Source organism: Eublepharis macularius, chromosome 9 (genome assembly GCF_028583425.1).
Source record: "Eublepharis macularius isolate TG4126 chromosome 9, MPM_Emac_v1.0, whole genome shotgun sequence".
Classification (NCBI taxonomy): Eukaryota; Metazoa; Chordata; class Lepidosauria; order Squamata; family Eublepharidae; genus Eublepharis; species Eublepharis macularius.
The window spans coordinates 54261952-54406130 of NC_072798.1; positions in this window are offsets into that span (position 1 = coordinate 54261952).

Sequence of the window (144179 nt, forward strand, 5' to 3'; positions counted from 1 at the left end):
GCTATATTTCCCTGCAGTATCGTATTCCAACTGACAATTCTGTGTGTGTGTGTGTGTGTGTGTGTGTGTGTGTGCGTGTGTGTTTCATATGAAAGCTTTACTCCAAAGAGCTGCTGAAATCTAATAGTGCCAATCCTTTCCCTCTTTGATTTGGAACATTATAAGTTCTTTCCCGAGATGACAATTTTTCGATCATCTTCCTTTTTCTTCTCTCACCTTTGCAACCATGAGCCAAGGAAGTCATTTTCAACCACCAAAGCCATAATAATGATAATAAAGTTGCCACGGTTACCTCTCTGTTTTCTAATGACACTGACCCAGTTTTCATTTCTTGAGCAGGAATTGCCTTAAGCCTTTGGAAAGCTTACTCTCTGATACAGGAATTTGACAGAGCAACTGATTCTCTGTGTTAAGTTAACTTCAGCTTTCAAACTTTCCCACCCCCATCTGAAAGAAAATGATAGTTATTATCCTTTTTAACTGAATGACGTTGAGGAGCTTATGGCTGTTCTCGGTTATATGGCCCTCCCAGCCAGCAGCTTCCACTGATAAGGCTGGGGGCCACTCTTTGGCTCCCTGGAAGGAGAAGGAGACAGAGCATTTCCATGGTATCTGGGTCTCAGGCCGGAGGGGCGGAGAAAGGAGTCTTATGAGGCAACTGCGCCCAGCCAGCTGGCAGTTGCTCTGCATGCTTGGCCACCCACCTCACTCTGTAGTAGTGCAGGACTAGCCAGCTGCTGTTGCCAGAGCCAGGTAGGAATTCCCCCCCCCCTTTTCCCTAATTGGCATGGGGGTGGTTTTTTGCCTACCTTGTACTGCTTGCAGAGGTTTGAGGTAATTGGCAAGGTGGAGCCACCTTAGGATGGTCACTGGCAGGAGACAGTTTGGGAATAGGGAGCGGGCCGGTGAGTACCCTAGGCGCTTCTCCACTGATGGGGAAGAGGGGTCTGCCAGGAGAGGCTGGTACTGCTTGTGATGGCTGCCATGCTGTGTGGGCAGATTGCCTTGGGGAACCCCATGTGCAAGTCCTTCCTTCACTGCTGTACGGCTGAGGCTTAGGAGCTTGAGCTGGGGGGATCCATTTTGCTGGCTGGCTGGGTCTTAGCCATCCATAGGATGGCTCGCACCTGGGGCTTCGGGGCTCTCCCAGACAGGTCAAGGCGGAGGTCCAGGGGTGACCCCATGGCTTGACCTGTACCGCTAGTTGGCCCTTGCCGTATTAATGGTTGATGTTATGTTTAATAAAGTGGCCCTTTAGTTCCAAGCCTTGGGTCTGTCTCATTATTCCGACTAGGGTAGCAATACTAAACTTATAAAACAAAGGTGAAATATTTTGTTTGTTTATATCCCTGCCTTTCTGTTCAAAGAACACTCAAGGAAGCTACCAAATACAATTATCCTATTATAGTACAAGTACAAAATAACCAGCCATTAATAAATAGAACAGTACTAGTTTAAGGGTTTTTTCCCCTACAGGCAGAGGCTAGGAATGGGGCTGATCTGGTGGAAAAGCTCAGCCTCAATGGCAAGTTCTCCCCAGGCAGGTGGGACAGAATCAGTCAGGTATCAATGCCAAGTAATCTTATTAAACATCCCAGACAACCCCTAATATGAGAGTCACAAGAGTAAACCAGAAGACCAATGTAGCCACGTAGTGGGGAATTTCCTATCTCTGTACATTATCCTCTGCTCTCAGGAACATAACAAAAGGCTCTCATTGGAGTTGGATTGCCATTTGGAAGGCAGTTATACATGGGGAGGTTCAAAGAATTCTGGGAAGCCTTTGCATTTCTCTGCTATTCAACCACAGCTCTATTATATATTGTTCAAAGCCCAATTCAGCACAGTGAAAGGTCTCACCAGCACATTCTTTCTATCCTCCTATTAGACCTGTCTTTTGTAGTTCATGCTTACTGTTATCCCAGCAAGTGTTATTTGGCTTATTTCTGAAGGAGGGAAGTGGCAAAATGATCCCACTGATTTGACAACAAAATGGCAGAAAAGGCAGTATTTGCATTCTGGGCAACACATAATTGAAGAGATGAATCAAAACAGACCATGACTGCTGGCATTTAGAAAGATTGCAGGGCAATTTGTAAACTAGCATTTGGGGAGAGCTGACAGGTGCTGAGGAATATACAGCTTGGATGACTCTCTTCTTTTTGAAAATAATTACATTTTTACTAAAACTTGTTACCTAATTATATTTTGCAGAGCTATCAATGTAAGCTAAATTTATAGCCAACATTCATACATCAAAAATTACCTAGATTCCAGCTGATATCACTAATTTCTAAGGGTGCTGTTCTAAATACTTAGAAAACTGATGACATGCTTACAAACACCCAGCTGACCAAGGCTGCTCTCCAATCCACTTTATATATGTGCATATTTTATTCAAAGGTCCCCAAGCATATTAACTTGTTAAAGTCTTTGACCTAAGGTTGACCTGATTTAAGTATAGGTCAAATTGAAGGTAACAAGGTCCTCATTATGGCTTTCCCATGTGCCTATTTTTTAGAAGCTTGGATCATTATGATCACTGTCTAAAATGGTCCCGGTAGGATGCTGAACTCTAGTTTTCTCTGATTCATAAAACTTTTTATTTGCTTTTCCGTTGACTCCAAACTTCTTTTGTGGTATTAGTCTTACTGGCTTCCAGCTCTGCAATAGAAGATCACTGCCTATAGAAAGTGCCGCTGGTCAAGCTGCCATAAATAAATGCATACAGATAGAATTGAATGTTGTATTTACCCAGAAGTAAAATGGTTTTATGCCAAAGGTTTTTTGAGGGGGATTGGGGGTGGGACTGGAAATCAATGTAACTTGTATATACATCTAAGACACCCCCCTTTTCCTTGATGATGTATGTGGGGGGGAAATCTAGTCTTCCTTTCATGTAAATAGGACATATAATTTATCCAGGAAAACATAAAGACATGGAAATGATGACACAAAAATGTTTCCATGACAGGTCTGATATTTTATAAGGCAGACAGTGATAGGGACAGATAGGTCAAAGCTAGCTTGATTCTCACTTCTATCTAAAAGATGCGTATGAGTAGTCAATCAGCTGTACTACAGCATATATAGTTGGGAGGCAAAAGGGTGAGCAAATTGTCTAAGGTCCATCAAATCTATAATCCTGTAGCTAATAATGAACAGCTAGAGGTGCCTGAGAATCATTATGGAGATGAACATCCCCAGATCCTGCACTTAGTAATCAGTGGGAGTACTGCTTCTGAATGTGGCATTATATCAATACCTTAAAATTGGCATTATGTCTCCAAATAATTCTGCTTATCATTGCTTATGCTTATTACAGCATTTTGTGTTACTTAGGTTCATCATGATAGGACACCTGCTTAAATTCTTCTTTCTTCCCTTTGGTTTTCTCCCCTTGACTCTTAAAAACAATCAACAGGAGCATCCATCTTCGTTAAATCAATTTTGGAATACTTTACTTATTCTTTTTCTTTCTTGATTCTTATTTTTGAACATACCAGTAACTCAATTCACAGATTTATTGTGAAGATGAACAGTATATCATTGTGCCCAGAAAACATCTGGAACATTATTTCAAGAGTTAGCCCTGCAGCTGAGCCCAAAGCTCAGTTCCCAAGACACTTCTCAAGAACAGAGATAAGAAAGAGTGACACTAGCACAATCATACTGGCAGTTCTTCCTCTAGGAACTCAAGAAGCTCCTTGTACACAAACAATACTGAGAATGTCTACAAGCTTTGAACACAATGAACTTCTGAGTATAGTTAATGTGATGTACACCTTTGAAATTCTCATATTAGTCTCTAATTACAATTGATAAGTACACTCTCTCCTAGTCTGGTTGCAGTATTTAAAATGCATATTAGCTGATGGGTGTGTAATTTGGGTTCAGTATTCCTTTTAAAATATTGAATTTTACCTGATTTGGTAAAATTTGGTATTACCGAGCTCAAAAAGGGAATACTGAATCAGTTTTGGTATTCCCAAACTCAAGTTTAAAAAATTAATTTGGGTTAATTTGATAAACTTTGCTAATAGCAGCAGGGCTGTTCCTTTGCTGTTTTATTGCTAAGGAACAGCAAAGAAACACTGTTTCCTGCCTTTTTTACCAGATAGGAGGGGGGAGAAAGAAGGTGGGAATGAGGCAAAGTCAGAAGGGAGAGGGAAGGAGGAAGGAATGAGTGACCAATCCCTGCAGGAGCTCTCCTTCTCTGGCCTGTGGGATTCTCTAGAAGGAGAGTGCGTTTTTAAAACCACCCTGCAAGGACTTAAATAGGCAGACATGCCTCACAGCAGCCTCCATTTTGTGTAGTTTGTGTGTTTTGCCTGCGTGAAGAAATCTGAGACCCTGCCTTCTGGCTGTGGACTCTCTCTGTATGTTCTGGCTTGGACCTGGCCTGCTTTGGACTCAACATGGAAGATGGCCCTCAGCCATCTTCTTCTGCCCACCCTAGACATGGTATGTCTGGCCCAAACACCTCACAGGAGGTGCCTCCTGGGGTGCCTGCAGTTGCAGGGCAGTGTGGGCCCTCCTTGTCCTTCAGCATCTGAGTGAATTTCCAGAAGACAAGATCTTTGGTATCAGTCAAAGGGAGGCTGGGAATCATTTCTTGATGACCAGCCTCAGGAAGCCTCAGGAAGCACTACCAGGCGATTCTTCTTTGGGGGAGAGACTGGCACCATACGGCTGCCATCAAGCCAGCAGGAGGGTCATTCCATGACCTCCTCTGGCATCCCCCCCCCCCATGTTTCCTGTAGGGAAGAAATGCCAAGCATCTCTGCTTGAGATATTTGGTGTGCATAGCAGTAGTGTGCCAAGAGGAGGGAGCCTTCTAGGTTTGTTACTCAGAAGATCGTGGAGATGATTGCCATAGATGGGCAGCCTTTCTATGTAGTAGAGGACTTTGGCTTCCAGGGGCTGCTCCAGCTAGTCTGTCCTTGACATGCCCCCTACTCACACTAAGCTGAGCAGGACTGTTATGTCCTCCATTTACAGGGATGCCAAGGAGCACGTAAAGGCACAGTTGTCTCACGCCACTGGTAGAACTATACATTTCACATCAGACATCTGGACCTGTCCTCAGTCTCAGCATGTATATCTCTTGCTTACTCTGCACTTGTGGCAGCCCAATAACCTCAGGGTGGGGGTGGGAAAGCTAGTGTCAGGTAGCGCCAGATGGCTGGCTACTGCAAGGCTTTGCTCTACACTAAGGTTCCTGACATGGTAGCATGGTGAACAATGTTGCTGTCACCATTGAGAGGGATTTACTGGACTGAGTAGGTGAGGGCAGCATCACCATGGGATACATGGTGATGGTGACACAAACAAGAATGTAACAGTGGTGTGGGTGGGCTCAGGCTCATTTAGTGTATGGCCCACAAATTTCACCTACTGGTGAAGGTTGTGATTGGTCTGGGTTCCTCCAAGGGAAATACAGAGGATGCCACTATTCATGAGTTCCAGTGTCTCTTTAAGAAACAACAGCAACTCACAAATTGTGCCAGAAGCAGGCCAGAACAGGCATGACAGAGCATCGCCTTATCTATGATGTTTTTTGTTGGAACTCCACCTATGCCATACTTCAGCATTTGGTGGAGCAGCAAGTCGCCCTCATGTTGTGGTTCTCAGAAAGCAACACCTGAAGCGGGAGGTGAGTTCAGCCCAGAGGATTGGCTCACCATCTCCCAGACAGTGGATGTTCTGAGACACTTGAAGGAATTCTCTGTCATGATCTCATCTGACATAGCAACCCTGGGTCTAGTGATTTCTCTGGTGCATACACTTCAGAGTGTTATGGTCTCTTTCCTGGACCCAGATGCAGGATGTACAGACCTCATTCCAAGAGTGCACAAGCTCATTAGAAGGTTGCAACAGGGCACCATGTCCTGGCTGTAGCCTTTCACTGAGAAGGAGTATATGTTGGTGACCATGTGTTACTCATGCATCAAGGGCACTTTCACTGAGTAGGTCAGGAATTTCACCAGTGTGAGAGATGACCTCACTTTGCAGGTGTGGCATAGGCAGGCCAAGAGGGACTTACTGCCAGCAGAGGGGCACGTGACAGGACCGGCTCTGCTGGTCCCCCCTTCACCCCTTCTCAGCAGACTTTCTCTATGAACAGCACCCGAATGTCCATTGAGATATATTCTGGGGTGCGCTTGACCCCTTTGGGAACATGGGGTGCATGATCCAGGAGTCAGTGGAGGCAATAGCCAGGGACTATCTTACAGAGCCCTGCATGTTGCTGAGTAGAGATGGGCACAAACAGCAATACGAACAAAAAAAAAGCCACAAACAGCCCAATCTGCTGTTCGAGAACAAGCTGTTTGTGAGGCCCCATTCTAAATGAACAGGTGGTCGTTGCAAGCATCATTCATTGCAGTTCATCAAGCCAGACAGGCTGGCACCTGCAATCAGTTCCTTTGGCAATGTAGGCAGGGATTGTCTGAACTCTGTCTGAACTCCTGCTGATGCCCTGGAAACCCCAATCTAAGCCCCATTTAGCTTGATAGGCAGGTCTTCCTTCCATGTGTGGAACTCCAAATTTGTTACAAGAGAGCAAAGACCATGGAGGAGGGCTCCCAGTTCTGGCTTGTCTTTGCAGACAGTGGAGAGAGATAGGTGCTGTTGGCATTTTGATACAGAGACAGGAAGAGTACATTGGAGCTGAATTTTCTTTGTGTGTGGTGGGATATGGATTTACCCTTTCAGGTTCCAGGGCTGCTGCCAGGCTCTGGGGCCAAGCTATTATTTATTATTGGTACCTTTCCTGCTGCCTGCTCAGGTAGGTTTCTGGGAGTGGTGCGGTAGGGATCTACCCCTTCAAGTTCCAGGGCTGCTGCCAGGCTGCACAGGGAAGCCATTGAAATTCACAAGCATAAGCAAAACTTCAACAGGAAAGAAGAAACCTTAAGAATGAACAGAGCATGGTTTCCAGTTCTGAAAAACACCAGGCTAACAAAACACTCTATACTCAACAATAGCCCTGCAGAGAAGATTAGCACATCAAGCCCCAATCCATATGCAAAAGAACCTCCTCAGGATACAGTGAAGCCTCCCACCATTAGCATTCCACACCCTGGGAAACTCTTACAGGATGACTCAGCTCAACCCCACCCCTCCTGAGTAGATACAAATGACCTGCCAACATCTTTTCCATACTGTGACACTGAGAGATCTCTGTCTTTTGGTGCTACACCTCTGAAGATGCCAGCCACAGCTGCTGGCAAAACGTCAGGAACTACAATGCCAAGACCACGGCAATACAGCCCGGAAAACCCACAACAACCATCGTTCTCCGGCCATGAAAGCCTTCGGCAATACATCGAACAAACACCATGTTCATTTTTTTCTGTTTGTGCCCATCTCTATTGCTGAGCTACTGGGCCAAGAAAGAGACAGTCTGGCTGGACCTCTCTCTTGAGTTTCAGAAGCTCCTCTCATGCCCTTCAATGAGTGTGGAGAGTAAGAGTGTCTTCCCATCATGCAGCATTGTCAGATCCCATTGCACTTGCCTGCTCCCGTGGAGAGTTGAACAGTTCTTCTTCCTGAGCATCAGCCTGCTCAGGAGGTGCTGGGGTTTGGAGAGGGAATAAGTTTGGTTTGGTTGGACTGTCTGGTGTGGAGCTTGCCTTTGGGAATGTGCGTCTGGCCGTGGCAGCTTTGGTCCATATGTTTCTGCAGTGAGAGTCAGCTTGGACTTTTCTCCCACAGTAGGAACAAATGGAACGGCTAGAGGCACCTTGTTCAGGGGCCCACAGAATTGGACCTTGAGGTCCAATCTTTCTGAAACTTGGATAGTCTTTAGAAGACAGCTGGGAATATTTGGTACAAATTTGGTGAATTTTACTTTCAAAATGCTGCCTCAAGCCTTCAGGATAGCCCCCAGATAGTTTTTCTCTTAGGAAATAATGGAAATTGAAGATGGCTGGGGGCACCTTCTTTGCTCTCTGAAACATAGGGTGTCTTTAGAGGACAGTCAGGAGTAGATTCCCTGAGAATTTGATAAAATGTGGTTAAAAATTTACCTCCCCCATGCCATTGGAAAAAAAAACCAAATTGAGCTTCCCTTAGGAAACAATGGCCGAATTTTACTGAACTTGCTCTGTAATACCAAGCCAAAGTAGAGAATCAATTCAGTATTTAGAGAATACCATTTTTTCCAGTTCAGTATTACTGACCTGAATTTACCAAATTTCTTTCCTGTGCTGACCCCTACATTACCAAGTGTTTGCTTGCCCCACAGAAACACAGTATTCATGCCTTTCCATGGCATTCTAATTCTTCCTGCATTAGGTAGATGATGTGGTATCTATAAAATTGCAAAAAAAAATTACCAAAAATTTGTGAGCTTGATTAATATAGTTAATTGCAACATTAACTACTAAGGGCACAAGTAATTCAAATGGATTGGATCCTATGAATAAGAAGAGGTGGCAGAATGGGCATCTCTTCTTTCCTCCTGCAGCTGCCTAAAGTCTCTAGTGACCATGCCCCAGCTTTTCTAGATGAGAATAGAGGGGCATAGATTGGAGTGAAAGAACAGTGAAATCAGCAGAAATCACCCACTTATGCTTGTTTGAACATTTGACCCATTCAAAGAGCAGTTTGTGCAACATTGTTGTGTGGATTATTTCTGCAGCCCCCCACCCTTGTTGCATCCCATTCTGTTCCTGAGAGTTTCTTGGTCTTACAAGTAACTTTGGGAGGGCTTCAGGGGATTGGAAAGGAATCCCCTGGAAGAGAAAGGAAGAGAGATCTGATCCATGACTTTCTTCTATTTATATATCTCTTGTAAAAACACCCTGTTTCCAATGTGAGTGTGTGGGTCAGGAAAGAAAAATTATAAATTTCTCTCAGGTCCATGAATTTGGTCTCAGAACTGAGATACCAAAGGAAGCTGCAGGCTACTTATTCATAATTAATAATTAAGAATGCAGTTCAATACATAGAAATATTTGCTTAACAGAGTGAAGGCAGGTTTTCTTTTTTAGATATGGAGAATATTTAGGTTTCATAGGGAAAAGAAATCAGTTCATATGGAGTGAAATGCATGCAGTCTGTAAAACAGGCTCTTGTCTGCCAAATTTCCCCTCCACTCCTCTGTATTCCCAACTGGGGGCCAGATTGTTCCTCCAGAATCTATGTATGAACATAGTGGGAAATGCGTGAGATTTCACATAGAAGCCCTGAGGGATTGCTTAGAATAGAGAAGAACATAAGGAAATCTTTAAATGAAAACCTGCCTATTTTGAAAGTTAAAGCTCTCCCATGGCAATGAACTTCTCCATCCCCCTGCAGCTCTTGTTAATGATAGAATAATGATGGTGTATTATTTAAATTTCAGCCTTGTACTTTTCTTACTTACACAGGAAGAGAAATTATGTATTGTGCAAAAATCCACCAGGAACAGTTTTCTCAGCTGCTTTCTATACTATTAACTTCTGAGCCACCAGACTTGGTAAAAGATTGGCAGAACTAACTTCTTGTTTCATTCTCATGTGTTGGAAGATCACAGAAGGTAGTGCTGCTATTTCTCCATCATATAAATATGTACTCTGAACTGCCTCAGGCTTCCATTTTGTTCACCAGGGCAATGTTCTGCCATGTAAATATTTTTGTGTATTTTATTTCAACTAATTAATGCTGGGCTTCAGATGTATGCTTACTGTGGTTTAAAATGCTGAAGAAAGAAGGAGGGTGGATGGGTGAATTACATGTTATGATTGGATGGTATCTGTACCTTAGGGGCTGAGTGAACTGCAGTTTGGCTAGAGTTGTTCTGAGGGAAAGAGGGAGGAGAGAAGTGCTGTAATCAGAGAGAACTCTGTATGTTTTGTTCTTTGTGAATATTAACCAAAGTGGCAACTGGGGAAAAATAAATGTGACTGAGTCAATTTAGAAACATTTGAAGATCTAGACCTATCTTGAAACCATTAAACATATGTATTACTCTGGAAAAAATGTATGAATTACTCTGAAACCATTATGCATAAATGAACTCTATTTCTGTTTATGTAAAATGTCTGTTTTCACTAGAATAAAAGTGCTGACCCAAACATGGTTGACCACTAACTGCATTACTCCGTATCATTAACCTTTGGATTATAACAAAATAACAATCAGACATTTGACTACAAAAGGCTTAATACATGAAAAAGCACAGTTGGAAAAGAACTCCAACTTGCAAATTCCATGATATGAATATATGCTAGTAAAGTACCTTACAGAAAGCCAACGGGTTAAGGAAATCCTTAAAAAAAAAAACAGATTTTGAAAGATTGATAAACTGGGACATGGGTGGCCATAAAGTTCTGATAGCTAAAATATACCACATTCTATTAGAAGTGAAACAGGAGAATAAAATCCTTTCTTATAAAAGAATTTGATGGAAAAATTGCAACAGTGACCTTTCAGAGGATAACTGGAACAAGATCTGGCACTCACATAACTTTACATCCAAGATTGTTAACATTAAAATGCAAACAGTTAATATTCTTACACACTGGTAATTGACACATGTTAAACTACATCATATACGCAAAACAAGCTCTCCTAAATGTTAGAAGCAATGTGGTGAAGTAGGAACCTTCATACACTGCTGGTGGTATTGTAAACATATAATACAATTCTGGGATAATATAATTAAAATAATAGAAGCTATTACTGGTTTTGTGGTACCTAAAACACCAGAGGTTATATTGTTGAATCTTTGGTCAGATCCTTCAAGACAAAGGATCAGAATCAACCTCATCTTAACCCTTCTATCAATAGCTAAATCAGTTATTGCTTTTAAATGGAAACAAAAAAAATTGTCAACAGTTACAAATTGGAAAGATCAATTAAGGTACTACTTCATAATGGAAAAGCTTGAAGATAAAATAGCTCAAATGGAACAGCAAAAACACAATTCCCATTTGCCACCCTAGTAGGAATAACAAGAAAGACACAAGGCTTGGAACTAAAGGGCCACTTTATTAAACATAACATAAACCATTAATATGGCAAGGGCCAACTAGCAGTACAGGTCAAGCCACGGGGTCACCCTGTACCTCTGCCTTGACCTGTCTGGGAAAGACCCGAAGCCCCAGGTGTGAGCAATCCTATGGATGGCTAAGACACTTTCTTAAGGGATTGGGTCATCACTGCACTAACACTCAGGATCTAACTCTCGTGCCCACCATTAATGTTGTGTGACCCCAGAAACTTCCCGAACTTACATCAAACTGGGAGGTTTACTGTTGAACTTAAATGCACCTAAGCTTCCTGATGGCTGCCACTGGATATGAGACAAGCCCCCTAACAGTCCACTCCCCCATAACTGGGAGAGATCCACCAGCTCAGCCATAACTTCTACAGACCAACTGGTACCGCAGCTTAGAGACTGCCGGCCACTTGGTCATAGGTTCACCACATGCTGGGGGTGATGCCACCGGGTTGCCAAGAAGCAACAGCCCTCCCTGGAAGCATAGCTCAGAGGAAATCCAAGGGACAAGCTGCACCATTCCATTTGCAGTCAAGACCAGGAGCTGCCTTAAAACATAAGCATCAGGATCAGTCTCCAGAACTATCCTCAAAATCCTTGCCACTTGGATGAACGAGGGTTAGGTATGGGCACCACTGCCTAATTGTCCACATGAAGTGGGCTGAGGGGTATCTAGTTCCCTCCCCCACAATCCAACTGCCATGAGGATTGGAAAATTCCAATCATATACGGTTCATAGTAAGACTCCCGTACTGACTGGTCAAAGGGCCGCTGCTCAGCCCACCAGTGCCCCTGCATTAAACCCAGAAGCCATTGGGCCTCAAGGCAGCGGAAACCCCAAGGAAACTCCACTGCTCAGCCCACCAGTGCCCCTGAACTAAACCCAGAAGCCATTGGGCCCCAAGGCAGTGGAAACTCCAAGGAAACTCCACTTCTAGGTGCCAACATCCTGGAGATAAGGCTCGGTGCCCTGCCAGCTGCTGGAGCTCCCATAAAGAAAGGCTGGCTAGCAGCTGACTGGCCCAGGTGCAGTAAATTTCCTTAAGTCTCATTTACTTGTCCCCTCCTCAGGTCCACCTCATCCTTCTTCTCCACTTCCTGAAGAGGAAAGTTAACCCCCAACATGCTGCTCCCTTTAGGAATGAGTCAAGTAACAACCCAGTGGCAAAACTGCGAAACCCAAAGGCAAGACCTAAGGCAATACAACTCAGAAGCCTAAACATGGGAGTCGAGAGACTGTCACCTGACCCCTTGGAGCCCCCACAGCCAGGCACTAGAGGCCAGTGGACTTACCTACCTTGTCAGTCAGGTCCACTGCCACCTCAATATGACTGGATTACAGCAGCCTAGGCCAGATCCGCTACTGGTCATCAATTGTGATAATCCGGTAGAAAAATCACATCTTAGACTTCAGTGCCCCGTGTGACAGCTTTGCCGATTTCAGCAGATGCAGTAACACAGCATACCATTAGGTGGCCTTAGTGACAAAACCTAAAAAACAGCTCTTTAGGCCCACAAAGGCTGCAAATTGAGCAGGGAAAAGGGGGAGGGGTTTAACCAACCACCACCCTGGGACTGTAGATCCTTGCTAAGCCAGTAGAAATAATTTGTGTAACAAACCACCCTGCAGATTACTGCAAGCCCCCCCAACCCGAGCCTCAGCCAGGCCTTCACTGCTGCTGCTGATGTAAGTACTCTCTCCAAATAAAGTGAAAACAGTGAGGGAGCCTAGATAGACTGGAGGCCTGCAGGAGCCTGGCCTAACCCTGCTTCAGCCTTCCTGACTGAGAGACACTGATAGCAGTATTTCCCTCCTGTCCTTGGCCACTTCATCATCCTCAAAGGAAGAGTCTTCAGGGCCGCTTTGCAGGAGGCCTCTCCGCTGGCTGCTGGCCCTTAGCAGGGCTACTACTCTTTCTGGGTGGCATGCTGGAAATGTACAGTAAAGTAATGTAATATACTTTAAAATGACTGCTTTTAGAACTTCAAAGCCCAATAGGAACACAGCATCCCCAAAATGGCAGCCCAAACACTGTGTAGGATGCAGAGGCCTCTATAAAATGGCTGCCAATGCAAGGAGGCTAAGCAGGGCACCATGAGACACGCTCAAAATGGTCACTCCCAGCACAGGATAAACTGCAAAAAACCCACAAAAATGACCACTACTGCCAGTAAGCAGAAGGCAAATCAGGCCACACAAAGACCACACTCAAAATGGCCACCCCTGGTGCTATGCATATTGCAGATGCCTTCACAACATGGCCACCATTTCCAGGAAGCTAAGCAGACCACTGGGTGCCATTCTCAAAATGGCCACCCTAGCACATGATAAGCTTTATAAGCCCCACCAAAATGACTGCTACTGCTAGTAAGCAGGAGGCAAATCAGGCCACACAAATGCCACACTCAAAATGGCCACTCTTGGAACTGTGCATATTGTAGATGCCTTCATAACATGGCTGCACTGCTAGGAGGCTAAGAAGGTCACTGGGTGCCACTCTCAAAATGGCTGCACCCGAATAAACTTCCAAGCCATTCTGCAAAATAGCCCCTGTTGCCTGAAGGCCTTAGGCTGAGCTATTGCTGATGGAAATACTCCCTCTCAATTAAGTGTAAATTGTGAGGGAAGGAAAAGCCGGGGGTGGGGGGGCGGCTACCAGCATCCACCCTGCTAGGCCAGTAGTAATAAAGTATGAATTAATCCAGCCCTCAGATGGCTGGAATTCACCCTTGTGGTCTACAGCAAAGCCTATTGCTGCTGCTGCTACTGCTGCTGGAAGAACTCTCTCCCAATAAAGTAAAATGGGGGGGGGGCTAGGTAGGCCAGAGGCCTGCACGGGCTGGGTGTAATCCTGCTTTAGCCCTTCTGACTGATAGACAACAGGTCCCAAATGCAAACTCCTCCTGGTAGCAAGCAGGGGAATATCACAGCTTCTCCCAGGCAGCTATCCCTGCATAAGCATGAGGGCTTTTGGAAAACAGCCTCAGAGGAGTTTGGCTGAGAGAGCTTGAGATGAGCTCTGCTCAGGCCAAGCACGCAGAGCAACTGCCAGCTGGCTGGGTGGAGTTGCCTCATAAGGCTCCTTTCTCCCCCCCCCCCGGCCTGAGACCCAGATACCATGGAAATGCTCTGTCTCCTCCTCCTTCCGGGGAGACAAAGAGCAGCCCCCGGCCTTATCAGTGGAAGCTGCTGGCTGGGAGGGCCGTATTCTTGGAACAATGGCTTCCAGTTTTGGAATATCTAATCAACAATAAATCTACAAATCAAATGTCCCCCAAAATGGAATACTATCTCCCAAAATGGAATACTATCAAAGGCTGGCATATCTTTGACTACAATGTTAGAAATAACCTATTTTCTTTTAGAATATTGTATAGCTGTATATCTATAAATAGTAAGAACTGTATATTACTTTGTATGCATATTTACAAGTCTATTAAAGAGACAGGAAGTACATCTTTAAGCACTTTAAACCTGTTTAATGTTTTCATTTGTTAATGTTTGTAAAACTGAAAAATTATTGAATAAAATATAAATTTTAAAAAACCTTTCGAATGTATGGTGTTTTTATTATGAGGTAGCATAAATGGTAACTTTGTATTTTAATCTTTTCTATTAATATTCCTTTTTTAAAAAAATGATGTAGATGAACATTTGATTTTATCTTTTGTTGTTGCTATAACTTTCAGCTAATGCAATAAAGATTGATTGCTAGATCTAGAATAAAAAATCCCCCTTTATCTCACAGCCACCTCCATGATCTGACTGTTCTGTCAAATTTAATAAAACCTTCCTGTACTACAAATGAAACAGAGAAAGTTAAGGCAAGATCTTTTTCAGTCAGTGAAAACACTAAGGAAGACAGTGGAGAAGCAATATACAGGTCACACAAAGGGGGAAAAACACCACATTTAGGTTCTCTACCTTAACATAGTATTCTGCTATGAATTTCAAGAAATATGAGTTCAGATGGCAACAGAATACTCAACTTTATTTCACCTTTTCACTGGAATTAGGATAGACAGTAGAAGCCTTAAGTGGATGTCTAAGGTTCATAGTTAATCAGCTACTGGATATTTAGACAGACTAATTGATGTAGGAATTGGTGGGTTGTCTTAATACCGATGGGGGTCAACCTTCCCTCCAAAGACCATGTGAACTTCCCATATGAGCTTCCTTTGCACTTCTATCATCAGATGGAGTTTTGGTCTGGGCTCCAGCATTGTTTGATGTTAGGTTGGCTGTCACAAGAGCCAGGCGCTTTCAGTAGTGGTATGTTTGTTCTGGAATCCTTCCCTAGAGAAATGCAACAAGCCAACTAAATTTTGTCTTTTATGAGTAAGTCCTTAACTCATTTTTGGGGTAAGTCCTTACGATTTTGATAGGTATTTGGTGACAAACGAGTTCATCTATGTGATTGTTATTGTGCTGTTTATTTTTAACTAAATTTATAGTTTGTAATTGTCAAATGCCCTGATGTGTTCTAAACCATGTGTCATACATTCAATGAACTGATGGATGGAACAAAGAAATGAACTTTTGTGTATCATTAAAATGAGTTGACCTCGAGTGCATCCATTTTTTGAGATATATTTGTGAGAAAATTCCGTATATTTTATAACATTCAATTTACTATCTAATTTAGAATCTGTATAACGTTTATATTATGCACTTACTTTATTTTAATTTCTTTGCTTTAATAAAATTCTTAATTTAAAAAAAAAAAGTATTTGAAGCTTGTAGCAGGAAAAAAAATCCTTTTTTTTTTAGAAAAGTTTTTTATTGGGTTAGAATATTATTATTTTTACATTACATTCGATTTTCCCCAAATTTTTCATTTCTAACCCCCTCCCTTTCCCCCCCTTTTGTTGACTTCCAACAGCTTTCCCCCCCTCTGTCCCTTTTCCCTTACTTCTATTAAATTCCTCTGTCTAAAACAGATATACATTCTCCATTATATTAAGCAGTACATCTTTAACTCCTTTACTTATTATACACCCAAACTGTACGTCTTTGGATAAACAATTTATCCCATTTTCCAATTTTGAATATTTCTATATATCATAAACCTATATATCATAAACCATAAAAATTTCCCACATTTAAATCAAACAAATCAAACAATTTGATTTGTTCTCTATATATTACTCATTTCATCTTTTTATGGTAATTCTATATAGCTCATCACATAATCAATCAATTTAACTCTTCTGTACATTCAGTTTGGTGCATATAAATCTTATCAAAGAAAGAAAATATTGTTAGTTACTCAATCCTCATGTTTAAACCTTATCATTAATTATTCTCTATCAATATTCTATCAGTTAACCTATACATATCTATATATGTATCAATCTATTAATCTAACTGCTTATAAATTCACATTTCTCTTCCTCCCCCGGTAAAGTCACCCCTCTCTTTCATACTTTTATTATACTTCAGTAGCTCTCAAACTGCCACAGTTTTCCTCCCACCTCCCATTTCTTCTCCAGATATTGTTTCAGCTTCTCCCAGTCCGTGTTAAACTGCCCTGAGTCCAGATCTCTCAGTTTTCTTGTCATCTTGTCCATTTCAGCCATATACAGCAATTTGTAGATCCAATCTTCAATAGTTGGCACTTCTTGTACTTTCCATTTTTGCGCATACAAAAGTCTAGCTGCTGCTGTCATATAAAATATCAACGTCCTATGATGGGCTGGAATTCCCTCCATTCCCAAGTTTAGTAGCAGGAGTTCTGGGTTCTTATTTATTTGAAACTGTAAAATTTCACTCATTTCTCTTATTATTTCCCCCCAGTACTGCCTAGCTACCTCACACGACCACCACATGTGGTAGAGGGAGCCCTCATGTTTCTTACATTTCCAGCATTTATTAGAAGTATTCGAATTCCCTTGCGCAATCTTCTTTGGTGTCATGTACCAACGATAAATCATTTTGTAAATGTTCTCTTTAATATTAGTACATGTCGTTATCTTCATTGTAGTTTTCCACAAGTATTCCCATGCCTCCATTGTTATTTCTTTATTGAAATTTATAGTCCATTTCACCATCTGTGTTTTAACTATCTCATCCTCAGTATACCATTTCAACAGTACTTGGTATACCTTAGATATTCTTTTCTTGTCTTCTTTAAGAAGGGTCTGCTCTAGTTCCGAGTTCTCTGTTCGTATGCCCCCTTTTGCAGAGTCCGAATTGTATAAGTCTCTAATCTGTCTATACTGGAACCAATCATAGTTAGGTGATAGTTCCTCTTGCGTCTTTATTCTAAGTTTAGATACTTCAATTTTAGTTATTTCTTTGTACGTTAAGCATTGTTGTTCATTATCAACAGCTCTCGGGTCTATCACCTCATATGGAACCACCCACAAGGGGGTTCCTTCTTGTAGGTAAATTCTATACTTCTTCCAGATTGTATATAAACTTCTCCTTACAAAATGATGCAGGAACATCGAGTTGACCTTCACTTTGTCATGCCATAGGTATGCGTGCCATCCAAAAAATTTTTTATATCCCTCTAGGGCTAATAGTTTCTTATTCTTTAATGTCATCCACTCTTTTAGCCAAACTAGGCAGATTGCATCATGATAAAGTCTCAGGTTGGGCAGTTGCATTCCGCCTCTTTCCTTTGCATCTTGTAAAACTTTTACTTTCACTCGAGGCTTCTTGCCTGCCCAAACAAAATCTGATATTTTCCTCTGCCATTTTTCAAATTGTTTAGAGTCTCTGATGATTGGTATTGTCTGTAGCAAAAACATTACTCTTGGTAACACATTCATCTTAGCTGCTGCAATCCTGCCCAACCATGACAAGTTCAATCTATTCCATTTGATCAAGTCTCTCTCTATCTGAGTCCATAATTTTTCATAATTATTCTTGAACAAATCTATATTTTTTGCAGTCAGCTCAACTCCCAAGTATTTCACCTTACTGGTTACTTCACAGTCCGTTGTTTCCATTAACAATTGTTGTTTCTGCTTATGTTTTTGCATAATATCTTTGACTTCTTTTTGTTAATGAAGAAACCTGCCAAGTCTCCAAACTCCTTGATCTTATCTATCACTTTTGGCATGTTCTCCAGTGGGTCTTCTACAATTAACATTATGTCATCTGCAAATGCTCTGACCTTATATGAATAGTCCTTTATTTTTATTCCTCGTATTTCCTCATCTTGTCGTATTTGTATCATCAGAATCTCCAATACTAAAATGAACAACAATGGAGATAACGGGCAACCTTGTCTTGTTCCTTTACTAATCGTCAATTTCTTGGTCAGTTCATCATTCACTACAATTGCTGCAGTCTGGTCTCTATACATTTCCTTAATTGCTTTGACGAATCTTTCTCCCAGTTGTAGCTTTTCCATAGTGGCAAACATGAAGTCCCAGTTTAAATTGTCAAATGCTTTTTCAGCGTCTACAAAGAAGAAACCAACCTCTTTGTCACAACGCTTGTCATAATATTCAATAGCATTGATCACTGTCCTTAAATTGTCTCTTATTTGTCTGTCTGGCAAAAAGCCTGCTTGTTCCTCCTCTATAACTTCCGAGAGTCACCCCTTCAATCTCTCCGCCAATATCTTCGCAAAAATTTTATAGTCATTGTTAAGTAGTGATATAGGTCTGTAATTTTTCACGTTGGTCAGGTCTTGGCCCTCTTTTGGGATCAATGATATATTCGCTTCACTCCAAGTATCTGGAATCCTTTGATCCCTAAAAACTCCATTCATCACCTCTTTTAGGAATGGTGCCAGTTCATTGGCCATTGTCTTATAAAATTTAGCCGTAAGTCCATCTGGCCCTGGCGCCTTTCCTAGATTTGCGGATTGTATTGCCTTACTTATTTCCTCATCAGTTACTTCACTGTTCAACTTATTTCTCCAAGCTTCCGAGATTTCTGGAAGTTTGGTTTTCTCCAGATATGATGCTATTGATTCTTTGTTTACTTCTTTTTTATTATATAGCTTAGCATAGAATTTATAAAAGGCTCTACTAATGGTAGTCTGCTCCAAGTACGTTTTATTTTCTTCACAGATTTTATTTATTATTTTCTTTTCCCTTTTCTTCTTCAATTGCCATGCCAAATATTTCCCAGGTTTATTAGCACCCTCAAACGCTTTTTGATTCAGTCTTTTAAGGTTCCACTCCAATTCTTTATTACTCATTGCTGTTAGCTGTTCTTGAAGAATTTTAATTTCCTGGTGTATTTTCTTTTTTCCTGGTCTCTTTTTTAACTGTGCTTCTTTGGCTTTTATTTTCTCCTCAATCTCTTGTCTTTTCTCCTCTTTCTTTTTCCTTGCTCTGCCATTTAAGTCCATTAGTATGCCCCTTACAACCGCCTTGTACGCATCCCAAACTTTATTGGTTGGTACTTCTTTATTCACATTGTATTGTATGAAAAACTTTGTCTCTGTTCTCAATATTTCCATATTCTCTCTTTCCTGTAACAAGTCCTCATTTATTCTCCAGGCTTTCCTTTTTCTCCTTTTTCCAAATTTCCACATAATTGGGTTGTGATCTGAGCCTACCATCGGCATTATTTCTACCTCCTTAGTCCATAACGCTAAGTCTTTTGAGGCCCAGATCATATCAATTCTTGATAATGTAAGATGCCTTGCAGAATAAAAAGTAAACTGTCTGGTTTTAGGATATTGTCTCCTCCATACATCTTCGAGAGTCTCTTGTTGAATCAACTCAAAAAAAAGCTTTGGCAATAGTCCTCTTTTCTTTTGTGCTGTTGTAGTCTTTTTGTCTAGTTCCAAATCTGTCACTCCATTGAAGTCTCCAGCAAGAATTATCTGGTCATATGCAAGATCGTCTAAATGCTTCCTTAAATCCTCAAAGAAGCTTTCCTTTGCACCGTTAGGTGCATAAAGTCCGACTACCAACACTCTCTTTAAATTCCAATTACATTCCACTGCTACAAATCTAGCTTCCACATCTCTCATAACAAATTTTGGCTGCAGCTCCTCTTTTATGTACAACACCACTCCTCTTTTTTTCTTGTTGGAGGCCGCTACAAATTCTTTGCCCAATTTTCCAGATTTTAAGTATTTTACATCCTGTTTTCTAATATGGGTCTCCTGCAAACAAACAATATCACATTTTTGTTTTAGTAGCCAATGAAAAATATTTTTCCTCTTATTCGGTGAGTTTAGTCCATTTACATTCCAAGATAATACTTTACACTCCATATTCATAGTTTTGTTGGTAAGTCTTTTTCATTGTCCTTAATAAATCGCTCCATCTCCCGCTCAGATCTGATGCGTTTTTTTGCCCCTCCAAACTCAAAGGACACTCCTTCCGGTAGCTCCCATCTGTACCTGATATTCATGTCCTTCAAAGTCTGAATTAGCACTTTATATTTTTTCCGGTCCAATAACACTGATCTGGGCAGTTCCTTCATTATGATGATCGTCTTGCCATCAATCTCCAATGGATCTTGAAACTGTTTTGTCACAATCCTCTCTTTCATGTTTCTAGTTGTAAACTGCACAATCACATCCCTTGGTAATTTCCTCTGGGTTGCAATTCTCGAGTTCACACGGTACGCCACATCTAGGATAGCCACAACTTCCTCCTCCTCCTTCCCCAGGTATTCAGCCAACACCTCAGTCATCTGTTCTTGCGCTGACTTCCCTTCCACTTCTGGCAGACCACGAAAACGAAGCTGCTTCTCCATGTGTTTAGTTTCTGCAACTGACATCCTCCCCTTCACCAGTCTCATCTCCGTTTGTTGCGTGTCTATTAAATTCTCCATCGCGTCTTCTACTGTTTTAACTCTCTGCTGCGTTCCTTGTAATTCACTGCTAATCGTTTCCATACCTTTTTTCACTTCTGACAGCTCCGACTTTACTGTCTGTGTAACCTCTTTAACCTCCTTAATAAGCTCCAATTTCGTGTCCTTAAGTTCTTTAATCATGTCTACAAGTTTTTTATCCAGATTTTTGTCCAGATTTTCTATTGCCGATTGCCACTCTTTTTTCGACATCGTGGGGCTTGCTTTAGCTCGCTCCCACGAATCTGCTCTCTTCCTTAACTCCGTGGCGTATAATTAAACGTTTTTCTTTTTTCAAATGTCCCGATCTTTGCCAAAATTAAATTTTAAAGTGTCCAAAATGTCGGGCGTCTTTTCTCTATGGTTTCTCTATGTTGTTGTAATCCAAAATGGCCTACTTCCTCTTCCGTTGAAGCCGCGACCCTTCCCCTTTCAAAAATGGCGATTCCCTACTTCCTGTCCTTCGGCAAGGGCCGCTTCTCTCCAGACACTCTATTGTTGTTACGCACTTCCTGTCTCCCGTCTTCCCACAGCAGGTCTCGCGATGGTGTCTTTTTCCCACAGCTCCAAAACCACAGGTATTCAAAACAATAGTCCGATTTCTGTAATAACTTCTTTAAACTTAGTCTCTTTTAAAATACAACTCCTGCCGAGTCTTCACCTCCTTTTCACTAGTCTGTTGCAGTTTAAAAATCTACTTTCTTTCCTCTCTGTTTTTGTCAATCTGTCCCGTTTCAAAAGATAGCGATCTTTACCTTCTCTTCACCTTTCTCGGGTTGTAATCGCTGTTTCGATCTTTAAATTCTCCTCTCAGCTTCCTTCCCCAATCGATGCTTGGGTATGTAGGTCTTATGCCAGCCGAATTGGCCCCAAAACTGCCGCAGAGATTATAGCCGACCCGTCGCAAGGTGGGACCTCAAGGATCGGGGGGAGACTCGTTGGGTAGAGCCCCCCCTCGTCCAAGATCTAACTCACCCTAGGGTCTTGAGCGTTCTTTGCCTGCTCCCCGCCTGAGAGCAGTCGGCCGCGGGCTATTTTCACCCCTCCGGCCGGTTAAAACGGCAGTCCGGTCAGCTCCGCGAATGGAGCTGCGTTAGACCTCCATGAATCCCAAACCGGAAGTCAGCAGGAAAAAAAATCCTAATGGATCATGTCCAAATTTATTGCTGTTTACCTAACAGTCTTAAACTAGATAGGCAAAGGATTCGAGATCTGTAATGATAACTAAAAACACATGACAGGTACAGTAGGGTTTTTTCCTTGTTTTTAAACTTCAAAAATATTCATAGTTTACTTTATTATTTGTACAGCAAATAGCTAGTTCCCCTTTCCAATGAAGAGATTTTTAACCTATATAGTAGTGAATCACAAATATTGGTACTATAAACAAGCACAACAATGAAAAATAGTTCAGCATCAGTGCAATGAAATAAATTATGCACATTATGTTTAAATGAAAAACAAACTTCAAGTGGCTTCCAAGGATTTGGACCTCCTTCCCATTTCCTCATTAAGGGGACTAGTAAGGGGGCCTCTATTTAATGCCAGGTGGGAGAAGACTCATTAAGCTCTGTTTAAGAATTAGAGGAGTTTGGCTCAAGTGTATCCAAACATCTTACAGCTGGGCTATGAAAAAGAGTATTGGAAGGGAACCAACTCTATTGGAATGGTGCTTGCTGGGGGATCCTGAGGGCTTCATTCTGGCAGTGTCTTCCTGCCTGAGGCAGTGAGAAGTAGCTTCATAAAGATTTCATATCTGAATCTAAACTTATCTTTGACACAGTACCTCTGTTTCCAGTCATAAACTTAATGCAAACACATTCACTTCAGTATGAACAGTTGGCTTTTTGGTCACTTGTAATTAGTCAGGTAGACAACATGGAAGTGTGCTGGATTTGGCTTCTTTTGTTCATTAAAAAAAATCTATTTTTTTAATATCACTGTGTCATGTGTATTTTGGTAATGTGTACATTTGTTCTGGTGGGAAACATCCAGGTAAGCCTTTTCTCAGATTTCAGGCAGACAAGAGAAAGCATCTCCATTCTACTGGCCACGACATGCCAAACTATGGATGCATACTGATTTGGCTTATGATATGTAGACTGGTCACCAACAGGATTTTGGTTTTTTGCCAGTTAGTGTGGCTGTGTGAACAGTTGGAACTTGTTGTCAGATTACTTTTCATGTTTTTTGAACTGTACAGTTCAGTGCAATAGTACAGTTCCAAGCATAGATCTCACAGAGTTCTATTTTTCTCTGCTCCCCCTCCCAAGACCTGCTGCTATAGTATGCTGCTCAGAAGCCATTCCTACTATATAAAAGGCAAGCTGTATGGGCGATGACTCACTTTTTATCCTCATGCAGCTGCATTGCTGACAACTCTGGCCTTGAGGCTGCTGTGAAGTACCCACTTGCTGCTGGGAGGGGGCCTTCTGAATCGACAGCCTAAGCACTCTTCCCCATGCCTCCCCTCGGTGCTCTTCTACTCTAGCCTCCAAGCTGCTGTGAAGTGTTTGCTTGCTGCTGGGAGGGGGGGCACTGAATCAGTTTGTTAGAGCCTGCTGTATTTTTTTTCACAAAACAGGCATTGTTGCTAGTCATATAAATAATAGCCAGCTATCCAGTGATTTAAAGAATGTATGTTTTAAAAAGTCTTACTCTTTGGTAATTCTTCAAGTCCATGTTGTTATGTTCATTCATGCATTCACATTTTCATGTGGCCTAGTTTCATGTGGCATAGTTTCCGCTTCACATCATTTAATTACCTGTCCTGACCATTCATGATCTTAGGTAGAATATTCTCTCCTACTGGACAGATTTTTTTAAAAAAATGTAAGGCAAGAAGATGAAATCCCATCCTGACAGCACCTGTACAGCTGCAAAGTTGTTGGGGCAGCCACTGGCCAGAGAACAGGAAAAAGGATCCAATGTTCAGTTCACAGGTGACTGACACTGTCAAACATGGTATGTTAGCCTGTCATGTTTGCCTTAATGTTCATAGCATCCCTATGCAGAGCCCATTTTCAGACATAAGGCCTCCCCAAAGAGCTGGAATAAAAAATCTTAGCAAGTTTAGCCCTCATGCAAGGAATCCTCCCTGTCAAATTGTAGATGAAGGAAATTTCTGTTGCAGATCAGGCACAGTGATAAGTCTTTATTCCATCTTTTCCTTTCCCCAGGATTCTTGTGAGGGCAGAGATGATTGTCAAGTATAAATGGAAAAGGAAGAAAAACCTTGAAAAAATGGGTATAAATCCTAAGGCATATTTGCTTCAGCGTTTTTCTTCCAAGCACTACCTACTGAAAAGCCAGTGGGCTTTTGGGGAGAAAAATTAAATGCATCACACAATGAGATAATGTACTGAAGAGCATTATCATTCACATACTCCATTTTTGCAAAATATATATCTATCCCTTCTCTACCTGTGCAGTGATTATGAGCCATAATCAGCTCCACCATCCTGAACTTCTTTTAGTGAGGAAAGAGATCCTATCACATAAAGACCTTTGATCCTTCTCTTGTGTCATTCTCACATCTCTAGGTGACATTATACACAAGATAGAGAAATCCCAGAAACAGAAAATGAGTGTCAGTTAAATACCTCACAGTTTTTGATCATACAAACAGGTAATTATACAACCACAATAACCTCTGAGAAGAACGAACAAATCTGGCATTCATGTAGACAGTCTGATGTAGTGAAATAGCCCAGGTCTACAGGGGCTCTGGTATTCTTTTCACTTAAATTAAAGATACGATCTCTGATATCACGAGATTCAAATGCTTCTTTTCCATACACTGCTGCTCTAGTCCATCCATTGAGCCATGCTCCTCCACTGCCTACTATATCACAACTAGAGATGGGCACGAACCGAAATATGAACCAAAATTAAGCACAAACCAGGCCAGTTCGTGGTTCGCAAACCACGGTTTGTCAGATCCCATTTCTGATGAACCACCACAAACTTTTAGGCTGGTTCATTTGATTCATTTTTTGGTTCGTCACTGCAGACAGTCTGGTGCCAATCAATCAGTTTCCTAGGCAACAGGGGATGGACTTCCTGCAGACCTTCTGCTGACCTGGAAGTTAACTTCTGCTGGCCCAGAAGTGACCTTCTGCTGACCCAGGAGTGATGATTTTCTGACATAGATGTGACATTTTCATGAACCAAACAAACTGGTTTGCGAACCAGGGGCAGGTTCGTGAAAGTTTGTGCTTCGTGAAATTTGACAAACCATGAACCGCATGGTTCAGTTTTTTTCCGGTTCGTGCCCATCTCTATTCACAACTCTACCCACAAGAGAAACAGAACAAACAAATGAACTTAATATCACTGGGCAAAGGGTAAATAAAGCAAATTAACATATAGCTGCTTTACATACTTTCTCTTCAGATAGAAAACCTGTAACGTATGGAATTGCTTTTAGTGTAAGAGATTCTCTTCCAGTTTCTGCCATGTAGACCAAGGTATCCATGTCAGATCTGGCTGGTGGGCAAGTGGCTGGTGGGAGACTGGGGGCAATGAATGGATATGGTTTTATTTTTGCAAAAGAATTATTATGAGCCATTTTTAATTGCTGCAAGGTTCAAGAAAATAGCAAGTACATAAAGGTGATAATGTACATCACTCATGTTGTGAGTTAATAAACACTCAAACTTCTCATTGTAATGGTTGTTGTGGATTTTCCGGGCTGTATTGCCGTGGTCTTGGCATTGTAGTTCCTGACGTTTTGCCAGCAGCTGTGGCTGGCATCTTCAGAGGTGTAGCACCAAAAGACAGAGATCTCTCAGTGTCACAGTGTGGAAAAGATGTTGGCAGGTCATTTATATCTACTCAGGAGGGGTGGGGTTGAGCTGAGTCATCCTGTAAGAGTTTCCCAGAGTGTGGAATGCTAATGGCGGGAGGCTTCACTGTATCCTGAGGAGGTTCTTTTGCATATGGATTGGTGTTTGATGTGCTAATCTTCTCTGCAGGGCTATTGTCAGGTATAGAGTGTTTTGTTAGCCTGGTGTTTTTCAGAACTGGAAACCATGCTCTGTTCATTCTTAAGGTTTCTTCTTTCCTGTTGAAGTTTTGCTTATGCTGGTGAATTTCAATGGCTTCCCTGTGCAGTCTGACAAAGTAGTTGGAAGTGTTGTCCAGTATTTTGGTGTCCTGGAATAAGATACTGTGCCCTGTTTGAGTTAGGCTATGTTCAGCCACTGCTGATTGTACATTCATTGTACAATGATTCTCATTGTAATTGTTACAAAAATCCAGAATCTACTGTGCCTGCAATCAGCATAGGATTATGTTTAAATTAGTTTGAAACCAATTAGTTTAATGAGTGTTTAATTTTGTCCCTGCTGCCAAACAGTCTAATCTTCAGAACATTAGTGCTAAGGATAGTCCCACATAAGAAAGCAGGGATTGTCTTCATCACAAACTTTGAGTACTGGAGCCAGAATCTCCCATGAAGCATTATTTTTGATCCTACAGTGGTACTAGCTGAGCTTTCCTTGAAACAGTCTTAAGCGTTTGAAGCTAGGAATGTATTTTTTAAAAACTTTACAGAAACTGTTGAGGGGAAAAATACTACTGAACAGCACTAGACTAGAATATTTAGCTCAGATGTGGGCAGAAACAATAACAACAGATGGTACAATAAGCTACTTTGAAGTGCATTAAATATGAGTCTTCCAGCACCACTTTTGTGCATGCCTTACACCATGACCAGCATACTGTGCAGCTTGTTAATGTTAATTAAACACCTTATTAGCAATCAAAGAATAGCTAAACTATAGTGGGGAAGGAGTCGCTGAAGCTGACATTTCTAAATTCCATTTGAGGAAAGAGGAACCTGGAATTCCATCTTCTCTCCTAAGCTGTTAACGTTTACATGTAACAGTGAGAGAGATTGTCCAGGGATTTGGAGTGCTGTGTCACCAGTATGTAGATGACACACAGACATTTTTGTCATCAGTGGCATCATGTAGGTCTGTGGAAGTCCTGAATAGGTGCCTGGGGAAGGTAATGGGATGTATAAGGGCCCATGAACTGAAACTCAGTGCAGACAAGACTGAACTGCTGTTGATCAATGACAAAGCTGCCCGAATATTAAGGAGCCAGCCTGTCCTGGAGGGGGTTGCAATTTCTCTGAAGGAGCAGGTCCATAGATAGGGGTGTGGATTTGAATCTTTATGGTCCAAATATATATCGGAAAAATGCTTTATTGGTGTTTTTGGATATATTTGGGAATCCAGAGTGATATTTAGGTTTTTCCAGAATACTGGAAATATTTGGGAATATATTGGAATATATTTGGGGCTGGCATTTTAGAAGTCCCAGGCTTGGTTTTCTTCAATTTTACAGGATTCCCAGGCAACAGGAAGGAGGGGAGGAAGGAGGCAGCTCTCCCAGGCAATGTGATCAGTCTTTAAGGGGCACTAGGATTTTCTGCCCAATCATAACAATTTTATGTCCAATTTTATGCCCAATCTTAACAATTGGATTCTCTTATATGGCAGTGGGGAAATCCAAGGGTTACAATTAAGGTATTGCAGGATGCAAAGGAAATAGGAGGATTGGGCTTACCTGATTTGAAATTATATTTTCAGCCAGCTATATGGATGAAAGAATGGATCTGGCTAAAAACAGAAAATTATTGGATTTAGAATGACATGAACTAAGATTTGGATGGCACGGTTACTTATGGGTTGATAAAACTAAGTTTAATGCATAATTTAATAACCATTATATTAGGTGTGCCGTTTTGAGAGTATGGAATAAATATAAACTGAGGATTTGCCTGAAAATACCCCCATGGCTATTGCTGTAAGAAGCCCACTGTAGAAGGGAAATGATGAGTACATTTAGATGGTTAACATATCAAAATATGTTGGAATTTTCACAAGGTGACGTTAAAATAAAATCAAGGAAGATTTATCAACGGAGAGAAATATCTGTCAGAGTTTTTCTTATATGCAAGTTTTGGAAAGGTTTAAACTAAACAAGAGGCTTTATTACTTTGAGCAATCTAAGATTGAATTTGAGAGAAATCTATGTAAAAATGATGAACGTGTTATTGCCAAAATGTATAAACTCTTGTAGAAATTTGAGACAGGGGAAGAACATGTGAAAGAATGTATGATTAAATGAGCAAAAAATGGTATAATATATTAATGGAACAATGGAAAATATGTGTTTAAATGGGTTAGAATTTACATTAAGCTCCAGTCTTAAGGAGAATTTTTATAAGACGATGTAGAAGTAAGGTAGTTAGGGAAGGTCTCCAGTTTCTCATTGTGTTTTCATTTGTGATTAGAACATATACACATAGGTTCTTTGAAACAAGCAGCTTGGATTGCAGACAATTTCCAGAATCGGTCAGGTAGGAATGACTTTCAATTAATACTAACCTAGGCCTATTTCAAACTGCTGCCCTAAAGGCAAACAGCTCAAAGCCCATTAACTGATCTCATGGGGCTGAAACTGAATATTTATGAAATACATAGTTTTTGACTATGTTGTTAAAGATCAAGGTTGTCATTTGATTTCCTGAGAAAGGGTGAATGTGATTTCCTATTTAAATACATCCACTGTGAATTTCAGCACACTATTATTAATTCTATTCCCAGGATTGTTTTTAAACAGCATCTTTCTTCTCAGAGGGTCTGTCATATCATAAATCACACAATAAAAGTAATGTGTCTGATGAACATACTAATGATGTTTTTCAATTTTGTTGGGTGCTCACTATAACTAGGTACAATGCAATGTGCTTTTTGATTAGTTAACTATGGTCTTGTTTCCAAGACAAATATATTATTGATTAAAAAGCATGTTCCTATCTGTCTTTATTATATGCACATAACCTTCCCCCGCACCCTTTGTCTCTTTTAATTTATGTGTATGTGCAACTACAGAGTTAAGTATCAGAACAGACAGCAAAATATCTGAAGCACTCACATAATCAGAAGTTGACAAAAGTTACAAAGCTTACAATAAATAGTGACCAGGCCCCTCCCACTCACTCTACCATGGGCCAGTTATCCTGCAGAAGGGGAAGGGAGGAATTGCATTGAGCAATAGTAGAACAACAGTTCTACTGTTGAGCCTATTCATTTTATCTTTTTAGATCTTAATATTACTTGTAGTTGTGAGCTGTGAGGTTTTTTTTAAATGAATTGCGGTATATATCTTAAATAAATAAATAAATAAATACCAAGTGCCAGTGCAGTACTTAAGAGGTGACCACCTTAGAGAGTCACTGTAAAAATAAAATGGAAGAGGGGAAGACAATGTAAACTACTATGAGCAACTTTGAGAAAGGGTGGGATGAAATATAATACATATTGCCATTGAGTGGAATTAAGGGGTACACATTCCAAAATTCCTAAACCAAAAATGTACATGAAAATCTCTGTTTTGAGTCATAATTGTGATCCTCCAGAATGGTAACACAAATCTGGGATCCTTAGGTATTACAAAAAAATCCCTCGAAAAATCTGTGCTGTTTTCCATGTTCAGGTGCTTATAGAATACCATCAGTGGCCCCAGGTGTTTCATTTTTCTTTTATTTTCTTTGTTTCCTAAGCAATGCCATTTCTCCCTTCAAACTGGATCCTTGCAAGGTCAAGAGGTCAGTGTTCCTCAGACCTTATCAACAAGGCAGCAAAGGGTTGGGGGCAGGGCGGTTTGAATCAACACTTGAAACAGTGAATTTTTTCCAGGCTGGAAATGTAGTCCTTAAGGTGACTGTCATTATGACAAGGTGTTCCTCGGAAAAGGAGGGGGAAGTTATTCTATGGCTCAAATTGTATAGTGAAGCTAGAGAAGAAGTCAGGACTTTAATTTAGGGCCTTTACACTTAAGATGAACATTAAATGCTGCCATATTTCATATGCATTGCTGTATTGCAGCCAACTCTCTAGAACAAAATGGAAGATCTTTGCTGAATGTGGCCAGCACAGGGTACACATTTTTTATGTTGTAGTTGTATGCTTTGTTGCATTTTTTTCAAGCTTCTATAAATTATATAACCTGTATTTAGTGACTGATGTTAGCCCTGAATCAGAAAATAGCACTTTTAAAATCAGAATTGGCTGGTCATCCTTAAATGTGTAGCTTTTACAGCCAGAATCATTAAAAAAAAAACAAATGAACTACTGAAGCTTTAATTTATGGGAATATGCTATGGAGTGTTACATAATTTTTGACATGACTCTGCATAAGTCTAACCAAACTCAGTCCCCGTGAAGCTACTTTTCAATAAGACAAATGTTTAATTTAGAGCTTGGTGCTGAGCTTCCTATGAATGTATTTTTGGTAAATGGTTAAAGTGGATTGGGTATCACTACTGGGAAAAATTGACAGCTATTGCAATGTAATGGTAACATATTGTCAGAATCAGTCATTAATCTACTTCAGTGCTGACTATGCTATCCTTTAGATTGTCTGTAATCTGTCTAAACCCAAAGTCTTGCCAGTTCTCCAACTTTGAATAGGACTCATGGGATACTTAATTTATTGGCTGATCTCTCTCTCTCTCTCTCTCTCTCTCTCTCTCTCTCTCTCTCTCTCTGTGGTGTGAATGTGGGCTTCCTAACTTTGGTTCTCTGAAATTCCTAAACAACGTCATTGGCAATTTTCCCCCCTTCCTGCCAGGGCATGACCTGTTCTGTCAGCCTTTGCAGCAAGGATATATGGAACTAGACATAGGCACGATCCAAAAAAAAAAATACCGATCAAGCTAATCATAGATCTACTCTGGTGATGACCCCAGATCTCCAATTCACTCTGATCAAGTCCCATTTCCGATCTGGGATCAGGGAGGCCTTTGTGGAGGGGCGCCCCCCACAAACACACTTAGAGAAGAGGGGAAAAAGTTTTTAACCTGGCGCCTCCCCTCAGGGAGGCAGGGCTGGATCTACAGTTGCCAGCACCCACAGCAACCGTAGTCAGGCTCTTGCACGCACACGCGCTCCTGGGTCACCCCTCCCCACCCATGCAGCAAGCCAGCTGTCCCGGCGCACTGTGGAGCTGGCGGCGCGAGTGGCTCGGAGGCTGCCCATGCCATTCACCTGCCCCGCAAGACAAGGGCGGCCGGCATGCCCATGCACCCCTTGTCCTGGGGAAAGGCAAACGGCGCGGGCGGCCTCCCAGCCACCCGTGCTGCCTTTTGCCTTTCCCCAGAACAAGGGGTTGCCAGCTTGCCTGTGAACCCCTTGTCCTGAGGAAAGACAAATGGCGTGGGCAGCCTCCCAGCCACCCGCACTGCCTTTTGCCTTTCCCCAGGACAAGGGGCAGCTGGCCTGCTCATGTGACCCTTGTCCTAGGGAAAGATGAACGGCGCGGGAAGCCTCCCAGCCACCCATGCTGCCTTTTGCTTTTCCTGCAAGCCGGCCACCCCTTGTCCTGCAGGAAAGGCAAAAGGCAGCGCGGGTGGCTGGGAGGCCATCCGCGCAGTTCGACTTTCCCCAGGCGCACTCCTGGAGCTGGCAACTGCGCCCGGCACCCCCTCTTTGGTGGCGCTGGGGGCAGACTATCCTCCCTGCCCCCCTGTCGATCTGGCCCTGCAGGGAGGGGACATTTTCACACACACACACACTTAGAGCAGAGAGGGAAAAAGTTTTTAACCCATCCCTGCCTCTCCAAATAGAGAGAGACACCCCGTCAACAAGTTTCAGCCAGCTTTTAAAAAAAAGCAGGGATAGAATCCTCCCCACCCGATTTTAAAAGCAAGCAGCCAGTCTTCCAAAACGCACTTAATGAACTCAGTCAGGAGGAGAGATCTCTTCTCAGTGTTGTTAACTCTTTTCAACGCACTGAATGAACTCAGGAGAGGAGCGCAAAACAGCTTCTGCTGATAGCTGCGCTCAAAGCGGCTCTCTTGCTTTCTCTCTCTCTTAAGTCTTAACCCCTTCCTCTCCAAATCACTTTGCTTATATTTTTCTCAGGAAGCCACCTTTTCACTCACAACTGTTTTCTTTTCCTCGCTAGGGGAAGTATTATCAAGTTTCAAACAGAGCTCAGGCATTCCCCTGCCTCCGTTGCCAGGGGGACAGATTGTTGGTGCCTGAATATCTAGCTTCCCAATCCTATCATGATCACCCTGTCCAGCCCCGGTCCAGCCCCATCCCGACTGCTGGATTGTTTGCTGTGGAAGACAACGATCCACTAGGTCCCGATTGCGCGAACACCATTATTGTGGTTTTTTTTTAAATCGTAATCCAGATCGTGCCCATCTCTATATGGAACTACTTTCCATTGCAGCTGACCCTACAGATTTCTGGTATTTTTCTATACAACTGTAGCTCCATGTCATCCATGTGTGACTTAACAGGGGCTGGATCATGTTCAAATTATTTACCACCATTGCATTATATAAATATTCAAACTAAGAAGTTACTTAGGAAAACCAGACTATAAAAAAAAATCTACCAAATAACAAAAATAAAATATACAGAATGGCTGGGCCCCAAAGGATTACATAGAAGTCTTCTGTATATGTGAAGGAACTGTTCAACCTCACCATCCTAGTAGTAATCTCAAATGTCCAAGACAGGCAATCTCAAATGTCCAAGACAGGCAAACCAAAGAGAAATACAGTGTGAGATCTAAATAAAATACAATGAGGGTTTTGAAAAACCCACAAAATGATGAATGGAGATCCTGTAGCTTTAATCAGATGCCCTCAGTGGCTCTTGCTAGGCAAGCAACAGTTAAGTTAGTATTCTAGGCTTGGTTTGAAACAGTAAAAGGTAGAGGAAGGGAGCAGGGCCCTTTCCAGGCTGTTTGGGCCTTTGAGGGAGGACTCAAAGGATGTGGGAGCCCCAAGTTCAAATCACCAGTCTGCTGTGAAAGCTCACTGGAATGGGGGGAGGACTTTGATCCAGTCACACACTCTCAACCTGACTACTGACACTTTAATTTATGGGAAAATGCTATGGAGTGTTACATAATTTTTGACATGACTCTGCATAAGTCTAACCAAACTGAGTACCCGTGAAACTACTTTTCAATAAGACAAGTGTTTACTTTAGAGCTTAGTGCTGAGCTTCCTATAAATGTATTTTTGGTAAAGTGGATTGGGCTGTCTCAGGGTTGTTGTGAAGATAATATGGAGATGCATGATGTAAGCTGCTTTGAGTCCCCACAGTGGAGAAAGGTAGTACATAAATGAAGTACATTAATAAATTTAGATGAAGATGGGAAACAGATAAAAGGTAAATTGTTTAATGGGTTTGAACAAGAGAAGGATGAGGGGAAAGGTGAGCATATGGAGTCTGCCAGGAGGAAGGAAGGAAATAGTATAGGGAAGAGGATACAGTGTAAAGTGACCCCCCCCCCCAATCCTTACAGGTTCCCCACCATGCAACTGGGCCTGGCTCAGTTGGCACCATGCAAATGAGCCATAGAGGAGAGTCTGCGTGGGCAGAAGGGGGAAATGTGAAAACAGTGGGGACAAACAAAGGCGGGTGGGAAGGAAAAAAGGAAGCAGGAAAGGAGGGAGTGACTATGAGGGGTAGGAAAGAGAAAGAGGACATAGTGCAGGAGGGAAACAAGTCCTTGAGGGGTCCCTCTTGTCATATATACTAATAGCCAAGTCTCCTCCAAGCGGATACTTAAATGCATGGATTGGGGCCACTAGGCTAGAAACTGGATGCTTTTGCAACATTGAGGAATCCCCTGGGGTAGCAGAAAAATCTGAAACATTAAAAAAAAACACAATTGAAAGTTTTAATTCCCCCAACTACTTACCTGACTGCTACACATGCACAGTGGTATGCCACTGCCAGAGAAGTGGGAACCACCCCTCACACTGGCCCTCTCCTTTCCTAGGCCTGGATGCAGTGTCAGTGAGCTGCTGGGAGCCAAGGAGTATTTGCCAAGAGGGGATAGTTAGGGTGTTTGCTGGGGTGGGGGGCAGGGAGGAAGGGGGTAAGGGTATTTGCCTCGGAGGCAGGTAGAAAGTAACAGGGAAAGAAAATTTCATGGATCCTTGGAAAGGAGGGAACAAGGAAGGATCTTTGCGAAAGGGAGGAGAAAAGGGAAGGATCTTTGAGGAAGAGGGAGAAGAAAAAGGGAAGAGTCCTCGGTGGCTCTGGGAACAGCCAGGTGGCTCTCATTCAACCATTCTGCCACAGCATCTGATTAAAGCTCTTTTGATCAAAAATCTTAAGCAGTCACTCACAACCCATTATCAAATAAATAACATCATCTAGATTTAATGGCAAAACAGTAAAAAAAACCGCCACAGCGAAAGAAATATTAGGAGACATATCACATAAGAGGAGTGAGATTATTTTATATTGCGGCACAAAGGAGATATCCAAGTCACGTGTGAAAATCAATTTCTAAAAGTGATATACAATAAAATATGCATGAACATACCAACCTTCTCTAAAGAACAATCACACAAATACTCTGAAAAAAAGATCTTCATTAACTTACCACACATGAGTAACTATGCAGCAAGGAACCCACACGAGCACATTACTAAGTATCTCTTTAAATGATAACAGTAAGTACAGATGTTATAACAATTACTAAGTATTTTACTAGCAACAGTGTGCAACTCAAACACTTCTGTTATAGCTCATACAAACACAGCTATATTTCAAAGTTTACTCTCTTTACTAGTAGGAGAACCCACTCTTAAGTGCTTCATATTGAACAAACCATCTTACACGAGGTATGCATTAAAAAAATCAACATAGTGCTCGTGCTAAAGTGCTAGTCCCAAACAAAATTTGTATATACCGTATTGCACAAAAGTTCTTAAAGTGCAAATGCATAAATAGACCCTTCAACTGTAAATATCCCTAAGTCAATGGCCAGTTTTTTCATAAATATCCAAAGTTCATAAGCACTGTATCTCAATAATAACAGAAAGTTCATAAATAAATCTTTTTTTTTTTTTTGAAAAATTTTTATTGGGTTAGAATCCATTATTTCCACATTTACATTCAATTTTCCCCAATTTTTTCATCTCTAACCCCCTCCCTTTCCCCCCCCTTTTTGTTGACTTCCAACAGCTTTCCAACCCTTTGTCCCCTTTCCCTTACTTTTATTAGCTTCCTCTATCTAAAACAAATATATATTCTCCATTATTCTAAGCAGTACATCCTTAACTATTTTTAACATTATATGCCCAAACTGTAAGCCTTTGTTTCCATCTTAGATAAACAATTTATCCCAATTTTTCAATTTCAGGTATTTCTATATATCATAAACCATATAGATCATACGTTCGTTTATATCAAACAATTTGACTTATTCTCTCTATATATTACTCATTCTATCTTTTTATAATAGTTCTATATATCTCTCCTCACGTAGTCAATCAATTTGACCTATCTATATCTTCAGACATTCAGTTTGGTACAAAACTTGTCAGAAAAAAAAGAAAATATTGTTAGTTAATCGCTCCTTATATTTAGTCCTTATAATTAATTATTTTCTCTATGTTCTGTTTGTTAACCTATATATATCTATATATATGTCAATCTATTAATCTGACTGCTTATTAATTCACATTTATCTCTTCTCCCCCCGGTAAAGTCTCCCCCCTCTACTTCAATACTTCAGTAGTTCTCAAACTGCCACAGTTTTCCTCCCACCTCCCATTTCTTCTCCAGGTATTGTTTCAGCTTCTCCCAGTCTGTGTTGAACTGCCCTGAGTCCAGATCTCTCAATTTTCTTGTCATCTTGTCCATTTCAGCCATATACAGCAATTTGTAAGTCCAATCTTCAATAGTTGGCACTTCTTGTACTTTCCATTTTTGCGCATACAAAAGTCTAGCTGCTGCTGTCATATAAAATATCAACGTCCTGTGTTGGGCTGGAATTCCCTCCATTCCCAAGTTCAGTAGCAGGAGTTCTGGGTTCTTATTAATTTGAAATTGTAAAATTTCACTCATTTCTCTTATTATTTCCCCCCAGTACTGCCTGGCTACCTCACACGACCACCACATATGATAGAGGGAGCCCTCATGCTTCTTACATTTCCAGCATTTATTAGAAGTATTCAAATTCCCTAGCGCAATCTTCTTTGGTGTCATGTACCAACGATAGATCATTTTATAAATGTTCTCTTTGATATTAATACATGTCGTTGTCTTCATTGTAGTTTTCCACAAGTATTCCCATGCCTCCATTGTTATTTCTTTATTAAAGTTTATAGCCCATTTCACCATTTGTGTTTTAACTATCTCATCCTCGGTATACCACTTCAACAGTACTTGGTATACCTTGGATATTCTTTTCTTATCTTCTTTAAGAAGGGTCTGCTCTAGTTCCGAATTCTCTATTCGTATACCTCCCTTTACAGAGTCCGAATTATATAAGTCTCTGATCTGTCTATACTGGAACCAATCGTAGTTAGGTGATAGTTCCTCTTGTGTCTTTATTCTAAGTTTGGATGCTTCAGTTTTAGTTATTTCTTTATACGTTAAACATTGTTGTTCATTATCAACAGCTCTCGGGTCTATCACCTCATATGGAACCACCCACAAAGGGGTTCCTTCTTGTAGATAAATTCTGTACTTCTTCCAGATTATGTATAGACTTCTCCGAACAAAGTGATGCAGGAACATCGAGTTGACCTTTACTTTGTCATGCCATAAATATGCATGCCATCCAAATATTTTTTTTATATCCCTCTAGGGCTAATAGTTTCTTGTTCTTTAATGTCATCCATTCTTTCAACCAAACTAGGCAGATTGCATCATGATAAAGTCTCAGATTGGGCAGTTGCATTCCGCCTCTTTCCTTTGCATCTTGTAAAACTTTCACTTTCACTCGAGGCTTCTTGCCTGCCCAAACAAAATCTGATATTTTCCTCTGCCATTTTTCAAATTGTTTGGAGTCTCTGATGATTGGTATTGTCTGTAGCAAAAACATTACTCTTGGTAACACATTCATCTTAACTGCTGCAATCCTGCCCAACCATGACAAATTCAATCTATTCCATTTAATCAAGTCTCTCTCTATCTGAGTCCATAGTTTTTCATAATTGTTTTTGAATAGATCTATGTTCTTTGCAGTTAATTCGACTCCCAAATATTTCACTTTACTTGTTACTTCACAATCCGTTGTTTCCATTAACAATTGTTGTTTCTGCTTAGTCATATTTTTGCATAATATCTTTGACTTCTTTTTGTTAATGAAGAAACCTGCCAAGTCTCCAAACTCCTTGATCTTATCTATCACTCTTGGCATGTTCTCCAATGGGTCCTCTACAATTAACATTATGTCATCCGCAAATGCTCTGACCTTATATGAATAGTCCTTTATTTTTATTCCACGAATTTCATCATCTTGACGTATTTGTATCATCAGAATCTCCAATACTAAAATGAACAACAATGGAGATAACGGGCAACCTTGTCTTGTTCCTTTACTTATCGTCAATTTCTTGGTCAATTCATCATTCACCACAATTGCTGCAGTCTGGTCTCTATAAATTTCCTTAATTGCTCTGATGAATCTTTCTCCCAATTGTAGCTTTTCCATAGTGGCAAACATAAAGTCCCAGTTTAAATTGTCAAACGCTTTTTCAGCGTCAACAAAGAAGAAACCAACCTCTTTGTCACAACGCTTGTCATAATATTCAATAGCATTGATCACTGTCCTTAAGTTGTCTCTTATTTGTCTGTCTGGCAAAAAGCCTGCTTGTTCCTCCTCTATGACTTCCGAGAGCCACCCCTTCAATCTCTCCGCCAATATCTTCGCAAAAATTTTATAGTCATTGTTGAGTAGCGATATAGGTCTATAATTTTTCACATTAGTCAGGTCTTGGCCCTCTTTTGGGATCAATGATATATTCGCTTCACTCCAAGTTTCTGGAATCCTTTGATCCCTTAAAACCCCATTCATCACCTCTTTTAGGAATGGTGCCAGTTCATTAGCCATTGTCTTATAGAATTTAGCCGTAAGTCCATCTGGCCCTGGCGCCTTTCCTAGATTTGCAGATTGTATTGCCTTACTTATTTCCTCGTCAGTTACTTCACTATTCAACTTATTTCTCCAAGCTTCCGAGATTTCTGGAAGTTTGGTTTTCTCCAAATATGACGCTATTGATTCTTTGTTTACTTCTTTTTTATTATACAGCTTAGCGTAAAATTTATAAAAGGCTCTACTAATGGTAGCCTGCTCCAAATACGTTTTGTTATCTTCGCAAATTTTATTTATTATCTTCTTTTCCCTTTTCTTCTTCAATTGCCATGCCAGGTACTTCCCAGGTTTATTAGCACCCTCAAACGCTTTTTGATTCAGTCTTTTGAGATTCCACTCCAATTCTTTATTGCTCATTGCTGTTAGCTGTTCTTGAAGTATTTTAATTTCCTGGTATACCTTCTTTTTCCCTGGTCTCTTTTTTAGCTGTATTTCTTTGGCTTTTATTTTCTCCTCAATCTCTTGTCTTTTCTCCTCTTTCTTCTTTCTTGCTCTACCATTTAAGTCCATTAGTATGCCCCTTACAACCGCCTTGTAAGCATCCCAAACTTTATTGGTTGGTACTTCTTTATTCACGTTGTATTGTATAAAAAACTTTGTCTCTCTTCTCAGTATTTCCATATTCTCTCTTTCCTGTAACAAGTCCTCATTTATTCTCCATGCTTTCCTTTTTCTCTTTTTTCCAAATTTCCACATAATCGGGTTGTGATCTGAGCCTACCATAGGCATTATTTCTACCTCCTTAGTCCATAATGCTAAGTCTTTTGAGGCCCAGATCATATCAATTCTTGATAATGTAGAATGCCTTGCAGAATAAAAAGTAAACTGTCTGCTTTTAGGATATTCTCTCCTCCATACATCTTCAAGAGTCTCTTGTTGAATCAACTCAAAAAAAAGCTTTGGTAATAGTCCTCTTTTCTTTTGTGCCGTTGTAGTCTTTTTGTCTAGTTCCACGTCTGTCACTCCATTGAAGTCTCCAGCAAGAATTATCTGGTCGTATGCAAGATCGTCTAAATGCTTCCTTAAATCCTCAAAGAAGCTTTCTTTTGCACCGTTAGGTGCATAAAGTCCGACTACCAACACTCTCTTTAAATTCCAAATACATTCCACTGCTACAAATCTAGCTTCCACATCTCTCATAACAAATTTTGGCTGTAGCTCCTCTTTTATGTACAACACCACTCCTCTTTTTTTCTTGTTGGAGGCCGCTACATATTCTTTGCCCAATTTTCCAGATTTTAAATATTTTACATCCTGCTTTCTGATATGGGTCTCTTGCAAACAAACAATGTCACATTTTTGTTTTAGTAGCCAGTGAAAAGTATTTTTCCTCTTATTCGGTGAGTTTAGTCCATTTACATTCCAAGATAATACTTTACACTCCATACTCATGATCTTGTTGGTAAGTCTTTTTCATTGTCCTTAATAAATCGCTCCATCTCTCGCTCAGATCTGATGCGTTTTTTGGCCCCTCCAAACTCAAAGGACACTCCTTCCGGTAACTCCCATCTGTACCTGATATTCATGTCCTTCAAAATCTGAATTAGCACTTTATATTTTTTCCGGTCCAGTAACACTGATCTGGGCAGTTCCTTCATTATAATAATCGTCTTGCCATCAATCTCCAATGGATCTTGAAACTGTTTTGTCACAATCCTCTCTTTCATATTTCGTGTTGTAAACTGCACAATCACATCTCTTGGTAGTTTCCTCTGGGTTGCTATTCTCGAATTCACACGGTATGCCACATCTAGGATAGCCACAACTTCCTCCTCCTCCTTCCCCAGGTACTCAGCCAACACCTCAGTCATCTGTTCTTGCGCTGACTTTCCTTCCACTTCTGGCAAGCCACGAAAACGTAGCTGCTTCTCCATATGTTTAGTTTCTGCAACTGACATTCTCCCCTTCACCAATCTCATCTCTGTTTGTTGCGTGTCTGCTAAATTCTCCATCGCGTCTTCTACTGTTTTAACTCTCTGCTGCGTTCCTTGTAATTCACTTCGTATTGTTTCCATACCTTTTTTCACTTCTGACAGCTCCGATTTTACTGTCTGTGTAACCTCTTTAACCTCTTTTATCAGCTCCAATTTCGTGTCCTTAAGTTCTTTAATCATATCTAAAAGTTTTTTGTCCAGGTTTTTATCCAGGTTTTCTATTGCCGATTGCCACTCTTTTTTTGACATCGTGGGGCTTGCTTTAGCTCGCTCCCACGAATCCGCTCTCTTCCTTAACTCCGTGGCGTAAAATTTAACGTTTTTCTATTTTAAATGTCCCGGTCTTCTTATAGAAATTAAATTTTAAAGAGTCCAAAATGTCGGGCGTCTTTTCTCTATGGTTTCTCTATGATTTTGTAATCCAAGATGGCCTACTTCCTCTTCCGCTGAAGCCGCGACCCTTCCCCTTTCAAAAATGGCGATTCCCTACTTCCTGCCCTCCAGCAAGGGCCGCTTCTCTCCAGCCACTCTATTGTTATTACGCACTTCCTGTCTCCCGTCTTCCCACAGCAGATCTCGCGATGGTGTCTTTTTCTCACAGCTCCAAAGCCACAGGTATTCAAAACAATAGTCCCATTTCTTTAATAACTTCTTTAAACTTAGTCTCTTTTTAAATTCAATTCCTGCCGAGTCTTCCCCTCCTTTTCACTAGTCTGTTGCAGTTTAAAAATCTACTTTTTTTCCTCTCTGTTTTTATCAATCTGTCCCGTCTCAGAAGATAATGATCTTTACCTTCTCTTCACTTTTCTCGGGTTGTAATCGCTGTTTCGATTTTAAGTTCTCCTCTCAGCTTCTTCCCCCAATCGATGCTTGGGTATGTAGGTCTTATGCCAGCCGAATTGGCCCCAAAACTGCCGCAGAGATTATAGCCGACCCGTCGCAAGGTGGGACCTCAAGGATCGGGGGGAGACTCGTTGTATAGAGCCCCCCCTCGTCCGAGATCTAGCTCACCCTAGGGTCTTGAGCGTTCTTTGCCTGCTCCCCGCCTGAGAGCAGTCGGCTGCGGGCTATTTTCACCCAGCCGGCCGGTTAAAACGGCAGTCCGGTCAGCTCCGCAAGTGGAGCTGCGTTAGACCTCCATGGATCCCAAACAGGAAGTCAGGAATAGGTTCATAAATAAATCTTGATGATTCTCATGAAGTGGCTGTGATTAGTCCTATATCCAGGACAATAAGGATCTAGACAACTCATTAGAGGATATAAGTCAAGAGGATACAAGTACAAGCACTTTAGCACTAGCACTTTGATGGTTCAGACTTCAGTGGGTGCCTGAGCCTAAAGAAGACAGCATCACTGCCCCCTTATTTTACTTTTCACATTGCCCTGTTGCAATGTTTTTAAAGGAGTTTATTATTTTAGAATTTCACTTGGCATGGAGGATATGTTGCAAAATGGCAATCATGAAAAAAGAAGTAACCACTAGAGATGGTCATGAGCCAAAAAAAATTAACGATCCAGCTGATCGTGGATCGGTGCCAGCAACGATCCCGAATTAACGACCCGCATCGAGCATCTCCCGTTACCGATCCGTGGATCATGGATCGTGGATCGTGGAGGCAAAAGCGGAGGGGCGCCCCGCTGTTCCCAGCGATACAGGAACAGTGGGTGATGCCGGCGGCATCTGTGTTTGTGTTTGGCCGTCTGTGTTTGGCCGTCAGAGCTGCCTATCAGGGTTTGCAGGGATGAGATTGGAGTGCCCATGGCTACAGAAAACCCCCTTCCCCCTCCCTCCCCTGGGTGTCTTCTCCCAGCTTGTGACTGCTTTGCTGCTCCGTGGTTGGAAGGAAGCCCTGCTGATCAAGGAAAGCTGGGCTTCCATTCGTGTTTCCAGGGCGACAGAAGGAGGGCAAACAGAGCTCAGGCATTCCCCTGGCTCCATTGCCAGGGGAATAGATTGCTTGCGCCTGAGTGTCTGGATCCCCGATCCGAGCCCAGACGCCCCAATCCAGGCCTCTCCCGATCGCTGGATCGTTGGCCGTGGACGATCACTATCCACCAGGTCACGATCGCACAATCGCCATTATCGTGGGTTTTTTTCGATCGTAATGCAGATTGTGCCCATCTCTAGTAACCACCTTGAAGGCAAACAGCTGTTAAGAACACATCCATTTACTTACAAAATTAATTGGCAGACTTAAGAATGGGGATGAATGATTAAAGGATCTGCATTATTATACTTTCCACCTTATATCCTGATTTGATATGCATGTATAGATGCAACAGGAAGTATACTGGATCATGACCAAACACTCCTTTATCAGAACTTGCAGGTGTCACTATGGATTTAACCTCCATCACCTGTGTCACTGTATATGTTGAGATAAAAATCCTAAACAGAGGCTGCATAGTACCTATTTTACTTTCAATAGTGCAGGTTAATTTTTTACTATATGAAAACTGAAAAGGAACAAGAAAACTTAATATAAATCTAGAAGACTTATATCCACCACTTTTATCAGCAGATAAAAAGAAGACCTTTTGTATGTGGTTTTTAAAAGAGCCCTTTTAAAATATAATTCATATTGTAAGCAAAACTAAAACTTGTGGGATTCAGCATCAGAGAGCTAACTCCAGAAAGAATAAAGTCCTCTTGCTGTGATACAGTTTCATGAGCCGATTTAAGACTCTCGTGATCAGCTGAAGTAAAAGGCAAGAAAGAGGCCTAGTGTGGGAGGGAAAGATGACTGAAGGCAAACAAGGAGATGGAGGAAGGTCACTTGCAGCACCTCTGAGAATTGCTTTCAGAAATGCAAATGGGTTTATTTCCATCTATTTGTGCAGTCCCTTCATGTTGCAAATTGAACTTTTATTTAATGACAGTATTTGTGTTTCACTTTCAGATAATGAAAAGTATTACTCAAACCAAATATTTATTTTTCCTTAGATTTCCAAATCACAAAGGCATTGCTAGGACTGCCAGGTGTTATTGATATGGTTATTCTTTTCTTTTGTGTGCGGCTTAACTGTAGACCCCTGCAGAGCTGAATAATGAATGAATCTCTGATTTCTCCTTTGCTCAAGAAAAATTTAAGTAACTCTTCTGCCCATGAAGCTAAATTTCTCCAGGTCTTTCTTTCTTTCTTTCTTTCTTTCTTTCTTTCTTTCTTTCTTTCTTTCTTTCTTTCTTTCTTTCTTTCTTTCTTTCTTTCTTCCTTCCTTCCTTCCTTCCTTCCTTCCTTCCTTCCTTCCTTCCTTCCTTCCTTCCTTCCTTCCCTCCTTCCTTCCTTTATATTACATGATTCTGAACTTGGCCACAGAGTTAGAACTGAAATATGTACATGTTTGGTTGAAAGGTGGAAATGTTTCTACAAATATGGGATAAGCTTCATATATAGATATAACCAAATCATAAAAGCAATGCCTGCATTTAAAAAAAAAAGAATGCCAAATGAAATTTTGTGAGACTATCTATTCTGTTTTCATGAGAAGGAAGGAAGGAAGGAAGGAAGGAAGGAAGATGGGGGGGGGAGATGAAGCTGGAATGAGGGAAGAGCAAGAAAAAATGGGATGGGTGGTTGAAAAGTAGAGTGAATAGGCTGCAGGAGTTGTCAGAAAAAAGGAAGGAGAAATTGAAGGAAATATGGGTAAGAGTTCCCCATGAGTCAACATGGGCCTCTTGCTTGTTCCAGTCGAGTTTCATGCAGAGTTGTGAGTGACACAATTAAAATACTAAATAAAGACAGTTATTATTAGAGATGGGCACGAACAGAAAAAAAATGAACATGATGTTCGTTGTTCGTCGCCATCCATGAATAGGGACTCATGAACAACCATGAACATGGCCCTGTTCACGAACATGTTTGTGGTTGGCTGTTCGTGGGGGCCAGCAGGCTCTCCTCCAGCCAACATCCAAGTCAAGATCCCTACTGCACCAGTCCCAGAAACCTGACCTGAGCAGGCACCAGGAAAGGTACCAATGATAAATAATAGCTTGGCCCCAGAGCCTGGCAGCAGCCCTGGAACTTGAAGGGGTAGATCCCTACCGCACCACTTCCAGAAACCTGACCTGAGCAGGTAGCAGGAAAGGTACCAATAATAAGTAATAGCTTGGCCCAGAGCCTGGCAACAGCCCTTCAGGTAGATCCTTATCCCACCACATACAAAGAAAATTCAAGCTCCAATGCACTCTCTCTATCAAAATGCCAACAGCAACTGTCTCTCCACTGTCTGCAAAGTCAGAGCCGGGAGCCCCCCCTCCCCCCTGGTCTTTGCTTCCTTGTAACAAATTTGGAGCAACACACTTGAAAAGAAGACCTGCCTATCAAGCTAAATTGGGCTTAAATTAGGGTTTCCAGGGCAACAGCAGGAGTTCAGACAGAGTTCAGACAATCCCTGCCTAAGTTGCCAAGGGAATTGATTGCAGGTGTCTGACTGTCTGGCTTGACAAACAGCAACGAACAGCAACGAACGAGACTTGCAACGACCACCTGTTCGCTTAGAATGGGGCCTCACAGCTTGTTTGCAAACAGCAGATTGGGCTGTTCATGGCTTTTTTTGGTTTGTATTCCTGTTCGTGCCCATCTCTAGTTATTATACATTTATATCAAATAAGTTTTCCATTACATATATTATGGATGGTTTTCATACAATGATATCAAATACGTTTTCTTTCAAATGAATGTTTCCATCTTTAGGTTTTGAATAAGATTAATAGCTCTCAACTATTGAGAATATATTTTTGCTTGAATAATATCTTAAGATCTAACAATGCTATTGAAAATTCTTTATGTACTTTAATATACGATTGTATTTCTTCTTAAATGATATTCAGGTTGTTAATATAGATAGTATTTAGAATTATATTCTTTAGTATTTAGAATTAGAATTAGTATTTACAATTAGATTCTTTAGTATTTAGATTAGATTCGGTCATAATAATGACCGAATAAGTATTGCTATAATGTCAAATCTTTAGTAGCTTGATTACTGATAGTAATAAAAAACAAACAACAACAATGATTTGTAACCATGATTGGAACCCTTATAAACCTTGCTAGAATAACCCCTCCTTCCCTTCCTCCACTCTCTCCTAACTCTATACCCTCTTCTTTCCCTGTTACTGATGTCTAGGTCAATTGATTAATAAGTATTTTTATTTACTGATTAATAAACTATAATCTAAATTAAATTAACTTTGCATGTGAAAACAGTTCTCTATAGCCTAAGAGTAACACCTTATATTGATATTTCTTATACCAAACTTGGAGAACTGTAGAAAATAACTGGGGGCTCTAACTGTGAGCTCCGCTCCCCCTCCCATACCTCTATTCTTATATATGATTTAAATATTATACAGTCATAACATTTTTGCATGTTATTATCATTTTGATCTGGTCTCAGCTTTGATTTTTACATCTTGTTTTGTTTTTTCTTAGCTTACTAGTTGTGTCTCATTGGTATCTTGCTTCCCTGGTATGGTGATACGGGATTGGTCATTTTTCTTTTCTGTGAGGTTCTATCACTGATCATGAGAGTCTCAATGCCAAGGTCCTGCAAGAGTAGCTATCCAGATTCTTGATCTGAAGCTTGGTAGATGTTGTCTTGTATTTTAACTTTTTGTGTAGTTAGTCCATTTATTTTTTTATTTGAGCTTTTGCAACCCCAGCTGGAAGGAAGAGACAGACACAGGCTTGGAATAAAGTGCTGTTTATTAAAATGACCATAAAGGTAATGCACGGCAAGAGCTAACTAAGCGGTACAGGTCAAGCCACGGGATCAGCCCACTGACCACTGCCTTGCCTGCCTGGGCGAGAACCAATGCCCCGGGTGTAGGCCATCTCAAGAATGGCTGCAACCCAGACAGCAAGGCCATGGATCCCCCCTCAAACACCCGTTATGCCCCAGCCGACTAGCATGAGGTTCCTGGGGATCCCCTCAGGCGCCTGCCCACCCAATGGTAGCCGTCACAAGCATACTGCCCTAATGGCAGGCCCTGTTCCCCACCCTTGGGGAATTGCCACAGGGGCTCACCGGCCCACACCCTATTCCCAAAAACTCCTGCCACCACAAGGGTCAAGCTTCTGCTTAGACCCTCGCACCCCACAGGTGGCCTAGAGCCACCCGAAGCCCTTGCCGCAGGTCATCTAGGAATATATCATTGCCCTCAGGTGCCAGGTGGACACCGTCTCCTCTGTAGAGGCGGGCAAATTCGGCCCTAATCTTGGGGTGTGGCAAATAAATGCCCAAGCCTTGCCCCAAAGACCTCTTAATGGGGTGGTTAGCCTTGCGTCGGGCCCTCTCTATTGCCCTGGGATCTAAGGCCTCCCGCCAAACCCGTTGTTGTAGCATCTCTGACCACACTATAAGCATGCCCGGCCATCAGCTGCTTACATAACTCAGGTCCTCAGCTACTTGCATCAACAGGGCCTTGCCCCGTACCAGCCCAAGGTCATTACCCCCCAGGTGAATATCCAAAACATGTGGGGGAGGACCCGTCCATCCCCTAAACAGGAGGGGCAGCAGGCTGGGCCATCTGAGGCCCTGCCGGCCCTGCCACTCCACAGTGGCCACAGCGCTCAAACCCAGCTGGGATCCAATCAGCATTCTCCTGGCTTGATTGGCCGCCCAGAACACCATGCTGTGGCCACAAATCAGGATACTCCTCGCATGGCCCGACACGGCACCTGAGGAAAGAGCAATTAGTTTGCCATTTAAAACTGAGGCAGGGGCTGGATATAGGACCGAAACGTCCTTGACCGCCACCTGCCCACTCTCTGGATCGCCTGCTGAGGGTACCCCATAGCAGCTGCTGTCAAGGCCACCCCAATCCGGAAGGAATGGGTCCCAAATCTGACCCCCAACAAGCCCATTTCCTTAAGCGCCCTCTCTGTCACAGCCCAAAACTGATATTTAGTCAAAGGGGCTTGATCTTCATGGCGGAATAAGACCCCTTGGTCATCCCCGTGAAGCGTGACATACTCCCTGAGAGCCTTAACAGGGCACAGCTCCTGCTCAGTGCAGGGGCCCAAAAGCTCCCCCGCTGCCACTGATCTGTCTTGGACCATCTAATCCCAATGGAGACTTTGTCTCTGACAAATTTAATGTCTTGGGTGGTCAAGACCCGGACAGAAGTGTCCGTACGCAATGAGGCCATCAGCTCGCTGACTCGCAGGGCCCCAAAGAATGCTGTTAAGAAAGCCGTGTGAAAAAGCTTCCGTTCAAACACCGAAGAGCACACTTGCGCCCACGCAGTCCCCAACTCCTTCAACACTGATGGGGAGATGGGCTGCCTAGGGTCACTTGGCGTTTTTATCTCCCTGGCCTAGTCTTCCAGCATCTTTCTAATCCTGAAAACACCCGTGAATTCAGGTAAGCCACGTGCTTTGCTGGCAAAGGCCAAAGCGGCCAGCTGTCCCTTGATAGACTTCACAGCAAGACTCCTCCCTCGCTGCACAACACAAAAGTGCATCAGGTGCTCAGGCGGGATGGGCCACAACTGCTGGAGCCCCGCCGACTCCCTAAACTGATAAAGCTGCCCTACTGCATGGTTGTAGGCCTGACGTGTACTGGGGGCAATGGACAGCTGGATCGCTCTATCTACTTCCGCCGTCCAAGCTCCCATAGCTCCTGGGGCATCCTCACTGGTTGCCTGTCGGCCAAGGGGACAAGGCGCCAGAATTGTTCCATCTGTTGGCGAGACAAAGCGTCTGCCACACCATTGTTAACACCTGGAACGTGTCTGGCCCTAAACAAAATGTTCATCTGCAAACATTTCAGTGTAAAGGCCCTTACCAGCCTCATTACCCTGGGGGATCTAGATGCCATGGTGTTGACCACATGCACAACAGCCAAGTTGTCACACCAAAAGTGGACAGCTTGGTTCGCCAATTGTGTTCCCCAAAGCCACACGGCCACTAACAAGGGAAAGAACTCCAAAAACGTAAGGTCTTTGGAGAATCCCTGGGCTACCCAATCTGCGGGCCATTGGTCAGCACACCAATGCCCCCTGAAAAAGACTCCAAAGCCTGTAGACCCGGAGGCATCCGAGGTGACCTGGAGTTATACTTCTAACAACAGATCCTCCCTCCAGAAGGTCACCCCATTAATGGTGGCAAGGAATTCCTTCCACACCAATAAATCCTCCCACATACCTTTGGTAATTCACAAGCAATGGTGGGGCAACCGCAAGTTCCCCATAGCATCACACAGCCTCCTGAGGAAAGCCCTCCCAGGCGCAACTGCCTTACAGGCAAAGTTTAAATGGCCAACTAATTGCTGCAGCTCAAGGAGAGATACCTTGTTTCTATTCAAGCAGTCCTCTAGCCTGGCTCTAAGGTCTACCACCTTCTCCAATGGCAACCTCAAGGTCTGGTGAACCGTGTCAAGTTCAATGCCTAAAAAAGTCAGGACAACCGCTGGTCCCTCCGTTTTCTCATGAGCCAGAGGAACCCCTAGTTCCTCAGCGAGCTCCACGAACCCTGCCAGTAGCCTGGCACACTGCCCCATGCCAGCAGGCCCAGACACCATAAAGTCATCTAAATAATGGACGGTGTCTGGGCAGGCACAGCGGTGACGCAACTCCCATTCCAAAAAGGAACTGAAGCGCTCAAAAGCAGAGCAAGATATGGAACACCCCATAGGAAGGGCTCTGTCCATATAAAACTTGCCCTCAAATGCAAAACCCAAAAGATCAAAGTCTTCTGGGTGAACTGGAAGCAGGCGAAAGGCGGACTTGATATTGCACTTTGCCATTTCAGCTCCCATCCCACACCGGCGCACAACCTTGACCACTTGGTCAAAGGAAGTGTAGTGCACCGTGCAGAGTTCATCAGGAATGCCATCATTCACTGAGCCCCCTCTGGGGAAAGACAGGTGGTGAATGAGGCGAAACTCCCCTGGTGTCTTTTTTGGCACCACCCCCAAAGGAGAGACCCTCAGGGGGCGTCAAAAGGCCCTAAGGGGCGTCAAAAGGCCCTAAGACCCTGCCCTCAGCACACTCCTTCAGTATTTTGTGGTGGACCACATCTTCCATGCCAGCCACTGACCTAAGGTTGGCTGCCATGAAAGGTCCTGGGACCCTGGAAGGGTATCCTAAACTGGAACTTAAAACCTAAACACAAATAATCAGCGTCCACGCGCCTTGGGTATTCTTGAAGCAACCGCTCAAGTACCCTCCGCCTTACTGGACTGGGCCCCTTTACCAGGCCCTTGCTGACCACTGCCGCCCCCAAAGGGTTTCCTCCCTGTCCCCCCTGTCGTCCCAGGGGACAGGTGGAATGTGCATGTGGTCCAGCGCACGTAGGGCACTCGTGCCTATATTTGCACACCCTTCTATGGCACACCCCCTTGGACGTAAAGTCCCAGCAGAGCAGCCATGATTGAACCTGCTGCCCCGCGGGGGTGCGGGAACCTGAACCCTGAGCGAGCCAAATAATCATATGACTGCTGTCAGTCCTATCCCCAATGGTAGACTTAGAGGGGGCCATAATCTGCACCCAAAGCTGGATAAGTATTTGATCCCAGGGGAGGCCCGGGGTCATAGCCGCATGCATGTGGAACTCTTCGTCATAATGAAGCCAAGCCGCTCCCTCAAAATCGGTGTGCCCCCTGTATATTATATTCATGTATTGAAAGAGGGGGAGTGCCCTGTGTGGCTGTGCCCTGGCCAAAACCCCGGCATAAACCAGGAACCTGGGCAACCAATGAGCCCAGGTCCTGTCAATCTGCCGTTGGCAGATCTTTCCCTTGTCCCTGTCATCAAGATCATCCTTATCCTTCTTCTCCAGTTCCCTGAAGAGAAGGGTAAAGACGTCCACATATTCGACCCTTATAATTTTCTCACGGGTGGTCTGTGTCAAATGATCTCCTAACGGCAAAGCAGTATCCCCTGGGGGCAATGCCCTATAAGGGACCATGCCGTATCCCTGGGCTGCGTAAGGGGCTAAGCCCATCTGATTGACATATCTGTAAGGCCACCTGGCTGCAGAGAGTGGAAAGGATTGTCCCTCACACCTGGCTGCACTGCCTGAGGTAGGCAAGACTGAAGCCTGTTGCTGGTGCAAGGAGCCACCAGCATAATTAGGCCACACCGATGGGCCCACAGCAGGCCAACCCTGCTAGGGATAAGTGCTCGCAATGGAAGAGGCAGAAACACCAGAGGCAGCTGCTTGCCCCCAGGGCCCCCAGGGCCAAGCAGTGCTCTGTTGGGGCAGGGGATCCTTACCCTCGGGTATAGGTGGTTCCACCACAATGGCGACTTGCTCACTGTCAGCCTGCCATTCCTGGCCGCCGTCATCTGCACCCTCCAGTGAGGTTGGATGTTCCAGGGCTCCACCACCATCGCTTGCCGCCACACCTGATATTTGCTCAAGGGCAGAAAGGCGAGAAGCAAAAATTTTGTTAAAACCCACCTTAGCAACCCTTTTGGCACCCCTGCGTGGCTGAGTGGGCACCACAGCAGATGCCATGCCCCCCTTTTCCATCTCGAGAGCCATAAGGCGCTCCATAAGTTCATGCCTACTTGGGCCTTCATCCTCGTCCGAGGAAGACAAAGCCGGAGGTGGGTTCCTTGGTGCAGGCCGTTTAGCAGGCTGCTTTCCTTCAGACGGACCCCCTCCCTTCTTGGGTGGCATAATTAATATCCAAGCCTAGCCCACTGTTAATACATAATAATATAGTAGACTGTTCACAGCCCAACCACTCAATCAGGAACAACACCCACCCTGCAAGGTAGGACAGCCCAATTAAAATGTGAAATAGCCTGAGCAGGAACAGCAATTCAATCCACCCCTAGGTGGCACCCTGGTCCCTCACTAACAAGGCCCCGCAGGAATAATAACAGGATGCCACCACTAGGTGGCAGTAGGCACCCCCAGTAAGCCACAAGGCAGCACAAAATGGCCACCAGGCTACCAAAATGGCCCAAGCACAGGCAACAAGTTGGCCCCCAAAGCAAGCACAAGGCAAGCTCTTGGCCCCGGCCCTTCTTTATTTACTTTATTTCATTTCATTTTATTTTATTTTATTACTAACCAAACGGCCTAAGGCCTATGGGCCTAAGAAGCAGGGCTGAGAAGCCAACGCCTGGCTGCTGTATAAACGTGGGAGGAATGGGGGGGGTGGAGCAATATGACCAAATTGGGGGGGGGGGTTAAGGAGCAGTCACCCCACCCTTCCTGGGCTACCCCCAGCAACCCCCAACCCCCCAGGAACAGAACAGTGTAATTTGCACAGCCACCGTTACTACAGCGCTGGACGAAGTGCGGACACCCGCCTCTGTAAAGCGGCCCACGCGGCCGTCACCCACTGTAGCGGCCCCAGCAAGGGCTGGGGATCCGCTTCTACGCAAAGCGCCGATGACAGACCGCGTCAGCCGCCACCGCAAAAAAGGCCCCACCGTTGTCTGTGGGCCGTTCGCCGCTCCCCGACACTGCAGCTGCGGCCTAGGCTGAGTGCTCCCTTCGACGCTTGGAAGAGGCTCAGGAAAAGCCTCCACCCTCTCCAAGTGATCTAAGAGACTGAAGCCGGAGAAAGCAGAGCCGCCGGTAAATGGCTCTTGGCTCCGCCCCCCCCCGACTATGCCCCAGATGCCCAGGAAGGGAGTCTGTCTCCTTTCCACCAGGCGGGGCCGCAAAGGACGGCTCCCAGCTCGAGCGGCTTTATGCCGCGCTGGGAGAGCCGCATTCTCACTGCTTCTGTCGTAGATCTAAGTTCTCTTCTTTTAAAAAAACCTGTGGATGGCAGGTTTGTAAGTATTTGTCGTGGCCTCTGAGTCCTCAGAGGATGAAGACCTCAGGGAGGACGACAGGAGTGGGACTATTCCAAGCCCCTCCAGAGGCAGCTGCTTGGAAGACCAGCAGGGAATGGAACAGCAGGAACCCTTGCCAGAGCAGGCTGAGGAATCCAGGGCAGACTCAGGGACAGAGGCTGCTCCCTTACCTGCACCAGCTCCTAAGACCAGGGCAGCATCTCCACCCAGCTCCCCTGAGCCTGATAGGCAGCGCAGAGGGAGGCAGCGTCTTGCTGCACGGGAAAGGAGGCAAAGTGCAAGGCTTCAGGCACTCAAACAGTGGCGTAATGACCTTGAGTCTTAACAGGATGCAGCACTGCCCTGAAAGTGAGAGCTCTTAAGCCAGGACGCCCTTTCCCTCATTGCAGAAGCATCTGTGCACAGACCCGCTCAGCTCTACTGTGACTCAGTTCTGCTCTGACTGCTCTTTTGGCTCTGACCCTTGCATTCGGCTCCCTGGACTACGCTCCCTGCTTGCTTCCCGGTCGGCTTGGTTGAACTCTGGACGTTTAGAGAGGCTCGTGGCAGACTCCCCGCCTGCATTCCAGCACAGTATTAGGATATGTGAAACTTTGTAAGGGATTGAGCCTTTATTTCTTGCTATTTCCAGGATTTTACTCCTTGTCTTTCAGTCTGGAAGTGTAGCTAGGAAGTTTCTGGTTTTTTTAGATTTTAGATTTTTTGTGATCCCACACGGAAACCCTTGGTGATCAATGGGGCTGCTCCCTTTTCGAGTTGCAAGTGCTGTACCAGCCATGATTCCAAAAAATAGGGTAGACCTACATTTAAAGTTGTGTGCTCTTCAAAGTTTCTAAATTTAATATTTGATTGTTTTGTCAAGATCTCCATGTGTGAAATTTTCTTGAAGTTGTTTGTTCTCCTTTTATAACTTGGATTGTTCAGACTGCGGTGATATGCTTAATTCCAGAGCTTGATTAGTATTTTGTACTGCTTTGCCTAAATCCATTTTTATATCTTCTAGTTCTTTTAACGGTTGGAGTAAGATTGACAGTTTGTCTATTATTTTTTGTTCCATATGGGCTAATACTTTGATAAGCATCAGATTGGCAAAGATAGGTAAGTTAATCTTAGCCCTGCTGTTCTCTTCCACCATTTTAATTGCCACGTTTTCTTCCTCCGCTGCTTGCTGCGAGATTGGGAAGAAGTCCTGAAACCTTTTAGAGACGTTTAACTTTGTTTTCTTCTCCCCTGGGTTTTGTTTGCTCATGTTTTTTCCCTTTTTTGATTCAAATTCTGTTATGATGATTTATATTGAGAAAACAGGGTGGGAAGGGACGGAGCTCTCTTCCCAAGCATCCTTCTCCCTTGGAGCTGGCATCATGCCCCCCCCCCCAATGGAGGCTAAATTAAGAATTAAACTGTAACAAAAAATAAAACACAGATATGCTTTGGCAATGTTACTTGCACCCTTGCTTGCCTTATTAGTAATAATTGTGTGCTGTCAAGTTGTAGCCAACTCATGGCTCCAACTTGCAGAGGTGGTTTGCCATTGCCTTCCTATGCATAGTGAAACCCCAGTCTTCCTTAGTGGTCTTCCATCCAATACTAATCGTGGCTGATCTGCTAAACTTACAAGCTCCGATGAGATCAGGCTAGTCTGAGCTAATAGGCTGCTTCTGCTTGCTCTACTTCAGGCAAATTAAAAACAGGATTATATAGAATAATAATATTGCTGAGTTTACTATAGCACAACAAAATATTATTCTCCTATTTGATGTAATCAATGTTTCAGCTGGTATGATTACACCCAGATTTAAGTAGTGAGAATGGAATTCTGAAAAGAACAATGCTAATTTGCATTCGAGAAACTGACAAGCAGTTTGCACCAAATGAAATTCCATCCTAAACTTTCAGTCTTCTCCTGAAGTTTCTGAAAAATCCACTTTGAAATGTCAGTGCACAGATACATATTTTGAAGGGAACTTTTTGTTTGGTTATTTGTGCAAACTGCATAGAAAGTCCATTCCTGGAATATAAAATGGGGGTACACGTAGGCAGGACTTATTTATATGAAAATTTATGTCCCATTATACAGCTCAGGGCTGTACTATAATTACTGATATTTTCAGTCTATAATAAGAAAATTAATCATCCTCAGTCTTGGCATTTTAGTTGAACAAAAATGTTATTTGAAAGAGTGCTGGGGAAAGAATGTTTCCACCATTCTAGGAAACATAAGAAATACTAATCCATATGTCATCTGCTTCACAGCTGTAATATTAACTTCAATAGAGCTATCTTGGAGTGTGTGGTTGCCACTCTTCTTCCATCTGTTCAGTACGCTCTAGTCACTTTCTACATTCTTTAGTATGTCCTATAGGAAATATAGGACGGACACACAGACAGATAGACACTAGATTTTAATGGAATGTTCCAGGCAACATTCTTTGCCACCTCTTGGATCTTCTGCTCAAAGTGTGACTGTCACTAGATTTTACTGACTTTATCTTTCTGAGCAGGTTGCCCTGTAAAGCATTATTTCTAAAACAAAATCTGAAATTTTCCACTTTCAATGCTGCAGTTATTATCTGTTATATATTATTATTTCTCAGCTCTTTCAGTGCAACAGTATAGGAATATAGAAGATTTATTTTTCTTGGCACAGGATAGAAACATTTTTGTTAAAAAAATAAATCCAATGGTAATATAAATAGGCGTATCAACCATGAGCAGCCTTTGAAATACAGTATTGCAGCTATGGGATGACAGCTTTATTTTTATTGGGCTTACTGCCACAATTCAACTAATTATTTTAAGACAATTATCATTATACATTGCTATAACACAGTAAAAAAGAAACACCTGCACACAGCATCATTTAAGTTTTTAACAGAATACGAATTAATACAACAAATAAAAACAGGAAATGTGATTTTTCAAAGAAAATGACCAAAAGGACATTCATCACTGTTTGATGTAGAATGTAGTATTTTCCTAATTGCCACAAAAATCTGTTAAAAATAACATGGTAGCTCCGCTTTTGCTTGGTTGTGATTACCCACTGTTACTAGACATAATTCATGGGCACAGATAGCACATCACTGTTATTTCAGTGTTATTTGCTAATCAATAGTTGCTTCCAGAAATTCTATAGTTCCATATAGGCCCTTTGCAAAATTACCAAGAAACCATTTCCTCAAACTTCACCTTGTGCTCTGATCATACAGGATATCGCTGATTATATGTCATCTCACCTCTATATACTCTCTCCTATAGTATTACATGTTGATGGGGAAAATAAATGTTATCTAGTTAACTTCATATCATTGATGCTTCTGTGGATTGGACTCCATTGTAAATCTCCACTGATAGAAGAGATAGCCATCAGCTGAGTAGGAGTTTCTTGCTTCTCTTTTCAATTGTTTTTATATGCAGAACTTTTCTGCAGCAGATCATCTCCTTAAAGTTGACAGATCATTCAGTTCCTATTCTTTTATATGCAGATCATTCATGACGCCATCCTTCTGTTGCTTTCTGAAGTTGGTATGTGCTGTATTTTAAAAATATTCTCTGATTACTGTAAATGAAAATCTTTGTGTATTAATTATTGTAAGTCAAAGATAAAGATTTAATCCAAATTGGTGCAACCATTTACTTGAATTTTAGAGTCCCGTCATCTGGTATAAGTCTCTTCAATCAAGTATTTTGACTTTCAATTTCATTCATCTCTCTCTTAGAACTTGCTCTATAAGAGACCTCCCTCTATGGGCAGAGTAAGACTGCAGTGATCAAAAGATTATTTTTTTTCCTTTGGTGGAAATATATATTCTCCTAGCCATTCAAGTATTTGAATCAAGAGTGATAACTCAGTGACTATATGGAACTGCACTTTGAATCCAAACATGCAGGCCCCAAATAAAGTATATTCAGCCATTTTCTTGTGGGTTCTACTTGAAGTACCCAGATAGGTAACTCTCTGATTGGAGGCTGGGATGAAACAAATTTCCACATTAGCATGGCCAGCAGCAATTAAATTTAGGTCAGTCCTTCTTGTGGACTCTCAGCAGTACTGCTGTGACTTAACTTAGATACTTTTAGTAGTGTTTGAAGTCAAAGTGTAGACAGAAAGATTATTGAAATATGTTTCTCCTTTACTAACCTAGCAGTCCTGGGCCTAAACAAAGCCTGCTCCTCTGTGACTGACAAATGTGAAGAACTTGACTGGCAGCTTTTATTGGCTGATTCCAAGCACGTCTGTTTCCCAGTGTTTGGGGGCTTTTTGCCTTCATCCCCATTTATTTAGCAAATACTTATTCCATCTCATGGTTCCATCTTACTGTAGGTTATTCTCACTGGTGTACTTTAATATGTTCCCTTTGGCAAAACTTCATGACAGATTTGCAGGGATTCCATGGAAGCAGAAACAGTGCTTATGTGTAGCCCAGATATTAGAATCTATCACCCATTTTATGTTGCTTTATGAGCTTTATGTCAAAACAAGAGCCTCTGTCCTAGACCCTGTCAGTCCCTGGCAGGTAAACCCCTCAACCCCATCCACAGTGAACACACATTGGTTCCAGCAGAAGTAGCTTTATCAGAATCTGTGCAGTTCAGGTCTGTACTCCATTATGGAGTTTGGCAGAAGTGGCCATTCAAATCAAGCAGTCTCTGTTATAGTTAATTTCCCTGTGCTACAAATGACAGTTAAGGTTTTGGCTCGCAAGCCTACAAGAGTCTTGTGAGAATCTATTATGACTGTATCTCAGGTATACAATAGAATGTTCCCAGCATCTGGGAATAGCAGTGAAAGCTGGCATCTAGACACCCTAAGGTCACGGCTAGCCAAGACTGGCATATTTCTCTATTGAAGAGGCCTGTTCTAGGTAGTAAGGAAGCAACATCTGCAATAAGGTTATGAAGGAGCAGAAAGAGTACACACAGCACTAGTAATTAGTAATCAATCAATATAGCTTCAGCATATTGTGGCACAAGCAATACAACAAACAAACAACTATGGAATGGAAATACATAGACATGACAGCTACTTTCCCTATTCATTCTGCAGATTATCACCTTCTAAATATTCCTGTGGTTGATGACCAGAGTCACTGGTTGCTGTATTTCAGCAGATTTGAAAATTCATGCTACAGTTCTGACACCTCTTGTTGAGTTTTTTATTTTGAATTTTAATTAGAAAAAAATTAAAGTCACTGCATGAAATGTTTTTATCTAATACTTGTTTGGATTGTATGTTCTATTTCCACTCATGTTATTTATATGACAAGTACTTAATATGACTTATTTTAGGGTGAAGCTTCAAGTGACGAATGACACTTGAACGGCAAGTGTATTTCTCCCTGTTCACTTGCGCTCCACTCAATCCACTTGCTGTTCAAGTGTCATTCGTCACTTGTAGCTTGGCCCTGTGTTGCTAAACTTTTTTTTATTTTCGTGTTACAGAGACTGATTACCTGTAATGATAAAGTCAAATAGCCTATGGGCTTTTTGGACAGGTCCTGATGAAAGTATTTGAGAATGCATGCCCCTCACTTCCCACTGCATCTGAAAATGCCCACCTGAAATACCACTCCAGGAGGACAAGGGATCTCAGGAACAGATTAAGGGGTGAGCTGTGGTGGGAGATCAAATTTGATGAAAGCAACCCTCTCTTTCTGTCTGTGGAAGTTTTCCTCTAGATCCAACTGCAGATGTTCCTGAAATAAAAAGTGAACATAATGAAGCAGTTAGGTAAAGGTAAAGGTAGTCCCCTGTGCAAGCACTGAGTCATTACTAACCCATGGGGGGACTTTTTATGGGGTGGTTTGCCATTGCCTTCCTCAGTCATCTACACTTTACCCCCAATAAACTGGGTACTCATTTTACCAACCTTGGAAGGATGGAAGGCTGAGTCAACCTTGAGCTGGCTACTTGAACTGGGCTTCTGCCAGGATCGAACCCAAGTTGGACTCAAGAGCAGAGCTTGGACTGCAGTACTGCATCTTACCACTCTGTGTCATGGGGCAGTTATCATGACCAAAATGCCTAAAGATAACCTTCATGAGAGCATGGTCTGTCTCAGATACAGTTCCACTGACAAGAAAGTTCTGTCATCTCATACACAGCATTCAGAAGAATCAGTACAGTCATCTGACTGTTATCAAGTGTATTTAAATGCATATAAATCAAACAGGGACGTTAAAAGAGTTCAGGGTTAAGCCAAGACAAATTTCTCCTGCAGTGCTATAAGCCAGGACTATCAGTTCATATCACTTGGAGAAGACAACAAGGGAGATGGCATTCATTGTGGCGCTGCTAGCCTGATCTGAGTTGGATTGCCTCCTAGTAGTCAGAGAGAATTCCCTTTGAAGTTATGTTGCTAACACAGTGTAACATGCAAAGGTATCTCTTGAATTTCTAATAATCAAAGATCTCTTGCTTTCTCTCTCTCTTTTTTCTTTACTACATATACTTCAGTGTTTAAAACAACAGAATGACAAATGGAACCTGAATTTGTTATGTTATAAAAAATATAATAAGCATTGAACAAAAAGAAAGGAAATCGATTGCAAGTCTGGAAACTAAAGAAACAAATCTAGCAGAAGATTGATTACTTTTGAGGATATATACATGATTCCAAAATGATGATAAAGCCTGTGAACTCATCAAGTGACATATTTTTGCGTATTGATTATCAGATAACTCTTGCCAACCTTAGAAATAAGTATGAAAAGCTTTCAGGGTCATTTTTCATTTTCAGAGGTCATTTTAATCTCATTTTTATATCACTCTTCACACAATATGTTCAAGTTTTTCAGGGCTTTGCCCTCTCTATTTTATTCTCATAACAAGTCTACCAGGTAGATTAGTCTCAGATCACCTAGCAAGATCATGCCAGAGTAGGAATTTGAACTTAAGTCTTAGTTTGACGCTAACTACTACACCATTGGTTGTTGAATTGTTAACAACCTTGCCTCTGAAGAGATAAGGTGGGATAGAAATGTTTTAAATGATATGAGATATGATATGATATGATATACTGTTAATTCATGTGTACCTTATTTGTACCTTCTCAGAGGATCTGGAAGAATTTCATGTGTATTAATTGAAACAATATTCTCACTTTCAATTATTTGACTGCCATTTTCAGTGGCTAATGCCCCAGGATTTTTTCCATATATGTTTATTGACTGGCTGACTGTCAGTCTGGTTAAGTGGTATTTTTAAGAGGCTTCTGTAGCATAGTGGTTAAGTGTCTGGGCTCTGTGCCAGCACTCTGCTGGTTCAACTCTCACTACTGCCATGAACTTTGCAGGTAGCCTTGGGTGAGCCACTCCTTTCAGCCCCAGCTCCCCGCCTGTATTGTGGGGGTAATATAATACTTAGTTCATTGCTCTGAGTGTGGCACTAATTTGTCTAGAAGAGCAGCATATAAACTTACAATTATCATCATCATTTTAAATTTCCCATGCATTAAGAAACTGTCTAAAAATATCAAGATCCTTACAGCAGTAAGTAATGTTGATCTCACTGTACTCCCTGCTGTTTTGTTTACTTTCAGGAAGATTTTCTTAAAATAGAACATTTGAAACATCCCTCTGTGGCAGTGGTACAGGCCATGCTACCATGTCAGGATCCTACCAGCTTCTTTCTGCAGCATGTGTAGTTTGCTAGACTTGTTATGGCCAGCAAAAGTATCCATCACCCATTCAAGGAGAATATGATGGTGACAATCATCCTTTAATAATCATCAGACTCTAGATACATTTATAGATGACTCTCCTGGGCATCCTTCCTGGAGCTCAGTATACAGCTTTCCTTTCTCCCCCTTCCCATTTCAACCTCACAATAACAGAGAGTGATTTTTCCTAGGTTAGTTTCACCACTGAGTGGTGAGCTGAACCCAGATCCTAATTCTGCAGTTTAATAGCCCTTCTTCTAGTAGTATAACATACTGGATTAGAGACATGGAATTGAAAATGGGGGAGCTGGAATAATGATTACCTAAAATTATCAGGGCACCAGGAAGTCAGTAGGATGGGCTTCATAAACCATATGCATACAGTGATTGTTAAGTATACTGTGGCTCTGGGCCAGGATCCGGTGTCGGGGTGGACTGGCCAGGATCAATGATGTTGCCAACCCCAGGCAATCTGGTCTTCTTCATCTAGAAGGATCTTTGCCACCTGTAACTAGACATGGGCATGAACGGGGGAAAAAACCCGAACACCCTGTTCGACATTTGGTGCCATCCACGAACAATGAACAATGAACATGGATGAACATGAACTGTTCCTGGACATATTCGTTGTTCGTTGTTCATGGGGGGCAGAACCACCCCCACCCCAAACCCCCCACTTAGCCCCCCTCCCCTCAAACCCACTTACATGGCCTTTTAAAGATCCCTTTAAACTATCAGCTGGCAGGCAGCGGGGGGGGAATTCCCCCTGCTGACTGCCAGCTTATAGTTTAAAGGACTGGGACAGCAGTCACACAGCCAGGCTGCCTGTCCAGTGCAAGAGAGGTGGGGAGATTATCCCCATCCCTCTCGCACCCAGGAGAATTCCCACCAAAATTCCAGGGGATATAGTTGTCACAGTCTTCTGAAGATCCCCCCCCCCAGTTTCAGAGAGATTGCACCCCAGAAAAGCACAATCCATGGCTCTCCCCCCTTAGTCCTCACTGTCCTCTGAAGAACCCCCCAGTTTCAGAGGGATTGCACCCCGAGAAAGGCATGATCCATAGCTCTCCCCCTTAAGTCCTCACTGTCCTCTGAAGACACCCCCCCCCCCCGTTTCAGAGAGATTGCACCCCGGGAAAGGCATGATCCATGGCTCTCCTCCTTTAGTCCCCACTGTCCTCCAAAGCCCCCCCCAAGTTTCAGAGAGATTGCATCCCGAGAAAGGTGTGATCGATGTGTCCCCCCCACACTGTTATTTTCTGTCCACAGTGGCAAAAACGGAACTGCCTGTTGGAAGGCAGCTACTTTGAGGGGTTACAAACTGATCTTCCCAACGTCCAATACCCATCAAATTTGCAGGGGACATAGTCCTCACTGTCCTCCGAAGACCCATCCCAAGTTTCAGAGAGATTGCACCCCAAGAAAGGTATGATCCATTGCTCTCCCCCTTTAGTCCTCACTGTCCTCTGAAGGACCCCCCCCCCCCATTTCAGAGAGATTTCACCCCGGGAAAGGCATGATCCATGTGTCCCCCCCCCCCTTTGCTGTCATTTTCTGTTCACTGTGGCAAAAACGGAACTGCTCTCTGGAACCCCTCAAAGGCAGCTACTGTACATTGAAGGGTTACAAATGGACTTTCCCAATGTCCAATACCCATCAAAATTGCAGGGGACATAGTCCTCAATGTCCTCCGAAGATCCCCCAAGTTTCAGAGAGATTGAACCCCGAGAAAGGCATGATGCCTGGGCCTTCCCGTTGCTGTCATTTTCTGTTCACGGTGGCAAAAATAGGACTCTCTGCTGGAAGTACTTTGAAGGGTTAAAGCCAGAAGTCAAGCCAGAAGGAGTTCAGACAGAGTTCAGTCCCTCCCTCCGGTTGCCAAGGGGATTGATTGCAGCAGGCTCCAGACTGTCTGGCTTGCCGAAGGGCCACCGAAGGCAACGAACAAGGCTTTTAACGACCACCTGTTCGTTTAGGATGGGGCCTCACAAACAGCTTGCTCGCGAACAGCAGATTGGGCTGTTTATGGGTTTTTTTCTGTTCTTAATGCTGTTCGTGCCCGTCTACCTGTAACTTGTGTGATGCTAAAGGCATTTCCATATCCCTATTAGAGATTCAAGGCATCCCTCTATTGAGTCTAATACTGATAAGTTAGAAGTGGTGGGCCTTTACTGGCTTCCTCCCTGCAAGACCCTTCTCTCTCAGAACCCCTGGACTTCCTTGCTTAGACAAGTACTATACATAGGGTGGTCCGAAATGTTAGCATTCATGGATAGTTGGAAAGTACAAAAGTTGCTGAAGACTAACTTCCTGACCCCAGAAGTAGTGGAGAATTTTGTGTACTTCTTGGAATGTCGTGAGATGGGGCTCTAAGAGTACATTCCCAGAGCTGTGCCCATTTCTTCATACTTTTTATTGTCTCTTGTTGTAAAGAGACCTGGGCAATGGACAATCTTTTTTCAAGTTTTTTGACATTGGCTATCCCTACCAGTAAAAATTCTACTCAAGGTAGAACCTGAGCAGGTATTTTGTTCTTGATCTCCACTACCCTGAATGGTCTCAGCTTCCTATTTGCCCTGGCAATCCTCCTTCGGTTGTTTTGCCGCTTACTGTAACAGTGTATGTTCCACTGTTTCCTATGACTAGGATTTCTTTTGTGCTCTTTGGAATAGGCTGCATGCCTTTCTAGACAAACCAACATCCATTCACCCTGGAGTTCCCCTGTTAATGGAGTGGTTGGGCGGGCTTTAATGCTAGACCAGGAGTGAAGAATGAGGATTTGCTGGGATCTAAACTTTGGAGGGGTGAGGTGGATGGATTCCCCTTTTCTCTGTAGTTAGCAGTCTACAAACAATAAGGTTAACCTAGCAGAAGTTAGATTACCCCAATGGTCTTGGAGGCAGGGACTGGTTGTTCTTAGTGACTAAGAGGTGTTAGATGACTGAGGGGACTATACTTTCCTTTCTGTTCATAGTCAAAGAGTTATTGATTATTCACTTTTCAAGTGTTGAAAGCACTTCACATAAACTAGCTCAGCAATTTTTTTCTAGCCCTGTAAGGTAAGCCGTTATTATTTTGCTTTTATTGCAGATTTGGGGTGGCTAAAGCTGAAAAAATATTGGCTAGCTTAAGGCTGTATAAAGTGAGTTTGTAGCATAAATGAATTTGGCTTCCCAGATCAACCACTTGACCTGTGCACTTTATATGCTTTTTTTTACAAAAAATGTTCCTGATAATAGGAAGGAATCCTATGCTTTCACTCATGTAGGCACTGTGCCCAAATTGGGCAGAAATACCTGTGGGGGCGGGGCTACTACTGGGAGCAGTCTCAGCATGCTTGACTCCACACGCTCTCTCTGTACATTGCTTGGTATTCACAATGTCTTGTGCTTAGGCCCTTAATCACAGCACACTGTACTGGTAAGAAGCACAACATACGGATCATTGGATGACTGCCTCTGATCTATAAGAAAAGTGCTTCAGACCAAGCTTGTAAACTTTGGCTTCTTTAAATTGTCAGGTCACAATTTGTCTTTGTTTTGGCATTTTATTTTCATACCAGAACAGTTCATCTTTTCAGGCATGCTGTAAACCTGTCATCACCAAGGGCCTATTTTGGTAGAATTCTTTATACAGCACAGCATAGAATATATTTTGGTTCCAGATTAATAATTTGTCAAAAGGTAAACCAAGCTGGGATGTCCTTTAAAAGTTTCGTATGCTTTAACTCCAATGTATTTGGACAAGCTTCTTTGTACCAGAATAGGGCGTTACATGTGGAAGAAATCATGAGATATTAGAGCAGGATTTTTTTCCCATTCGGTATGTAAACGTGAACAAATTTTTAACAATGACAGAACTATCAAAGCAGAAGAGTAGAACTTCCAGCTGGGCAGTTAATTCCAGCCTTTCCCACTGTACAGTGCTCCTCAAGAAAGTCCTTCCATGCCAACATAAGCAAAAGGAGGGCCAGTTGCTTTCCATGTCACAACCTGCCAAAGATCCAGATGTGTGTTTTTTAGAAAGCCCTAGCATTCATGCTTACAAATGCCAAACTGTAGAAATCTATTTGTATAAATCACTTAAAAACACATTTAGGACATTTCTTATCTTACCTTTCTCCCCCAGGGGGCTCAAAGCTGCTTTTAAAAAATACAAAAAACAACTTAAACTAATAAATTGGAGTGGGGACAAAGAATGCACTAAACCAAATCCTGGACAAGTCCTCAATCCACTGGTCCATTTCACTTCAAGACCTCAAGCTGCAAGTCTTGGGCCAAGAGTCTCAGGCCACATATTTTTGACCTGTGCTAAAAGCCTTATGCCTCTGTCCATGTTTAGGCTGAATACTTGCAGACAGAGTAGAAACAAGCTCAGCTTAGATCTTATTCAGGTGCTTCTAGAGACAAATCAAAAGGAAAAAGGGAATAAGGGTCCAATTTGTGTGTTAATAGAAAGATAATACTGCGTATTAGAAAAGACACAGCAAATTATGCATTCTTAATGGAAGCAGTGACAGCCATCTTCTTGGAATTGGGCGCCAGCTCTTCCCAAGCCCAAATGTAAAGAGAGAGAGTTCCATGGCCCTAATGGCACAGCCAGGAGTAGTGAGAGGAATGCAAAGGCAGAAGAGCTTTGTCTTCATTTTCAGAACTGTTTAGTGAATCTGATCATGCTTCCTTGTTCTTAGCTGCATTTTCAGACTGGTACATAGGCAGGGATGGACTAGGAAGTTAAAATGACCCTGGAGCTGAAGGGACCTTGCAGCACTACAAACCAGCTTGGAAGGCCACTCTGCTCAACAATACCATGAATGGACATTGGTTTGCCCATTGCTTCCTCCTGAATACTATTGGCAACTGTCTGAGAAGGCACGTGGTAAATTGAGGGTTATCATTGCCACTAAAATATCCAAGCCAAGTGTCCTCTAAGGTACTACCAGAGTTGCTGGGACTTATGTTACCAGAACTGCTATTTTATGGGGAAATTAGCAAGCAGTTTGGCTTGAGCTAGCGTGGATCTTGAGCCAATATATACCAGAGTCCATACTTGCGGATTGCTCATGCAATAAAGAGGCAGCAACTAATTAATATAAAATGTGTTTACTAGGATGTTGCATAAACCTACAATAGCACATACAAGCAAGAAACATACAAGAGCTAGGAAATAAAGTTTGGAAAAATAGAGCCGTTTGCATTAGCAGGGAACCCACTTGAGATTGAAGAAGTGGGGCGATACTTCACCTGGTCACAGCGAGAAGCAGAGAGACAGCAGTGAAGCGGGGCGATATCCAATGCCTGCACTAGATACGCAGAGTGACGGTTGGGGTTCAGGAGAGGAATGGTGCACCTGGTCGGGAGAGGAATGATGTGCACCTCATGGCAGGCAGAGCCTGCTTAAGCACCCAAAATTGTACCCTGAGGCGGGGGCCTTCCAAGTGGTTCTCAAGAGGGGAAACAAAAGCTTGATGGTTCTATAACTATAGCTAATGGGCCACTTTAGGGTCTGAATATATGACTGTGACACCTTAGGAAGAGGGGACAAAGGAGAGGAGGGAGTGTCAGGTGGGTTGATCGGATCTGTCAGGAAGCTGGAGTTGTCTTGATGGCATCTGTCCTGGAATGCGGTGGTTGTATTGATACGTGTCCATTAGGTGTTCTGGACAGTTGGCACGTAGCTCCCATCTCAGGGCGGCTTCCAGCGATATGCATATCCAGGCGAGGCTGGGCTCCATGAACGTGACAGGAGCCTGGTCTTGAAATGGCAGCCTCAGAGCAAATTGTCCATGGTGACTTTCTGCTTCCTGAGAACATGGCTTCTCCCCTGGCACACTTCATGGGCTGGCTAGCAGGCTGCCCAGTGGTGGGGGCAGACTCAGTGACCATCCTGCAAGGGGCTCCCTGCAGGAACTGACCAGGGGGTGCCTGGCCAGGCTCGCAGAGGGTCCTCCCAGATGTCACTGTACTGCTAGTGGCATGGTTCTGGGCCCAGGTGGGGTTTGTGTCCAAGGAGGCAAGAAACAGGTGTTGGTGACACAGTCCATAACAGCAGAGAGTCAGGAGGCAGGCATGAGCAATGCTGCCCCTAACAGAATTCTTGGCAGAGTCTTAGAACATCAAGGGAGGAAGCTGACATAGTCCAGAGCAGACTCCGTAACAGGAGGGGGAGGTCACTGGCAACATTTAACTCTGCTTGCTTCTGACCCAAAAAAGCAAGAAACTTTCCCTGTAGGTTCAGTGGCCATCTGGAATTGAGAATAGGGCTGACAGGAGAAAAAAAAACATTCCGTCCCTGTTATCTAAGTCATCTACATATGTACACCCCTTGACATGTGAACCGTCCATATATAACCCGCACATGGGTACCACAGCCAATTGTATATTGGGGTCCTGGATTTGAGAAAATTTTGTCACCGATGTACTATGTCAGACTGTGTTCCAGCTAAATGACTCACACCAGATATTTGGGTTAGAAATGGCCGCAACTTTATTGATTACAGCTGGATGGAGCATTGGCCCGGCATCTGGGCACGAATCCCTGACTGATGCATCTCCTGCCAGCCTCCCGTGCGCACTCCTCGGCACACATTGTTCCATCGCCAGTCCTACAAGGTGACCCTTGCTTCCAGATCTGTCGGGGTGAGCAGTCCCGAAGGCCCACTCACCCTGTTGGGATCCGGCCCAATGCCTCAAAACCGCCAAACCCATAAAGTTGTGACAGTGCCCCCCATCAGTCCATAATCAGCAGAGGGTGGGAGGGAAACTTGCTGCTCCTGTGGATCTGGCTGAATGGCGCTGACCATGTGGCTGACCAGGCAGAGGATGGACACTCCTCCTCTTCAAGGCTGCCCCCACCTCCACTGCGTCCTGCACCCAGTACCAACCCATCCTGCCAGTGAGTCGTCAAGCTTCCCTTTATGAGAACGGAGATGCAAATAGACATAATGTAACTGGGGAGAATAGAACATTTTATTCTAGACTAAAACTTGCAGTGCGATGAAAGTGATATAGATTCCAATGACATGCATTCATACCTGCACAGTAATACAGTAAACCCTGATACCTGATATATCCTAACCAATACAATTCGAATAATATAACAAAGGGGTGAAGTAAAACATACAAGCCTGTCCTGAAGAAGAAGTCTCAGAAAAGAAACAGAAAGAGGAGATAGTAATGGCTTGTGTCTCCTAAAACCTTGTGTTGACACACACAGGGGCAATAGTGGGGAATTTGAGGAAAAACTACTGAGAAATATTGGCATTTCCAGGGTAACATTTGGTGAATATTTCTGATAATGGTTAGGTGACAAACTTTCCTTTATGAACAGAGAAACTGAAATAAGAACTTCCTTTGATTGAGACTTTATTCAGGAAGGACAACAAACTAAACTAGATTAAAAAATTGGCGGGACTGAATACTGGTGGATAAACATGGAAGAACTTGGAGATGGATATATTTACATGTCACTATTGAATGTCTGGCTGATCCTTTCATATATTTACACTATAAAATATCAAATGACTGATATACTGATATAATTTATATGGTGTGGGGGGGAGTGCTTGTGCCAGCTTGGTGTAGTGATTAAGAGCATGGGACTCTAATCTGGAGAACCAGGTTTGATTCCCCACTCTTCCACTTGAAGACAGCTTTGTGACCTTGGGTCAGTCACAGCTTCCAGGAGCTCTCTCAGCCCCACCCACCTCATAGGGTGTTTTGTTGTGGGGATAATAATAACATATTTTGTAAACCACTCTGAGTGGGCATTAAGTTGTCCTGAAGGGTGGTATACAAATCAAATGTTGTTGTTATTCCCAGACAATGGTCTTGTGTGAAGGACTGTTTCCAAGGAATACAAAGAAGTACCTCATCATAACATCAATATGCCCTTGACCTCCCATTATGACTTTGATTCATGTTTGGTTCCAAATCTTAAGAGAGACCAAATTCAGAAATAAAGACATAGTACCTTCTTGGGGATGCTATAGAAGGAACCCCAACTGAGTTGGAGGGGTAAGTTGCTGGTCCAAACCCATATTCATGGGCAACAGTCCCTTTAATAGAGTCATAATGTTTGGAAATGGGCTTGCAGAGCTTTTCATGGCACAAAGTTAAATAACATCACTTATAAATGCTTGCAACTCAGACTGATACTAAAGAGACAGAGAGAGCAGTCAAAATGCTGGCAATCCTGGTAGAGGATGACAAAAAGGCGACAGTGAAAGCCTTTGCCTGAGATGATCTTCCCCTATTCTTCCTATGCAGCACAGCAGGGGTAGCAGGTAGTATGTGACGAGGCAGATGCTGTCCATAGGACACTAGTTGGCCATTTGAGGTACAAGGCTCAATGTATTTTTCTTTTCTTCCTGGAAAAAAAAATAAGAAAATGCACCATGAATAGTACAACCATTTGGCTAAGGGCCAAGCGACAAGTGACGAATGACACTTGAACAGCAAGTGGATTGAGTGGAAGGCAAGTGAACAGGGAGAAATACACGTGCCATTCAAGTGTCATTTGTCACTTGTAGCTTGGCCCTATGTCAACTTTTCTACATTATCATTCACACATGTGAACATAAAACAAGCCTGAACTCAGTGTGAATGCTTATATTTTTTCCACCCATGAATGTTTCTTGAAGAAATTAAGCTAAGGTTTGTGTGGATATGGTCTAAGTTTGTTTTATAGTTCTGAGATGCAGGATTTTTTGGCTAGCAATCTGTGCCTTTTTTCTGTAAATTGACAAGAGTTGTTATCAACTAGTTTGAATCTTTGGCAGAAGGGCTGTCTCCCTTTAGAGCCAGCTGGAATCTGCCTGACACCTAAACATGGCCCTCTGTATTTAATACTGTCTAAAATTATAAGTACCATATTTAAGTGTCTGGCTAATTTCTTTTTATTTTTTTGCAAAACATGTTCTCTTTATGGAAAAGTGAAAGAGAGAGAGAACCCTTAAAACCACCAAAGAAAACAAAAGTATAGAAGGGTATAATGTATAGGTGGGAAAAATAAACCACCTTGAACCCCACTAACTGAAGATAATTTTTAAAAAATATGCAGTACTCTTGATTTGGGGAATAGAGCATGTTAAAAATAACTAGGTAAATATAAAATCACAAAACATTTGGGAATAAGTCCTCAGTAAGCACAACAAACAATTCCTAGCAGAAGTAATTCCTTTTTAAAGTAAATGTTTCCTCCCACACCTAATACCAGAGTTAGAAATGCTCTCTTTTGTTTACATGTGTGTACAGTGTTCCAAAACAGAGAATGGGGGAAGGCAGCAAAGGTTGGGAGGAGGAACAGAGTACAGGATTGAGAATCTCTCTGAGCAAGGCTTAGAAAGAGAAGGATCTGGACCAGAGAGAAGGAAAGTTGGTGAGAAGAGGGAGCAATTTTGCAGCTTGAATGAAGCAATGAAGCTTCAAAGAGGTGAGGAAATGTTTTGGGTGGGAATCTCCTCATCTTGGTGAAGTAGTGGAGTGACTCTAGAGATGGAACAGAGCCTACATTCTTTCATATTGTGGAGTAGAGTCTGGGGGTGAAACTGAACCTGACTTGCCCAGTGCCCATGGTAGGATTGGATATCATCTTTTATACTTTTTTACCTGGAAATTTACTGTTGGGGCCAAATGTATTTCATGGAACTTTTGGGTCCTCTTTCCTATTGGTCCTAATTTTAGAGTTTTGCTTATGACTAGGGGAATCTGGGGTCCTCTATGATTGGAAAAAGATTAGAATTTGTGCTCCCATTGGGGGAACTGTTCGAAACTAAGTTCCTATTGGCAGATTCAAATTGCTCTTTGTGTGAGTTGCTGGTAGAGAAAAGGTACTCCAGAGCAACTCCTGTGTGAAACAGGATTGAGGGCCAAGCTACACATGACGAATGACACTTGAACGGCAAGTGGATTGAGTGGAGAGCAAGTGAACAGGGAGAAATACACTTGCTGTTCAAGTGTCATTCGTCATGTGTAGCTTGGCCCTGAGTGGACTAGGTGGACCACTGGTCTTATCCTATTTTCTCACATAAGCAAGCTTCTAGTCCCATCACAGCAATCTCCCCAAAGTATTGAAAGGATTTTGATGAAACTTTTCACAACATTTCCTCTTCCCAGTTTGCCTCAGCATTAGTGTAAAGATTTAGCAATTGGTCCCTCTTCAAAGGCAATAGATTTCTTCCAGACACATGGATTTAAAATGACTTTCACAGAAAGTCATTAGTCATCGTCCATCATTGTGCAGCTTCTTACTTGGTCTGCACATTATGCCAGCTATTAGGGATGTGTGTAATGGAAAAACAAGCTGCAAAATACACATAAATCGCTGGTTCGACTCCATAAAGCAGCTTCCAGAATGCGGAAAAAAATCCAGGAAACTAAATTTTAACAAGTCCTTCCCACCAAAAAGTTTGTGAGTTCCATTTCATTTTGTACCTTCCAACGGCAGGCAGGTACTTGTTTTCCTGAACAGTTTCACTAATCAGATCCCAAGGGGAGAGAGCCCATATGTTATTAATTCATTGGCAGGAAGAGGGAATGAGACTAATGCATGTGAGTACATCTTCTCACTCCCCACCCCTTATCTGCCAGGGAAATGGCATTTTCTCCCTCCTTGCCAATCGGGTCCTTGCAAGGGAAGACCCCCCTCCCCTTCCCTCCTATCAGCCATCGAAACATTTGGAAGGGAGACTTCAATCATAGGATGCAATTTGAATGACACTTCCCTGGGAGTAAGCACTATTGAATAACAGACCTAAGTCTGTTATTCATTTGACCAGACCTGTTTAGGATGGCTTCCATAGTCTTTCAGGGATCTATCTTTTCTGAGTCAAACAGCAAATGTGTACTTACTCCACCCTGCCTGCCCCCACAGCAAAAGAAAAACTTCTGAGGAAAACAGGTCTGTTTGGAACTGGATTCGCTCCACATTGTGGGAAGTTGGAACAAAACCACAAAGAATAAGGAAACATGAAACCAACAGGCAACAGCAGAATATAAAGGTAATAAGTTATTGGCAAAATAGAAAAAGTGGACATAAAGCAATTTTTTCCCAAATTCTGTTTGTTGTTTTCAAAATTTCAATGATATAAATAACTTTTATAAAGATAGGTATCTATAAACAATTGTTACATTCAGTATACGTTTTCTAAATTATTATATATTCATAAATATGTTTAGAATTCATATTCGATCATATAGCAATGATTATATCTTACTGTACTGAATATCCATCCTATTATGCATTGTTGTATATGGAAGTGGTAGTGGATGTGTATAACTAGTGGTGGAGATACCGATAATAGTCATATTTGAGGTGATATAGAGGAATTATATACTTCCAGTTTACCACAGATCTAGTTCTTTAAGTCTTTGGGGGATTTCTTGTTGTTTCATTAGGTGTTCTAAGATTGGGCACCAGCTAGGTACAAAGTCTCTTGATGTCACCTGGGGGGGGGGGTCTATACGTGACAGATTGTCGGTAACAGCAGCCATAGTATAATTGTCCCATAATTTTTTATGTCATAGAGAGAGATCTGGAGCATTTTCATTTTTACAGTGGGTGGCAATGGCTGCGTTGGCAGCTGTTAATAGGATTGATGTAATTCATGTCTTGATCTGTGTACCTCTTGTTAACGCCCATGTGTTTAGGAGCAAGGTCTCTTGCAAAAAGGGAATATACATGCCTGTGAGTGTTTTGATTTCATTTAGAACTCTTTCCCAGCATGTTGCTACTTTGGGACAGTGTAGTCAGCAGTGATCTCCTATATCACCACATTGTTTCCAGCAAGCTGGGCTGGTGGCTGATATGACGTGTTAATTTTTGAGGTGTCATGTATCAGTGCAAGATGATTTTGAATGCTTGTAAACTTTCAGTTACAATAGGAGATTTAAATGAGGGCAGTTTCCAAATAAATATCCAGTCAGCTTCCGTCAGTTGTGTGTCTCAGATTTTTTTGCCAGCGTGCTTGGTATGTGAGTGTACATGTTTTGTTCATGTTAGATAATACATTATAAATGGCTGAAGCAGGATTGATTTTAATGTCACTACACCACACTTGTTGGAGTGCCTTCCCACTTGGGAATACCCTGCTGCCGCTGCCTTATCCATTGATACTCACCTTCTACAAGTCCATTGTTGTGTGTGAGAGTTATTGTGCTTGGGGCGGGGGGAAAGTGGATCAATGGTTTAAACTAGAAGGGGAACTAATGGTTGGTGCTATTTCTGCTTAAGTGCAAAAACAGCTGCCCCAGAACCTCGTTTACCCACCCATCCCCCCTGAAAAGAACAGTGTGTGTTTGTACATGTGTGGCCATGTGTGCAACAGGCCAAAACATGAAAATTAAGAAAAAACTCAAATTAATCAGTTCCAAGCCAGCACCAGCTGACCCTGAACAAGCTATTAATAGAATGGAATTATTCTGGAACCCCTGGAACCAAAACTGAAATGGAAATTTTCTTTGTGCACACCCCTACCAGCTACTTGTGAACCTTATCATCTCTGCATAGGAGACATTCCATCCAGCTGCTATGACATTTACTCATGTGTGTGGCTTGCCATAAACATTCTTATGTTGTATAGAAAATCCTTCACTAACTACCTGACATTTCATCCACTCTATCTTTAAGGCCCTTTCTGCACACTTAAAAAGGCAATGTATGGGTACATTCTTTTTTAAAAAAAATCTGAATTTCTTTTGTGCTTTGTTGTTCTATGCTAATTTAAAAGCTTCTCTGAAGAATTACAACATAAGGCCATAGATGCATTTTAAATACAAATTGGATTTGTTTGCTTGGAAAGGAGATTGATTATTTGATATGGACATATAACATTTTCAGTAGAAGAACTCCTCAGTTGTGAATAACAAGGACAAATATTGACTGCAAAATGTGCAATTTTGTTTAATTTATTCCTGTTCATATAATTAGGCAGGCCTGAATTGATTTACATAGCAATTACTGAAAATGGGGTAGAAAGCAAGTTTCCAAGTGAAAGACAAAGAATTACTAACCTGTAAGCAAATGCCTTGGGAAAGGGACAAACAGTGTGAGCATAGAAGTCACTTCTGCTAGGGCTACTGCTATCGCAGTCAGTCAGTTCAGTCCTGTAGGATCACTTGCAAACATGAAACCATCCCTCCAACAGGTAATCAGTAGAATCAAAATTGACAATTTCTACCACACCAAGCATGGTTAGCTTGGTGGGTCCCTTCAGATGATAATTTTTCTGTAATCAGAATTGAACAGAGCTTCATCAGAATCCCTTTAGATTTATGTGTCTAGCTAAGAGGTAATGATAAAAAATATTATATGTGAGTTATTTTTTATTTATAAGATTTTTACCCTCCATTTCCAGCCTCATAGGATCACCATAGGTTAACAAATTAAAGCACACAAATTAAAACCTCTGCTTAAAAACCATTAAAACTAGCCTACAAAAGCATCATTAAAACAATTTAAAATAAAAATGAACACAAAAAAACAACAGTTAAAACATTGAGGCGGGAGGAGGGATCATTGAGGGAATGCCAAGCAAACAATAAAGTCTTCATCTGCTGGTGGAAGATTTCAACAGAAGGGGACAAATTAATCTCCTGGGGAGAGAGTTACAGAGTTGTGGTGCCACTACTGAGAAGGCCTTCTCCTAGGTCGACACCCACATTAACTCAGAATGTAGGAGGCACCCAAAGCAGGGCCGCTGACGATGACTGCAATGGTAGATGGTTATGTATGTTATTGTTAAATTAGTGTGGAGTTGGTCTATAAATTGGGTCCATCTATATCTCCCTTCTGTAATTAGAGGTAAGTAGTTTAAACCTGGTACTGAATCTACTGATTTCCAGGTACAGGATAATTTGAGATGTGCTAGAGATGATGTGTTCATTTTTAAAAATAAAATCATTTCCTATGATGACCTTTCTGCTATAGGAGATAAACAGTTTCTCCTTTTTAGTATTTAGTGATTTAAAGTTTCTTATGGGCACAAATGAGAAAAGGGAAAATATTGCTAAAATTGTTAACGTTTGAAGCATGATTAATTTGCAGAAATAAGAATCTGATGTTATATGTATAGTGCTTATTAACTGATAAATAATCAAAAAAAAGAAAAGAATTACAAAAAATGTCAAAATGATTCCCAGCTATCAAATTAGTTCAGAAGCATGGAGGCTTATGTTTAGGAAAGGTTCAGCATTTACTATAAAAATAGTTGTAAAAATATATGGTATTAGTTGATTAAAAATGGTGCTGTTACTAAATAGAAGAGGTGATATTGTTAATTAGAAATAACTAATGTACAGGCCCAGTGCATCCATGGAGGAGGTGCCAGCAGCCGCCTCGAGCACTGAATTCTGAAGGAGGTGCCGTTCCGGCCCCCGATGACCCCCCGACCCAGAAGAGGGCCGCATCCCCGTTTGCCTCTCCACCCCTTTGCTGCTTCCGCTTGCCTTGGCTCAGCTCCTGACGAGCTGGGTGCCCAGGTGGTGCGGCAGTGAGCGGGGAAGTGAGTGGGGAAGCAGGCCACCTCCCTGCCCCTTTGCCGCTGCCGCCCACCTCAGGTGAGGGGACGCTCTTGCGCAATGATGTCACAAGTGATGTCATCATGCAGGGTAGGAGCATGCATGCACTTTGCACGCATACACAGGGCAAGGGGCACAAGTAGGTATCTCGCCTCAGGTGCCAGAAATCCTGCCACTGGCCCTGCTAATGTATAAGGCATAAGTAATGTATGATTAAAAATCTAATATTGAATTGTGTTTGTAGAACATTAAATTGATGTATATTGCTTGTTATTTTAATTTATTTTTTTCATCTTCATCCCCATCATCATCATCATCATTGACATCATCATCAGCAGCAGCAGCACTGCCTATAGAAAATTTATTCCAGGAAATGAACTTCTGCATTACATGAAAAGGCTGTTCATTAGGGCCAAAGAATGTTCCATGTTTGAAAAGTCCTCTCTCAGACAGACAGACAGACAGACAACACACAGTTGAAATATTCTTTCCAAATAGAAATCTATCTTATTAATGAAACAGGTTTTAGCTTAACCTGCTGTGCAATCCTAAAACCAGGAAGCTACGCTTGAGAATTAGATATTTTATAAACAAACAAACAAGAACACTTTCCGGAAAGTATGTGCCGTTGAACAGATCCTAGTAGAATTCTGAGAAGACCTATTTAGAAATATTCATGAAATATTTTACAATTCAGGAAGAGCTGCCTCACAAGTGACATTTTCAGCTATGCCCTTACACTATATTTTAGTTACATACTTAAAATCATCAATGCAACATACAAATATTTTCAGGGGTGTGTATTATACAAGGAATTTCATTAGGGAACCAGGAATGATCATAGGTCCTTGTTGACTGCATCCTTAATGGCAACTCAGGTTTACTGCCATGTAATGTGTGAAACAATGCCGGAAGAAGCAGGTGACTTCCAGGGTATGTGCCCGAGTAAAATTATTACTGACAATGTCTTCTGATACAATGAAGATGGTAAAATGTATATCTGAATTATGGTATTAAAATGCTCTGCCAGCTTGTCTCAATTCTGTACATATGGTATCAACATTCTCTTTCAGTGCTGCCCCATGAATTTGGTTATTGCTTTATTTCTTATCAAAGGGAGACTTTTTCATCATTTATAAGCATGTTGGGATGATGGATACAGCAGTGCTGTCAGAAACCTAATTTTAGCAGAGATATATGACTAGAGGGATTTAATGGTGAGATCATCTAAACTACTGAATTGCCACTTGATATGTCAAAAGCTATTTTGACACCTAGAGCTGTCTAGTATTTTTTTGTAAAATGTCCTCCATCAAAATGATATTGAGAGATTACTGTATTTATTGTAACTAGAAAAAAATCTATCTCTGTCAAAACTTCCCCTTTTTTTCTCTGTGTTGTTTATCAAAGCAGATTAAATGATAGTTCAGTATAACCTTGAGTTTTGTTTTCGATTCATATCAGTAATAGTGGAAACTTTGACCTCAAACTCTCTGATATATGCATACAAAAACATATCACTTATCCAGGTAACAATGAAGAAGATGTTAGAGAGAAAACAGGCGATATTAGAGCCTAAAGCAACTACATAAGCTTCATAGGTCTTTGCTGAACACTGATATTTCACACAATAAATAAGCAGCTGTTACTCATTTATTGTAGGAGATTCAGAGAGCTTTACTAGAGACATTAATGCTTCTGTTGTGGCATATCACATTTTCTTAGCACTCACTATATATATCTTCCAAAATGCAATTTCCTGTCCAGTTAGTATATCTATTTTTATTGTGGTTGCCATTTAACTCCTGGAAAGTTCATATAGTGTCAGTCACAAGTGATGACCAGCACATATGCACCAATTTAATGCATTAAAATTTAACTTCACATTTTTTTTCAATAGTTAACTTCTTTAAGCTGCCTGCTCCTCTAGGACATTCCAAAGCAGGCATGCACAGCATTGACCATCAGAAACCACATAGCTGCTACAAGCATTATGACCAGTTGCATTGGTGCAGGACCAGATTACGCTCATGCAAGGAGCGTCTTCTGTGCAACCTCCTGAATTTGATCAGATTTAAGTTATTATTTTTTTCACTACACTTGTTGCCCATTAGTGACTTTGAAACATGATTTAACCTTGTTCACATATAAGTTGATAATGCAGCACTCCTGGCCGGTGGCAATAGCCACTGCGGCTGGGGGCCATGATTTGACTCCCTGGAGGAGGAGGAGGCAGAGGTGCTTTCCTGTCTGTCCGGGCATGCTATGAGGGGCAGAACCTGAGGCCTTATCAGGCTGCTCTGCCCCTCGGCATCTCAGTTGCGCCTCGTACTCGGCCCACCCACCTCATCCAATTTAGTGCAGGTTTAGCTGGTTGCTGTTATTGGAACCAGGTAGGAATTTTTTCTCTTTCTCCCACAATTAGCTTTTGGGTAAGGAGTTTTTTTGCCTACCTTGCACGATCAGAAGAGGGGGGTAATTGGCATAGGTGGGTTGAGTTTAATCTCCCTTGGCAGGTAAGAAGTTGGGGGAAATGAGCGGGCCAGTGACCACCCTTGACATATCCCCATTGGTGGGGAATTGGGGTCTGTCAGGAGTGGCTGGCTGCTGTACGGCCCAGTTATGAGACCAGGTGCTCTGGTGGGGAGCCCCTGGACAAGCTGGTCCCTCTCTGCAGCTTTATGGCCAGATGGAGGAGCTTTAAGGGGGTGAACCACCTTGCCAGGCTGGACTGGGTCACAGCCATACGATAGATGGCTCGCCCTGGGAGCAGATGGTGGATCACCCAAACAGGTCAGGGTGGAGGTCCAGGAGTCACCCCAGGGCAGGACCTGTACTTCTAGTTAGGCCCCTGCCGTGTTGACAGATATGTTGTTATAATTTTAATAAAGCGGCCCTTTAATTCCCAGCACTTGTGTCTGCCTCTTCATTCTGAACTGTATGCCTACTATTAACTGTGCATCTATATTTATTCTAGTCATGCTGAGAATCTCAACACAAAAAATTGTCATGCAAATGTACCTGTTTGAACACTTTCTCTTACACATGAGGTGATCAGATCATCTCAGTGTTTCATGCTGTGCTTCACTTCAAGCACTGCAGTATGGTGAGCAGTTTGCACCTGTGCTGTAGGACATGATTATACCTTGGTAAATATGTTACAAATAAGTAGGATCTGTGGCATCTATTCATGAAGTGATAACAATAACGTACTGCAAAAATTGCTAGGTCAGTGAACAGATACAAAAAGGCGAGAGAGAGAGAGAGAGAGAGAGAGAGACTTAAGTGGTAGGCCTTAAGGATATCCAATGGATTTTTCCCTTGAACTATGTGTCTTTTAAAATAAAAGTTACAGTGTGCAAAGTGAAAGAAATGAGCTGGAAGTACACCCAGAAAATGCTGTCTTATTTAGTTACAGCAGCTTCTGGAACAGTGAGGGGAGATCCCTTCCTTGCCCATCAGTTTTGGAAATGTTTGGAAGGGGGAATGTGCAGACTTCAATCATAGTCTTGGCTCATTCTTTTTCTGACTCAAATGGCAAACATGTAACTACTCTGCCCTTTCAAAAACAATTCTGTCTGCCCACACAGCAAAAGGAAAACTTACAGGGAAAACATAGATCTGTTTTTTTGGGGGGGGGGATGGGGGTAGGGGGTAGGAATCAGACCTTTTGCCTGCCTGCCTGCCTGCCTGCCTGCCTGCCTGCCTGCACTTAGGAGATGGAGACTGCCCCAGTTTGTAGTAGAATGCTGAGCATCAAAAGGAAGAATTTGGATTTGCCTCTCACTGTAAGAACAAATGTACAAAGCAACAGTGTGTGCGTGTGTGCGTGTGTGTGTGTAGAGGGAGGAAGATTCAGCCAATCATACTGTTTGCTAGCCTGCAAACACATGCTAACATTATTTGGGGAAAGGGAGAAAATGTCATTGGCCGTTATCCTACTACTCCACTAAGTGGTTTGAAGGCTTCATCCAGCCTAAGGAGTCTTCAGTGTAATTATCTCTTGAAGACCCAATTTCAGAGGAAGGCTCCTTAGACTACAGGAACTTCCTCCAGCATAAAGTAGTATACTGTACTATTTGTAAGCAAATAGTTGATTATACCAAGAAAATTGCTAGTTATTTGTTTTTCAGGCTCCAACAATAAGTTATTCCATGTTCATCAAAGCCCAATCACTTTCAGAAGTCACAACATGTAGTCCAACTGCTAACATTATCTAGGGCTAACTGTAAAAGATACAAAAGTGGCATTGTTCCAAATGCCATTAACTTACACACCATGTACTTAGCAATCTACCTTCTGCTTCTAGGTGTGGTATTTTTATTTTGATGTTTGAAGCACTCCATTTCACGACTTTTCTTTTTATTGTCAGAAACCTTTTTACTTCTTCAAGTGTGCTAAATGGTAAAAGACAGATCACGGCAGATATGTTATGCAGTGATTGTTAAGTTTTGTAGATTTACTATGCAGGCTCTCATTTAATACATCACAGTGCACAGGGGACACTTTAAAGGATCATTATTATTGCCATTTATTGGTGGTTTATATACAACATAATGTACATGCACACTGGTATAATTGCTTTCAAAAGAAAAATAAGTCCCACACCTCTTTGAGGATTTTAATGGAGAAATATGTCACTTAAATCTAGCAAGCAGTGATACATTTCCCCTCTGGGTTTACACCAATGTGTTGATTTTATCTCATTCTCTCCTCCCCCCATTTTTTAATGCTCGATGAAGTCTTTGATGCTAACCTTGTCACAAGTTTAATCGAGGCAAGCTGTAATCTTCCCTGGATTTATTATTTCCTATTCAGCAATATTTATATGGTTCTTTTATATGAGGGAAAAACAAATATGTACAAAAACGTCGTTAATTCTGAACGGCACAAATAAATCAAGAATCCACAGTTCAGCCTAGGTGCAGTTATTTAAGAAGCTTGGTTGCATTTCCGAAGACTTTATTACTTCAGGCTCTGAAATAGCAACTTGGACTGCTGTTCAAGGATGTACATTGTATGTTTTTCTATTTTACAATATCTGTTTTGTTTTTAATCCCAAAGGGCAAATAAGTAAAAAGATTTCAGATTGTATAATACATCTAAAATAACTATATTCTATAAGTATTTGCAGAAGAATGTAGATATTGAATTAAACCATAATACAATCTATTTCAACATTACCTTTCTAACAGAAGATGGGGAAATGCTCTGGGTTACACACAAAGAAGACATGCAGATGATGCCTTTTTTTGATGGATAGGCGAAGGTCCTGCTCCTTTCTGTCAATCTCCAATCCCAATTTATCCCTGTTTGGTGTGTTAGCAGAGCATCTAATAGCCAGTCAGGGGCCACTGGAATGCTGGAGGAGCCAGGAGGGAAGTCAAACAGGAAAACCATCAGTTTGAGTTAGACAGAGTTTGAGTCTTTAAAGAGTGAGGCAGAAGGATCCTTTCTCAAGAGACTGTTTGTATCTCAGAGCCTAGTTTTAGGAGAAAGCAAGCTTATCCAGTGAGTACTTTAAAGAGGAGGCTGTAATTGTCTAAGAGCCTAGTTACAGGAGAAAGCCATCTGAAGATCTGGAATTTTCAAAAGGACATCACACTTATACCATGGGATTTCTAAGGTAATGGAAAAGCCAAAGATTTTACCTCAAGAGTTTTAAAAGCTTGACAGATAAGTATGTTCTGTGCCCCAGAACTGAGTGACAACTGAAATATAACCCAACAAATACTGTGTATTAAACATGGGTATGAACCAGGAAAAAAACGAACCGTGTGATTTGTGGTTTGTTCAGTTTCACGGAACACAAACCACGAACTTTGCCGAACTTGAGCCGGTTCACGAACTGGTTCGTGGTTCAAGATTCAAGGGAGCCCAGAATGGGCCCCTTCATACACAGAGAAGTGCACACGAGTGCACACAGATAGCAAACTGAAAAGTTAGGCTCCCTGGGTGGGAACCCACAACCCCCCCGAAACCAAGCCATAAGAGAGCGCCTCCAAAAAGCAGAGAAGGAGAAAAAGAAAAGCAAATAAAACTCACTTAGTCAAGCAAGACCCCAGTTCTACTCAAAGGCCTAAGACTAGGCTGGGGTGTGTGTAAAAAGCTAAGACTAGGCAGGGAGGGGGGAGCACCCTTTCCCAAACACCTGCCCAGTCCCCAGTAAGAAAAAGCAAGAGAAAAGAGAAGAGGCTTTTCAGTCCCTTTTCCAGCAGCAAGAAGTGCAGCCAAAGATCCCAACAACAATAAAGCCAAGTTACAGCAAGCCCTCCTCTCCCTCTCAGGAGAAATTGAAACTACAAGGCACAGAGCTTTCCCTTTTTCTGTAAAAAGCCCAAATTGAGCAACACAGGAGCACTCTGGTTGGCAGAAAGACCTTCCTAAAATGGTTTGGGAGGAAGAGATTGGTGTTACCACGGCTACTGAAGGCCCATCTCCTCAGTTGCCTTAGAGATTCTAACCCTCCCCCGCTTTTCCTGGCTGGATGGGCCAGAATGGGAGCTCTCTAGTTGGCAGGGACAGCTGCCAATCAAGTGTGGAGGCCTCAGATTGGGGGCAACCAAATGACTGCCACCATTGCCTGGGCGATGGATTGAATGGCGCCAAAGTGTCTGGCTTCCCGAACCAGCAACAGAACGGTAGGAAAAAGTCACTTGTTTAGTAAAAACGTGGCCCCACGAAACGCGTGTTTCTTTGACAATGAACCAGCTGTTCTGTCCGGAATTTTATTCTGTGGTTCGTTTCGTGCCCCTCTCTACTGTGTATTATACTTGTAATTAGTTTCCACTTCTTTGCTTAATATCCTTATTCTTCTGGCCAAGAATATCATGTTTATTGCTTCCCTAATGTTTCCTCTGAAATATCTGCGTTGAACAACCCCTTGAGGTCAGTCTGTCACAAAGCAAACTGCATTTCAGACTACTTCTATTTAAACACCATTTAAAACCTTGACCATCCTACCTTCCCCTCTTTATTAGAAGTGTACAGCAGTTGTTCAGAGCTGCTGTAGCATGGTGGTTAAGTGGTTGGGCTGTGAATCAGCACTGTTGTGATCTGACCTCCATGACTGCCATGAGCTCAGCAGGTGGCTTTGGGTAAGCCACTTCTCAGCTCCATCTCCCCAGCTGTATTGTGGGGACAATAATAGCATTGACTTTGTTCACTAATTGGGCACTGCTCTATCTAGAAGGGTGGTATATAGTCACATTATCATTATCATTATTATTATTCATACAGATTATTTTTGAACATCTAGGGCAAACAGACCCTTAAATGACTTGGAATAACATTTTTAAAAATTGTCAACAATTGTAAACAACTAGCACTATCCTTTTAGGACTGCATAATACTGGTTCAAATCTAGCATCTTTGCAGTGACTGAAAAAATGCCTTGGGAAGGACTATAGGTAAAAGCTGTTATTTAGAGCTACACAGCCACTGAAGATGGAGGTTCATTTTAATCATATAAAGAGGCATTTTTATGTAGGTATTGTGTATCCAAATGGACCACAAATCAGTTTTATGACATTCAAGAGATGATTTTTTTAAAAATGCTTAAATTCAGATTGGAGCCTACTAGAAGTTTGACATATTCATGCAACTTAATAAACTTAATAAACTTAATAAAAACACACATTGGATACAGTAAGATAGATCAAGATGGGTAGCCATGTTAGTCTGTCTGTAGCAGTGGAAAAGAGCAGGAGTCCAGTAGCACCTATAAGACTAACAAAATTAGTGGTAGGGTATGAGCTTTTGTGAGCCACAGCTCACTTCCTCAGATTCCAAGAAGTAAGGTGTGGCTCACAAAAGCTCATATCCTACCACTAATTTTGTTAGTCTTATAGGTGCTACTGGACTCTTGTGCGAGGATACAGTAACTGATTTTTAAAGTTCTTACAGAGTGCCCCAAAATTGTGAACAAAATCTCTCTCTGTCTAGCTTTTGATATTTCCTGTTGTTGCAAAAACCTGACAAAATACTACTACATTCTTACTATCAAAAATGGGCTCAGGTAGTGAGTGTAATAAATAATTTCTTTAGGCTTAAATACTGCCACAGGAGAAGACATTCAAACAGTATTGGCCTTTCCTACTTGTGACCTTATGCAGAGGACGTTTATAAATGATAAAATGCTCTAATAGCAGACCATGAACATCTTTTCATTGTTAAATGTGGATGTTGTACAGTACATTGACTGCTATGCTAATACTCTTCATCATCTTCTTCAACAGATGTTCTTTTCAGAGAAATTATTTTTTCTTCCTCATCATCACCTGACAGACGCTCCCTGGTAACATAGCATTTTTAAGACATACTTGGACTAAGAGCATTAAGCCTTCCATCAGACCTATTGACATAACTTACTGTGACTTCAAGGCCCATGCCTTCAGCATTCTAATAGTGGAATATTTTCATTTCATGGCAACAAGGAGAGTTCTTACATGTTCTGCAAAATGTACTTCAAACTATCAAGGGAATGTGTGACTATTAGGTAAGAAAATGCCTCCCCAGGGTTCTGGATATCCGGTAAAGGCATTTTCATTGAAAACAATGGCAGAATCTTACCCAATAATCCCGAAGCAGTTTAAATACCCAGATCCAAAGCAGTCAGATTTTCTCGAAGTTTTTTCAGGAAAAATCATTTTATTGAAGCAGGAAACCCAAATCTTTTTTGGGTGCACACCCTTAGTAATGAGGCAGCTATTTGAAATGAAACAACAATGAAAAGATGGGAAAACATAATAAAGTAAAACGTCTAATACGTAACAATAATTCTTGATCCTCTTCTGTATATATTAGGAACATTGCAGCTTCCTCCTGCATCTAGAAAATAAAAGCAAATCCACAGATTTTCTGCTGAAACGTTGAGGTGAAGAATGAGACAGCTGTGACATTTTCAGGGACTATATATTACATATGCTGTCATTGTTACTAGTTTCAGTTCTGTCTTTTCTTTGTTGACACTACTGATTCTTTTTGTTTCTTTTATAGCATTAATGATATTTATATGTAACAGATACACAGATATTGGTGGAAAGATATATACTTTTCTAAAGGAAAAAATTAGTTTAAGGAAATAGAAAATGTTTCAAAAATAAAAATGCTAGTTCTTCTTTCCTAAAAGCCAGAAGTTGTTTTTAATGTACATTCTTACATTTTTCAAAATGTAAACTGCCTACTTACGAATGAAAATCAGCCTGACTGGACAAATACAAACCAAATACTTACAAACCAAAACTTTTTCTGAAAATCTCATGTTATTCTTCTTTTCTCATGCAAGATTGGTTTCTTCCAAGTAAAGATCTTATAACATGCAAATATTGGAAACAAATATCACGAAATAAACAGATATCTCATCAAACAAAGGCCTCTTCTTGACTAAAGACGAACTAGAGAAAAAAGTTAAAACGTCTATGCCTTGGTTTTCATACCTCCAGCTTTCACGCATGGCTTCAAAGATAAAACTAACAGAAATATTTCAAATTCCTAAAACAGATTTTGAAAACTTGCTTAACCCATCTCCTATTAAGAAAAGAAAAGATTTCATAGCCAAGATATACAATATTATTTCATTAGCTGAAAAATTAAGAATCACAGACTTTCAAACAAAGTGGCAGCAAGATTGCAATTGGTCATTGACAATGGATCACTGGAATCTGCACCTTGGAAATTAAAACGAAACTCCAAATATACAAAATAATTACAAGATGGTACTATACTCCAAAAAAACTCTCTGCAATTATACCAAATTATTCTCCACTATGCTGGAGGGAATGCGGAGGTATCGGCTCATATGCCCATTGTTGGTGGCAATGTCCGAAAATAAATAAATTGTGGGAAGACATATTGCCCCCCTAGTCGGAATGAGAGACAGACACAGTATTTTGGGATCTAAAATGGGCCGCTTTATTTAATTAACAACAATAAACATCAACTACGGCAAGGGCCTAACTAGCGGTACAGGTCAGGCCCTGGGGTCACTCCGTACCCCACCCTGACCTGTCTGGGTGAGACACCCGCTGCCCCGGGTGCGAGCCATCCGTCCAGTGACTGGGACCCGGCCTGGCCAGGCAAATTGGTTCACCCCTGTAAAGCTCCTCCACCCGGCCATACGGCAGGTGGGGGAGACTGGCTTGTCCAGGGGTTCCCCACCCAGTGCGTCTAACCACGCAACTGGGCCGTACGGCAGCCAGCCACTTCTGGCAGACCCCAATTCCCCACCAATGGGGAGGTGCCAAGGGTGCTCACTGGCCCGCTACAGATTCTTCCCTAACTAACATCCTGCCACCACAGAGGCCAAGCCTCTGCTTAGGCCTCCGCGCTCCACAAATGGCTTAAGGCCAACCGGAGCCCTTGCCGCAGGTCATACAAGAAATGGCACAACCAGAGTCATCATTAAGGGATTGTGGGACCAACTCGCTAACTCTAAGAGTCCCAAAAAACGCGGTCAAAGAAGCGGCGTGGAATAACAACTCTTCAAAAGGTGAACTACAGACCAGGGGGCAGATGGCTTTCAAACTCTGCAAAATACTGGGGGAAATGGGCTGCCTAACATCACTCAGCATGGCAGCCTCCCTGGACCAACCTTCCAGCATCTTCCTTATGTGGAAGTCCCCGGTGGGGTCAACAAGGCCACGGGCCTTTGAGGCCAACGCCAAAGCCACCAGTTGGCTGTGAATATATTTAACCCTGTGCCCCTTACCTTTTTGATTGACACAAAAACACGCTAAGTGTCCAACCGGAATAGGCCACAGCTGAGGGAGACCAACCTCCTGCCTGAACCCAGCGAAGTGCCTTACCGCCCTGTCGTAGGCTCTCCTGGTGCTAGGGGCCAGTGCTAACTGGATAGCCCTGAAGGCCTCGGATTCCCAATCCTCCATAGCTCCTGGGGAACCTGGGCAGGCAGCAAATCCGCCTCTGTGGCAAGCTGTCGAAACCGGTCCATCTGCAGACGAGACAGGGCATCTGCCACCTCATTGTTTACCCCCGGAATGTGCTTAGCTAAAAACAATATGTTAAGGTGCAGGCACCTTAACGTGAAGGCTCATTACCCTTGGCGACTTAGAGGAGAGTGAGTTCACTACCTGCACCACTGCCATATTATCACACCAAAAGTGCACTGAGTGGTTCGCTAGCTCCTCACCCCATAAGTACACCACCCCCAAGATTGGGAAAAATTCCAGGAACGTTAGATCCTTACCCAGACCTGCTTCCACTCACTCGACGGGCCATCCCGCAGCACACCAGTGCCCCCTGAAATAGATTCCAAACCCTCTGGAGCCAGATGCATCGGAGGAAACTTGTAAGTCCCCCTCCAACAACAGCTCCTGTCTCCAAAAAGAGACACCATTGAAGCCACTCAAAAACTGGTGCCAAACTTCCAAATCCTCCCTCATCCCTGGAGAAATTTGCATCCTATGATGCGGAAGCCTAAGTGTTCCCATTGCCTCGCAGAGGCACCTTAAAAAGGCTCTTCCAGGCGCCACAACCTTGCAAGCAAAGTTAAGGTGGCCTACCACCTGCTGCAGCTCCAATAAGGAAACCTTTTGTTTACCCAAGAGGGTCCGTAAACGTGCCCTCAAATCCTGGAGCTTTTCTGCCGGCAACCTGGAAGTTTGCTGCTCAGTATCTAATTCAATACCGAGGAAGGTCAGGACTGTCGCCGGACCCTCCATCTTTTCATGTGCCAGTGGGACACCCAACTCCTCAGACAAACAAATAAAATCCCTCAAACGCCGAGCACATTGCCCTGTACGCAGGGGCCCCACCAGGATAAAATCATCTAAATAATGGGCGGTGTCATGGCAGCGCTGCCTGCGATGCAGGGCCCATTCCAAGAACGTACTGAAACGCTCAAATACTACACATGAAATGGAGCACCCCATCGGGAGGGCTCTATCCATATAAAATTGGCCCTCAAAGGCAAACCCCTACTGGGAAAAGGTGAAAGGCCGACTTAATATCACATTTCGCCATCTCTGCACCCCGACCACAATGCTTAACCACTTTGACCGCTTGGTCAAAGGATGTATAACGCACTGAGCATAAATGCTCAGGAATTGCATCATTGATGGAACCACCCCTGGGGTAAGACAGATGGTGAATCAAACGAAATTCGCCAGCTGCCTTCTTAGGCACTACCCCCAGGGGAGAGACCCGCAAACGAGGTACAAGAGGGAAGGGGAAAGGGCCTAAAACCCTGTCCTCCACGCATACCTTTGATATTTTTGCCAGAACCACGTCCTCCATGCCAACCACAGAACACAAATTGGATGACATGAAGGCCATCCTGGGGCCTTGAAAAGGTATCCTAAAACCTAACAAAAAACCCTGTAACAGAAACTGGGCATCAGCCCTGTTGGGGTAATCAGCCAGCATGGCCTCAAGTACCCTCACTTTTATTGGGCTGGGGCCCTTTACCAGGCCCCTGCTGCCCACCGGGGCCACCGCCCTTCCTCCCAAATGGCCGCTGTTTTTTGCAGGCATTAAGAGGGTGAGGCCCTCTACAGGATGGGCACTCGTGGCCAAAGCAGCAGTTTTTTTGGCTGCATACCCCTTTTGAGGTGAACTCAAAACAAAGCAGCTGGGGCTGAACCGACTGCCCCGCAGGGGTGCGGGAGCCATAAGTACCCTGAAACGATCCCCCAGAGGCAGGTGATGAACGCTGTACGATGTGGCCGCTATCCGATCTATCCCCGACCGTGGATCTAGCTGGGGTCATCAGCTGTAACCATAAATGCTGATGAACCTGATCCCAAGGTAAAGACGGATTAAGGGCAGCCCTCATCAGGAATTCTTCATCATATTGCAGCCAAGCTGCTCCGGCAAATTCCGAATGGGCCCTGTAAATAATATCCATATACTGGAAGAGCGGGGCCACTCTCCAAGGCTGAGCCCGAGCTATAACACGTGCGTATATCAGGAATCCTGGCAGCCAATTAGCCCATGATCTGTCTATCTTACGGCGCTTAAGGTGCTCCTTATTCCGGTCTTCTAGGTCTTCTTTATCCTTCTTCTCCAGTTCCCTGAAGAGAAGGGTAAAGACATCTACATATTCCCTGCGCAAAATCTTCTCCCTCATAGCCGGGGTAAGGTGATCGCCCAGCGGCATAGCCGTGTCACCGACTGGAAGTGCCCTGTAAGGCACAGCTCCATAATTAGACCAGGCTATTCCAAAATAAGATCCCCAAGGTGGAATAAATCCCATCCCCACCTGAACCTGGGTCGGAGGGGCAGCCCAACCAGCCGTGCCAGGGATCTGACCAGGCATTGGCAACTGGCCCCAATGGCCCCAATCGGAAGCCAACCAGCCCCCAGCGCACCTGCAGGGGCTCCAGACTGCGTGTACGTAGTGTGTTGTGCGGTCTGATTTGCCTGGCTCCAAGGCCAGGCCCCCGATTGCTGGGGCCAAGGACACTTGCCCTTGTTATCAGGAGGTTGAACCACCAGAGCCACTTGCCCCGCTTCCTGCGCCCAGTTCATTTCCACCTCCGACGGTGCACGCTCCACTGCCTCTTCCTCGATAACATGGCTGGCTGCTGAAGTTGATGGAACCGAGGCACCCTCAGAAGCTGTCCCCTCCAAAGCAGCCAAACGAGAGAGAATGTCATTAAGAGATGCTGCCCTAGAAGCCACCTGCACCCGTCTCTTGCTTGCAGACCCAGCAGATGGAACAGCAGATGACCTTGCCTGCTCTAAGGCTGCAATCCTGGCCAGGATGTCTCACCTTACAGAGCCCCCATCCTCCTCATCAGAGGACAGGGCTGCTGCGGGACGTTTGGGGGGGCACCTAGTGGGCTGCTTGCCCTTGGATGTGCCCACTCCCTTCTTGGGACCCATCCTGCATGGTTCAACCAGTGGCGAAGTATAAATGCTTATGCCTAAGCCCCCTAACAACTGCCCTGAATTCCAGGAAGAGGGGGTTACACAAGGCCACCTGGTGCACTCAGGGCAATAGTGGGATTCAAACCAGCCAAGAGCTGCCTTGCTATGCAGCTACTGAACACCCCCCCCCCCACAGGAGGAACAAAAGCCTGACCCTTATGCTGGGGCCACTGAAAAGCCTCAGATGATTAAACCAAAAACTGGTGTATTGACACACCACCCCCTGACCAGCAATACCCCCGCACAATGGGCCAAGATGGTTAAACTGCCAGCATCCCCCGCCAGTAGGTGCAGGGTTAAAACCCTGGCTCTCAACACAGCCTGAAAATGCCCTATCAGGCCTATATAGCCCACGGTGAAGATACTGGCTATGCAGCCTTAGACCAATGCACACAAGATGGCCACCTCAAATCCTCCCCAAAATGGCCACCGTAACCCACTTGGTGCACTATTCCCCCTTGGCCTGCCCTGCAAGGGAAGCAAAGGGGGGAAGGCAGCCGGCTGCCACCCATGCGAAGCAGCTGAGCATTGACCCTGCAATTTTAATAGGGGGGGGGATGGGAGCATGCCGGTCCTGTAAGAAAGGGCCCCAAAGCACCCAAAGCGGTGCAGCCGCCCATGCGAAGGAGCCAAGCGCTGCTCCTGCAAATTTAATGGGGGGGGATGGGAGCGTGCTGGCCCTGTAGAAAGGGCCCCAAAGCACGCCAAAGTGGCGTGGCCGCCACAGCAAGCGCACAGTCTAAGCCGCCACTGCCAAAGGCTCACAGCCCACACAGCCAAGCTAATACACCAGGCAGCCGATGCTGCCCGAGTGGAGCGGACGAGTGCTGCCAAGCCCCCCAAAACCCATGCCCCATATACCCAACTCAGAAAAGGAGGGAAAATGGGAGCAGGTCAGCCCTGCCGCTATGCGCCTGATCAGACGCTTGGCAGGGACCCGGAGCAGTGAACAAAAAGGCAGCGTGGCCGCGGCAGAATGCTTCCAGCCCGCCGCTGATACCACACCACTCAAGTCCCACGACATCTCCTTCCAACGACAAACCTTGCAGGCTTTGTGCTGGGAAGCAAAACACATGTCATGGCCCAGTCTGGGCTCAGTGAGAGCGAGGACTCCTCCTCAGGAGGAGAGGGGCTTTGTGTAGCCAGCCAGGACTCCTCAGGAGAAGAGGAGCTCCATGTAGCCAGCCCTGACTCAGCAGAGGCTGGTAATCAGGAGCCACAGCTGCTGGCTAATCGGAGCCTACAGCCAGCAGCTGAAGCAGAGCCATCAGTACTCTCCAGCCCCAGCACCACAGGGGAAGCTCAGCCAGGGACTTCCACAGGGGAAGCTCAGTCAGGGACTGCCAGCACCACAGGGGAAGCTCAGCCAGGGACTTCCACAGGGGAAGCTCAGTCAGGGACTGCCAGCACCACAGGGGAAGCTCAGCCAGGGACTTCCACAGGGGAAGCTCAGTCAGGGACTGCCAGCACCACAGGGGAAGCTCAGCCAGGGACTTCCACAGGGGAAGCTCAGCCAGGGGCTTCCACCCCCCCCAGGTTCACCCACACGTAAAGAACACCGTAGACAAAGGCTGAGGCTGGAACTGCAGGAGAGACGGCGCAGTGCTCATCTCCTGAGCCGACGCCAGTTGCTGGAGAGCGACAATGAGTAGCATCAGGATGGAGCCCCAGCAGCTGGCTGAAAACCACGCCTGGCAATAAAAGCCAGTCAGGAGCGACAGCCAGGTGTGGAAGCAATGTGTCTACTGTTTGCAACCACTCTGTGTTCTGTGGACCTTGCCCGTGCCTGCTTTTGGACCTGACACTATCAGTAACTGGCCTTGGACTGTGCCTGACCTTGCTCTTGGACTCTGGACTCACTTCTGGCATTAGCTCATGCTCTGACCACTGCTTTGACTTGGCTTTTGGCTTCTGAAACTCCACCTGGACTTGGTGTTGAGGTTTGGACTTGAACCACCCTGCTTGGGCTGGCCCAGCCCGTGACAACACACGTCTTGCCTCCACCGAGCACGAGGCCAGACTGGAGCTGAGGGGGCGGAGGAGACAGCAAATGCCGCAGGACTCCGCCCCCAAGGCTAAGCCCAGTATAGAGGGCTAACACACTGCTTCCATCCTTCCAGTGAGGCAAAGAACTGCCACCTGCCTAAATGGCTATGCCATTGGCACGGCTGGCAGCATTACATCAAATATATACAATAACCAACTATAAGATCCCATTTATACCTCAGCTAATTTCCCTAGATCTGTGGTAAGATATTGATATTCCTATGATAAGACAGGAATTAATAACAACACTTTTAATTGCTGCAAAACATTAATAACTCTAAATTGGAATAAACCAAAACAACCAACAATTAACCAATGATATTTGAAAATATGGGATTATTTTATCACTGAAAAAATAACTAACAAACTACACCATTCCGAGACATCTTTAAATAGCTCACAATTTTAAGAAAAATGGATACCTTTCTTTGAATACATCACAGAGAAAGAACTGCAGGCACCTAACCATCTATGCCAAACTATAATCGATTCATAATTTAACTAAAACAAAACAAATAAGAAAAGGAAAACAAAAGATCACAATACCAAACTATATTTACCATTGTACTGTCTAGAAGGTAGCAAATATTGAGGACTGATTTTACAAATATAACTCCATTACTGTGTACATAGTTTAAAATGCATTGTTCTGTTTGTTATTGCATTTATACTCTTCTCCTTGTATACTTAACATTTACTTAATAAAACTTGTTTGAAAAAAAATGTAAACGACTTCAAGTAGGCCTCTGAAGTGGAAGCATAGAAATATCCTAAATAATTAAATAAAATCAAAATGGGTCTGTTTGAACTGAACCAGCAAACTTGCAAAATTCAGGCCGTTTCCACACATCTTACCTGCTGCCGGAACATAGTGCAAAACACTTGGAAGACAGTATCTTCTTGCGCAAAATCGTGCTAGGAAGATGCGATTTCGCGCAAAACTCCTGGATGACAGCGTCTTCCTGGAGCGATTTTGCGCGAGAAGACGCTGTCTTCCAGGAGTTTTGCATGATGTTCTGGCGGCAGGTAAGATACGTGGAAACGGCTTCAGTCTCTGTTCTAGCAGAAACCTGCAAGAGTTCCTAAAGTTGAGTGCAAGTTGTACGCACATAGTGTCTATCACCCTAATGAGGAATTAGGCATGGAGCAGGTGGCAATGCCCACCCCCCTTCACCCAGCCAGGATCATGCACAGAGCAGGAGGCAATTCCCGCTCCCTGTTTCACCTGAAAGGAATAAGGAGCAGAGCAGGTGGCAATGCCCACCTTGCCATACACTTGGCCAGGATCAGGCATGGATCAGGAGGCAATGCCTGCCCCCTCCCACCTTCACCTGACTGGAATCAGTCACAGAGGAGGAGGCAATGCTCACCTGCCTGCCCTCCTCTTTCTAGAGCCTGTTGTATTTTTTCCCCACAACAGGCTTTGTTACTAGTTCAAATATAAACAGCAATCTCTTGAACACCTGGAAATTCCCTTAGGTTTCAATGGAGTCTGTCCATGTGTGGATGATTATTCCCACTCTGATCAATTAAATGAAGAAGCTGTTCCAGGTAGGAACAGGTAACAAAGTGATTAACTGAGGTGTTAATTTTGGATATGTTTATGTTTGGCTCAGAAATAGGAAAGGAAATAGGAAATCTTTGCACAGTCAGAAAAGGAGTGTGAAGCATTTATCGTTTTGGAGGTCTACCTCTCTGAAATAAGCCCTCCTATTCTTACCCACCATAAGATAATCAACATTGCCAGATATGGAACCCCCAGTAATACATTGGGAGGGTTAAATATGAAGAAAAGGTTGTACAGCTACAATTGGTCCATGCAAAATCCTCAAACATGGGCAAAATCCATGGAATACTTTTAATTGGAACAACCAAATTAGCAGAAAATGTTATGGAATCTTTTAAGCCAGGAGTCTTCGTTATCAGGCTTGATGTTACAAGATTTCTTCATCACGCTTGAGGTTACAAGATTTTAAAAAAATGGAAGGCTGGAAAGCTTGTTCCCTTAGGCCATGGTGTGAAGGGCTGATGTTACTGGCTTCCTTAGTGAGATGCCAGCAGGCCATAAACTTAACTTTATTCCTGTGATGTATGGTTATTACATGTTCTCTGGGATGGCATTTTGGGCAGTCTCCATTCTTTGTTCTTTAACTGAAATACAGAAACTAATCCAAGTCCACATGGACAGACTAACATGCAACAATGTATGCTCTGATTATTGCTCTGTAGGAAGATCCATGGATCATGACTAAAGCAATTTAATAATTAATTTTGTATCATGGATTGAAGAATGGATAATGTGTAATAATCTGTTTTTTTCGTTGCTGTTGTTGGTTAGTTAATCTTCAAATCTTCACTTACAGGCAGCTGACACTACATATAGGAACAATGCAGAGTTAGGAACAGTGAACATATGGGGAGAGTGCAAGAAGCACATGTTAAAGTTAAGCACTCAGGAAGAGCATTGTTTCATAAGGCAAAGAATTCATCAAGCTTTGTGACTTTTTCCCCAGCAGTGGCTATGATAAGAGAAAGTTATGGTTATCTTGAGATTTAATAGGTTGTGTAAGTGGAATAGAAAGTCACCAAAGAATGCAAGGAATAGTTACCAACAGAGGTTTGCTCTGTACCTGTGGTACCAATAAGCACCATAATCAAGACTTGGACCTTTCCTGGTGGGTTGATAGCAAGGTTTTGCTGTTGGATCAGGAAAACTACTGCCACTGACTTGAAACAGCCAGTTTTTGTTACCAGTCCAGGTGACACTTTAAGGTACGCTTTAACACATGCACTCACTATTAATTGTTTAATTCCTTTGTTCTGTGGAAGCTTTTTATATTTGCTTGTTTCAAGACCTCCCTTGTACTCTATTGTTTCAGGTAGGCTATGTTGCAGATAAATTAAAAACAATATTAATTTCAACAATATATATACTTTATCTAAATACTTGCTAAAAGCATGTTGACAAGCATTAATAAAAGCCATTACTACAAAACTACATGAGATATTGGATTGATATTTGTACACACTATTTTCTCATCTTTCCTCTTTCCTTGGTTAATTCTTAGGTTTTTCTAGCTCTGAATAGCTCCCATCTGTGTCAGATCTCTGATAGCAAAGAATAGCTCAAAAAGAAGGCCAATGTCAAGCATACCCAGCTGCATAGGTGAGAGCCAAAGAATAGCTCAAAAAGAAGGCTGGTGTCAAGCATACCCAGCTGCATAGGTGAGAGCCATTTACACAAGTGGTTCTCAACAAACTTTTCAAAGTTTGGACAAATGCTTTCTGGATACTGTTTTTATAAAGGTAAAGGTAGTCCCCTGTGCAAGCACCGAGTCATTACTGACCCATGTGGGGGACGTCATATCATGGCATTTTCTTGGCAGACTTTTTACAGGGCGGTTTGCCATTGCCTTCCCCAGTCACCAACACTTTAGCCCCAGGAAAGTGGGTACTCATTTTACCGACCTTGGAAGGATGGAAGGCTGAGTCAAACTTGAGCCAGCTATCTGAAACTGGCTTCCGCCAGGATCGAACTCAGGTGAAATATTAACAGTACAATCCAGAGTTAAAGCCTCTAAATCAATTGAAATCAATGAGTTTAGACAAGGGTAACTCTGCTTAGGACTGCATTGTTAGCATCTGATCCCTCTTCTGATTTCACTGGAGTTGTTTGCTGGAAGTGGGAGAGAGAGTGTTATGACACATAGGACATGAAGGCAACAATCCTCACTCGAATATTAAGCCCCCAGATTTTAAAAAATGAGCTCTAGTATATTGATCTGCATATTGCTTAAAATGATGGACTCACCAACTTTCCAGAACAATTTATTTTGACATGAACACACAGTAACACTTATTATATATCAGAACATATTTCAGCTAGTCTGGGCTATCTAGTGAAAATGCACAATTCAGAGAGAGCAGATAGTTGGTGGTTTGGGCATCTGCCAAAGGAAGATTCTTCTGAATTATTCATAGACAGTTCAAATCTATGGATAATTTGACACCTGCTTCTCACTACAGCCACCTGGTTCTCTCCTCCCTTTCCCATTGTTCTTGACAGAGAGATTTTTTTTTTCAAATTCTGCTCTCAAACCCTTCTACCAAAAAAACCCCCTCTAGATAGCTGCTAGATTGTTACATGGTTTGTTTTAACTGGCAGATCTAGACTCTTCTTTTTCCAAGAAACTATCGAAGGAAAGTAGCATTTTCAAAGTCTCCAGAAATGCAACCAAACATACAATTTTATAGTGCATTAAGTGAACATCCAAAGCTTCCCAAAAGTCTCATAAGGTATAAGTAACCAAGAATCTACTCCACACATAGCAAATGTTCCAAAACCTTGTTTGTTTGGTTAACTGTGGATAAACACTCCATTATTTTCTGTTTCCAGTGTCTCGTAAAATGCTTAGAATTCAACTATTCCATAAACATTGTAGATTTACCCATGAAAACATGCTGTTTATTTTCAATTCCACTTTATTCAGTATTGCATCTCAGGGTTAACAGTTTCACAGAACTTACAAGCTCACAATGGGTAAACAAATAATCAGCCTTAAGAACAGTAAAAGTTAGATTATTTATAATTCACTTTTAGACTACTACTGTTTACTTGTAGACTGAGAGGACTCAAGGATCACTGAAAATAGGAAGAACATTTTCTGACAGTACAATCCTAAACAGAGTAACTCGGGCCTAAGCCCATTTATTTCCGACTGAAGTACCTCTTCTTAGGATTGCACTGTGAATATAGCAGTAAAGAAAACAGAAATATGGATGTATTAACAAACATGAATTTGCTACTGATTTTAGTATGTCTTTATTAACTATTTATTATTAATTTTTAAAAATCTATATTCAGTGCTCTTTAGTAGGAACCCCGTGGCATAGAGTTGTAAGCTGCAGTACTGCAGCCCAAGCTCTGCTCACGACCTGAGTTCGATTCTGGCAGAATCTGGGTTCAGGTAGCCGGCTCAAGGTTGACTCAGCCTTCCATTCTTTTGAGATTGGTAAAATGAGTACCCAGTTTCCTGGGGGTAAAGTGTAGATGACTGGGGAAGGCAATAGCAAATCACCTCATAAAAAGTCTGCCAAGAAAACATCATGATGCGATGTGCACCTTTACCTTTTTAGTTAATATTCCAAAAACATCCAGAAAACATTACATCATTAAAGGGCAAACATAAATTATCAGCCCCCCCCAAACCCTTACCTATTAAATCTCAGCTTAAAACAACAATCAAAAGTCCAAATAAGAATTGCTGTAGTGGACTAAAAACTAAAAAGCAATGCTAAAATATATTTTAAATCAATTAAGACACTATTAAGACAGCATAATATGAAAATCAATCAGAGATCAACTTCATGAAAATGTTGTTCTAAAATTGTATGATGCCCAAATCAATAGAAAAAAGCAAATAAGCAAACAGTTCTAAAATTCCAGGAAAGCTCCACAGTTACAAACAGATTTTTGAATTGTTCTGTTGTTGGTGGCAAGTTTGTGCATCATTGAAGATAGTAAAAAAAAAAATTCAGAACATGAAAAATTACCAATGGATCTCTCTTTCTTAACCAAACACTGGACAACAAAATATGCTGTAAGCAAGTCGGTCAGTTTTGATGACTTGACGACCAAGAACTCAAGGGATACTGCCTTTTCTGCAGTAAAAAAGTATGGTTTAGTTCCAGAGCTCGGCAAAAGCTGTCTTATGCTATAATGAACAGGTAGTTACTGTGCAGATGGAAAACTGCTGACATAGAACTGTGCTTGTGACAAACTTTGCTAGGGAGCTTGTAGGCAATCCAATCAGGAGCTTGCCTTGCATGTGATTGAGGGAGTTTGAAGAAGGGGTTGGATCCAGACAGCTTTCCACTAAATCTCCATACTAATTTATCTCCATATTAAATTCAAAATCAAAATACATATTGCACAGCTTCTACCATGTTTGGAGATGAAAGAGGTCTTTTCAGTCTAAGGATCAAGAGGTATCTTGCAATTCTCTTCACTGTTTTTGGCTGTAAATTCCATGGAATGGGCCCTTTTTTTCAATTGTAGACAATTATGTGAACTTACCATTGCCTACAGACTTGTGGGTGGCCTTGAATGTGCCATTTTCTCTCACTCCTTATTTCCCATTTTTATTTTGAGAAACCAAAGTTGTTGTGAGGATACGTTACGACACATTCCATAAAGGTTATTTTGTTACTTTCTCTGATCAGCTAAGAGCAAAACCTGTTTGTAATTAACACAATAGGGAAGGTTTCACTGTCAGACAAGCAAATTCCATCCAAATGGGGTCTTACTGGCTTTGTGTAGACTGATGAGTTCCTGCATCACAATTGGCATAGTAATTCTATATGTTTATGGCACACTTGTATACCTGAAATTTAATGATTAGGAAAAGTCTATTATATAAAAGTATGATAGTCAGGTGGGGGCTTAAATTATGGCAGGAAGATGTGTGTGGCAATTGAACAGGTAGGTCAGTTCTCAAATCTATATTTTCAAGTGAGGTTGGCTCAACTTTATAAAATGAAGACAACCACAAGGTAGTCATGAACAGAATACTAAAGAGCTGAAATGCCATCTTCCTGAATATATTAAACCCCCTTCATGCTGTGTATGAATTAAGAAACTGCTACTAAAATGCTCAGCATGACCAGACCCTAAATGAAACAAAAATCTGAAGGAGAGCCATCTGCATTTCCAGTCTTCAAATTATTTATATTTCTTTTCCAGAAAAGAGCTCTCAGAATGACCCCCCAATGTAAACACATAAATCATCTGTTGATGAAGGTGATATGTTGGAAAAGACATCACGCATATGGAAGAGTTTTCTATATTCTAGGCACAGCTAGAAATAAGCCTATAGATACTGAAAAGTCAATGTGAAGAGGATTAAACTATATTATTTTGATGCTATTCGAAGGGAAATGGATCGGTACACGCCAGTGAAGCCATCACCAATGGTATAGTTCTGAAGTTATTTATCAGGGTTCCTTGTGTAAAAACAGAAATATATGTGTTTAGGATAATGCAAATGTTATGTTAGTGAATGTCATTGATCAATATAAGAACACAACTAGATGTTTCAATAGGGATGCCACTAAAACAGCAAACTGGAAAAGAAAGTGTAATGCAGTTTAGGATTGTGCTATTACTAAATTAACACGTTATTCATTTGTTTTCTTGTTTTTGCCAGGAAAAAGCAAGAAGTAGACATACTCGAACATCTGTCAGTTTATCTCATACCCAGTTCACCAGTAGCAAATAGGCAGATAATTTTTCAGCCTTTTGTCTATTCATCAACCCATTCTTGGCTCTTTAGCAGGATTTTTTCAACTATTCAACTATTGATTCCTAACAGTACTGTGCAGTAATTGGCTTGTGGTGCACAAGCATTATTATATAGCCCAATAGAATTATAATTCCCCACTTGCTGCTCTACTGCTCTGCTGAACAGGCAGCTAAATCAGTCACAAATCAATACTATGTTTTTAAAGAAAGCCAGTGTGATGTAGAGTGTCAGAATAGGATCCAGGAATGCTGGGACCCCATTGTGGAGAATGGCAGAGGAAATAAAGAAATTTGGGATTTAGTTCTAAGTAATGTAAAATGGTTCCTGATCTTTTGGGATCAGCAGTGCTTTTGTACATTTACAAGTTTGCAAAAACCTAATGCATACTTGTTCAGCAGGCATTTACTTTTTTAGTGCTGAACCAGAGACTGACATCTGATCAACACTGGTCAGGTTGACTTTCAAGTATGTTCACTGTGAAATTTGCCACATCTTTACAAAGTGGAAGCACTAATGCTACTAATAGAGCATTTGTTTATGCTGTCTCTACTAGAGATGGGCACGAACAGCAATATGAACTTTAAAAAGCCATGGACAGCCCAATCAGCTGTTTGCAAACAAGCTGTTCTGAGGCCCCATTCTAAATGAACAGGTGGTCGTTGCAAGCCTGGTTCGTTGCTGTCCATTGCTGTTTGTCAAGCCAGACAGTCTGGCACTTGCAATCAATTCCCTTGGCAACCAGAGGCAGGGACTGCCTGAACTCTGTCTGAACTCCTGCTGTTGTCCTGGAAACCCCAATCTAAGCCCAATTTAACTTGATAGGCAGGTCTTTCTTTCAAGTGTGGAGCTCCAAATTTGTTACAAGGAAGCAAAGAGCAGGGGGGAGGGGGGCTCCCAGCTCTGGTTTTGCAGACAGTGGAGTGGGAGAGACAGGGAGAGTGCACTAGAGCTTGAATTTTCTTTGTGTGTGGTGGGATAGGGATCTACCTCTTCAGGTTCCAGGGCTGCTGCCAGGCTCTGGGGCTATCCAAAAAGCGCTGGAAGGGAAAACCCCACGGGTAACTAACAAAACTTACGGTTCACGCCAATTATTAAGTCAAGTGAAAAAATCTTTAAAGTGCAAGTGCAAGTGTTACTATAACCATTCAATCAATACTTTACAATTCATTCTCATCCGAATATAAACTATCACTTAATATACAATGCAATGCATTAAACTCTACAATCACAATAGGTACTACAACGACAAATAGTGTCAGGTACAACCGAAAACCATGAAGACGCAACAGTTCTTTTGAATATATTTCTCCAATCTCTTAAAGGTATGTAACTCCAATTCCTCAGATAGCAAATCTTCAATATATCATCCTCTTCCTTCAGATGAAAATAGATGTGCAGGTAAGGAACAAGCCCTTCCTCATGCTCAATCTGGGGCCGGCTACAAACGTCAGATTTCGTGCCCACTTCATCAGGAGCGTGTTTCACATCACATCAGAGGTACATTTTCATAACACAAATTGGTGAGCAGTTGACCCGAAGAAAGGCGGCCGTGCATTCTCTGGCGCCAGAGAATATATTCAAAAAGAAATATATTCAAAAAGAAATATATTCAAAAGAACTGTTGCGTCTTCATGGTTTTCGGTTGTACCTGACACTATTTGTCGTTGTAGTACCTATTGTGATTGTAGAGTTTAATGCATTGCATTGTATATTAAGTGATAGTTTATATTCGGATGAGAATGAATTGTAAAGTATTGATTGAATGGTTATAGTAACACTTGCACTTGCACTTTAAAGATTTTTTCACTTGACTTAATAATTGGCGTGAACCGTAAGTTTTGTTAGTTACCCGTGGGGTTTTCCCTTCCAGCGCTTTTTGGATAGTTATTACGGGTACAGCCATTATTGCTAGTATCTTAGGCTCTGGGGCTAAGCTATTATTTATTATTGGTACCTTTCCTGCTGCCTGCTCAGATAAGGTTTCTGGGAGTGGTGTGGTAGGGATCTTGATGGCTAGAAGAGAGCCTGCTGGCTCCCATGAACAACAAACAATGAACATGTTCATGAACAGGTCATATTAATCAGTGTTCGTTGTTCATTGTTTGTGGATGGCAACAAACAACGAACACCATGTTCATTTTTTTTCTGTTTGTGCCCATGTCTAGTCTCTACTTTATTGTTATGCTTTAATTATCAGTGAAGATTCAGAGAAGATTCTTCTATGTTCCCAAGAAGTTTTGAACAGTTAGTTATATTAAGCAGCTGTTATTTAAATGTCTTTATATTGCTTTGACGCTTGCTTTTAAAAATGTAAGAACATAAGAATTGCCTTACTGAATGGTTCCTCTAATCCACTAATCCATTTCCAACAGAAGTAGGCAGACACTTCCTGAAGTTTCCAGTCAAGGCATGAAGATCCCCAATTCCAAGCATTTGGAATTTAAATGTATATTGCCTCTGTGCATGGAAATACTCCTTAAGTATCATGTGTTGAGTGAACCAAGAGTTGTCTCAAATAGTAGTAATCACCTTAGCAGGCAGCAAATTACAGAGTTAATTAATTACTTGCATTTTTTTAAAAAAAACACCTTATTGTGCCTCAACATTTCTTTGGGTGCCAAACAGCTTATCCTCTCACTACTAACAAAGATTTAGCCAGTTTGCTTCCCTACTTTGATCTTTTCATCTTAATGTTTTGTTCGTATGCGCTAGAGAAAAGTAGCAAGTCCAATTTTTCTGACTATTTTTCTGACAATTTTTCTTTTGAGGCACTCAGCCTGAAAAGAAATTCACAATGGTGTAATGTGTGTTAAAAAGTTATCAAAAACACTTAAACTGAGATTTTACCCAATTTAAGTTGGCAAAGAAAGGAAAGTCTGGTCCATTTCTGCAAAAGTGGAATTGCTAATACATTTTGCAAATACTGACTGCTGATTTCATTTCAGAATTTGTTCTCTTGAATAAAATGAAACATCCAGCCAGCCTCAACAGCAAGCAATTAGTGTCACACCCGGCAAAATGATGCTATTTAAAGCAGTCTTCAGAGTATAGTTGCCTCATATGCCTTGAAGAACTATGGGTTTACCACTTCATTATACACTTTTTGTAAATTTAAATTTCTTTTTGTCAGCACAAAGTGCACCAAATAGAAGCACATATGCTATGTATTTGGTGCATTTTCATATAATTTGATTCTCTGACCAAACATGCATATATTCAAGTAAAGAAAAGTACATAAATGGTAAATAGATAGTTATGAATGGGATATTTGGTATTTTGCAGTAAACAGCCAGCCACTGCTGAAGTTATGCTTCAAACTGTAAATAGTTTCAGGATCAAAGCCTTAATGAATGTGCCAAATGTAATGCAGAACAGGGTGCCTCTGTTTTTAACTATTTCCTGGAAGGGGGAATTTTGAAGCGGGCTGCTTCTTCTACTCTAAAAAAATGCAAACAGCCCCCCCCCCAACATCCAGTAGGGGATGAGTTTAGATTCAGATCTGCAGGCAAAGGTGTAGATTACCTTGTTTATTTATTTTTGTTTATTTATGTGATTTATATATATCATAAATATAGTCCACCTTTCTCACTGAGTCTCAAGGAGAATTACACAGTGTAAGTCAGTACAATTAACAACTGGGCCATTCAATAAACATTGTAATAAGGTATACAAATGCAGAGATTTAAAAACAAGCAGAGATCTGATAGAAAGCTAAAACAAAGCTGAAACAGAATTTAAGCAATTCTGAACCTGACATATTAAACAATGCAAAACTAGTCAGTCAGCTTATGCTTACAGGAACTGACAGTATAATCTGTGGCCCCTGTACCTATTCTTTGAAACCACTTCTGTACAGTATAGCTCTCTTATCTGAGTAAAAAATGCTCTTGAATACTTTGGTTTCGCATAGTTTGCAGAAAGCCAGGAGAGTGGGACTTTGAATGGTAAACCAGCAGCAGCACCTTTTAAAGAGACAGAATTAGGCCACAGTTATCCATGCTCTGATCACACCCAGATTAGATTGTTATAAAATGATCCAGAAGACTCAAGGACTGACGGTGCTGCTGTCTCTACAGTTTCTGAACAGCGGCACTGGTTGCCTATTCACTTTCAGGTCTAATAGAAAGGGCTGGTAATTACCTTTAAAATCTGTTAAGTTCTTATCAGTTTTGTTTTACTGCTACAGACTAACTCAGCTACCCACATAAAACCTTCTGTCAAAACTATAGCAGGTATTTAAAAGATAGCTGCTGGAGGAAAAAGAGGGCTGCCTCTAGGACTCTCTTTGAGACATGACAATGTCAAGGGCTTGGAGATGGAGAAGCAGAAAATGCCTACCGCAAATCTCCCCTCCTCATCTAAAACTGCATTATAGACAGCCAAAGGGAGCAATATACATGAGGAAAGACTGCATAGTTCCTACATTCATGAAGGGGAATTTCCCTGCTTGGTCATAATCTTGCCGCTGCAGGACTATGGAAAGCTATTCTATAAAGATATGAATATTATCTTCCAACACTTTTATTTCAAGACATTTATATCAGGTGAAGGACTGACCCTAGTTAAACAATCTGGTGCAATGGAACTATGAGATATTTTTGCCCTCTGGAACTTTATGATGATCAACAGTCGTTTTTACTGAAGTCTATAGAGTAACCCAATACATTAGTTTCTCTATAAAAGCCTGCTCTAAAATGTTGTACAAAAAAAAATCACAGAAGGATTAGCTTAAAAGACACTGCTGGTAAAATTTAAATATAGAGAAAATGTGATTAACGAGAATAGCAGGCCATGGATTCTGTTAAATAGGACTCTTGCTGCTCAGAAGAGGAAATGGAAACATTTGGGTTTCAACATACAGAACCTGTGATTCAGCAAGGAAGTTACCTGGAAGCTACACATGAAATCATTTCCACTAGTGAAAACAGGTGAGACAGTATGGCGGCTTTCTAGGGCAAAACAAATGAAACCATTTTGTAGAAACAATATTATGAGTCCCAGGGCAGATCTCTCTCTGGCTAAGAGGATTTAAATGTAACCAGAGAGGCACACTTTAAAGTCAGAGACAGAGAAATTGCCATTTGGTACAGGGATTTTAAAACAAAGGGTTCCCACGAGCCCATTCTATGGTTATTACAGCACAACAACTTGGAAGGCTGAGAGAGGTCTCCTAAGCACATTGCAATCTTGGTATTGCCTAAGGCAGACATTAGAGGCTGAATGTGCAGCTATAGAAATAACCCTTTAATCCCCCCATAAAAATGGAAAAGAAGGCATTGTGGGTGAACTTGGGTATTTTCCCCTTAATACCTGCCATACTTAAGGGAAGATGGGGGGGGGAGGTATAGAAAAGATAAAAGGTCTTCCTTAGTTCTCACAATTCATCCTAGCAGTTTCTAAGTGGAATAAGGCTGTATGCAAGATGATAATATGAGTGACTGATGCAAGTTCCTCCACAGAAGATCCCTAGCCCAACAGAAATTTTAACCCAGATCTCCCCATTACTAGTCCACCACTTTAACCACTACACTATTACGACTTTTCACAGTTACATCTCTTCTATGAGTGTTCAGATATTCACAAAAACTGTCTGTGGTTGTTAGGAGTCACAATATTTTAAAATTAATCAATATATTACATTTTTTCCAATATTGGATATTTCCTTTTCCTGAATACGCCTCTTCCAACAGATCACATCATCTGCATGAATTTAAGGTTCATTTGAAAATCATATAGAGTTCTTCCCTTATGGAATACTCCTCCCTTATCAATTCATTTCAGAAACAGTTTGTTTAAAACATATAGTGCTTTGTTTATTTACCTACTTATTTATTTAAAATATTTATACTCCTCCTTTCCTCTTGGTTCAAGGAAACTGTGTTATTTTTGTATGTGGTTTGAGGATTCAAGGGTAGTCATTGAGAAGAGATGGGAAGAAGTAAGCATTAATTATGTAATTGCCTGTTTTGGACATAAATATTCTTTGCTTTAAAGTAGGGCCTCTTGGTTTTGAGTCTTCTTTGTCTAGAGCCAGATGTTTGTAGACAGCTGTATGCTCAACTCAGGATCTCACAAATGTCTGGCAAAGGGGGAGTCTAAACACATTCAGCCATAGATGTTATTCGGTTTCTGTCACATGTGACAGCATTTTAACAACTGATGAATGGAAGATATAGTTCTAAACAGGATTATTCTCTTCTATGCATATAATCTAGACTTATATATGGGAGTTTGTTGCATTTCTTTTGTTTTTATTTCTTTTGTTTTTATTATTAATTACAAAAGGGACTGTTCCAATACTGGATTTTTTGTATGGTTTTGTTTCATGATTTCTTTTTTGTTGTTGTTATTACTGTTTTGCTTTCATAATTATATTTTATTAATATTCCTCACTGGTTCCAATTGAAGTAGCCGCTCCCCCTTTCTTGGGTCTGTACCTTCTTGGTTTTCTGTCTGAATGGGAAAAAGCGCAGTATTCCATTAGGATATTTATACTGCCAAATAGCAGACAGATGGAATAAAGGGGTCTCTTTTTTTGAGGCAATGAAATGTTCCCATGTTTAACATTAAAATCTATGGAAGAATTGATATGAATAGGAAGCATTAACATATAAAGCAATTTGAGGAATTGGCACTGCTGCCGCATAGTTTAATGATCACTCACTTGAGTTTGCAGGGGGTTACTTCCAGTGCCACTTCTGTTGGTTGCTGCTGCTTTTCCAAAATCACCCCTTCCTCTCTCTCTCTGGTCTGCCCCCACTATGCTGCACATTCTTCCCACTAGAGCCAGAAGATCCCCTGCCAGTCATGATGTGCTGTGTTTGTACACAAATGTCAGATAAGAAACTGCAATGTGGCTATGAAATGTATGTAATTTTATTACTGGAGTGTGTGTGATAAAATAAATAAAAATAAATCATTGTGCTTAAATTACATATGGGACACCCAGACATACAGCACAAATGGAGTTACAAAAGATAAAATAATCCCCAATTAATTAATAATGAAAGACATGCACAAATATAAGAAAATCTTATTTAATTTGGTGACAAAACAACTTGTTACGTCATGCAAAGAGGAGGTTTATGCCTGGGCCAGGTCATATCTTGGTATTGGTTCGTTGGTTCGTTGGTGTCATTTATATTCTACCTTTCTCACTGAGACTCAAGGTGGATTACATAGTGTGAGATTATATAATCAGCAGCAAGGACAAGGGCAGGTATTTCCATACAGAGTCAAGAACATTTCCATAAACAATGTCATACGGTAAATAAGTAACAAATAATTTTAATCTTCCAGCTGCTTTTGCTCTTCTGCAGTCTGTGGAGTAAATCTTCTTGATTCTGGAGAAGAGACATGGTTGGGTCTAATAAGTCCCAATACCGAAATGTCAAACTACTCTCCCCCCTGTTAACTTTGTACCTTTTAGCAATTGAAGGTAGCAGTGATAACTGGCAGCCAGCTGCTGTGGGAAAACAATCTCATTTTACAGTAAATAAATAAATAAATAAAAACCCTATGCCAGTCTATTTGTACAAATGGACACATTTGAATTCATTCAGAAGTATCCAAACAACTCAGCAGTAAGCCAGACATGAGCTAAACTGAAAAGTGACTTAGCACTAGTCTTTAAAATGTTCTCTTTCTCAAATGTTCAAAAGTATTCTTAAATCACATTGCAAATATTTTCTGAATGGATGTTTTTGCACAGCTTTTTTATTGCAGTACTTTCTTCTCCCCCACCTGCCCAAAATCACCTGACAGAAAAATGTGAGCATATAAAAGAGGTACGTTCCTAGGTTGTTCTGATCCTCCTAGAGTGTGTGTTCAGGATGAGAGATGCTGTGTGATATACCCCTCTTGCATTCCATTCTTGCCCATTTTGCCTGTCTGTAACTCCAAAGCTGTGTGTGTTAACAGAGTGTGCTAAATTGTATCGCAAATTCAGTTTTTGCACTGCTCCCTAGAAATTGTAGCTTGATCCAATATGATTTCAGAATGGGTACAACATTATGAACACCCTATATTGGGATCTTCTATATGGTGCCCATGGGCACCATGGTGCTCACTGACACCTTTATTGTCACGCAACATTTTTTTTAGACATTTAAAAGGTTCTTCAGCAACAGCTGCCACCACAGCACACAGATCTTCAATGTGACTGAAGGTAAGCTACATGTATGTAATTTTTTAAAAAAAATATGTTAATTTTTAAAAGCATGCTATTTAACAGAGCTTTTGCCTGAAATGTTTTTTTTAGTTTTAAATAAACTTTATTAAAGCAGAAAAATTGTACAATAACAGATTTAAAACAACGTACATCAGAAGTTAGAAATCAAAACACTGAAAGATGCTAAATACTAAAGTATACACAAGAAATACTAAGTAATTAAATAACAATGAGTCAACTAAATTTACAGTCATGGACAGAACTACAGATAACAATATATCTACATCATAAAAGTAGGAACTGTTTGGGGTGGGTGAAGTGGAATGTTGCCTCATTCTTACTATAAAGTCAATTACAGGTTGCCGAGTTTCAGCAAAATCTGCTTTTGTTGATCTAGAATTTTCTCCATTACAAAAATGTTCCATATCTTCTTGCACTAATCAGATGACAAAGGCAGTTTACCGATCTTCCAAACTGCTGCAATGACTAAGCGGGCTATGGCACATAAAAATGCTATTAGTTTAAGTCTTAACTGGGGTATACCTGTATTTTGAAAGAAATTCAACAACATTAGTTCCGGCTTAAAATGAACTAGACATGTTGTAATAGCAAATATTTGAGTTCGAATTAGACAGCAGAATTATTGGACATGTTTAAAAGAACACCAAGCATGAAAATAGGAACCTTGGTCTCCACATTTTTTTCCAGAAAGTTGATTGCTGGTTGCAGTTCATATGATGAATTTTAACTGGCATAAGATACCATCTCATTAATTTAAACATCTGGGTTTTATTATTGATTGATCTGGAAGTAGCCAATTTAGATTGCCAGATCTGTTCCCATTGAACTTTAGAGACTTTAAAACCAAGGTCTCTGTGCCAAGCCTGCTCATATGATGGTGGTTTATTATTGGAGGCCATTAATAAGACTGTGTAGATGCTTGAGATAATTTCTTTGTCACTTGCTGGAGGTACTTTAACAATTTTTCAAAGTCGATGAATATTGTATTATCGAAGGCTTTCACGGCCGGAGAACGATGGTTGTTGTGGGTTTTCCAGGCTGTATTGCCATGGTCTTGGCATTGTAGTTCCTGAAGTTTCGCCAGCAGCTGTGGCTGGCATCTTCAGAGGTGTAGCACCAAAAGACAGAGATCTCTCAGTGTCACAGTGTGGAAAAGATGTTGGCAGGTCATTTGTATCTACAAATGGTACATACAAATGGTAGATACAAATGACCTGCCAACATCTTTTCCACACTGTGACACTGAGAGATCTCTGTCTTTTAAAGCGAGGTGAAAACCATTAAGGCGGCAGTGGGGGGGGGCAGAAAAGTCTGCTCTGGAAAGTGCGTCACTTGTGAAGGCTACAAAAAAGGAGCTGAAGTTGGTGGAGAACCAGCTGATCGGGCTACAGGTGGAACGAACGCAGACAATTTTGCGTCTCCAAAACGTGAAAGAGGAGGAAAAAGAGGATCTGTGGGAGGTGGTCTCGAAACTATTGGCGATACCCACGAGGACGACTAAAGAAGAGGTTAAAAGCGCCATTTTGGAGGTCCGTCGGGCTTCTTCAAAATATGCAACAAAGCGACAGTTGCCTCGTGAGATCATTATTGACTTTTCATCTAAAAAGATTCGGGACACCATCCTATATAACTCATACAATGCGGATTTGGACTTTATGGGTTTGAAAGTCAAGATTTTGAAGGACGTTCCATTTCTAGTCCGGAAACGGCCTTTTAAATATAAAAAGTTTGCAGCTCTTCTGAGGGACCATGGAATAAAGTACAAATGGTTATTCCCAGAAGGAATATGGTTCAGATATAAAGATCAGGCCTATAAGATATTATCAGAAGATCAACTAAAGGATTTTGAGAATAAAAACCCAGAACTCTGCTGCACCAAGAACGAAGAAAAGGAGGAGCCGGAGGGGGGGGAGGAGGAGGAGAGCACCGCAACAGCAGTTGCACAGAGAAAACTGCGTCCGGGACCTAGAAGGGGGAGGAAAGTTTAATCAGAATTTGAAATGTTTATTCTCTGTATGATTAACCACTCCATCATTATCCTATGGAGCTATTTTTGTATTATGACAGTATGAAGGGAAACATTGAAGTGTAGTGTTTAGTGTTTGTAGTTCATTTCCCCCCCTTTTTCTTTTTCCACCCCCCTTTGTCCCTTCCCTTTCCCCTTTCCTTGTGATAGTCTTGTGTAGTGTTTTGTAGTTATGAAAAATAAAAAAATTATATATATATAAAAAAAAGAGAGATCTCTGTCTTTTGGTGCTACACCTCTGAAGATGCCAGCCACAGCTGCTGGTGAAACGTCAGGAACTACAATGCCAAGACCACGGCAATACAGCCCGGAAAACCCACAACAACCATCGATGAATATTCTTTAAACGTGATAACTAATTTTCTTATTTGAAAGTAATGATACCCATGAATCTGGGAATGTAATTTGGCCTCTAAAACAGACTTATCTAAAACCTTAGTGTTCCTGGTTAAATCTATTAACCTTGTACAGTGAGTTTTCCTCCAAAACTTGTAAGCTTGCATCTACAACCCTGGTTCAGACCATGGTCGAATCCACATTCACCCATTGCCCGCATGTTTATCGGATATCTTCCGTTTGCCTCCAATCCGCGATTTTTTCCTCTTCGTTCACATTCCTGCTTCCAATCCGTCTTTCTCGCGTGTCCCTCCGGTCACACGGCCGCTCGAAAACCACTTTTTTGGGTGGGACCTTTTTTCCCCGCCCATTTTTTTTTATTTTTTGAGCGCACTTTTCCGTTATTTCGATCTTGCCTTATAAAGAAACATCATTGAAGATAATGATGCCTCTCTTTCCCCCACTGACAGCACTGATGGCTCTCTCCCGTTTCTTTTTTGGAAATTTGGAAGCATGTGGGAAGCTTTCGTGGGCATTTCCTATGCAGGACAGTTCAGTGCCTGAATTTTACTGAAGTTTCACTTCCTTGGAGTATCATTATTTCGATATTTCATAATTTCGATATTACAGTAATATAAAATAAAAAAAATAAAAAACAGATAAAAAGGAAGTTTCACGAGTCCGTTCTGAGGATGGATTCACCCCAAAATGATTTTTCAAATCACCAGATTTGATTCAGAAACAGCATAATCAATAAATCCAATGCTATGAAGTCAAAAACAGTCTTTTGCAGACTACGGAGCACTTGCAAGTTGAATCAGCCAATAGGAACTCTCGGAACGGCCGGAGAGACAGGAAGGGGGGTGGTTTTTAAAAAAACCGCGTAAATTGCGCATTGGCCCGTTCATGGCCACCGTGAAACTCCCGTTGAAAACCTGTGACCACATATTCGGGAGAAATGCGAATGAAATGCGTCTGTTTAATGAGGTAATGTGACCGGCACTCGGGATTGCGTGGGGAATGCGGGGAACATGCGACTTACAATGAGTAATGAGGATTCGACCCATGACTGACCTATGAAAGTAGAAAGTGGTGATATTGGGGGTGCAAGCTTGGTATGCCAACTATCCCATATTTGAAGTGAATTTAAAAGGAAAGAATTTGATCTTTCCTTTGAATTATTCCAAAATATTACAGGCAAGGTTTTTGGATAAACAAAACTCTGCTCTGTGTGTATCCAATCTAAAGTCGGAATTGGATTTAGGGTTTTTAATAGACTTGCTAGGAGTGATGCATCCTGATACAATTTTAGATCTGGGTAACCAAGTCTTCCCTGATTCTTAGGCTTACTCCGAGTGCTAAAACTAATTCTAAGTTTTTTTGTTGTTCCAAAGTCATTAAAAGATTGTTGAACTTTCTTAAGAAAAGAGTTTGAGAGAGGAATTGGTAATGTTCTAAAGAAAAAAAATAAAGTTAGGTAGAATAAATGATTTAACCAAATTTGTTTTCTCTAGCCAGGAAAATTGTAGATTGTTCCAATGCTTAAAGAGAGACAATGTTGAATGGTCCAAGTCCAGGAAATTATGTGTAAACAAATCATTTAAATCAAGGGAGATCTTCTTGATCCACAAATGACTCCAGAAGACTCATTTGTAATCATAGGCCTTCCTGATTTGGAAGGTAGTCACATGGGAAAGATGTATAGGAAATATTTCTGCTTTAGTTCAGTTAACTTGAAGACCTGAAATTTCTGAGAATTGGGTAACTTCTGTGTCAACAACCAAAATGGTCTGTAATGGATTAGACAAATATAATACCACATCATCTGCAAACAGACTGAGTTTCATCTCCTTATCTTTTACTTTTATGCCAAGGATTTGAGGGGGTTTGCAGATAACTATGGCTGGGGGTTCAATAGAAAGGGCAAAAAGAAATGGCGAAAATGGACAGCCTTGTCTGGTACCCTGTGACAGCAGGAAGTCTTTTGAAGATATGCTATTTGTTCAAATTTGGGGTACTGGAGACAAACAGAGAGCTTGGATGGTGTGCAAAAAATGTTCCCCAAATTCAATGTGACTCAGGAGTGAGATTAGGTATTTAGGCTCAAGTTTGTCAAAGGTCTTTTCTATATCAATTGATAATATAAGGGATTCAATTTTCTTTTTCTTGTTATAATTTATGATGTCAAGTGATTTACAGATATTATCTGCTATATTTCATTTTGGCTAGGAACCCTGTTTGGTCTTGGTGAACATAGTAAGTGATGAATGAGCTTAACCTATTAGTGATGGTGGCTGTAAATATTTTTGCATCTCAATTTATTAATGAAATTGGTCTGTAAGAACTTGGATTAGTTAGGTCTTTATCTGGTTTTGGTATGACTACTATTCTGGAAAGCAACCATAATTGAGGAATCCTGCCAGAGAATAAGACACCATTGGAAACTTTGGCTAGGGGATCTATAAGGATATCTGCATGTTTCTTTTTCAAACTCACTTGGGAATCCATCTCTGCCTAGGGATTTATTATTTTTCAAAGATTTGATTGTAGTTAGAAGTTCTTGAGCTATGATAGGAGTTTCCATTAGGTCTCTGTGTTCTTTTATAAGTTTTAGAACAGCTGATTTGGAGATCAAATACTCCCCAATCTGATATGAGTTTGGATTGGAAGATGCATATAGATCCTTATAGTAATTAACAAATATGTTCAAAATTTGAGAATATTTTGTTACAGTTTTTTTGTTAGGACCAATAATGTGGCTGATAAAACTTGAGGGTTCCTTTTGCCTGACTTTCCAGACTGAAAGGTGCAAAGACCTGGGATGAGAATGCCAATACTTCTGTTTTAGGAATAAAAAGTCTTTTTGGATCTTAGAAGTTTCCAATGTTTCCAATATTTTCTTCTCTGCAAAAAATCTGCCCAGTGTATTTTAAGATTCTTCTTTTCCAAAGGAGGCCAATACATACCAGCTGCCCTCAAATTATACCATCCAAAACAGTTCTCCAACTTTTGTACGACACCATAGTTGGTTCATCTTCTTTGGGTTTTGCTCCCTTAGAGAAAAAAACATTCAAAATTTCTGAGAGCTTTATTTTGATTCTCCAGCTCTGTTTCCGACTCTAGTTTACATTTGGAATCTGGCCTGATAAGAGTTGAGGCCAAGGTTAATTTGGCCTTGACTGACTTGCTTTAAATTCAGTTTAATTTCTTTAATCTCTTCCAGTTGATTGGAAAGTGGTTTTAAAAATGCAGAGAGCTTGTCGAAACCCCCAGTCTCAAAGACTCTTAAAATCTCAGAAAGATCTTTTTTTGTAATGGCTGTGGTGTCTGGTTAGGAGACAGCATTAACAGCAGTTACTGTGGCCATGTTAGAATTCTACTGGCTGTTGCTAGGCCCCTCAGCTGTCAAAACCCCCACCTTACTATCAGACCTAATCATTTGAGATCTTGGCAAATTATCCAATTTTTTTGTTTAACGCCTCCTGCTTTCTTCATTTCTTGTGAGCAGATGTAGTTGGAAATTCCTAAGATAAGCAAATTATGCCAAAAGAGGGAGAGGAGAGCAGAGCTCAGACATCAAGCACCCCTCTCAGTCAGTGACAATGCTGGAACCTTTTGCCTGAAATGTTGAAAAGTTACTAAACATAACCTTGACATTATGTAGTTGTCTCTACCTCTTGTGGCAGCCATTTTGTGCAGCCAACATCCTGTATCAGAATTCCAAAGGCTCAAAAAGGGTAGAGATCCTTGCCCTATATTGATCAATGAATAGTAATAATAACTGTGCTTATATACCTCATCTAGAGTAGTGAACAAGTTAGTGTTATTATTATCCCCACAATACAGCTGAGGAGCTGAGAGGAGTGGCTTACCCAAGGCCACCAACTGACCTCATGGCAGTAGTGGGATTTGAACCAGTAGAATACCAATTTGCAGCTGAACCACTTAACCACTGTGCTACAGCATAAGAATAAACTATGTCGTGTATATTAAATATGTAGTCAACTTTTAATTACACATGACATGCCTACGATGACTTTAGGAATACATGCGATCCAAACGAGCCAGCCAATTGTGAACATGCATTGCTACAAAAGCACTCAAAATACTGCTAGTTGTGAAACAATCATCACTGTGCTGAGCTTGAAGAAAAATATAACGAGCTAGGTGAATTCAAATTTTAATCTAATTGTAATCCTATGTGTGGGAGGGAAGACATCATGGTATAGCTCGATCTCATCAGATTTCAGAAGCTAAGCAGAGTCAGTACTTGGATGGATGGCCACCAAGGAAGACTGAAAAGGAAGGCAATGGCAAATGATCTCTGCTTACCTTGAAAGCCCCTTATTGAGATCACCATAAATCAGTTATGACTTGATGGCACATACGCGCACAATCCTACATATAATCCTATTAAAGTTGGTCAGTGTTATTATCTCTCTACGATGGACTGAGAGGCTTGTCTAAAGACACCAAGTATGCTTTTCACAAAGTTGAGGATTTGACCTGGGGGTTTCCTGGATTACATTTCATTCTTTTATAACTCAGTATCGACTCCCATGTATGGATATATTTATTTTATTTTATTTTTTTTTATTTTTTTTTTATTTATTCCACATTAACTTAAAACATAACCCTACAAAACCAATTCCACATAAACATAATCATACAAAACCCAAAATATAACAATTCCTAAGGAGTTCCATACATCTAGAAATTCAATAGTTCTTGACAATGAATGTTAGAAGAAACAATATCTTTTTCCTGCAAAAATTGCACAATAGGGAACCATATTGCTTGGAAATTTTTTCGATAGGCTTCCAAATTTTGAATGCCTGTAGAGCAACCCACTTTACCAAATATAAAATGCTTCCAGATGGAATCATACCAATTTTGTAGTGAGGGCCCTTTCTTATTTCTCCATTTCTTGGCAATCTCTATCCTAGCAATTGCTAACAAAGTTGTTATTGTAACCAGCTTTTTTTATCTACTTGTTTTAACAAATCTATTTCTAGAAAAATATTTTCTGGATTTCTTGGAATCTGTTGGCCCACTATACTTTCTATTTGCAATAATACTTTATTCCAGAACATTTTAATGGTGGGGCAAAGCCAAAAACAATGTAAAAAGTCTCCTGTCTGTCTACAACCTTTCCAACATTTTAAGTTCAATTTTTTTTGAAATTTAGCAATTCTCATTGGAGTTAAATAGCTTCTATGTAATATTTTAAATGAGTTAAGGTGAATTGTTGAAATTTTAGAGTTAAAACTTGGGGCCTTCCATGCTTTTTCAAACTCTTCTTTGGAACCATGTGTGGATATTGAGGAAATCTGCTTCAAACTTTTCATTGAAGTAGAAATTGGAGATGATGGCTACATTTCCCTACAAAGAAACCTGTAAGATACTTAAAGGAAGCAGAGACAATGCCCATAATTTCTTTTATTATCACCAATTACTAACATTTTTGTATAATAATAACTACAACATAAATTAAAAAGAATTGAAGAAGTGTCCTGCTGGATCAGACTTGTGGTTCATCTGGTCACTCAGTGGCCAACCTGCGGTCCTGCAGAGCCAATAAACAGGGTGTAGAGATGCTTCTGCTTGTATGGCTCTCTAGAGCTCTCAGATTCACAGGTTTGGAGGTTCCCTTTAGTCATTGTTGCTATTGATGGGCCTATTTTTCATGAATCAACCTAATCTTCTTTAAAAAATAACTACTCTGTTTGCTATCACTACATCCCCTAGCAGTAAATGCCACATTTTAATTGCCTCTTGAATGGAGAAGTACTTCTTTTTGTCCATCATTTTATTGGGTACTTCCTGAGTTCTAGTATTATGGAACAGGCAGAAAAAGTTGTATCTATGAACTTTCTCTATCCCATGCATTGCGTCAATTATATAAACCTCTGTTCTACTCTCCTAGTCTTCTTTCTAATTGATATGTCCCAGGTCATTAACTTTTTTTCACAGGAAAGGTGCTGCAACACATTACTGTTCTTGGTTTCTCTCTTCTGCACTTTCTCTTACTCTGAAACATCCTTTTTGAGCACAGAATTTCACACAGTATTACAAAGGACGCTGCACCATAGTTCTATATTGGGGCAGCACAATTCTTTTAAATCCTTTCTCCAATAAACCCCCAGTAACTGATAATCAGAGGTATACAGAGGTTCTATTTAGACATTATGATTAAGCAGTCTGCCATGACTTCCCATTGGGCTGCCAACCCCACCTCTGAGGGCAGGGGATCCCTGCCTCAGCTCCTGTCCCCTCCCCTCCCCTCAACCAGCTAGTGGGAGGAGGCACCAGGGGGGAGGGGCACACACTTCCACATTCTGCCAGAATATGACATCATTTGCTGGCATGATATGGAAGCTATGCCTAACACCAGGGGGTGATTCACTAAAAACACACTCAAACACTAAGTGTTCCGTATCACACAAGAAAATAATATCATTTTCTGGCACAATGGGCTCTGGCACAAGTTCTTGCTCCCCCTCCCCTGCTCTCTGGTTTGGCCCCTGGGGGACCTGGCAACCTTAACTACCGAGCTTGTGTGAATAATCACACTCTAAATCACCACATTCTGCTTATGTATATACACACATTGAAAAAATTAGTATGGTGAATATAATTCTGATACAATTAGGAGATGCTAACAGACTGTAAGGCATGAGCAAGGAGAAGTAGGAAAGGTGGGAATGGCACACAAACCAGGGGAAACGTTCCTGTCGAAGAATTCTCAGAGGTACCAGATATTCAAGCACACTTATCATCAGTCTGAGAAAAAGAAAGATAGTCTATCATTGTGACATAACTCCGTCACAGACGAAAAGATCATGGATTAAATCTTTCACAGAATAGCAGCAGCATAATAGTTGCTCTCTGTACCCCTCTTTTCCATAAATCTTCTTCCGCAACTTCAGAAGAAGACCTCAAAAGCTGACAGTGATCTCCCTGGGTGTTCCTTTTCTTCTTGTGGTTCCCAAATTGCTGAATCTGAATGGTCATCATAAGTGGAAAATAATTATTTACATGTGTGTGAAATAGTTCTCCAATGAAGTAAATACAAGGAAAAGCCACCACTGATAGAGAATGGGAATGAGTTTATAAGTGTTGTTGAAGCATTGTAACATAAATAGAAAGCTTTATTGCCGTTCATGGCTGATCCCACAGCAACATTCTTCCTTTGTGTACAGTTCTTAAGTGGCCACTCTTGTACTTTACTGTCATACTAGGTATCAAAAATAATGAAGCAGTATATTGAGTATGAGTACTATGTTTCACAATTTGAAAAAGGCTCAGAGTCCTCTGTTGTAGATACTTCCCTCATGACAGGATTTTATAAGTGCTCCACCAATATTATGTGGGCATTTCTTTCTTTCTCTTTTTCTTTTTCTTTTTCTTTTTTTTTCGTTTTCTTTTTCTTTTTCTTTCTTTCTTTCTTTCTTTTAGCAAAAGGTGACATGGAGGGCAGAAAGGTGTTTTTTCCCACTAAGGAAAAAAAATCATGCAGGATTGTGACACACATCCTTCTCTTGGCAAGAAAAGGAATGGAATTTTGCTTGAGTGAAACAATCTAGGGCAATATGTGTAACACCAGCCTTCCCTTGTGCTTCTTTTGGGAGGATAGTACTCTGCATATTATCTTTTTAAAAATAATCTTTTATAGCCACTTTAAAGGACCTGTTTCTGTAGTGCTGTGTAATCTGTGGGAGGAACAATAAGAAGACTTAAAAATTCTGATATTAACTGCAAAATATGTCTTGGGGTCTCCTGCACATCTCTGTTCACTATGTGAAACTCAGTTGTAATATCAGCTCATGGTGATATTATCAAGCAAAAACTAACAGAAGAATTCAGTCTAAGCTGCTGAGGAAAACAGATAACGGATCTGTTGTAGAGCTATATTGTCTTTTTAAAGAGCTTAACTCTTCTAGATATGTTGTGAAAAGTTACAATTTAAAGATGACAAATACAGATTATTGGATTTTCACAAATAAGGCATTTAAATATTGAATCTACCTCAGTTGCAATGATCATTTTGTTCCTGCTCCTCCGAAGGAAGAAGTAAGATAACAACAAATAAATATGGTAAGTTAGGATGTGGTCACTATTGCAAACCTGGAAAAATGTGGGAGAGTAAAAACCAAGATGATTAAAGTGCTGGAACATATTTCTTTTGATAAAAGGCTAAAGTGTATGATTTTCAGTTTATTTTTTTAAAAAGATGACTAAAACAGACATGATAGAGGTTCATAAAATTATCCAGTGGTCAGATCTTTTCTACCAAGGAAAGGCCACATCTGGCTAATCAGTTAAAGATGGTAAAAGGCACTCCTGACTACAGCTGCCACCTGTTTATCCTGCAGTAGGCCTGGTCCTTGAGCACCTCCCAAACTACAGACTTGTTCCTTCTAGGGAAGTGAAACCCCATCCAGTCATGCATTCTGGGAAATGAGTCATTTTGCGTCATTCTGACAGGGTGTATATTAACCTTTTTGAGCTTTTATACTGTAAACAAGTAGCAATTATTCTGTAAACAGTCAGTGCTGAGGGTATATAAGATCCTATGATGTAACTGGTCTTTATGCATATATCCTACAGAGAATATGCATCTGGGTTTTATTGAAAAATAAAGCTCATATCTCTGTGTTTGGTGTCTTGAATATTTGGGTAAGTGGTAAGCTGCCAGGCAGCTCTCTCTCTCTCTCTCTCTCTCTCTCTCTCTCTCTCTCTCTCTCTCTCTCTCTCTCTCTCTCCTGGTTGAACTTCTATTGAGCTCTAGGCTATAACCCTGAGGCTAAGAGCTGAAGGATAAGAGCCCTTCGGCTGTTACCTTTTGGCTTGTGCCCAAGGACTTGAGCCTCTTGGCATACCCAGGTCTTTAGTCTCTATGAACGCAACAGAGGAAAACAAACTCAGTGAAATATTATTAGCTGCTGCTAGCCAGCTAGCTAGCATTATCTTCTCCAGTTCCTCCCCTGTCCTTTTAATTTACGTATTTTAAAAATGGATAATTCTCTTCAAAAAGGTCATAGTGCCTCAGTTCTGGTTGGCTTAGGGAATAGGCATGGATCCCAATCTAAATTTTGTCCCAGTGGGCAACTGCACATGTGTTCCCAATGAAGACTTAAAAGCACAGTATTTACGTTAAATTAGGCAAATGAAACCACCCAATGAGGCAAATATTGTCCCCCCAGGCACTGTATCTGGGTAGAAAAAGAGCACAGGGGCAGGGAATGGGAGCCTCTTCCCCCACCACACCATGGTGACTACCAGAATTAGGGCCAGAATTGCAGAGTAAGTTCTCCACATGATTTCGTACATGGCCCTAACTGCCAGCATTTTGGTCAACTCTGCCTTGGCACCAAACTTGGCTAGCATTACTACTGGCTTTGTTTTCCCTATCCTTCACATTAACTTTTCTGAAAGGTGCCTGTCCTCACCTCCTCTTCCAATGTACTACACAAACAACTGTTTAGTTGATGCCACTCAGCACCAAGGTTGTTCCCTCCAGTCCTTAACCTAACAGCAAGCTTTTTTTCTGGAATGGCTTTTCATCCTTCAGTGTCTCATGGTGCTTGCCAATTGTTTCCTCTAATTTTGTAGCCATTAGGCCTAATCCAGGGCTCTTCTACCTTGTTGAATCTGTGGGCACTTTTGGAATTTTGAGAACTGGTAATGGGTGCCACAACAAAATGGCTGCCATGGGGAATCAGCGCAATCACACAATGTTGGAAAGTGCCACACAATGTTAGGAAGCACCAAGATAAACACAACCTAGGCTGACTGTACCTGTTTCCAAATGGGTGCTCCATGCAGATGCAAAGGTCCTAGGGTCTTTCAAAACATCTTCTATTTCAGTGAAATGGAGAAAAGCATGACTGAGTTTTTGCTTTGGAGAAGAGATGCTTTAGGAAAGAAGCCAGTAAGCACCAGGGAATATTGGAGGACACCATGCTGCCCATGGGAACTACCATGGGAACCTCTGGCCTAGCCAATCACAAGACCATTCCTATTTATAACACCATCTTCTATGAACAGCATAAAGTAGACACAAATGATCTTTAAAAAATCTTGCATTGCCCCAGTGACAGCCTGCTAATCCCATATTGGCCAACAGAGAATGGATGGATGAGTAAACATTCTCAGCAAAGGCATACTTACGGTGGACATAGCTTCCCCCTTTAGACCCCCTTATTGGCTGAACCTCAGCACTGCTTGCCTAATATTTTCTTGTGCCAGACAAGGATTAACACAATTATACCCATGGTGCCTAACTGGATCATGAATGATTTTTAAAAAATGATCAGAATGCCTTTTCCCTCTTTTCACTTGGTATTAACTCTGCCAAGAGACTGTCTGCCTGGTCAATTTCTTGGCTGTTAGGTTTTTGATTCAGGCGTCTCATTGAGCACATCTTTGAAACAGTGATGTTGGCATGACTTGCGGTTTTCAGAGGTAAAACTGTATCAGGCAGGTTCAAAATTGTTGGGAAAAAAAGGTTAAAAATAGCTTTAAATCATAGGTGCAATGGATCTTGGATCAATAGAGAGTCAGCACACGAGTTTAGCTTTTAAAAAACATTTACTTCTAAAGGGAAAAGGGTCACAGGTTGCCTACAAAACAAAAACACCTGGAGCTACATTTCTCACTACTGTTTACAACAAAGAGCTGGGATAATGGAAGTGGAGAATCTTCTTCTTCCTCCTTCTTCTTGACCCTGAAAGGACAGTCACCTGACCTGTTGACCAATAACAGTTTACAAACACTCTCAAGTTTCCCGGGCTTGCAGATTATTGGCTTTGAGCCAGGTTCCCTTTCCAGGTCAATCTAAACAATAGCATGGTAGGTAAACACATTAACCCCATAATGACTGAATCTCAGACCTTGCAACACACATATATTCCAACACCCCTTCTCAAGGTCTAGCATGGAAGTCATTATGCATTCATATTTAACAAACATCATTCAAGTTTTGTCTCAGCATTAGGATCAAACATATTCAACATTTCACGAAGATACTCAAACTTAGTTTTAGACAGCGGTTTAGTCAGAATATCAGCCACCATTTCTTCAGTACGACAGTGTTCAATTTCTATTAGTCCCTTCTGGTACATATCTTTCACAAGTTCACATTTAAGTCCAACAGATCTGCTTCTTGCTTTAGTACTTTCTCCTTGGCATATAGTAATACACGCTCGATTGTCCTCAAACATAACTACAGGTATAGGTTCATTTATTCCAAAGTCCTTTAGCAGGTTGAAGATCCACTCTAGTTCACTGCAGGCACTCGCCGCTGACACACATTCAGCTTCTGCTGTAGATTGTGCTACAATGGTTTGTTTTCTACTAGTCCAGTCTATCAGTCCATTTCCATAAAAGAATAGATATCCGCTGGTTGATCTGTAGTCACTTGATTCTTCTCCCCAATTGGCGTCCATATATCCAACCAGTCTTGGTTTCTCAGATGGCGAGATTCTCAGCTTTAGATCTGCTGTTCCTTTCAGGTATCTTGCTATTTTCTTTATCGCATTCCAGTCATGATGATTAGGAGAACTTACTTTTCTGCATAAAATGCTAACAGCTACTGCTATATCAGGTCTTGTGGTTTTGCTCAAGTACAGAAGTTTTCCAATTGCTTCTCTGTATTCACCAATATCCCTAAGTGGTTTTCCATCTCTTTCTCTCAAGTAATCAGGTTCAAGTGGTATATATGTCGCATTGCAGTTTTTCATGCCAATAGATTCTATAAAGTCCAATGTTTTTCTTTTCTGACTTAGAAGAAAGGTTCCATCTTCAAGTCTTTCTAGCTGTATTCCGAGGTAATGTTGTGCATCTCCAAGTTGCTTCACCTCTACCTCTTTGTTCAGTCCATCAACTATTTCTTTGATGTCTTGTCTGTCTTGGCAAGATATTATCAAGTCATCAACATAAATAAGAATGTACTGGTATTGTCCATTTTTAACTCTGGTGTACAGACATGGTTCAGCTTTTCCTTGCTTGAATCCTTGCTTTTGTAGTAGCCCAGATATTTTGTCATACCAGGCTTTTGCTGCTTGCTTTAAGCCATATAGACCTTTGTTGAGCTTGTACACATGATCTTCCATTCCCTTGATCTGGAATCCTTCAGGTTGCTCCATATAGATTTCTTCAGATAATTCTCCATTGAGAAAGGCTGTCTTTATATCCAGATGCTCTACTATCATGTTTCTTGATGCTGCAACACTGAGTAGTGTCCTGAACGTTGCATGGTTGATAACTGGTGCAAAAGTCTCAAAGTAGTCAGTTCCATATTCCTGGGAGAATCCTTTAGCTACTAAACGTGCTTTGTATTTCTCAACAGTTCCATCAGTATTGTGCTTGATTTTGAACACCCATTTGCATCCAACAGGTCTTCTGTCTGGGGGTAAATTTGTGAGAGTCCATACTTGTTTTGTATTTATGGATTGCAGTTCTTCTTCCATTGCTTCAATCCATTTGTCTCTTTCATCTGCAGGTAGTTTGCATATATCTTTCCAGTTCTTAGGTTCTTGGATAAGTTGTACAGTTTCACAGAATCCATACTTCTTTGGTGGGTTTCCTTTGTTGCTTCTTTCCGATCGTCTCACAGTGGTTGCTGCTTCTGTCTCCTCTGGTCCAGTCCCTGCTTCCCCTTCTGTTTGGGTAATCTCTTGAGAAGGTGGACTTGCCGGTTTCCCGGGTGTCACTGCAGGTAACCAATCGACCAATTCTACAGGAGCAGTTTCTGTATCACTTGGATCAGTTGTCACTGCGGATTCAGTTGCATTAGAAGCATGTAATAAATGGCTCTCATCCACATACACCACGTTCTGTTCTTTGACTCTGTGCTCTTGAGGATTGTAAATTCTGTATCCTCTTCCACCAGTGGCATACCCTACAATTAGTCCAACTTCAGCTCGAGGATCAAGCTTTCCTCTCCTTTCCTTTGGTATAAAAGCATAGGCCTTGGAACCAAATGCTTTGATGTGCTTCAGAGCTGGCTTCTTGCCAAACCAGGCTTCAAATGGAGTAATGCCTGTCACCTTTGAAGGTACTCTGTTGTGTAGATAAACTGCTGTGTTCACAGCTTCGGCCCATAATGCATTGGGTAATCCAGAATGTATAAGCATAGATCTGCACATTTCCTGTATAGTCCGATTCAGTCTCTCAGAACAACCATTTTGTTGTGGAGAGTGATGTATAGTGACTTTATGTTCAATGCCTTCAAATTGTAAAAATTTCTTAAATTCTGCATTGCAATATTCTCCACCACCATCAGTACGTAAGCTTTGAGGAGCTTTTCCAAACTTATTCTTAACTGTGGCAACAAAAGATTTAAATTTCTCAAGTGTTTCATCTTTGCTCTTCATCAGATATACAATGCTATACCTCATTTTGCTTTCAGTAAAAGTTGCAAAATATCTGTTGCCGCCAAGAGATGGTGCTAGTGGACCAACAAGATCAGAGTATACAGTCTCTAGAAGTTCCTCATTATGAGTAGTGGACTTTCCTGTGTAGCTCGGGCTAGTTCCCTTTGCTTTAAGACAGGTTTCACATTTCTCTCTTGCTTTGTCACAAACAGGAACAAAAATTCCACAGTCCTCTAACAACTTTTCAACACTTTGTATGCCTCTATGGCCTGTTCTTACATGCCATGAATGTAAACATTTCCTATGATCACAAGCACCTTGGCTAGTTTGATAAATCTGTCCTTCACCAGCATCAGCAACTTCTGGTCTTTCACTAACATCCACAAAATAATGCAGTCCATTTCTCTCTTCAACAGCAAACTTAACTCCAGATTTCTTTTCAACAATTACACTTCTACTACCCATTCTCTTCTGAAGAACCACCACACAGTCCTTTTCCACAAGTTTCTTAGTTGAGATTAAATTCTCTGCTGCTTCAGGAACAAGTGCCACATCTTGAAGGGTAACATTTACTATTTCCCCTCTTGTTGTGCATAGCTTAATTGGCACCTTTCCCGTTCCTAGCACATTAAGTGGTTGTTTATTTGCTTGGAACAGTCTGGGTTTATCATCAGTATCAAGTTCAGAAAACAATTCACGATATTTGCAAATATGCCAGCAGCTTCCTGAATCGATGAGGAATAATTTCTTATCCTGAATATCTTCATCATCAAAAACTCTTTGTGCACAATCACTCCTGCCATTTCTCTGAAATCTGCCTCTAGACATACTCCCTCTGCTTCTGGCTCCGAAATTCCCTTTTCTGCTATAATCTCTTCTGCCACGAGAAGACGCTCTTTCAACATGAGTCTCTGTACTAGGGTAACGTGCATTTGATTGGCTAGCAATGGCCGCTCCATTATTCATTCGGTTTAATGCACAGTCTCTGGCCATGTGGCTCCTTCCTCCACAAGAAAAGCAGTTAGTCTGTCTGCCTCTATATCCATTTCCCAAATTCAAAACAGTCATTCCATCAGACACAGCCTGTAAATTCCTTCCCTGTCTTGAATCCAGTTCCTCTCTTAAACTTGTCAACAATTGCTCCAGTGTTAAATTCTCTTTATGTCTCAAGAGAAGTGCTAAATTTTCATAGCTACTTGGTAAACTTTTCAGCAAGGCAACAACAACATCTCGCTCTTTCGGGGCCTCTCCGAGTTCTTCCAACTCTCTATACAATTTCATAAATCTTTGCAATTGGGCTGGTATGGAATCCCCTTCTTTAATTTTAAAATCAAACAATTCTGTTTTAAGGTAGATTATTTTGGTGCATGTCTGTTTTTCAAAACGCTTCTTTAAAGCTTCAAGCATCTCTTTTGCAGTATCAAAGGTATGCAAGTCCTGGACTTCATAATGAGATACTGAGGTCATAATTAATGTTTTGGCTAGAGCATTTTTCCTGGTAAATTCAAGCTTTATTTGAGGATCATCTGGTATGGTTGTTGGGGGTTTTCCGGGCTGTATTGCCGTGGTCTTGGCATTGTAGTTCCTGACGTTTCGCCAGCAGCTGTGGCTGGCATCTTCAGAGGTGTAGCACCAAAAGACAGAGATCTCTCAGTGTCACAGTGTGGAAAAGATGTAGGTCATTTGTATCTACTCAGGAGGGGTGGGGTTGAGCTGAGTCATTCTGTAAGAGTTTCCCAGGGTGTGGAATGCTAATGGCGGGAGGCTTCACTGTAACCTGAGGAGGTTCTTTTGCATATGGATTGGTGCTTGATGTGCTAATCTTCTCTGCAGGGCTATTGTCGGGTGTGGAGTGTTTTGTTGGCCTGGTGTTTTTCAGAACTGGAGCCCATGCTCTGTTCATTCTTAAGGTTTCTTCTTTCCTGTTGAAGTTTTGCTTATGCTTGTGAATTTCAATGGCTTCCCTGTGCAGTCTGACAAAGTAGTTGGAAGTGTTGTCCAGTATTTTGGTGTCCTGGAATAAGATACTGTGCCCTGTTTGAGTTAGGCTATGTTCAGCCACAGCTGATTTTTCAGGCTGTCCAAGTCTGCAGTGTCTTTCATGTTCTTTTAACATGAAAGAAGAAACCTTAAGAATGAACAGAGCATGGGCTCCAGTTCTGAAAAACACCAGGCCAACAAAACACTCCACACCCGACAATAGCCCTGCAGAGAAGATTAGCACATCAAGCACCAATCCATATGCAAAAGAACCTCCTCAGGTTACAGTGAAGCCTCCCGCCATTAGCATTCCACACCCTGGGAAACTCTTACAGAATGACTCAGCTCAACCCCACCCCTCCTGAGTAGATACAAATGACCTACATCTTTTCCACACTGTGACACTGAGAGATCTCTGTCTTTTGGTGCTACACCTCTGAAGATGCCAGCCACAGCTGCTGGCGAAACGTCAGGAACTACAATGCCAAGACCACGGCAATACAGCCCGGAAAACCCCCAACAACCATCGTTCTCCGGCCGTGAAAGCCTTCGACAATACATCATCTGGTATGTTTGCAGTTAGAATGTCCTCAGCATTATGCATTTCAAGTTGGCTTTTTAATAATGCCAGCCACCAAGTAAAGTTGTTTTTATTTAAATGAGGCATATGAAAACTTCCTTGGCTAATTTGAAATGGCTTTGGATTACTCACGACTCCCTGGTCAGAGGAACTCATTTTTCAGCTGCGAGGAATCAGGCACACGTGGAGTTAACGATCTCCTTTGTTCTCTCTGCCGTCTCTGCTCTGCTCCGCTCCGCTCCGAGGGTAAAGAAAAACTTCCAATAGTTCTCAGCTGCAGTTTTCTCAGTGCAGACCAGTTTTAAGAAACTTTTAAAGACAACAAGATCTTTAAAATAATCTCCTTTTCCCAGTTACAACTGAATGCAGCAAAAAAGGTTTGGTAGGAAAAAATCTGAGCCTTTGTGCCTATCTAGCTTAGTCTCTCTTTAAAGATCCATTTCAAACTTATTTGCTTGTTTGGCAAAACAAACCACCATAACAAAATCACCAACCAAAATCGCCAAAATCAACCATCCTCTGCTACCACTTTGTTGGGAAAAAAAGGTTAAAAATAGCTTTAAATCATAGGTGCAATGGATCTTGGATCAATAGAGAGTCAGCACACGAATTTAGCTTTTAAAAAAACATTTACTTCTAAAGGGAAAAGGGTCACAGGTTGCCTACAAAACAAAAACACCTGGAGCTACATTTCTCACTACTGTTTACAACAAAGAGCTGGGATAATGGAAGTGGAGAATCTTCTTCTTCCTCCTTCTTCTTGACCCTGAAAGGACAGTCACCTGACCTGTTGACCAATAACAGTTTACAAACACTCTCAAGTTTCCCGGGCTTGCAGATTATTGGCTTTGAGCCAGGTTCCCTTTCCAGGTCAATCTAAACAATAGCATGGTAGGTAAACACATTAACCCCATAATGACTGAATCTCAGACCTTGCAACACACATATATTCCAACAAAAATGACATCATAGCTTCAAGGCCAGGCCAGAAGAAAGTCTTGCACCTACATTGCATCATCCTTAGAGCACTGAACAATCAGGCCATGTTGCTAGTTTGACCACAAATCTAAGGTCTTCATTCTTGTCTATTCCCCACTTTGTGTAGCTGTAGGTGAACTGCCTGTTGCTACTTGTTTTGCTGTGCTCTGGATTTTTCTACCAGGAAGGCATCAGACAATAACCTTAGACTATGTAGTTCTGTTTGGGACCTCGTGCTTTCAGCTGAACAAGATAAGTGTCAGAGGACCAAAATTCTGTACAGTTGTTTAGGTTAGCTATTTAGCCTTTGTTGTTTGCTTTCCTTTTCTGCACACTTCTATTTGTACTCTTTTGCGCTCTTAATAAACTCTATTGATTATACTACTGTGGGGTTAATTGTGGTTTAATGCTTCATTGAGTCTAGTACTTTTGCCCATTTCAATCACAGCTGCCCAAATAGTCATTTTGTGGAACTCCATCTTCAGATGTCCTGCCTTGCAGGGTTGACTTCCTGTTTAAAACCTGGTAGGGCTGGGAACTTGTCTCTGGGTTCCATAGCTGAGGGTTTATTTAAGAGAGATTAGAGAGAGCATGTTACCCTGGGTGGTACTAGTGAGATTTCACTCCCCAGTTTGTTTCCCTCCTTACCGAGAGCCTTCAGGCCACTTTGCAACTAATTAACTAATTTCCTATGTTGTTACTTCTGTGTTCTTGCATCATGATTGCTGTTTGACTGTGACTCTTTGAAAAAGATTAATATTGAAATGGGCCAATAAGGATCTAGATATCCCGTTAGAGTATTTATGAGACTCTTCACACTCTCCACAGCTACCTAATGAAGAACCTTCGAGTCAAGTCTTATTTCTGCCAGTTCTCACTGTGATTCTCTCTCCTTGTTAGGCTCTTTTTTTTGGCAAGATATTTAAGGAAGTTGGAAATAAACTTGTTCATCTCTAATGGGAAAAAAAAGATAACCAAATATATATTCTCCTTGTTCTTCAGTTTCTCCCCCTTGCAAAGCAACTCATAAAAATCCTTTTATCAAAACAAAAAATGTTGTAGGGATTATTCTATTAATAAACCTATTCCATGATGGATTGTTTCAATGAAAGATTTACCTCAGTCAGGAGTTTTTATTTTCCAAGCACTGTGAAGCCCATCTATATGCACTTAAGCTGTTATTACTATACTCACTCGTCTAGTGTGAGTTATTCCTTATGAAATCACCCCCGTGAGTAGTGCAAGAGAGAAAAGTGTTTCTAAAAGCAATTATGAAACCCCTTAGTACACCTCCTTAATTAAAACTGTGTTTAATTTGATAGCTAATTATGTAGTCTAGAAAATATTACTAAAATATGGAAAGGAGGTATATTAGTAGCCCAAGCTCTGCTTACGACTAGGGGTGTGCGAGTTTAACTCAAAGTCTTCTAATATAATTTTTGTCTCTTTGACTCCTTCTTTCGGATTAGATATAACTATGATCATGTCATCTGCAAATAAATTTAATTTAATTTCTTCCTTGCCTATTTGACATCCCTCTATCCTCCCAGAGTTCCTAATGCGTTGAGCTAGTTGTTCTATAGCCATTATGAAGAGGAACGGGGAAAGCGGACATCCTTGCCTAACTCCTCTCTGAATTAAGAATTGTGAGGTATGTTCCCCATTGAGTCTAACTACCGCTGTGCCTTCTCTATATATTTCCTGGAATACTTGTATAATTGATTGACTAATTCCATATTTGGCCATAACTGTCCATAAAAATTGATATGACAGTGTATCAAAAGCTTTATAAACATCTAATTTTAATAAAGCCAGTTTCCTAAATTTACTATGACACAAGACATTGATTAAATTTCTTACCGGGTGTGCAATGTTTCTACCCTCCATAAAACCGTATTGATCCTCTTTTATCACTTTCCGAATAATATTCTTAAGTCTATTTGCCAATATTTTGGCAAAGAGTTTATAATCCTGATTCAGCAGGCTAATCGGTCTATATGAACCCACTTCTTGGGGGTCCCTCTTAGGTTTCAAAATCACCGTTATTTCTGCTTTCCTCCAGGTATCTGGGGCCTTTCCTCCTTTTAGTATATTATTAAATACTTCTTGTAATTCAGGGATCAATACCTCTTTCATTTCCCTATAAAATTCAGCTGAAAAACCATCTAACCCTGGAGATCTACCTGACTTTAAGCTACCTATCGCCTGCTCAATCTCTTGACACGTTACATCCTCCTCAAGCCTCCTTCGTTCAGTTTCTGTTAACACTGTCCCTATCTCTTCCTCAAATTCCTTCACCTCTTTTTCCTCATATAAACTTTTATAAAATTTCTCAAATGCTCCTTTTATCTCCTCTGGATTCTGTGTCACCTTTTTATTTATCTTAATACTCCTCACCCTTTGTCTCTCCTTTTCCCTTCTCAGGTAATTTGCTAATCTCTTGGCTGAATTAAGTGTATTTCTCTGGTATTCGTTTTTTACCATAACCTGCTTTTTCCATAATGCCATGGAGTCAAGAACATCCAGTTTTTTCTGCAGTTCCCTAATTAATTTATGTCTATTGGGGCAAAATTTCTTTATTTGGTCCTCTTGCAACTTACTTAATTCCTGTAGTTTCCCTTCCCTATCGGCATGCCATTTTTTCCTTATCTCCTTTTCTTTCATAATACATTGCCCTCTAATTACCGCCTTAGCCGCATCCCATAGTGTATTTGTCTCCACCGTTCCTCTGTTCTCTTTGAAGTATAGCTTTATTTGATCCGTAATATATCGCTTGTCCTCCTCCCTAGCCATAATCATGTTGTTGTATCTCCATGGTCTTCTAACTTGTTTATGCATTAGTATTATTTCTATACTTACCGGGGCGTGGTCTGAAATCCATGTTGGATGGGTGGTTACTCTTTTTACCTCCCAGGTACTCATTCTATTTATAAGTACATAGTCTAAGCATGAGGTGGTTTTATGTCTACTTGAAAAATATGTGGGTTTGGGCACTAGGTTAAGAACTTTGTGTACTTCAGTCAGATCCCATTGTTTCCAATTAATTATGTTATCTTTATTAAAATCCTTATTTAAATCTCCTGCCAAAATTACCTCTCCTCCAGAGAAGCTACGCACTTTTTTTAATACCTTTAATAAAAAGGTTTTCTGTCCCGTATTTGGAGCATATATGTTTATCAATGTTGTTAATCTATTTTCAACCAGGCATTTAACCATTATGAACCTCCTTTCAGCATCTCTTATCACTTCTATTACTCTTATATCATTCCTCTTGTGAGCCAGAATTGCCACACCTCTTGATTTTGATGATCCACGTGACTCTGCCAAGATCCCCCAATTAGGGTCTCTGAATAAAGGTCTTTTATCTTTCTTTGCTTTATGTGTTTCCTGGAGCCATGCTATATCTATATTCTGTTGTTTAAGAAATCTAAGAAGTTTATACCTTTTTAAATCCGAACCCAGACCATTGACGTTCAGTGTCAGCACCTGTAGCGTTTTATCCATTTTCAAACTCAGATTTACCTTCCCTTTGTTCCCCTAGCCCGATATTTAGTTTGATATTCCCCTTTATATACCCAACTTCCCTCCTCTTCCCCATCCCTCCCCATCCCCTTCCCTTGTGTAGAGCCATGAGCTGGGGATGAGTACTCATCCCTTCTCTACACATCTGGGGTAAGCGCACCCTCCACTCCCCGAGTTATATTAATAACCATTTTAATACTATTTTAATTTCATTTGTATACTTCCCTTAATATGTCTCAGTCTCGAGACAGTCTTGGCCTCTTGTCCTGACGGTTAGGTGGACCTTCCTCAGAGTCCGGTTGCTGTGGCCGAGGTTGATGCGTTTCATCCATCGGGATTGACTCAGTATTCCTCACATTTACTCCCAAAGTTTCTAATAGGTCCCGTGCCTCTTCAGGGTTCCTCGCACAAAGCCTCCTCCCCTCTTGGTAAATAACCAGGGATGCTGGGTACGCCCAGCTGAATTTAATGTTGCTTTGGTTAAGTTTCTGTGCAAAAGGTTTCATTTGAGTCCTTTGATAAAGCGTTTCTTTGCAAAAATCTTCCTTCACATAAACCCTTCTGCCTTTAAATGTCAGCTCAATTCCTGTCAAAAACACTTTATTTCTTGAACAGCTTTAGGATACACAGCAGGGGGGCGCACCAAAGGGCATGGCAGCAGTATCTTACACAAAAATAACACAACTCACTTAACATCAGAGAATCACCCCAAAATATTGCTGTCAAAAGCACTTTATTTCCTTAACTGCTTTAGGTTACACAGTAGGAAGGCACAACAGGGCATGAAAGCAGTGTACTACATAAAAATAACATAACTCACTTCACATCAGAGAATCACACAAACACAACTGCTGTCAAAAACGGTGAAGTGGGTTGTATTATTTTGTGTAGTACACTTCTATCATGCCCTTTGGTGTGCCCCCCTGCTGTGTATCCCAAAGCTGTTCAAGAAATAAAATGTTTTTGACAGGAATTGTGCTTTTGTGATTCTCTGATGTTAAGTGAGGTGTGTTATTTTTGTGTAAGATACTGCTGCCATGCCCTTTGGTGTGCCCCCCTGCTGTGTAACCTAAAGCTGTTCAAGAAATAAAGTGTTTTTGACAGGAATCGTGTTTTGTGATTCTCTGATGTTAAGTGAGTTGTGTTAATTTTTCTGTGTGGGGGACTGCTGGTGTAATGTGTCATAATGCTTTGCCTACTTGTACTTTGAAAGGGAGAAAATAATTTTTAAAAAACTTTATTTTGTGTTGTTCGTGTTTTATTCTTTGTTGTGCAGTTGGTTCCCATCATAGGGAACAATGGGGCTGGCTGGCCAGCCATCTCTGTAGGTGGGGGGGGGGGGGGAATTTGAGGGAGGGTGTCTGTGGTTCAGGTGCTCTTTCACAGGGACCAGCTGGCACTCAGAAGTGTGCCCACCATTGTGGCACCCCTGGGCTGTGCAGAATTGCCCAGGGAAAGAGAGCTTAGAAGTTCCCAGCATAATATCTTTGACTTCTTTTTGTTAATGAAGAAACCTGCCAAGTCTCCAAACTCCTTGATCTTATCTATCACTCTTGGCATGTTCTCCAATGGGTCCTCTACAATTAACATTATGTCATCCGCAAATGCTCTGACCTTGTATGAATAGTCCTTTATTTTTATTCCACGAATTTCATCATCTTGACGTATTTGTATCATCAGAATCTCCAATACTAAAATGAACAACAATGGAGATAACGGGCAACCTTGTCTTGTTCCTTTACTTATCGTCAATTTCTTGGTCAATTCATCATTCACCACAATTGCTGCAGTCTGGTCTCTATAAATTTCCTTAATTGCTCTGATGAATCTTTCTCCCAATTGTAGCTTTTCCATAGTGGCAAACATAAAGTCCCAGTTTAAATTGTCAAACGCTTTTTCAGCGTCAACAAAGAAGAAACCAACCTCTTTGTCACAACGCTTGTCATAATATTCAATAGCATTGATCACTGTCCTTAAGTTGTCTCTTATTTGTCTGTCTGGCAAAAAGCCTGCTTGTTCCTCCTCTATGACTTCCGAGAGCCACCCCTTCAATCTCTCCGCCAATATCTTCGCAAAAATTTTGTAGTCATTGTTGAGTAGCGATATAGGTCTATAATTTTTCACATTAGTCAGGTCTTGGCCCTCTTTTGGGATCAATGATATATTCGCTTCACTCCAAGTTTCTGGAATCCTTTGATCCCTTAAAACCCCATTCATCACCTCTTTTAGGAATGGTGCCAGTTCATTAGCCATTGTCTTATAGAATTTAGCCGTAAGTCCATCTGGCCCTGGCGCCTTTCCTAGATTTGCAGATTGTATTGCCTTACTTATTTCCTCGTCAGTTACTTCACTATTCAACTTATTTCTCCAAGCTTCCGAGATTTCTGGAAGTTTGGTTTTCTCCAAATATGACGCTATTGATTCTTTGTTTACTTCTTTTTTATTATACAGCTTAGCGTAAAATTTATAAAAGGCTCTACTAATGGTAGCCTGCTCCAAATACGTTTTGTTATCTTCGCAAATTTTATTTATTATCTTCTTTTCCCTTTTCTTCTTCAATTGCCATGCCAGGTACTTCCCAGGTTTATTAGCACCCTCAAACGCTTTTTGATTCAGTCTTTTGAGATTCCACTCCAATTCTTTATTGCTCATTGCTGTTAGCTGTTCTTGAAGTATTTTAATTTCCTGGTATACCTTCTTTTTCCCTGGTCTCTTTTTTAGCTGTATTTCTTTGGCTTTTATTTTCTCCTCAATCTCTTGTCTTTTCTCCTCTTTCTTCTTTCTTGCTTTACCATTTAAGTCCATTAGTATGCCCCTTACAACCGCCTTGTAAGCATCCCAAACTTTATTGGTTGGTACTTCTTTATTCACGTTGTATTGTATAAAAAACTTTGTCTCTCTTCTCAGTATTTCCATATTCTCTCTTTCCTGTAACAAGTCCTCATTTATTCTCCATGCTTTCCTTTTTCTCTTTTTTCCAAATTTCCACATAATTGGGTTGTGATCTGAGCCTACCATAGGCATTATTTCTACCTCCTTAGTCCATAATGCTAAGTCTTTTGAGGCCCAGATCATATCAATTCTTGATAATGTAGAATGCCTTGCAGAATAAAAAGTAAACTGTCTGCTTTTAGGATATTCTCTCCTCCATACATCTTCAAGAGTCTCTTGTTGAATCAACAAGAATAATGACTAAGCAGAAACAACAATTGTTAATGGAAACAACGGATTGTGAAGTAACAAGTAAAGTGAAATATTTGGGAGTCGAATTAACTGCAAAGAACATAGATCTATTCAAAAACAATTATGAAAAACTATGGACTCAGATAGAGAGAGACTTGATTAAATGGAATAGATTGAATTTGTCATGGTTGGGCAGGATTGCAGCAGTTAAGATGAATGTGTTACCAAGAGTAATGTTTTTGCTACAGACAATACCAATCATCAGAGACTCCAAACAATTTGAAAAATGGCAGAGGAAAATATCAGATTTTGTTTGGGCAGGCAAGAAGCCTCGAGTGAAAGTGAAAGTTTTACAAGATGCAAAGGAAAGAGGCGGAATGCAACTGCCCAATCTGAGACTTTATCATGATGCAATCTGCCTAGTTTGGTTGAAAGAATGGATGACATTAAAGAACAAGAAACTATTAGCCCTAGAGGGATATAAAAAAATATTTGGATGGCACGCATATTTATGGCATGACAAAGTAAAGGTCAACTCGATGTTCCTGCATCACTTTGTTCGGAGAAGTCTATACATAATCTGGAAGAAGTACAGAATTTATCTACAAGAAGGAACCCCTTTGTGGGTGGTTCCATATGAGGTGATAGACCCGAGAGCTGTTGATAATGAACAACAATGTTTAACGTATAAAGAAATAACTAAAACTGAAGCATCCAAACTTAGAATAAAGACACAAGAGGAACTATCACCTAACTACGATTGGTTCCAGTATAGACAGATCAGAGACTTATATAATTCGGACTCTGTAAAGGGAGGTATACGAATAGAGAATTCGGAACTAGAGCAGACCCTTCTTAAAGAAGATAAGAAAAGAATATCCAAGGTATACCAAGTACTGTTGAAGTGGTATACCGAGGATGAGATAGTTAAAACACAAATGGTGAAATGGGCTATAAACTTTAATAAAGAAATAACAATGGAGGCATGGGAATACTTGTGGAAAACTACAATGAAGACAACGACATGTATTAATATCAAAGAGAACATTTATAAAATGATCTATCGTTGGTACATGACACCAAAGAAGATTGCGCTAGGGAATTTGAATACTTCTAATAAATGCTGGAAATGTAAGAAGCATGAGGGCTCCCTCTATCATATGTGGTGGTCGTGTGAGGTAGCCAGGCAGTACTGGGGGGAAATAATAAGAGAAATGAGTGAAATTTTACAATTTCAAATTAATAAGAACCCAGAACTCCTGCTACTGAACTTGGGAATGGAGGGAATTCCAGCCCAACACAGGACGTTGATATTTTATATGACAGCAGCAGCTAGACTTTTGTATGCGCAAAAATGGAAAGTACAAGAAGTGCCAACTATTGAAGATTGGACTTTTTTTTTTTTTTTTTTTTTTTTTTTTTTTGAAGGGGGATTTATTTTTTTTATTTTTTTTTTTTTTTTGCAGTTTAGTTTCAGTTTATTCAAATTTAACAGCCCATAGGCCATACACTATAAGTGAAATACTACATGCAACATGTCACAAAGTTGGGTGAATTCTCCTCTTCCTCCTCAGGTTTTCTCTTTCCTTGCAGCCAGCCAGCCAGATAAAAGCATGCTCTTTCCATCTTGCTGAGTAACATGCCAGTCATTGGCACTGAATTTTTTTCACTCTGGATGGAGGATCCCTTTACCCATGTTTGCTATAAAGTAATTAAAAAAAAACAATTTTGAATTACAGATCTAAATGAAGCAGTTCTTCTAAAACAGAAGTCACTTAAAATATTCAGCCATTTCCTAACAGTGAAGAACTTCACCTGATATCATTTACTCTTTTTGTTAAAGTCCCATACAATGAAATGATGGTCACTTTTATTAACACAAACCAAATATCACAAAATTGTGAGTAAGCTTTTGAGTCCTCTAGAAATCTTCACTAGGCTGTATGTTCAGTGCAAAATACAACGAAAAAAAAGAGGTGGATATTCTAGCACCTCCTTTTGTTAGGTTTTTTTTTTCTTTTTTTTTATTTTTTTCCTTTTCTTTTTCTTTCTTTCCCCCCCCCCCCCATACCCTTATCCCTCCCGCCCTCCCTTTAGCTACTCATCCTTTCTAGCCAGGGGCACAAGCTTAGGAGCTTCCACCGAACGTCCCGTTGTTGACCCTCCATGACCCATTTTAAATATAAATGCCATTTTTCCTTAATCTTTCCTATTCTTAATTCCCATGACTCATCCTGATTAATTATGGCTATAATGTCTGATTGAATGTATTCAAATAAATAATCCTGCCAGTTTAGTTCCGTCCACTTAGTTTTGTCTTTCCAACCAAATGCTATTACTGCTTTACCGGCTAGCACCATTGCTTTAAATAAGTCCTGTCCTTCTTTTCTGATATCTTTATGACCTAAAGTACTACCTAACATCAATTCTGGGTCTATCTTTGGTCTTATTGCGAAGAACTTATAAAGTTGCTCTGTTACCTTCTCCCAAAAAGCTTTAACTTCTGCACACTCCCACCACATATGGGAGTACCATCCTTTCCCATTTCTGCAGTGCCAACAGTTTGAACTTAGTCTTGAGAACATATTAGCTAATATAGCCGGGGTTCTATACCACTTCGTGTAGAATTTCAATTCCAGCTCTCTGAATTTATGCACTTTTATCTCCTGTATACCTTTTATAATTCTGTCAACCCTTCTATCCGCTAGACTAATTTCTACGCTCCACTTCCCCTGAAGGAGGGTTCTTGTCCGATCTTTATCAGACATCATCCTTCTATATATCTTGCCTGCTAATCCTCTTTTTGTGTTTATCATCACCTTTAATAACTCCTCCATTGGTTCCCCCGCCGTCAGAGTCCTATTTTCGATTATCTTTTTAAGTCTATTATGTAAACCTATTAGCTTCAACCAATATTGCCTTCCTATTTCATCATGTAATGTTTGTAATGGTTTAAGTGACTGCCCACATAGTATATCTTGCAATCTAGTGTACCCTTTCTGTTTAAGTAATCTCCACCACTTCTCATCTTCCTCCTCCTCATCCAATGCTTCTAATAATACTTGTTTAGATACTCCCTTTAACCATTTCGGTTGCCATTTCCTCCAAATCATTAATGCTGTTTTTCTCGGTCCCGGTTCTAACATACTGTATTTAAACTTTCCTCCTGTAAATACTCCAAATCTTCCAACCCCTTTATTTGCCTCATTCTCGATTCTAACCCATTTTTGTTCACTTCTCTCCCCTATTTCCATTAATGTTTTTATTTGAAATGCTTCATAATAATTCCCCAGTTCTGGGACACCCCATCCCATGTCAGATCTATGAGCATATATGAAATATCTAGAAACCCTACTTTTTTTACTGCCAAAGACCCATTCTTTTATTCTCGCATTCCAACTGTTAATTTTTTGTCTATTGATTTCTAAAGGTATCGTTTGAAACAAATATAATAACTTTGGGGTCCAGAACATTTTCACTATATTAATCCTAGCTGTTATGCTTAATGTCTTCTTGCCCCACCTCCTCATTTCTTTCAATATTGTGTTCCACGTCCGATTATAATTCCTCTCTACCATCTTATTAACATTTTTAACTATATCTATCCCTAAATATCTGAATTTCTTGACCCCTAAACCTATTCCTGTCCATTTATGTATCGCTTTCCTTTCTTCCATCCTCACATTAATATACATTATCTCTGATTTTGCCATATTAACTTTTAATCCTGAGTTTAACTCAAAGTCTTCTAATATAATTTTTGTCTCTTTGACTCCTTCTTTCGGATTAGATATAACTATGATCAGGTCATCTGCAAATAAGTTTAATTTAATTTCTTCCTTGCCTATTTGACATCCCTCTATCCTCCCAGAGTTCCTAATGCGTTGAGCTAGTTGTTCTATAGCCATTATGAAGAGGAACGGGGAAAGCGGACATCCTTGCCTAACTCCTCTCTGAATTGAGAATTGTGAGGTATGTTCCCCATTGAGTCTAACTACCGCTGTGCCTTCTCTATATATTTCCTGGAATACTTGTATAATTGATTGACTAATTCCATATTTGGCCATAACTGTCCATAAAAATTGATATGACAGTGTATCAAAAGCTTTATAAACATCTAATTTTAATAAAGCCAGTTTCCTAAATTTACTATGACACAAGACATTGATTAAATTTCTTATTGGGTGTGCAATGTTTCTACCCTCCATAAAACCGTATTGATCCTCTTTTATCACTTTCTGAATAATATTCTTAAGTCTATTTGCCAATATTTTGGCAAAGAGTTTATAATCCTGATTCAGCAGGCTAATCGGTCTATATGAACCCACTTCTTGGGGGTCTCTCTTAGGTTTCAAAATCACCGTTATTTCTGCTTTCCTCCAGGTATCCGGGGCCTTTCCTCCTTTTAGTATATTATTAAATACTTCTTGTAATTCAGGGATCAATACCTCTTTCATTTCCCTATAAAATTCAGCTGAAAAACCATCTAACCCTGGAGATCTACCTGTCTTTAAGCTACCTATCGCCTGCTCAATCTCTTGACACTTTACATCCTCCTCAAGCCTCCTTCGTTCAGTTTCCGTTAACACTGTCCCTATCTCTTCCTCAAATTCCTTCACCTCTTTTTCCTCATATAAACTTTTATAAAATTTCTCAAATGCTCCTTTTATCTCCTCTGGATTCTGTGTCACCTTTTTATTTATCTTAATACTCCTCACCCTTTGTCTCTCCTTTTCCCTTCTCAGGTAATTTGCTAATCTCTTGGCTGAATTAAGTGTATTTCTCTGGTATTCGTTTTTTACCATAACCTGCTTTTTCCATAATGCCATGGAGTCAAGAACATCCAGTTTTTTCCGCAGTTCCCTAATTAATTTATGTCTATTGGGGCAAAATTTCTTTATTTGGTCCTCTTGCAACTTACTTAATTCCTGTAGTTTCCCTTCCCTATCGGCATGCCATTTTTTCCTTATCTCCTTTTCTTTCATAATACATTGCCCTCTAATTACCGCCTTAGCCGCATCCCATAGTGTATTTGTCTCCACTGTTCCTCTGTTCTCTTTGAAGTATAGCTTTATTTGATCCGTAATATATCGCTTGTCCTCCTCCCTAGCCATAATCATGTTGTTGTATCTCCATGGTCTTCTAACTTGTTTATGCATTAGTATTATTTCTACACTTACCGGGGCGTGGTCTGAAATCCATGTTGGATGGGTGGTTACTCTTTTTACCTCCCAGGTACTCATTCTATTTATAAGTACATAGTCTAAACATGAGGTGGTTTTATGTCTACTTGAAAAATATGTGGGTTTGGGCACTAGGTTAAGAACTTTGTGTACTTCAGTCAGATCCCATTGTTTCCAATTAATTATGTTATCTTTATTAAAATCCTTATTTAAATCTCCTGCCAAAATTACCTCTCCTTCAGAGAAGCTACGCGCTTTTTTTAATACCTTTAATAAAAAGGTTTTCTGTCCCATATTTGGAGCATATATGTTTATCAATGTTGTTAATCTATTTTCAACCAGGCATTTAACCATTATGAACCTCCCTTCAGCATCTCTTATCACTTCTATTACTCTTATATCATTCCTCTTGTGAGCCAGAATTGCCACACCTCTTGATTTTGATGATCCACGTGCCTCTGCCAAAATCCCCCAATTAGGGTCTCTGAATAAAGGTCTTTTATCTTTCTTTGATTTATGTGTTTCCTGGAGCCATGCTATATCTATATTCTGTTGTTTAAGGAATCTAAGAAGTTTATACCTTTTTAAATCCGAACCCAGACCATTGACGTTCAGTGTCAGCACCTGTAGCGTTTTATCCATTTTCAAACTCAGATTTACCTTCCCTTTGTTCCCCTGGCCCGATATTTAGTTTGATATTCCCCTTTGTATACCCAACTTCCCTTCCCTTCCCCCTCCCTCCCCCTCCCCTTCCCTTGTGTAGAGCCATGAGCTGGGGATGAGTACTCATCCCTTCTCTACACATCTGGGGTAAGCGCACCCTCCACTCCCCGAGTTATATTAATAACCATTTTAATACTATTTTAATTTTGTTTGTATACTTCCCTTAATATGTCTCAGTCTCGAGACAGTCTTGGCCTCTTGTCCTGACGGTTAGATGGACCTTCCTCAGAGTCCGGTTGCTGTGGCCGAGGTTGATGCGTTTCATCCATCGGGATTGACTCAGTATTCCTCACATTTACTCCCAAAGTTTCTAATAGGTCCCGTGCCTCTTCAGGGTTCCTCGCACAAAGCCTCCTCCCCTCTTGGTAAATAACCAGGGATGCTGGGTACGCCCAGCTGAATTTAATGTTGCTTTGGTTAAGTTTCTGTGCAAAAGGTTTCATTTGAGTCCTTTGATAAAGCGTTTCTTTGCAAAAATCTTCCTTCACATAAACCCTTCTGCCTTTAAATGTCAGCTCTTTATTTTTCTTGAGTGTTTTGAATATCCTCTGCTGTAACTTCTCCCTCACAAGCTTCATTATCACCGGGCGCGGTTCCCCCCCCATTCTTCTTGTTTGGAGTCTGTGGGCACGTTCAATATCTTCTTCTTCTATTTCCAGCTCCTGTTGTGATAACCATCCCACCAGGGTCCGCTCTAAATCACATGCTTTAACTTCTTCAGAAATACCAAAGAAAATAATGTTCCCCCTCCTATTACGGTCGGATAAGTCTACGTATTGTTTTTTCAATGAGTCAATCTCCACTTTGTTCTGTTGCGCAAGAGCCTTGGCTTCCGATGCAATGCCTGCCACCAATTTAACCTCTGAGCCCAAATTTCTCATTTCTGCTGTTAGCTCAGTTAAAGAAGTTTGTATTTTGGTCTGGGAGTCAAGCATTAGTGCTTGAAATTGTGCCAGTTGTTCTGATAAGCCTTTCACAGTAGCCGCCATGTTATCTGTCTCGGCTCGTCCTCCCTTCCCTTTTAAAACTAAACAAGTTCTGTTATCCTCTCACCTATTCTTTTCACCAAGCTTCTTCTTGTTGTGCCAGACGTCTCATAAATCAGTTTCAGCAGTTTCAATCAGCAGTTTACATTCTTTTAAAGCTGTTAACTTGGATGTCCTCGGGAGAGTGGAGACAAGGCGTCCAAACGCTAGCGCGTGCGCATTGCCCTCCCTCAGGAGATTATCTATTGAAGATTGGACTTACAAATTGCTGTATATGGCTGAAATGGACAAGATGACAAGAAAATTGAGAGATCTGGACTCAGGGCAGTTCAACACAGACTGGGAGAAGCTGAAACAATACCTGGAGAAGAAATGGGAGGTGGGAGGAAAACTGTGGCAGTTTGAGAACTACTGAAGTATTGAAGTAGAGGGGGGAGACTTTACCGGGGGGAGAAGAGATAAATGTGAATTAATAAGCAGTCAGATTAATAGATTGACATATATATAGATATATATAGGTTAACAAACAGAACATAGAGAAAATAATTAATTATAAGGACTAAATATAAGGAGCGATTAACTAACAATATTTTCTTTTTTTTTCTGACAAGTTTTGTACCAAACTGAATGTCTGAAGATATAGATGGGTCAAATTGATTGACTACGTGAGGAGAGATATATAGAACTATTATAAAAAGATAGAATGAGTAATATATATAGAGAATAAGTCAAATTGTTTGATATAAACGAATGTATGATCTATATGGTTTATGATATATAGAAATACCTGAAATTGAAAAAATTGGGATAAATTGTTTATCTAAGATGGAAACAAAGGCTTACAGTTTGGGCATATAATGTTAAAAATAGTTAAGGATGTACTGCTTAGAATAATGGAGAATATATATTTGTTTTAGATAGAGGAAGCTAATAAAAGTAAGGGAAAGGGGACAAAGGGTTGGAAAGCTGTTGGAAGTCAACAAAAAGGGGGGGGGAAAGGGAGGGGGTTAGAGATGAAAAAAAAATTGGGGAAAATTGAATGTAAATGTGGAAATAATGGATTCTAACCCAATAAAAAATTTTCAAAAAAAAAAAAAAAAAAAAAAGAAGAAGTTCCCAGCATAGGGAACAAAGGGAGAGGGCTGGCCTTTGCCAGCCTGTTCCTGGGGTTATGGGTGTGGGGCAGGTGGGGGTGGATTTGGGTCTGTGAGGGGCTAATGTGGGGATGTGGGTCTGTGTGTGGCAGCTGGGGGGGAATTGGGTTTGTGTGGGGCTGTAAGGGGTGCACTTTAGGGGCTGAGAGGACCTACTTGGGGAGGCCATAAAATGCCCCCCAAGTGGGAGCAGGCTGAGCCTTGGTGGGGGTGGGAAGAGGGGTGGGAGAAGGGCCCCTGAGGGTAAGGGGGCATTTTGCATGCAAAATGCCACCCCTGGCAAAGGAAGCCTGCTTCTTCATTTTTTCCCCATAGGAAATAATGAAGAAGATGAGCAGCAGCATGCTAACGATATGCTGCTCCTTCGCTTTCTTATGGGAGGATAGGGGGACCTTCTTTGGGGGGCCATAACATGGCCTCCCAAAGTCCAATCGGTCTGAAACTTGGGGGGGGTTAGAGAGGGGTTAGAGGAAGGTCCCCACCAATTTTGGGCTGATTCGGTGGGAAAATGCCTCCCCCAGACGTCCGGGAAGACGGAGGCATTTTCCCATTGAAAAGCCGAAAGAAAGCCGAAAGAAGCCGAAACGTTTCAGCTTTTTTTCTTTCGGCTAGCCGAAACGTTTCGGCTTTCTCCGAAACGTTTCAGCTAACCCGAAAGAAAGCCGAAACACTTTTGTTTCGGCTTTCTTTCGGCATTCAGAAAGCCGAAACGCACATCCCTGCTTACGACCTGAGTTCAATCCTGGCAGAAGCTGGGTTCAGGTAGCCAACTCAAGGTTGACTCAGCCTTCCATCCTTCTGAGGTCGGTAAAACAAGTACCCAGTTTCCTAGGGGTAAAATATAGATGACTGGGGAAGGCAATGGCAGACCACCCGTAACAAAATGTCTGCTAAGAAAATGTCATCATACGATGTCCCCCCATGGGTCAGTAATGACTCAGTGCTTGCCTTTACCTTTATCTTTTTTAACATTTTTTTTTCTTTACAATACAAATAGCTTTCAAGCTCAAATCGTAATTTATTGGAATAATTTAATGACTTATCTATCCTCTATATTAATTAATTAATCAGTTGAGCTCAATTCCACTTTTGCCATGCTAAAACCCCATACATTAAACACTAGTCCTCCACCACACTTCTAACATGTACTCTCTTTTTATCCTATCTAATATGATGTTCCTTCCCTTAGGTCATATCCTGCCACTAGTATATCTATAAAAATGACACAATTATAGAAATTGATTGTTAAATGATACTTCATATTACTAAAATTATACAATGGTTATCACTTGTGCAAAGTAAGGTTTGCTTATTCTGCCATCATGCAATTGCAGTAGTTCTGTCATTTTTGTTACCAATTTTTTTTACCATTTAAAGCATTCATACATTTTCAGTTATTGGCTCTAATCATTTTCACAATAGTAAGTGTATAGTGGACAATTTCATCCTGTTTTATTTAGATGTTTCATTTTTGTCATTTTTGTTATTGTCATTGTTGTTGTTTATTTATAGTCTGCCTTTCTCACTGATTCCAATACAGTGAATACAATATAATCTATATTTAGGATATTCACAAAGCAAAAATAGAATATGATCAATAGTTAGGACATTCAATGAAAATAGATACAGTAGGGTATGGTATCCACAATTTGAAAACTAGCAGAAAACTGAGCACGTAGATGAAAGCTATTCTGAACTAAAGTGTAAATAATTAACATAACACCTTTAGCAACTTTCAGCTACCCAGTAGGAAAGTGGCTACATCAGCACACCGTTCACAAACAATAGCTTAGTCTATAGATGGTGGAACATTGGTGGTTTTGCAGATATGAGGGGTCAAGACCATGAAGAGCTTTGAATGTGATAGTCAGGGCCTTGAATTGAGCCTAGTAACTGATCTGTAGCCAATTTCAAAATGATCTGTTTCATTGTTTGGTTGTTTCATATGATTTTGTTTCATTATTGCTTCTTTTATTATTTTTTATAATTATATTTTATTATTATTTACATACCTTTGTGGTTTTTAAAGCAATGAAATTTGCCCATGTTTAATATTAAAATTTATGGGAGAGTTGATAGGGAAGTTTCCAAACAGTAACACAGACAACAAAGTTAGGGAACTTGGTTTTGCAGCCACTTAGCTTGAAGAAAAAAAAAGAAAGATAATATGAGGAGGAGTCAAAGGGACAAGACAAAGGCATTTGGTGGCACAAGGAAGGCAAGGCATCATCCTGGGCAGGCAGCAAGAAGAGGGACTTGAGATAGATTTACTTGGATCGGGAATTAGGTTTGAAGAGCAGCAGGCAAGAAAGAGAGAGCAGACTGCAAGGGGAAACTTACAGTAAATTAGAAAAGTCTCTCCCATTAAGGAATACTTAATCTCTCTTTTTTGTTGTATTTGTAGGCTGTTTAGATGGGATATTTGTTTCCTAATAATTATGAAACATTCCATTTTTGTAATCATTGTAATTAATTTAAAAAAGAAATGAACAAGTCTAATTATATATAAACCATAGGCACTTTATAATAAGCTACATTAATCCAATTCATCCACTTCCATTCAAACTAAACAAATGAAACTGGAAATACGATTCTAATACTTCCACGACATTTGATAATCATGTAAATCTAAGTAGTTCTTACTTCTCAGTAAACAGAAGACTGATATTGTCTTATAAGCCTATCAGAATATACTTGCAATTACAGGGCTGTAGTGCAGTACTGAAGATCTCTGACTAAAACTGTATAATCATTTATGAATAAATCTGAAGGAAATAGGAATTGTAAGGATAAAGGAAGCAGAGATCTCTTTTAAAGTGATATAATACCTCAACTTTGATATAACTCAGGCTGTCAGTATCTTAAGGTAAGTATATCAGTAAATAGTGCGTGATATATTTATAATAAGCAGTGAAGTTGCTTTGAATCAGTTGACCATGCTCCCATTATGACAGTACTTCTGTGATGTGATATGGTAGAAGGAACAACAATAACAGTGACACACAGTGGTCTTCTAAATAGAGATACAAACTGTTAGGCTTAGAAGGGTGTGCTTAGAATTCTAGTTAACCCCTTTAGAGCTTCATCTTGATCTTGAACTTTGAAAGCCTATTCCTCAAAATCTTCTATTACCATGTCAGGGCAATTGAAAACATTTTAGCATCCTTTTGTTTTTTACTTTCTAATATCTTGATATATATTATCCTCTCACTTTTGTAATACCAATTCCTTTTAACTTAAACAAAGGATGGAACTTGGATGTTTGTTATAGTTTCCCTTGACAAATAGGGTCAATGTCCTCTCTAGTACAGTTAACAGGGTGTCATTTATTAACAGGGCATCCTCAGGAATATATTTAGCTTCTTACATTGGTTAAAAGAAAAACTTTCTACTCCAGGAAGGGAAGAGATATCTTTCAAATGTAAATTCATTTCTTCACCTTTTGCAAAACTGACTAGCTCATGTTGGTTGATGATGTTGGATGCTGAGCGTTATGTTTTAAGTAAAGAAGAGTGCTAGGAATTGAGATTAACTAAGAGTTCTTATCTACAGTATGGCTCTTGAAAGAGAGCCTAGTAGAAACTCCAGCTTTCAGTCTATATTTCAGATACATAACAAGCTGGCTGCACTTTAACCATTCAGTCATGGCTAGGTGTATGTGATTCGGGATTCTGATTTGGAAAAAAAAACAATCGGCCCGAATTAGAAAGATTTGGGATTCCTGAATCGGGACCGGCATTGCAGGGTCGATTCAGAAATACCAAATCAAAGCTTTCCGAAGCAATTCAGATCGCTTTGGAAAGCTTTGGATTGGAAAGGAGCACCTTCAAACCCTGCAGCTGGATTTAACTGACCAGAAGAGGAGGGAGTTTTCCTGCCGGTCAGCTGAAGCCAGCCACAGGGTTTGAATTTGGGAAATCCAACTCTTTTTTTGTTGTTGCACACCCCTAGTCATGGCTCTCTCCTTTTGTCTTGTGGTCCATGAATATTAGTGGTTTTAGGGGTATGCACTAAAAAACCCTCTATTTCAGTTTCAAGTCCAGGGTTTCTGAATGAACTATGTACCTTTATGTTTTTTCCTGAATGGGACATTGCCGGCCTGGATTTAATTCATTTTGGTTTTGTTTTGTTTTGTTTTATCAAGAGTTTTGACCTGTTCTTTGCAATAAGAGTTTCCAGGCTCTTTGGGGCAGCTGTTTTTGCACTTAACAGTACCAACATTGCACAGAACATGCAATATTCTAAACTATCAATAATAGTATTTTATTTATATGCTGCCCTTCAGGACAACTTAATGCCTACTTAGAGCAGTTTACAAAGTATGCCATTATTATCCCCACAACAAAACACCCTGTGAGATGGGTGGGGCTGAGAGAGCTCAAGAAGAGCTGTGGCTGACCCAAGGTCACTCAGCTGGCTTCAAGTGGAAGAGCAGAGAATCAAACTCAGTTCTCCAGATTAGAGTCCTGCTGCTCTTAACCACTACACCAAACTGGCTGTTAAGTTTTTCCCCAGTTACACTACAGACACAGAGAGAGAGAGAGAGAGAGAGAGAGAGAGAGAGAGAGAGAGAGAGAGAGAGAGAGAGAGAGAGAGAGCGCAACGGACCTTGAAGAAGACACATGTCAGTGGGTGCACACTATAGCAGGAAACTAGCTGCCAAAAGGTTAGCAGCACAGTGGCAGAGGCATTAAAAACTATCCTGGTTTATGTTCATTTTTTCCTTTTTCTATAGTGCCAATAAATTATTACCTTTGCATCCTGCTTTTGCCTGTTTGTGCCATGATTCCTTCTGCTTTGCAGTTTTGTTCCCACAAGGAGGGGGAAATGTTCCTTTTGATAGTGTTCTGCTGTAAAATGAAGTGTTCTTGCATTAATTGCTGCCTATTTCTATCGCCCAACTAAAGGCAGGAGGCAGGCAGGCAGGCAGGCAGCATGATTGTCTGATTACACACACTCTGCCTAAACAGACCCATGTTTTTCTCATAAGTTTTCTTTTTGCTATGGGCAGACAAGATTGTTTTGGAAAGGGCAGAGTAGGCAAATGGGTTGCAGGGGGCTTACCTTAAGCTTGATGTGGATAATTGGTTATTAAATAATGTTTTGGTGGATGCTGGATGGGGGGAAGCAATCCTAAA